Source organism: Carettochelys insculpta, chromosome 17 (genome assembly GCF_033958435.1).
Source record: "Carettochelys insculpta isolate YL-2023 chromosome 17, ASM3395843v1, whole genome shotgun sequence".
In the NCBI taxonomy this organism is placed as follows: Eukaryota; Metazoa; Chordata; order Testudines; family Carettochelyidae; genus Carettochelys; species Carettochelys insculpta.
In genome coordinates, this window is record NC_134153.1 from 13961218 (window position 1) to 14105396 (window position 144179).

Here is a 144179-nt window from a genome sequence, read left to right on the forward strand (position 1 = left end):
AAATAGATTGAGAAATACTGGCTTACACCAATGGAATTGTAACTACATTTGACATGCTTACCTATGGTCTTGCAACCATTCCTTTTGCAAATACCCCTGGGAATCGTGGTATTATTCACCACAGTAAGAAGCTCAAGAATCAACCCCATCAACTTCAAGAACTGGGGGGTGGGACAAGTGAAACCTGCCAGGCATATGCTGAAAGGGAGTCAATTTCCAAAGGGCTGCCCTGTCTTTTTGCAGATGCAACTAGCAAAACTCAAGTATGCAAATAAAATTCTGGGAGCAAGTCAATACTTATATCATTGACTTGCACCTTCAATCAGATTTCTGCCATCAGCAAAGCAACAAGATTTGAATCCACAATTCAACAGTAGTCCAAGAACGTAGGGACAAGTCTGGTGAGGGCACGTGCTATCGATTCAAGACAAGCTACCTCTTTGGAAATCTGACCCCAGATCACTTAACTTTCGCTCTGGCCATATTTTTTTTTGTTTTTTCTTTCAACATTTGTATTTAAATAAAGGACTTTTAGCTTCTCAGTCCAGTGCCTCCCAGGAAAGCCTTCACTGGAGCCAGAGTAAGTGCTGTATGCTATGGAGGGCTTTTTTTGTGGTGGTACATGCTGGTACTGTGTACAGGCACCTCTACCTCAGCCTGGGGCTGACAGTGGGGCTGTGGGATCCCTTCCTGCCCAGGGATCCTGTGGCTGGGGCTGCTGGTGAGGCTCTTTGCCCCAGACAGCTCCTAGCTCCCTGCCCTCCAGCTGGGAGTGGGTACAAGCACATTTTTTTAAAGAAAAAAATCAGTGGTGCTATGAACAATTTCATGGTACTTTGTGTGACATTGTAATGTTTTGTCCCCACCCTTTACATTTGTGTGTTTGTTTGTCTGTTTTTTTATTTGTTTGTTGCAATTTTGAAAATATGGGCATGGACTTGTTGAGACTAGGTCAGCTTGTATCAGCATCAAATCTATTCTACCAGGGCAAATCTCTAATTTACCCAGTAATCACTAGAATAAATCACATGACTGGAGACCCCCATCATGCACCAGCGCATAAGCGCTACATCATATCAGCTGTAATATTTTGGGGGTTCTGGCCAAGCTGAGAGAAACAACCCTCGGAAAATTGCTGAAAACCAGGCCACTTACAACTCAGGCTGGAGATTCCTAACCAATAAGGCTAACCAAGCCAGCCACAAAAGTACCTCTGCCAGCTCCACTGGCCAGCCAGAATCTATTCAAGCAAACCTACAGCTGCTCCTAATTCCTAAACCAGCAACTCTCCTTACTCAAGTGTCGGGTTATGAGAACCAATTTCACCAAATCCACAAAGATTCTTCCAGGACCCAAAGGGTCTAACCACATTCCCAGATCAATATATACTTAGATTTTACCTACAATAGCACACTGTGCCAATCCTTTAAAATCTAAAATCTAAGGCTTTATTAACAAAAAAAGAAAGAACAAGGTGAGAAAGAAAAATTGTTATGGTGGTACATTACATACATCAGTTAAAACTATGGATGCAAGCCAGCAATGGTACAAGTTGCTATTCCTGAGAGTCTCTGAAAATACATCCTTCTGAGGGGTGGGCCCCGCGCCCATCCAGGCTTAGGTCCTGAGGTCTGAAGAACATAATGGTCACTGCCAGGGTCATATTTATAGACTTGCCTTGTGGGGGGAAAAACCCTTTCTTCTTCACCTAGGGAATGGGGGATCACCTGATGAGGTAGCCTATCATGGCCACCAGTCACTGGGTTAGACAGCACGTTTCAATCAATGTGGATTCAACATCTCAGCCTCTGTTCCTTTGTTCAGCCCATGACACCTGACTGGGGAGGTGATCACCTTCCATGTGAATCCGTAGTTCTAAACATTTCTAATACAGGTATAAAGCCAATATCGATTACTTTACATACAGACATGGCACAGGCATACAAGCAATACAAACAGATTCAGTGAATCACCATCTTTCATTAAACACCTCACTTGGCCCACCTGGCATTAGATTTAGTGCAAGCTCAATGCAGTGGTCAGACAAATGGTTTCATAATTATTGTAAAAATCCACTCACATCACAGGTGCATCTCCACTAGTGCAAACACAGAGACAGAGTCCATTTGTGCTCTGCAGTTTTTCTCCAAACATGAATTTCCATATCTTTCCCATGTGGAAAGCAGAGTTACTTTCATTTGCAAATGAGACCGTAACTGCTCAAAAAAACGCCAATTTCAAATTAAAAAAGAGTGCCCAGTTTTGCCTGTAAAAATATAAACCCTTGTGAAAATTGCCCCATTGGATTTGGAATAGAATGGAGGGAAAGTGGGAAGGGGCATAATGCTGTGAGGCTATGTCTAAACTGCAGGCTTCTGTCAGGAGACCAGAGGTTTCTCAGCAGAAGTCTGCCACATCAGGAGCATTCTGCTGACATCCCTGTCTTCCTCATTCCACAAGGAAGAAGGGATGTCTTGGCAGAAGGGGGGTTTCCTGACATTTGGCCCTGTGCAGACAGTCTAAATGTCAGGAAAGTCTTTTCCGAGAGGACTGTCAGCAAGAGATATGCAAATGCAGTGTGCAATTTGCCTATCTCTTTTGCCGACAGTTCTCAGCATTCTAGATGAAGCCTGAATTTCAAATCATTTTTTCATTTCTTTAGGAGTGTGTCACACACCTTTAGTCAGAATGCTGCATTTTGTGTTGTCACATTAATTTTCACAGCAACCGGCTGATATAAACACTGTGACTACAGTGCCAAATCAAGCAAGAGAAACTGGATTGATTTGGAGGCATATAAATATCTTCAGTGATACTAAGTGGAATACAGAAAACAACCAGCCAAGAAATTGCTTTTGGTATAAATGTTATCTTTTTACAAGTGTGCTCCAATGTGAAAGTCCAGGAGCAACAGGAAACCAGTGACCTTTTAATCCATTTATCAAGCTGATTGTTGCTCCTGTTCCAGTGAGGTAATGCCACAATGAATAGAAGGGGAAGAAATTCAGTCTGCATTCGGAAAGTTTTATGAAATAAAGGGATCTGATAATACAAGATTTTACAAAGCCACCTGAAATTCCTTTTGCAAAAGGAAATACTTCAGCAGCAAAGAGCCAGCAAAGTAGCTTCTACACTGGCCCCCTCCCAGGTAGTCAGTAAGCCCTGTCTGCTTTAGTTCCAACCTTGCAACTTGGCTTAGGAATTGAATTCCTTCTTTGGCACACCAGGGCCCAGGTTTCTGGATTTTTTATGCATGCTGCAAAGCTCATCTCTGCTATCAGTTGTTTTCAGAGGAGTGGCCGAGAGTTGCACTGGGTCATGGAGATGGCACAGACAATGTGACGTTTTGTAATATGTTTGGTTCAAGATTGTTGATCAGTTCAGAAAAAATAAATGCATAAATAATGGAAGTGGGAAGTGTTCCATGAACCAGGGATTGGTAGTAACATGAGAGGACACCTTTTTTCTAAAATTAAACTGGCTATTAATAGAACTATTTACAGAGATGTTGCAACTGCAGCTGAGCATTTGAGCCAGGTGCAACTCAACTGACTTCCTGGGGCATCTGCCAAGCTCTTCCCTTCTGCAGTTTGTGCTTCTCCCAACAGGTTCCATGCAGATTGCTCCATGGGGGAATATCATGCTGTCTGAACAGATTTTGCTAATAAACGTGAGTTGCGTTTCCACATCCACATCCACATTCTTCACATTTTCTTCACTCATTGCATAGTATTTTGTAAAACTTGTTCTTTGGAGGCTTAGACTACAGTTCCAAGTTGATGAGGCCAAGCTCCTGACAACAAATAAGCCTTGAGTGAAAAGTCACTTCTGCATGGCTTACAGTAGCCAGCGCTTTTAAAACAAGAACCGATAATGGCATCTTTATAACGGTGTGTACATTGCCTAAAACTGGATCTGAGAATTCCCCATCTGCCAGACCTGCAAAGACAAATCCATACCTTTTGAAGGGAAGGATTCAACTGAAGTTCCTAAGCCCCTTTTTACTGTATCAAGATCCACTAACATTTTCAGTCTGAGCACATTATTTTTTAACAAAAGAGCACAATACAGCCCAATATATCAGTCTGAAGCAAAGTGATTTGTGTCATGAATATTAATACGCATTTGACAGCACCACATAAATTCAACACATTTTGAGGAACATTGGCAAGAGTTGTGGTTACCATACTTCAGATTTGTTTTTCAGTTAAAGAGAAAAAGAATCTAGCAAGAGTCATTGATTGTACTCAGCATAAGTATGGCTCAGGTAATGGTAATAATTAGATGCATCATGTAGACCTTTGACTAGTGCACATCATTGATTTTGTCTACATTAGTCACCCTAACACTATAGGAAACACAAGCTGACACTATGTAGATCTGATTTCCTCATTAATTTATTGTTCATTAGAAAGATTTTATCTTTCTTATTTACTGCACCCCTGCTGCTGCATGCTCATAAAATCATAGAATTATAGAATCCTAGGGCTGGAAGGGACCTCAGGAGGTCATCGAGTCCAGCCCCCTGCCTAAAGCGGGATCACCCTAACTAAATCATCCCAGCCAGGCCTTTGTGAAGCCTGGACTTATAAACCTCTAGGGATGGAGATTCTACCACCTCTCTAGATAACACATTCCAGTGTCCACATCTACACTAGCAAGTACATTTGAAAGTAACATCAAAAGAAAATTTCAAAATAAGCTATTCTGGAAGAGCTTATTTCAAAATAAGGCTGCTACACACAAAATGCTTGTTGAAGTAGCACTTACCTATTTTGAAATACAGCACCTACACACATAGAACTTATTTTGCAATAAAGCCATTGGATGCACTATGGCTTATTTTGAAATAAGCTGTATTCCCTGGCTGTGTCTACATTTGCATTCCTCCTTCAAAAGAGGAATGCAAATGAGGGTAATCGAAAATGCAGACAAGGCACTGTTTTACATATCTCAAGCTTCATTTGCATAGTCTCTTTTTGGAAGAGATTCTTTCAAAATTAAGAAAACAGTATAGATGGGGCTCTTTTGAAAATAAATCCCATCCTCAAAAGAACCCTTCTGCCTATTTTGTTTCGAGAAGAAGGGTTCTTTCGAAGATGGGGTTCACTTTCGAAAGAGCCCCTTCTACGCTGTTTTTTCTTTTGAAAGAATCTCTTCCAAAAAGAGATTATGCAAATGAAGCACAAGATCAGTAAATCAGTTCCTCATTTGCGTTTTTGATTTCCCTCATTTGCATTTCTCTTTTGAAAGAGGAATACAAGTGTAGAAACAGGCTATGTCTACACGTGAAGCCAACATCGAAATAGGCTATTTCGATGAGTAATGTCTACACGTCCTCCAGGGCTGGCAACATCGATGTTCACCTTCGACGTTGCGCGGCACCACATCGAAATAGGCACTGCGAGGGAACGTCTACACGCCAAAGTAGCACACATCGAAATAAGGGTGCCAGGCACAGCTGCAGACAGGGTCACAGGGCGGACTCAACAGCAAGCCGCTCCCTTAAAGGGCCCCTCCCAGACACAGTTGCACTAAACAACACAAGATACACAGAGCCTACAACTGGTTGCAGACCCTGTGCCTGCAGCATGGATCCCCAGCTGCCGCAGCAGCAGCCAGAAGCCCTGGGCTAAGGGCTGCTGCCCACGGTGACCATAGAGCCCCGCAGGGGCTGGAGAGAGAGCATCTCTCAACCCCTCAGCTGATGGCTGCCATGGCGGACCCCACTATTTCGAAGTTGCGGGACGCGCAACGACTACACGGTCCCTACTTCGATGTTGAACGTCGAAGTAGGGCGCTATTCCTATCTCCTCATGGGGTTAGCGACTTCGACGTCTCGCCGCCTAACGTTGAAGTTAACGTCGAAATAGCGCCCGGCGCGTGTAGCCGTGACGGGCGCTATTTCAAAGTTAGTGCCGCTACTTCGAAGTAGCGTGCACGTGTAGACACGGCTACAGTGTGTCTTACCCAGCCCTATTTCAAAATAGCTATTTCAAAGTAGGCACTATTTCTCATGTAGTCTATGTCTACACTAGCACCCCCCTTTTGAAAGGGGGGATGCTAATGAGACATATGCTAATGAGGCACTGCAATGAATATTAGCATAATAGCAGCCACGGCACTTGGAAAAGGACCCCCCCCGTAGACGAGTTGCACATGATCAAAAGCAAAGTGCCGCCATTATATTCATTACAGCACCTCATTAGCATATGTCTCATTAGCATCCCCCTTTCAAAGGGGGGTGCTAGTGTAGACACGGTCATAATGAGGTTTACCTATTTCAAAATAAGACAACCGTTATTTTGAAGTTATTTTGAAATAGCAGTTACATTGTATAGACATCAGGTTGCTATGTAGATCTACCCTTTATGTCAGGGTTATGTGAAGAGCTGTATATTGATGGGCTTGTATCACACTACTGCATAAAGAAGGGTTGGGAGTCATCCCTTTGAAAATTAAACCCCAAGGATGTGTCTGTTCTGGAAATCCTGCTGGGTTTTGCAACAGGGAAGGGCCTACAGAAAGCTGCTATTGACACCTGTTGCAAAATCCAGGAGGATTTCCAGAGCAGACACAGCCTTGGGGGTTAATTTTCAAAGGGGATGACACCTAACCCTTCTTTCTGCAGGCACAGTTTGTAATGTTAGAATCTTTGGATGCACATTGAGGTACTTGTGCCTCTAGCTATGTACATTCAGGTATCAGAAGTCATCTTTGATACAAGTCAATGGTGGGCTCAAATTGTTTAGGCACAAATTGCTCCTCAATTCAGAAGAAAAACATGTCTGTACGCAGCTATAAGTGACTGTATGTATCTCATTGACTTCATTTCATGGGGACTGATCTTTTTTATATTGTCTTCAATTTTTTGCACAGTGACAGGCATGTTGTCTTCCATGGGTGTAAGTGCATGCTACAATGCTTTGATGAATTGGGAGCCCCAAAAAGGACGCCACTCTTTTGATCATCAGTATCCACTGTTAGGGTATGTAATGGACCAGACTATGAGATTACCCAGGTATTAGATTAGTTACTTATGTGGGACCACAGTGTTCCTCATTCAAGACTTTCACTGTTCCATGGCTGATAACAGCGAACATTAATCCTTGTTAATACCTCTTAGAACTGTCTGGCAAATAGTGTTTCAGATAAGGTTTAGAATGCTGTCTAAGCCATACACAGACATATATTTTTCACATCCAATGCAGTGTTTTAAATTACTTACCATCAGCTGGCCAAGAGTCTTAAGGGATGAACAGCAGTGATAATTCAGTTATCAAGACTTCATTTTAATTTGTTTTTACTGAAATGTTGAAAAATGTATTTTACTCAGAATTAGAATGTGTTGGAATGAAGTTTGCCCTGGGTAAGATGCAGCACAGCCTACATATGCATCAAATATTATCACAATCATATTTTAATTAAAACGTGTTAAGATGATACCCCAAAAAATCTGAACCAAGATTAAGTTTCTAATTGTTTTAACCGTGAGATTCAGTTCAGTGAACACAGGGCATATTTGTTTCCTTGGAAACACTAGCAATGTATGAGCTGTATAAAATCTACAATAAAAGATTTGCAAAAGTAAAGCCTCTAGGTCTTAACTCATATTATAACTCTTTTCATTTTAAGAATAAGATTGATGTGTGGCCCCTGTGAAGGCATCATTTTGGTGCATTTTGTTAAGCCTTAAAATTAATCTCTTTACAAATGACCAAATCATTAGGAAAAGAATCTAAAATGGGAAACAAAAACTGACTACTAATACAATATTCCTGATTGATAGGGTTTATTTAAATGTGACCATAAGTACCACTGGTGCAAACATTATAGAGTTCAGGCAAAACGACTTCAGAAAGAGCTACAGAAATCTGGTTCTTTGTGCTTGAACATATATTTTATTACTACTATTTATTATTTAACAAATGTGGTGTATGCCAAAACCTCACCTGGTGTAACTCAGTGTAGCTTAATTTACAGTGACTGATTATCTGGCTCCATAAATTAGTCATCTGTATATAGCACCATATTCTGGAAGATGTAGTCCAGCCACAGAGGATGGCACGAGGAAAATGGTAGCATAAGGTTCCTGAACTACAGATCCCATGAAGCAAAGTGAAAGATCACATGGACACAGATCAGGGTCAACCTGAACCAAAAAGCAATGGCTTTGGTTCATTTCTCCCAATGGAAACTCAGAACATTTTTGCAAAATCAAAATTTTCTGTGGGAAAATTTCTATTTTATTGTATATATTGTTTTTGCTGTGCTCATCCATCTGTCCACCTAAGCAAGGTTCTACCATATTCCCCCACTCCCCTGCACCATGCCAGCCCCAGCCCCTCCCCAGGCCAGCATGTGCCCTGACCCAGCCCCCCAACAGAGCTCCTGCCCTGCACCACGCCAGCCCCTGCCCCTTCCTGGGCCAGTGCAGGTCCTGGCTCACCCCCACATCGGAGCCCCCCTGTACTATGCCAGTCTCCCCCTCCTCTCTCAGCTAGCATGGGGCCCAGCCCACACCCTTTGGATGTGTATGACAAGGTTCTGTCTCGAATTTTCTTCCAGATAACTTCCGCTTGCAAGCAGAGCTGTAACAGGGCCTCTAGTGGAATAGAAAAAATTTAAAAAAAATTAATAGAGTTTCTGATCAGCACAGCAGAGCACAGCCCTGCTTATGCCTGAAAATATCAACAATATTTTAATACCTGTGATTCACTCTGAGCAGAAAATGTGAGTCTGTATAGCAACTAAGGACCAAAATACTGCAGAATCTTATTTTCATATTAAGCAAAAAAATGCTGTAGATAAATTACCAAATGTGTTATTTTCAATATCAGGGTAGAGAGTACATATCTGGGTTTTAACATGTCAGACTAATAATTCAGTTAAAAAATCATTTTAGCAGCTGAGCATATGCATTTATGGAAAACATGTGACTGGATGAGTTTGTATTCCCACTCCCAATTCTGCCTTCTTTTCCCCACTATTTTCCCTTTGTCTCGAAGCTTCCAAGTTAACAGGTTTATTAGGTTGTGATGATGATATCAAATGTGCAGCTAAGCAATCAACAAAGCCTCTAGACTGTAACATATACATGTAAGTTGAGCAAATTGAGTGCAAGTTCAGCAACTCATCCGCAAGCAATAGGTGTTTCTAAAGAAATAGGTCTATTTAGCTATATGCTTGGCTGATTGCCACCAAGAGCTGTGACCAGTCAGAGTCTGAGACACCCAGACACACACACAATCCCCAGGAAGACTTTACCTTGTGCTCTTTGGTAATATCTATCAATCAGCTGCAACCAGATCACTTCCAGTGCACTTTTCCCAATTCCTAGTGAGCAGTAACCAAACCAAATCCTTTATAGAATGAGATGCTTTGGAAAGTGCCAAGAAAGTATGAAATAAGAGAAAACTAAAGGAAAACAGGATTCAAGGGTATAATCTGTTCAATAAAAGCCTCTGAGGAGCCTGGCCATTCACTTTCTGGGAGCAAAATCAGGCACTCTGTGACAAGTGTAAAAGGGGAATTTTTGAATGTATTGGAGGAATAAGTACACAGTTCTGCACTCAGCTCCTACTGAAGTACCAAGAGGGAGTTGTGTTTAAACTAGTGGTACACACAAGAATGTTCCAGTTTAATAACATGATAGAATAACAATTGTGTGGTCATTAAAAGCTGCTGTTATTTGGTAATCTTGGGAAAGTGCCCTGAATGTGTGAAGTGTCAATAATGCAAAGAATGTCAGAAACTTGTTTTTTAAAAACCAAGGGCCTCATCCTTAGCAGGTGTAAGGATGCTCTGCACCACTAAAGACACTAGATTTGTGAAGACTCGGTGCTGAGATTTCACATATAAACAGTGCTGTGTTTGATTCAAGGTTTATGACCAACAAGGACCCTTGTCCTGCAATATGAGCGTAGTTGCAACTAGGAATAAGTACTGCCCCTGACAAGAACGAGAAGCACTTGCAGTACTGGGCCTTTTGCAGCATAGAAAAAAGAAACCCAGGATATGCTCCTCTATCAGGCTGTTTGCTTGTATGTAGATTCCTTGAGGAAGATTATGTGTGTGCGCACACAGACAAGTGAAAAGAACCATTAAACCTGGTCTATTCCCATCCGTAAGGTTACTTTTCTGATTTTAAAAAAACCACAACAACAAAAAACAAAACAGGCTGTCCTGTAGCACCGTAAAGATTAACAATTTCATTTAAGTAATGTTCTTTCATGAGTAAGACCCACTCCTACAGATTTTCCACTGAGACTATTCTCCTGGATAAATTTTGCATGATCAGGGTCTATATGATGAAAAAAGCTCCTTATGTCTGGTCTTATCCTCCATTATTATTTATTGATAATATTAAACTCATACCATATAATTAAACATTATGGACTTTACTCTAGCAGATTCTGATCACTCATGACTAAGGATCAGACCCGATTAGAGTCACACAGAAAAAATCTGACATTACAAACCTTTGTCTATGTTTGTATTGTGATGAATTTATCTTGAAAATAAGGATATTATTCCCTTTTCTTTGTAAGTGCAGCACACTTACATCTCCCTTCTGTGACGGAAGACGAGTAAGTATATTTTAAATACGCTGAAGATACCAAATAATATGAAGAATAAATGTCTTAAAAAAAAAGTAGAAGGAACCGTGCCTGAACTGCACTTGGTCCTTGGCAAGAAGCAATGAGGGCTTTAAGAAAGTGTCTCTAACCTTCATAGACAGAGACATTGATGTAGTTTTTGCAGAGAGGCAGAACAAGTGGCGGGCCTGTCTTTTTAATGCGTCTAGCTCAAGGAGAAGGAGAAGCTGTTTATTCCTTTGTGATAGCAGTGGGTCAAACAGAGGTTAGCAGCCCCTTTTTACAACCGCCTCTGATTGCAAGGGTAATGAATTGTGTCTGTGTGCGCAGACACCACCTCCCCCTGCTCCACCACGTGGATTTAAAACCCACTTGGACAGCTGGGTACTTTCTTCTCTTTGCTGATTAGCCCCCTGTCAACCAGTGGAAACTTCCACTTGAAAGAACTCAACTTTTGATTGGCTGAGTGGTGGTGTCATTTACATGTGGAGACGCAGAAACTCCTGTCTGCGAATGACATCAAACGGTGTCTGAAGCTCACCTCTTGGGGGTCTGGAAACACTGAAAGCAACAGAGCAGCTTGATCCATGCTTCTCCTCTAAGCTGCAGTGGATAGTTATGATTGTACCACACCAGGGTTACAGTTTTAAATATTTTATATATGTCCTCGGGTAGATAGAGAAAAACTGCATGTTCCAGACCACAAAATCGTGCAGGGTTTTTTCCAGGATTGAGTGAAAAGGTTATGTGTATTGAAATAGGGAGAGAGCACAGAATACATACTCAAAACCATCAGCTCTGGCTGTTCTTGTCAATGGTAGCATGAAGTCCTGAAGGAGTGAGTTTTGCCCACAAAACTTGTGACCTAATAAATTTGTTAGTCTCTGAAGTGCCCCAGAATTGCTTCCCTTAGGAGGGACATTCTTGGGGGTTGTTGAAATAGTTGATCTTTTCAAGCAACTGAGATAGAAACAAATTGCATTTGCTCTAACGTATTTATCTTTGCCTGTGGGTGCGAAGCAAGGACTTGTAATTTAAAATAGAGGACGGGCATCATGCTGGGGTGTGGTCTCTACGCAAAAGCTGTACCTCTGTTATTTTCTTTATTTGAAAGAAAGGCTGCACACACAAATCTATCCAACTATAGAGAGTGACTGCAATATATTTCCAAGGGTTGTTTTTGTTTAATTTAGGCAGCACTACATTGGAAATAGTTAAAATGCTCAGGTGGCAATGTGTATCCCTGGAGGGAGTTATACCAAGGCAGGCATCTCATTGCTACCCTACACTTCTCCAGCTGCTGAAGAATTGAACTGTTTGCACTCCAGTGCCTCCCAGTCAGCTCTGCACTCCGAGGTGTCAGAGCTCTGTGTGAACCACTAGCCTGGGTGGGGGGGGGGGGGGCGTTCATAGAATCCGAGGGCTGGAAGGGACCTTAGGAGCTCACCTAGTCCAGCCCCCTGCCCAAACCAGGATCAACCCTAGTTCTCCAGTGTGTTTTGGATTTCACCTCAGATGCTGTAATGCCTCATCATGCACCATCCTGAACCTGAAGGGAAGTCAATTTCGTTGTGTGAAGGGGCCATAGAAACGTGCAGGAATACAGATGTGCATTCAGGGGGGCTGGAATAATTTTTACAGTGGAGGTGCTGAAAGCCACACTGAACCAAATTGTAATCTCTATAGATAATGGAAACTACTTCAAGCTGGGGGACGGAGGGGCAGCAGTTCCCCCTGTACCCTACATGCAGGGTGCACCCTACATACTGGGAGCACCTCCCTGGTCCAGTACCCTAGGGATATGAGTGGTCCCAAGACGGGGATTTCGGTGGACCAGGGGAGGTCAATGTTTCCCTGCCTGCCACTCCTGGCTCTTCTCCAGGCCATTGGCTGCTTCCAGTCACCAGCCCTGGCCTCCAGCACCCGCACCCCAATTCTCCCCAGCTACCAGCCTGGCTGCTTGGCCACCACCAGCTTCTGGGTCCCAGCCATAACCCCAGCTCCCACCAGCTTCCCAGACCTCATCACAGCAGTCCACCCATGGCCACAGCTCCCCAGCTGCTGACCACTTTCTGGCCCACGCTAGCCCAGCTCCTGCCAGGCTTCCCTGGTGCTGAACTCCCGGATGGCCCTGCTCCCAGCTGCAAGAGCTCTCTGGTACAGAAACCTCTGTGGCATTTGCAGCAATGCTGTCTGGTCCCTCACGTCAGGAAAGTTGGCAAACGTGGTATGGGTGTATAAGTGCTTGCTGGAGGGCATGGAGGCTCAGGGCTATTTCAGACCTACAAAGCAATGAGAGAGAAAATAGTTGCAATGATATCCATTGGTCATGCAGCTAAGACTGGCTCCCCCTCCTTTGTCATAGCTAAATGAAAAGCTGGCAAGTGTTCTACCAGAGCCAGGCTGAAAACACAGCACCTCTGCTCTGCCACTGAAAGTGAGTTGCAGCCTTTTGAAAGCTGAGGTTCTGGATCATGGTAACTGTCTGGAGCCTGGTGTGTGAACTAAATGAATGCTAAGTGTTAAGTTTTGTGCAGAGTAAGAGCAAAACACAGAGCTTGCCTGCACTGTGCACTTGTGGGTGATGGCAAGGGAGGTAGCTAAACTAGAATTAGGCCCTTAGGGTTAGTCTTCACTGCAGAGTTAACTCCTGAGTGGCAACCAGGTCTGAACATGCCAGTTAGCTTGCCTCAAGTCTGAGCAATCACACCATTGCAAAGCTCTGCTTGAATTACTGTGTCCTCAGCAGTGGTGGGCTCCCTTGTGTGTGTGGCTAGGACTTCTGAGGAGCATCTCCCATGGTTCTTTGTGCTGTAGTAAGCTCTATGAATGGTAACAGAACTTGTCTGACTTCCTGGCACATGGGGTAGGCACTGCAGAACTGGCAATATTTAATGAATTAGCCTTCAGCCTTTCTGCAGCGTGGGTAGTTTAGCAGCAGAAGTGAAAGAGACACCTGGACTTTCTCCCATGCCCCCAGCCCCAGGATAGAGGTGCCACAGTCATGTAGAGTTGCACTTTACCCAATGCAAAAATCCCCAGTGCAGAAGCCCTTTCTTAAGGTTTGCACTGGGCATGGGGGTTTTTGTTGAGATCAATGAAAACAATAAGGTGAGAACAAATAAGTTCTCCAGGAGAGAGACAAGCATGTACCTTTCCTTTTACAAGAGCTTCTATCTAAAATCCACTCCTAGCCTCGCATCTTACCAGGCAGCTATAGACTTCCAGAGGCAGATCATCAGCTGGTGCAAATTGTCAGAGCTCCAAAGCAGAGCTCTGTGGAACACTAATGAGAGTCCTGCAAATCTGTGGATACCTGCTTTATATCTATAGGTATTCACATCCATGGATGTGGATTCAGCTATTCACAGCTAATTTCTGCAGATACAAATTTTGTATCTAGAACCCTGCAAATTTGTGGGTATCTGCTTTATATCCGTGCGTATCCATGGATCATTTTTACAGCTGTGGAAGTGGATACCAATTTTCTATTCACACAGGGGTCTACTGACAACACACCTTAAGAGAGAATTTGCCTTTTTACATCTAAAAGTGCAGAACAGAGCGATATATACCTGTACCACAATAAGGTACTTCTGCTATTCCTTTTAAAACACTAAAATATACAGTCATACCCCGAGATATGCCCATTCGGGTTACAAGAATTCAGCTTTACAAGGAGTTTCATTTAATACCCCAACTTCAGCTTATGAGGCATTTCTTCGCATTTACAAGAACTGATTTGGATTTCATGCACCTCAGAAGGACGCAGCCGCCCTGCAGCAGGAGAAAGGCCACAGCTCTGGGCAACAGCTGCCCACAGCTGCTGCCCACCCGGCGCATCTCTCCACAGCGCCCAGCAGCGGTTTCCCGGAGCCCCCAGCCAGCCACAGCGAGTGCCCACCTCTGGAGCCGGGAGAGGAGGGGACAGTGCCCATCCATGGAGCCACTGCCCCGGGCACCTCGGCCGACCCCTGCCTTTACCTTGACACTGCTGCAAGCTGGTCTGGGTCTCCGCCTCAGTGCTGCAGCAGTGGTGCACCCCGGCACAGCCAGCAGCTGCAGGCTCCCTGTGCTCCTAGCGGTGCGGGCCGGGGCTGGGCAGAGGCTGGCGACTCTGATAGGCAAGCACCAAGGGGATGGAGTTAGCCATGTCGGTCTTCACAAAGAGGCCATGCAGGGGTGCGGCGGAGTGATGCAGGGAGGTAGACTCGTCCAAGTCCCGGCAGTAGATCACCCCGCTCTGCGAGATGTGGATGCTGGGTGCGTAGCCCATCCTGGCCCTGCCACTGCCACTCGCCCTCCCAGGGGGCCGCCCCCCCCCCCGCACAGCTGTGCCTCAGGCACCACTCGCTGCCTATGGCGTTCCATCCCATTTAGCGCCTGGCTCGCCTGCTGCTGCCTCCTCGGCTGCCGCCGGCAGGGCCTCTCTGCCGCGGAGCCCCATACGAGCGAGGCATTGCCCCTTCCCAGCCAGGGGCCCCCTGTGCCTGCCTAGCTCCCTATGCAGCCAGCCCCTGGCACTGCCCCCTTCCCCCTTAACCTAAGCTGCATTCAGGCCAGGCTGCCTCCCCATGCCGTGCTCTGCCCTGCCTGTCCCCTTACACTGGCCCCACTTCTGCAGCCGTGGGCAGCTACCCGGCTTTGTGCCCCCCTCTCAAGCACTCTTCAATTTCTGTTCCCCTCGCAGCCCTGTCTCTGCACCTGGGACAGCCCCCTGAAAGCAGGTAAACAGCCATATTATAGAGTAATTAATGAAGGGAAAATGCCTTGTTATGTTGTGTTATGACAACTAATGTTAACTATTGAAGTAATTGTTTTCATTTTAATGGGATTTGGTGTTGTTTTAGCATAAATGGGTATAAATTTTGGGGCTCAGGAATGCATATAATATTTTCACATTGAAATTAATGGTAATTGGGTTTTTGACTCAGGAGAATTCGCCCTAAGAGGGGTTTTTCAGGAACGAATTACCCTCATAAGGCAGGGGAAGACTGTACTTGTGAACAGGTCTAGTCAGCAAGAACATCAGACTCTTGATTTTCGTGAGTTTGCTTTTCTACAAGCATCGAGGGGTTATGAAACATGGAGAGATACCCATTGTGGTCAGTGTAACTATACAAATGCATCATTTGATAAGAATACAAGTGCTATACTTCCTGCCTGTGCTTCTAGTGGAAGGTAAGTTCAGCTGGAGTTTTTCCATTGATTTCATTGGCGGCTGGATTGGGACAAAAATCAGACGGAACAGACTGAAGTAATATTCTGAGGGCTTCAGGACAGTTTGTCATTACAAACAAAAATGAATGGACTTTCTAGCCCTCCCTGGATGTGAAGAAAACTTTGCATATGTGAGCCACACCAATAATGTCTTACTAAGTTTGCAGAGACATAATGAAGCATTAGCTACAAGGTAGCTGTGAAGTCTCTTCTTTCATCTAAATTGGGTGTTTTCTCTGAACCCTAATGATCGTTATTTTCTAGAGGTTTTTCTCTTTTTTCTTTTAATCCACCCATACTAGAATTAAATTACCAGGAATGATGGAATAGGAACAACTGAGAGAGAGATGGAGAAGTATGCACCAGGTAGGGGAACCAAAGAGAAACATGGCCAAGGGAAGTCACTCAGTAAAGGGAAAAAAAAAGAGATGCATCCACCCAAAGGAGAGAGAAAGAGGAAGATTCATCAGTCAACAAGGATGAGCTTTGCCTAGGGTGGGTGAACAGGTAGACTAGGTAGAAAACCACTGGGAGAGTTGAGTGGGGCATGACAATTGTTCCCCAACTCTGACCTCAGTTTATAGGAATAAACTGAATAACTCTTAACAACTGTTCTGAGATCCTAAAAGTATGTCTTCACTACCAGGAAGATCGACCTGGTCAGGGTCGATGTTCTGGGGTTTGATTTGCACGCCTATTGGGGATGCGTGAAATCAAACTATCAGCAGTCGACAGTTGACCTCTCTACTCCTCAAACATGCATGGAGTAAGGGAGGTTAGTGGGAGAGCTTCTCCTGTTGACCTTCCTCAGTGAGGACAGCCACGTAAGTCAATTGTAGATAAATCGATTCCAGCTATGCAATTGCTGTAGCTGAATTGCGTATCTGCAGTTGACTTTAAGGTCTAGTGTAGACCTGGCCTCAGAAGGAAGGTGCTCTACAACTGTAAAACTCATCAGAAATTGACAAGCCTCTGTCTCTCTGCACATCACTGTTCTGCTTTACCATGCCACGGAACTTGCCATAACTGGGATGGCGCAGACTGGAGTCTCTAACACCAAACAGTTAAAAAAAGAAAAGAAATGTGGATTTAAAACTTAGTCACCAGAAAGTGGAAACCATGTCTGGAATTGTTAGGAGAAAAAGGCTTGCTTGAAAATAAATATAGAATTATTCACCATGGTATCTCTTGCCCTATTGCATTAGTGAATGTCGATTTAATATTTATCCTGGGACTAATGCTGTGAAATATTTGGTCTTTTTAATGGGCATCTATTTAGTTAACAATCTTTGGGGAGCTATTGGATTTTTGTGGGGGTTTTCTCTTTTTTTTTTTTTCAAATTGTCTCAACCTATTTCCTGAAGAAAATGAATTAACTCCTAGGTTTACTTATTTCTATTATGGATCTCTTTTTCATGGTACTTTATATGAACTTATACTCAGTATAACAATTAAATTGGATAGCTAAAATGCCTAACGAAATCTAAAGTGTTTGCAGTAAGTGCTAAAAGCAAAGATTTAAATATGTGACAGTATGGGTCCTGAAGGCAGATACTGAACTTCTGTTCTTTAAATGGTGTAAAATTATCTTATAATAAAGACATATTCAGAACAGAATTATAAATTCATGCAATTCAGTTCATCCAAGGATCTTAAGACAGGATCTCACAAAGTGAAGAGGAAGATTCAACAGACAACAAAAACGAGCTTTGCCTAAAATGGGTGAACAAGTAGACTAGGAAGTAAAATTAAGCCCATTACATAGAGGGGAAAACCGAGACACAGAGAGGCTATATGACAAGCCTAGATTCTCAATATGCTTGTGGTAAGAACCAAGAGAACTTGGAGTTCCTGAGTGCTAGACCTATGCTTTAACCATCTCCTTATTGGTGGATTGGTAAAATTAGTACAAAGTTTGGAATAAATCAGTAAAGGTCAGCTGATGTACTTTAATGTTTACAAGCACCATCTGGAATTACTTTAATTAGTCATTCTTACATCATAAAGGAAAAATGTTGATTATTCTTAAAGCCCCATCTTGCTTTTTCGATTAAATTGGATAGTAAATGTTGCGTTTTTAAACCAGTGTCAACTTGCAAACAGTGATCTATTTCTTTCCCTATCTTGGATGAAAGGTTGAGAGAATGCATGAACTTGCAGAAGCCTGCATCTGAACAGCAGCTCATATTCACCTTGCTGGACAACACATGTAAAATCTCTCTTTAAAATAAGAACATGATTCACAGGAATGGTGTAAGCTCTTGCCTCCTCCTTTTCTCACCCTCAAAAGGTACAGATCCTTTCATCTGCTGTGCCAGCTCTTCCTTCACTCACCTACCACCAATGAAATCACTTTGACAACTTTAGCAAAGTCTGGGCCTGAGCCTGCTTACCCAAACTCCACTAACTCCACTTGATAACCAATGGACCCCTAGTCTCAATAGGAATTTTGGCTGTGCAAAGACTGCTGAGGCCTAATTGAGAAAGTCTATATCTGAAATGCAGTAATTATTTATCAAACGTGATGCAGAATGTCACCTATTGTTGTACAGGAGCATGAGCGCATACTAGAAGACAGGACACAGAGGGCTGAATGGTTAATTGCAAGATTAATCTGACTAGGTCAATGATTTCCCATGAAATGTGAGTAAACTTGTATTGTTAACACTGACTTATTTATGACTCTGCCATGTACTGTAAATGTGAAGGCATATGTTAGTTACAAGTAGTATTGACCAGGCTTAGCTCAGGTGCTTGCAGTGTTTTCTGTTTTGTTTTGTTTTGAGGGAGAGCAAGCAGAGTCCATTGAAATAGGGTCTTAGCTATTTATTTTGCTTCAAAAGCTTTTGAAGAAGAAAAGATCCAGTTATTCAAGCCCCAGTGACATATGTTAAGCCATCTAAGACTGTGGAGGCAAAATAGAGGTTTCAGTTTAGCAAAGCACTTGAGTACATGCTTAAACGTAATACTCTGCTGAATGGAGTAGGACTGCTGAATTGAAGTCCCAGTTAGTTGAGTATCAAGTTAAACTGGCTTTATTTTAGCTATCAAAACCAACATTTCAGTTCTCTATTTGCACTTCCATACCAGCGACACAACTAATATTTCCTGTTTGCATAGCACTTAATGGGGACCTTGGCATGCTTTACAGCCATTAATGAATTGATCCCATAGGGAAGATAAGGATCAGACAAGGAAACTGAGGCATACCTCAACAAGCTGGAAGAAGACAGTGATTTGGCTAAAGCACAGAGTTGGGAACCAGGCAACTTCTGTTATTTCCAGTGCTACCACAGACTTCTCGTGTAACCCTAAGTAAGTGATTTGGGCTACAACATTCACTTTGGGGTGCTCACATTTAACACTTCAAACCATATTTAGGCACCCAAAAGATATCAGGATTTTCAGAATTGCTGAACTCTACCAGCTCCCTCTGATGCTGGAGTGCTCAACTCCTCTGAAAAGCAGATCACAATTTTAGGTACCTACAAACAGGTCTAATTTAGGGAGCCATCCTAGGGTAGCTCCCTAGGAATTTTGCACCACAGCCAGGTAGATAAGTCTGCCTTACTGACTCCCAATTCTGTGCCTTAACTACAGACTCTACCTTCTCCTCCTGGTTCCTTAACCCACCCAAGGTTCTATTCCATGCCTTATGCTATGGAAAGAAAAGTCTGTTGAATTGGCCAAGTGACCTGTAGCTCTACAAAAATTCCTATCATTTTATCACTACACTGACAGGAATCACAATCTGGATCTTAAATTTTTGTTGCTATCTGTGATGCAAGATTTCTCCCCCCACCTCCCCGAGTTCACATTGGATTATTTTATTGTTAGAGATGCCTGCCATCCAATGGCAAAGTGTAAAGCCTAAACAGTCTTTCAGTAACATATCCCTTTCCATCAGGTATTTTCCTCAGGAGCAGATGGGACCACTGTCATCTTTGAGGAGTATAAAGGATTATTAAAATCACATTGTAAATAATAGGGTGGGGAAAAATCCTGTTTTCTGTGGAAGACAACTGTGGAACTCCTTGCCAGAAGATGTTGTGAAGACTAGCATTTTAACAGGGTTAAAAAAAGAGCTAGATAAAATTCATGGGGGATAGGTCCTTCAATGGCAATTAGCCAGAATGGGTAAGGAATGGTATCCTTAGCCTCTGTTTATCAGTAGCTGGGAATTGGTGACCGGACAGGAATCACTTGATTAGCTGTTCTCTTCACTCCCTCTGGGTCATCTGACATTGGCCACTGTTGGAAGACAGGACACTGGGCTAAATCGACCTTTGGTATGACACAGTATGACCATTGTCAAGTTAAAATAAAAGTTCAGACTTGCCAATGCCTGCCTCCAAGACTTAGTCAACCTGCTATGATTTTTATGCCTTTGCAAGAGATCTTGGTTTTTAATGTGGTATTCATCATTTGTGTGTTTTTTATTTTCAGCACATCATTATGATAGCATCTTTAGGGAGCATAGGCCCTACTGAAGACCCTTTACTTCCAAGTACGAAACTAAACCATGGCTATCAAGAATTATGGGAGAATATGCCTTCTTGGAAGATAATTGAAGCTATCACTCAGTAACATGATTTACCAAGTATTATGGCACCTTGTTCACACCAGTATAGTAAAGCATGGGTCAGCATTTCCATTATAAACCCCTATTTCCACAGGTCTATTTGTCACCTGAAAAAAACTCACTCCTGATTAAAACTTTGCAATAAACATTCATTGTTGGAATGAGTCCCCCCTGGCCACACCCATGTATCTGTCTAAAAATTAAACCAGATTGAACATTTTTAAATTAAATGACAATAGAACTGTATCTCTTGGGACTATTTGTTGAGGTCTGTGTATACACAACAAACAGTGGTTCTTGCAGCAGACAAGTAATTCAAGTGATCAAGTCTAATTCCTTTTGGTGCCTTTACAAGAAAAATGGGAGAGCTTTTCTGAAGTCATTGAAACTCCTGGTCATGAGTATTACCAGAAGCAGTATGATGTTTTATCAAACTGGAGACTGATTGTTACATTAAGCTCAATATTGTAACACACACAGACACACACACACACTCTCTCTCTCTCTCTCTCTCTCTCCCTCTCTGACATTGTCCCACAGCAAAAACACAGGTTCAAGACTTACATATTTTCAGAAACTGAGGAAATGGCAACACCCCTGCTGACTTCAATGGCAGCAGAATCAGGTACTGTTTTCCCTGAAGCTTTTATTTTCCACACCTTGACATGCCCTGCTCTAGAAATCTCCCCCAACTGTTTCACTTAGGATGCTCTACACAACCAAATCTACAAAACCCACAGGGATGTTGTTAGACTGTAGCATCCTATTTTATTTCTGCCCCAGCTGAAGAAACCTAGCCTTATTACAAAGCCATGTTAAAGCCCTATCAAAACAAAAAGCAGTCAAGTAGCACCTTAAAGAGTAGCAAAATGGTTTATTCGGTGAGCTTTTGGGGGACAGACCCACTTCTTCAGACCATAGCTAGTCTTTAAAGTGCTACTTGACTGCTTTTTGTTTTGATAGTGTATAGACTAGCATGGCTTCCTCTATGTTAAAGCCCTGTATATCTTGTTTAGTCCAAGGCAAACATTTTCAAAAGAGGACACTGATTTTATGTGCTTCAAGTGATAGAAATTATTTGGTTAATCAGGAGAATTAACCTAAGGGTGTTTGTTCTTTAACGTGCATTTTATTGTACAATACAAATTCCCTAAACACATATGTACATAGCAGCAGGTCACAACAGCCTGAGCCAAGAACACGGTGTTTCTGGGGCCTCATTTGCAGAAGTGCTGAGAAACACAACTTCGGTGAAGTCAGCCTGAGCTCTGGTGCTCTGAAAAACAAGCCATTAACTTAGCCAGCAAACGTGCACCGCCAGGAGGACTTCGTAGAAAGGAAAATTTTCCAGCACCAGCTTCAATGCAACTTTCCCGCAGTGGGTCTGGAAATCTAGGAAACGCTGTTTAATTGCATGCTCATTTGTATTTGCTATTTGTATTGTTCCCACCGGACGGCGGTGTGAACAGCTCCCGGGATTTTTCCAAGCGGCTTCACAGTAAGCAAAAGCTGAAGTGTAACAATGGGGAAGAGCCTTCTGGCCACTGCCTGAGTCTTGCCACAGTCGCCTCCATTATCGAGGGGCTGCTTTCTGGACCCGCGGGCGGCGGGTCTCCGACAGCGGGGCTGGGAGCCAGCGCACCCCCTCTCCTTACAAGGAGTTACTCTGGGGGCGGCGCTGGGTTCCTGAACCTGGGGCATCGGTGTCGCTTTTGGGGGGGTGCTAGAGGCGAGTGCTGGGGTGACGGGTGCCCACCCCTCGCTGTCCCCCTGTGCAGGGAGCTCTCACGCGTCCCCGCTTCAGCTCCACGCAACGGTCACACACGACCGCCGGGGCCCGATCCCAAGCTCGCCGGGGCCAGGGGCATTGCCCGCTCAACGCCCGGACTTTCCTCCCTCCCCTGCCCCAGCTACCAACCAGGAGAGCCTCGCTTGCTGCGGCCTCCGCCTAGGACGCTCCTCCTCCCATTGGACGGCGGAGCGGCGATTGGCCAGCCGAGCCGTCACTCACCTCCCCCTTCCCCCTCCCCCCGTGTCTATTTCCTCCCCCTCCCCGCCTGGCGGGGCTATGGAAAGGGCAGTCCCAGTCTAGCGCTGACGTCACCCTGTCTGCCTGCCCCAGACGCCTCCTGCCGTAGGAAAGTGACTCTCCTTGGACTTGAATGAGGAGGAGCGAAGGGGGGCGGGGGGAAAAACCGCTAGGAGCCGCCTGGGCAGGAGAGAGCGAGCAACAAAGTAGCAAGTCTGTTCCGGCCGGCCCCGAGCGCACGTCCCGGGCCGGCGGGGGAGGGGCGGGCAGCAGAGCCGGCTCGGGTCGTCTCCGCTTTTTCTTGGGGGTGGGGGGCTGCCGCCCTTGTGGTTTCCAGTCCCTTCCCCTTCTCCCCCCGCCCCCCAGGAGGAGCCCGGCTGTATGTGGGGCTGCCCGGCGGGCTCGGCTGACTCCCGGTTCTGCGCCCCTCCCGCCCCCCGGTTTTTTCTTTTAAATGTATAACTTGATGGGTGTGAACAGCACAGCCGCAGCCATCCAGCCCAATGTCTCCTGCACATGCAACTGCAAGCGCTCTTTGTTCCAGAGCATGGAGATCAGTGAGTACTTTCCTCTTCCTTCCTTCTCGCGTGGCTGCCCGCTCCCGGCTTGTCCCCCGGCCCGGCCGCTCAACTTTCCTGGAGGTCAGGGGGTGCGTGTGTCTGGCGGTCCGTCAGTCCGTCTGTCTGTCTGTTTCTCTCCCCGGCTTCGGGGCTTTGAAGGGGTAGAAACGGGAAATGTTCGCCGGTCCTTGCGGGCAGGCGCTGAATTCCGGCTGCCGGGGAGCGCGGAGGGGAAAGGTGGTGGTGGTAGTGGTGGGGGGGGGGGGGGCGGTTTAATTGTTTTAAACATAAGCCCATTGTTTAATTCCCCACTGCTGTGCGCCTTGGCTGGTGACGCGGAGCAAAGGGGAGATTCCCGGGGGTGAACTCCGTTGTGTTAATTCGACTTCAGCCCCCCCACCCGAAGGTCTCTTCCTTCCTTGTCCCCCCCGGCCCCCAAAGGGGCTGTGTCTAGGGAACCCTAATCCTTCTGGAGGGGGGATTTCCCGTGTGCCGGGGGGTGCCTGTCCTAGCGCGGCTGGCTGAGCGAACGGGCTCCGGTGCGCTCTGCTGTACAGGAACAATTTCCCTTGGGGGCAGGGGCAGAGCACGGGCTGGGGTGTAGGGAAGGGTGAGCCCTAGTCAGTTTCAGCTGGCTCCTCCGCTGAGCCTTGTCTCTCCGCGCCCCCGAGGCAAACAGGGAAGCAGGCTGCGAGGGCTATTTAAAGCACACGCCGCGTCCCAGCTGGAGGATCCAGTCCCTCCAGGCGTCCTTTCCTCCCCCGGGCGCACACCGTCCCATCCCTCTGGCTTTATGGCAGTCTCTGTGATTCTTACCCCTCCCCAGTATCTCTCACTGTCCGCCCCACATGCCCTCCGCTTTTCCCCACCCCGTTGTGCTGTTACACTCCCCAGAGTCGTTGCCCACCCAACCCCCTTGAGAAGGTGTAAAAAGCCAGGCTGGGTGTGTGTGTGCGCTCTTAGCCCCCATTCTCTGTTGCTCCCTTGTCTCTTCCCAAAGGGTGTCGCTGAGATGATGTGGCTGTGATAGGGGAATTGTGCAGGTCCCTGTGCCAGCTCCAGTTTTCAAGGGTAGAGCCCTTTTCAAGACACTAGCTTGATTTTTTTGGGATGATGGATCAGTGAGATTGCAAAAAAAATGTGTCCCCCTCCTTGTTTTTTTTTTCCTTTCCCCCTCCCTGACAGATATCGGTGGTGTTGTAGGAACATGAACTTGTCAGTGGTATGTGTGTTTGCACCCTGGTGTGGGGGGCGTGTGTGTATGAGGGGGAGGATACACATGTACATCCAGCGATCTAGACTTTGTGACTATAAATAGTAATCACTAGGTCTGAGAAGTAGATTAAGACTGTGTCTAGCCGGCAGGGTGGTTCAATAAGTCAAAGTTTTTTCCTGCCTGCCTGAAAGGCCAGCAGAGCAGGCCTGCCTAATAACTTGCGTGGTGCTAGACAGAGTGTGAAACCAAACAACAACAAAAAAACCTGTGTCTGTCACAGAGGTCTGTGAACCGGGGAGGGGTAACTGCAGGGACTGAACAAGTTGTGGAGATGGCTCAAGGGACACTGTGAAGTTAAAAATGAGGCAATAGAGTTCTGCCCTTTTCTTAGCCTTTCTGCTTCAGTCTCTCGGAGCCGCAGACATGTCTCAATATGTGTCACATCCTACACCATGTAACGTGACTCCCTTATGTGTAGACACCCATGCCTGATCATGATCACACTTGAGTCATTAGCTAGTTTAACAGGTGCTGCTGTCACACATTTGGTTAAGTGTTTTCTCCAGGAAGGCCCTCTCTGGTGCTTGAACATCGCAAATACTATAGATCAAAGGTAAAAATAAGAAAAGACAGTGTCATTCTCCATTCTGGGCACTGCCTGGGCTTTGGGGAGACCAATATCAACCTCCCGTACTTGCTCCAAAGGATGTAAAGTTCTTGCTGGAAGAGCAGTGTCAGATTTTGCCTGGGAAACAAAACCTCTCCGAATTTAAGATAAGGAAGTCCATTGAAATGATAGAATAGCTCTGTCACTGGAAAAAAAAATTGTTGCTCTTTTAAATGGCTTTTCCATGTTGGTGCCAATAGTTCATCTGGTGCTTTTGAGGATATTTGTGAGACACAGCGTTAAGTAAACTGAGCCAGGGTTTTATTATAAAGCTGTGCAAATTCTGTTGATTAGGTGGACAAATCTGCATTTAATGCTGCCTCCATATCTAATGGTCAGCAGTTTGTACTATGGACAACTCTCACCACCCATCATTCCCCTCTCTTGCTTGTTTCAGCACATACGTATATACAATTATTTTAAAAGTCCTTTTCAAATTCATCATTTTTAGGTAGGTTCTTCCCCTCAGCTATCATGATAACATAATGAGATATTTGCCAACACCGAAGCAGTTTTGCCAGTTTAGTTGTCTGCTCTTCCCAATAGACTACATTCTGCCTTTCTGATGAAATGATGCTCAGGTGATTTTTTTGACCCATAAGGTTAGCAATGTCAACACTTTAACAGATGAATCTTGTTTCAGGCCTCATAATTAGCCACTATATTTAAATTATACCTATGCAAGTAGTTATTTGGCGGTTAGAGGGCTACAGACAGAAACGGAGCAAATATTTGGAAAACCAGTTTATTTGGAAAACCAGTTTATTTTGAAATCCATAAAATGGAATTGCAATGAGTATGCTGTTCAACCAAATATCCCCAGTTTTGTGTTTGCCCTTCTGCCTTTTGAAAATGGGCCGTGTAGAGGTGAAATAGGAAGAGAACTTTGGTTTGGCATGAAGGGTTTTAATTTTGGGGACAGAGGTGTGGTTGGTTTCGTAAAGGTTTTTTGCTATTTTTGTTTGAGAAGTGGATTGGCTTTTCTAGGATTTATTTTTAAATGTATTGCCTAGAAACTGAATCTTGTCAAAATGGTTCAGTCTGGGTGGTTTTTTCTCATTCGAGAAAGCAGATTTGGATTGGGTTTATGCCCTGTACAGTGCTACTGGAGTCAGCGCAGAATCTGAACTTTTGTGTGCTGCTGCATTGAGTGAAAAAAGGAAATTAGTGGCACTCGACTCTGCTCACTTACACTCATGCAACCCTGTTGGGCCAATGCATTTCCTGGTGTAAGTAGGTGAAAGTCAATTGAGCTGAGCCCTTTGATGCCAGCAGGGAATTGTGCCCAGTGTCTTCACTGGAGTCGTACAAAGAAGATTCAGAACAGCCTTGGACCCTTAGGTTTCGGGTGGCTGAATTGCTGTCTTTTCTGCACATCTTTGGCTGACTCAGGTTGTTTGAATTTTGAAAAGTCTGTTGACATTCACACACTGGGCACCAAAACGTGTTTGTCCTGAAAGTTAAAATAAACCATGCTCTTTGTATGTTATGCACCTTTAATCTTGATTTAATCTCATTCATGTTCAGACAAAACTAAGCTGGATTTGCCTGATTTTTTTTTAAACACAGCCAGTACTGAATAGACCATTATTCTTTTTTTGATTTTAACAGATGATGTTAGACATGCATACCAATGGTACTATATAAATAATAAAGATATGGCTCTCTTTTATGCCAGCCAGTGAATGAATGTAAATTATTTCTCTGCCCCACAGCATAATGAATCTGAGGAACTTTTTTCTTTTTCCAAATCTAGGTCAGATCAAGGTAGCAATGATAGAAAAAGTAGCTTCTCTTTTAAAAAATGGCATCTGCACAGTCTGTCTTTTGAAGAAAAAGTCCTTCCTATAGTCTCAGTTGTGGCAAGTTTCTTTTCAGGCCCATTTGGGCTGTTGTTGAATGTTAATCCTTGGCTTTTTAGAGACGCTGTTCATTTTCAGATTTTTTTTCCAGTGTTTGAAAGATTCAACAGCAGGAGGATGCCTTACCAATGTTGCCACTGCCCAAGTGTAATCCTAGGAAGAATGAAGAAAACGGAGCTCTTTTGCACAATCTTATTTTCATTAAGATGCAACCAGTTTTGCTAGAATCTTGTATATGAGGCTGTTCTGCTATGTAGCCCCTCTACTGGACAGTGTCTTTCCATTAATGAGCCCTTTTTCTGTGCTGTCAGTCAGTCAGCACTGTGGTCCTGATCCAAACCCTACTGAAGGAGGTGGAAGCCTTTTCAATGACTTCACTGGGCTTTGCATCAGTCTCTGTAACATTCATTCCTCTGACTTTGGGGTTTTTGCAGTAGTTTACTTTAAATTGCTTGCAAAATAGCTCATTTCTGTGAGGCCAAAGTTGTTACATTTGCCATGTAGATGGGAATGAGTGCTGCTCCTGGTCTGGATTTATAAGAAAAGATAGAGTTGTGCTCCCACAAACCTGATTATTAGTAGATGATTTTGCTGACTGACTTTTTTAAAAAGCTATTTTGATTGCTCTAAAAGCAATCTATTTTGTTGCTGTAATAGTGCAGGAATGCAGCAGGAAGGTAGCATAACTGCAAACTTTTTAATGTAAGCCTCTCTCTCTAAGTAGGTAAGCTGTGAAATTGACTCAGCAGTATTTTGATGCAGTCTTTAGTCCATATGACAAGCATGAGTATTTAGATGGATAAAGCAGCTGGCTTTTGAATGTGGCACTCTTAGATTAGGATTACAAAAGGGGTTCTTTTTGATTTTTTTCACCCCACTCCAAAGTCTTGATTACTGTGGGGACGAAGGAGAGTACTCTAACCAGCCAGAGTGCCAGTACTCGGCCCTATGTTAAGCCAGAGCCCCTATGGCTCTAATCAGTCAAGCTGGGTGAAGGAGGTTGGTGATTTTAGTGCTGGCTGAATTTGTAAATAACTAATTATTCAGATGAATAAACAAATCAGAGCTGCACTCTTCATTCAATAACTCACTTCCCTGCTTGCTACAAAGGCAAAACTGCTTTTATATAGTTCAGTGTTATCCATGGACAGCTTCTCACAGAGTCTTGTGACTGCCCACACTAGACTCATTAGTCCTGGTAATAGGTTTCCTGTAAATGTCAGGGCTTTTTTAGACCGCAAAGAACTTTTCTGAGTTCCAGCCATAGGTAGGGCTGGACACCCACGAACACAGAATGCTGCTGTGCTCCCCTAGAACTTTAACATGTTAATGTGATATAGGTGAAAAATACTGATGACTGGGTAGGAATGCTGAAGGGGTCAGGGGCTATTAGTCACGGAGCATAAGGAGCTGGTTGATTTTTCTTTTACTGATGTTAGCCAAAATATTCTGGAGTTGTATTATTATTATTATTATTATTATTATTATTATCATTAAAGTAGTTAAATTATTGTTTAACTGAGGAAATGAGAATATTTTTCTGACATCCTTCCAGCTGGAAAGCAGACACTATAGACAAATTTAAAACGTGGCTTAGCTTGCTGGTTTTCAACCTTTGGGAGCTGTCATGTGAGTGCATTTCTCTCTGAAGGTAGAACTTTTACATCTTTGCATTCTTTAGTTTACTAATCAAATTCAGATGGTTCAGCCTTAAATCATGTCTCCTCTCTGTCCCACACTATTTCTTTTCAAATGTGTTTCATCATTAAAATCACACCACTTGACCTGCTGCCTTCTGTGGACTGAAAGAATTGGAGTTCTTAAAATACTGACTTTTACTGTGATGGGATATCGTCTTTGCCACAAGTTGTCATAAGAAAGACTTGTACGTGTAACAGAATGCACCATAAATGGCACAGTCTGCTACCATCATTTAGAAAGCTGCTCTCTTTTTACACACCACCATCTTGGTTGTGGAAATCTCACTTTGTTACAGTAAACTCTTTCATATCCTGCAGCCCCGGGGACCGGGAAGATGCTGGATATTCAAAATTTTGGTTAATAGAGAGGTATACCTAACAATGCACTAAAGAAAAACAACACTAGCTATTAAGAAACAAACAAAAATGTATGCAGATTATTTTATTTACCATCAACAGTAGTATTGTACATGGTGAAGTTATACTGTATTTGCTGTTTTTATTTGTATTTACTTTCCCTATACTCTACTGATGGAAACCGTAACTAAAATTCACTTATGGTTAAAATGCCAGTTATTTGAGAGTTCCGGATGATAGATTGCTGGATAGGAAAGAGTTTACTGTGTGTACGAACTAAATGCAAGAGTTCTGCCACTCTTTCGTTGTAGCTTCTTGGGGGGGGGGGGAGGGGAAGGGTAGAAATAGCCATGTCCTGTAAAATCCACCCCAGGCAAGGCGCAGGTTTGAGGGAAGAGATGCCTGTAATTGATCTCTATTGGGACTTTACATAGCTCTCTCAAGCTAGCTCTAAATCCATGTTAAAGCACATTTTTTTTTCTTTTTCTTTTCTTCAGTGAAGACCGAGATATAATTTACCTTCTTTCCCTACCATACCTAGACACCACAGAGGTCTTAAAATGATTTATTATGTGCCCCACAGAGGACGAGAGTCAGACTTTTTCCTCCTTCTCCTGTGGGTCAGCATCTGTGTTGTATTCCATATCCTGATACCACAAGGTGGGTCAAAGTCAGATGGCATGCATTAGAAGGGGGAAACTTGAAAGCATATTTAAGGCAGAACACTGACATGCTGCATCTAACACTTGGGTCAGTATCACAGTAGACTTAAGAAGGAGAATATTTGATAGAATACACTTTGTTACTCTTTCACATAGAGTTGTGTGTTACCCACCAAATAAGTTCCTTTTTATTATTTTTATGTGTACTGAAATTCTATCAGGTTCTCAAATATTAATAATGGGGGGGGGGGGCTTGATGGATGTTGTAAAAATGCAAGTGATAAATAGCTAGCTTACGTAGGGACTGAGGTTTCCACTGCATTTTTCCATATATTTTAAAAATAATTTTAGCCTGATGCTCTCCTGATTTTTTTGGAAATGCCAGGTCCCCCAAAAAAGTATGTTGTTTGTTTGTTTGTTTGTTATTTGTTTTTCTTTTGCTGGTGCTCTCTGAACATACATTCAAAATCCGTTAGTCAGAGATCTGCCAGGGTCCATGGAATCCCAGAAGGAATTTGAAAACCCAAATTATTTAAATGGATAGCAGTGAGAAGGCCTTTCCAAAGGATCCATGTAAATATACAGTAACTCTAATGGACAATAACTGGAATGATCTAAATTTTTCCTGTGCGGTAAATAGTTGTACTCTTGCATGTGCTGGTCTTGTTAATATCACCAGGTGTAATTTAGTAATGGATCACCTGAAGGGCTATTTGTTTGTAATGGTCTTTAAATTAAAAAAAAAATGGTTCAAGGAAGAAAAATTGCTTTGTTTAAAGAAATGGCATATGTGGCACACATCCTAATCCAATACTGTAAGTTCTTTGGTTCAGATGGTTACAAGATGTCTGTTTATGAGCCATATTTATTTTGCCTTTTTTACTAGCAACTCCTGGCATTGAAGGTGTTCAGGTAGACATGTACAAAGGGGCCCTCTGCTGCTTTATGTATATGGGCGTACTCCGAAACAAACATGCTGCAAAGGGACCATAAATGTTAATAGGAGTTGTGCGGAAGCACGAAGACCAAGCTCCAGAGAGGTAATACGCCAGTTGGCTCATTAGAGTAAGGAGCTATAGCAATGCCAGTGCTCCAGGATTGTCCTAGAGTCTCCAGGAGTTAGAGACATCTTTAATTAAATATAATTTCATGTGATGAAACCTCCAGGCATTCATCCACCCAAAGTTAGCATCCCTAATATGAATGGCATTATGGTTATGTGACTAAATTGCTGGGTGACCTTGGTCAATTCATTTGGGCAGGATCTGATCTGGTGTAAATGATGATAGCCCCACTGAGATGAATGAAGCTGTGATTGTTTACACAAGACCAGGATCTGTTCCTTGGAATCAAACCCTGTCTCATTGTGAGCAATGAAAAGTGAAATCCTGGCCCATCTGAAGTCAATGGGAATCTTTCCACTGATTGGAATAGAGTCGGGATCTTCTCCTAACTTCAGTAAGACCAGGATTTGACCCTCCATCTCACTGTGCCTAAATTTACCATCTGTGGCTTCTTCTCTCCTCCACTGTTGCAACATTTAGTGGTCTTTGATTGAATTCTTAGAAGAGTGGGCAAGGTACAAGTGCATCATATTACAGTGCATGGCACATGTGGTTGGACAAATATTGTTAGGATTTGAAAGGCTAGTCCAGGCATTTACAGGGAGCAATAGATATAATTTGTATACTCGTTGGTTCCTTAGTGTTTTCAACAATTCCAAAGGACTGCAGATTAATTTTTTTAAAGATTACATCTGCTAACCACTGACAAAAGGGCTTAAAATAAACTCGGAGGAATTTCTGAAGTATTGGGTAACTTGAGGGAGGCAGCATCTCTTTTTAGATAAATTTCAGCTGTATCAGTGTGTCATCCGTATTGAGAGGATTTGGGTAAGTAATGGTTCCAGGTAAATAGGGCTTTGATGCTTTGGCAAGGAATATAACTTAGAGGCAGCACTTTGACCTGCATTTTTAATGAAAATGGTTAATAATTTTCTAAGTCCATGAGGCAGAGAGGGTTGTTTTTATTTAATTAAAAAAAATCAAAAACATATGACCAGACATTTATTATTAATTCCTGTTTGTAAAATACAGAGTTTTGAAAGCTTGTGATGAAAAGTGTGATATAAATGCTAGGAATTAATATTATCTACCTTGGAGCTACTTAAATCTTCTAGCTCATCACATGTGGTGGCACACCTGCCAACAGCATGATTACACTGCACTGGAAATTAATTGAAATGTTAATTTATTATCAAAGCTTCAAGTTTCTTTTGAATATACTGATTTTCTTCAGGGAGAAGCCTAAACTGGCATTAGCATTTTGAACACTGGCTATGTCTACACTAGCCAAAAGCTTTGAAATGGCCATGCAAATGGCCATTTTGAAGTTTACTAATGAAGCGCTGAAATACATATTCAGCACCTCATTAGCATGCAGGCGGCTGCAACACTTTGAAATTGATGCGGCTCGTCCAGACGGGGCTCCTTTTCGAAAGGACCCCGGCTACTTCGAAGTCCCCATATTCCTATCTGCTCATAGCATATGAGCAGATAGGAATATGGGGACTTCAAAGTAGGGGGGGGTCCCTTTCGAAAAGGAGCCCCATCTGGACGAGCCGCATCAATTTCAAAGTGTTGCAGCTGCCCGCATGCTAATGAGGTGCTGAATATGTATTTCAGCGCTTCATTAGTAAACTTCGAAATGGTCATTTGCATGGCCATTTCAAAGTTTTTGGCCAGTGTAGACACGGCCTGCATGTACCACAGGACTTATCTTGATTGTCTTCCTTCTGCCTAGTGCTGAGGGTATAGTATAGATTTTTTTTTTTTTTTTTTCCTCCTCAATAGGATACTTTTTTTTTATTTAGCGTATAAATCTGGTTTGTTTTGTGTCTCATATGTTAGCAAATAGCGGCTTAGATAAACATTTGAGATATTGTACAAATAACTTGCTAGGTTTTCTCTTACTGTTTGGAATCTTTTCTCCAACCTCTACCTCACCTTCCTGATCATATTGACCACTGGTCCACAGAAAAAGTCTAAAACACTTGTTACTGACATAATATTTCACACATGCAAAATGATGTGTTGCTGGATGTAATGTGGATCCAGGTTTATCTAGAACAGAGGTGGATCGTATTTTTCTGCTGGTGGGACCAGTGAGTCAGGAAAAAATCAGTTGTGGGCCACACAGAGCTGTGTGTGTGTGTGGGCCCAGGTCTTCTAGGTTTGGGGTGGGGACAGAAATAAGGGGTTCATGTTGCAGGAGGGGGCTCTGGTCTGTGACCAAGTGGCTTGGAGTATGGGATCGGACTCAGGTGTGCAGCAGAGCATTGGAGTATGGAAGAGGCCTCCAGGAGATGGTTGGGCTGTGGAAGGGGGTTCCATCCTGGGACAGAGGGTTGAGGCACAGATGGAGGTGTGGAGTCTGGGGGAGAGTTTGGCTTCAGGAGCAGGCTCAGGGTTGAGGCAGGAGATGGGGTGCAAGAGGGGGCTTGTGGCTGGGGCAGGAGGTTTCAGGTGGAGGTGCCAACTCTGGGAGGGGGTTGAGGCGCAGGAGTGGGAGAACAGGTCAGGCTCTGGCTCAGCACTGCTTAACGTGCGCAGCTCCTGGTTGGCAGCATCAGGGCAAAGGCAGGTTCTCTGATTGTCCATCCCTTCACCTAGGGGCCATGAGGACAGCTCACCAGTTTGGCACCCTAGCTTCCTCCCCCACCTCCCAGAAGGGAAGCTGATGCTCAGGATTCCAGCCCTGTAGGGGGTGCTGAAGCTCAGGTCTTGCCACTGGCTGGATGAAATTAAGCAGAGAACCAGAAGTCCCTCCCCTCCCGCCACTTTAGTACTAACTAGTTGGTTTTCTACAGCTCTGGTCACAGACAGAGTTATCCAACTGCCCTAGTCCGGTAGCTTTTGTTTATAGACACTGGTCATCTGGTCACAGACCAGCTCCATTCCATTTGTGATCTAAATTAATGTGTGAAGCAAAGTCTCCACATCTGTGTAATGCTGAGTTCCAGAAGAAAGCTTAGGACAAATAAGGTCTTGCGTGTATTTATCTTGTATCTTTCTGCACCATTCTCTTGAACTGAAATATCTTGCTGCCATTTGACTTTATTATGCTGTGCATGTACTTGACACTGGAGACAGATATTGGACTTGGAGGCACTCATAGCCAGGTATCTTGTAGAACCTGCAAGCCTGGTAGCCGAATTTGGAAGTGATGCATGCTCACATACTAGTAGTAAATCCTCCAAAACCTTATTTTTGTTTTTGACGTAATAGTAATTTTGCAGTACGAGTGGTAAACCTTTTGAGAGAGTGATGTATAATTTATTTAATCCCCTGATATTTTTGAACTTCAATATCTGTATTTGATAAGGAGTTGCATTTATGCTGTATTTAGAATAGCTTTTCTTTTGTGAAATGCATTGTGATGTCAATTGAACTATAGATTTTCACGGTGAGATCTAGTATGGAACGTCTGACTTTACAAGATGCTTGTTGAAGTTACTCTGTGTGTACTGGTATTTTTCTAATGCCTTCTGTGTGTGTGTGTGTGTGTGTGTGTGTGTGTGCGCGCGTGCATGCACACACAATATATTGTGCAATGTTCCACAAATCGATTAACAAAAGTAACTGTGATTTTCAACTATATGGGGCTAATTTAGCACTTAAAATATGTGCACAGAAGCCTGCATGTATGTGTGCAAACATATTTACTGATGCCAGTCTATTATAGATTGGACTTCCTTGGTTGGCACCCTCAGGACTTGATCAGTCCTCGATCGGGGCATATTTCGGACAAGGGGAAGTTAATGCCGGCTACCAGGCTCTGCTCTCAGCCACCAGACTCCACTTCTGGCCTCCAGCCCCATCTGTCAGGCCCTGCTCCTGGCTGATGGGCTCTGCTCCTGGCCACCAGCTGAGCTGTACCCCCAAACCCTGGTCTAAGGGTTCCAACCTCAGCCACCGTCCCAGCTATCTAGTCTGGCAACATCCGTGGTCCTGTATTTTTCCCTGAGAGTGCTCCAACCCAGAGCACCCATGTGGTCCCCGACAATGCCAGGCCACAGATGTTCCCAGGACAGAGAGGTTGAGCCTGTAGACCTGTTTGCATCTGTATTTGAAAATTTGGGCGTGGGATTGGGCTTCAGCAGGTGCAACTTATTCCTTACATTTACAAACCTGATCCTTGCAATCCACAAGCCAACAAGTAGAATGTAGCTGGATGATTAAATACACATATGCAAACTGTTGATCCACCAAGAGTTTTTAAAAGTTGGGGCATCTGACGTTGGCCATAGTAGGAAGACAGGATACTGGGCTACGTTGATCTTCAGTCTGATCCAGTGTGGCTGTTCTTAAAGTTACTAAAAGTGAAGAGATTTAATTACAAAAATCAATATACCTTTACAAGCATATGTGCAGTGAATTGTGAGTTTTGGTTTTTGGATTTTTGGTCTTCTATCACTTCTTCTCATTCTGTCCTATATGTCAAGTCAACAATTTGTTACTGTAAGCTCCTGAAACGTTGTCAGTAATAATGCTGTAAACCTATGAATCAACTTTGCATGACACTGTGCAAACAGACTGAGTAATTTTTGTTCTTTTCCTTTTACTTTGTAATTGGTGTCTGTAAAAGCCGAAAGGTTTGGTCTTGTGGAAAGCATGATTCATTTATTGGTGTCTGTGCCGACTAGTTATCTTTCAGTAATTCCAGAGTAGTGCTACAAGCCAAGAATGATTCATACATGGCTAAGTGCACAAACAAATGGGGTCATGGCCATCTGCAGAAACTTTTCTAATCTATTTATGGTATCAGAGAAAGAAGTGGGTGTATTAAGGGTGATGGAATAGGTGTCAATTACACTGGCGAATGTAACTAGTTAAACACCACCAACCATTAGTTAAAAACTATTTTCTGCTTGTGGTGAGGGCTCATTACAATAGATCACATTTAAATGCTATCATTTCCACTTAGTGTATCTGACCTATGTGTGTTGAGATGGTGATTTATTTTATAACTGACAAACATAACTGCAATGGTATTCCCCATCATCCCACTGCAAAATCTGGAGACTGACATTTAATTGCCTTTGTAGATAATGGCCTAATCCTTGCTCTCTGTTCTGCAGGGTTGCATTGGTATATGCCATTATTCCACTGCATGCAGAATTTGGTCCAGTGTTCATGAGCAGGGATAGTGTTCCAGCATAGCTTCAATGCAGCAGCTTAGAAAAGGGAACACGGTGGGCAAATGAATTGATTCTCCTTTCAGATGCAGCTCCACTGGGTTCCTGGGTGTTCTCCTTTCTGGCTATGTCTGCTCTAGATGGTTTTGTTGATAAAACCCAGAGGGCATCCAAATACCCAAAGCGTTCTGTCGACAGTAAATGTACTGAACACAGCACTTTTGTCAACAGTCTTCTTCCACTCCCTACAAGGCATAAAGCCTCTGTCGACAGATTGCTGTCAACAGAAAGGGGGCCTGGACATTTCAGGGTCCCTTTCTTGACAGACAGCTTCTGGGACACCTGTCTGCTGTGCTTTCAGTTGGTCATTTTGTTGAGAGAGCAGCGGGCAGTCTGGCTGCAATCTGTTGACAGAAGCTTTGTCTGAAGGTATCTTCCAACAAAACCTGTTGACAGATCGCTCTAATCTAGATATAGCCTCTGAATGGAGAGCTAGTTCTAGTCAGGGGAGCTGGACATCTCTTCTAGAGTGATTTTTTTGCTCCCCCGTGTTTCGCGACAGATTGAATCTCTCTAGTCCGGTGCTCTCTGGTCCGTCAACATCCATGGTCCAGCATGGTTTTAGTTAGCCAGATGTCTCCTTATCATGGATGTGGCCAAGTTTCCTGCAGTACCATAAAGTTTGTTTCCAGCCACCAATCCTAGCTCTCAGTGTTCTGTGCTGTTATTTAGCTCCAGTCGACTTCTGAGAGCCCAGTAAGCAGTGGAAGTGTTGGTAATGCTGCTAGACAATATCGACCACCTGTGGCTTAGGAAATTCTCTTGTTCGGCACTAGTCAGATCCAGAGGGTGCCAGACTAGAGAGGCTCAACCTGTAGTGGTCGGAATTTATTTTACTCTGTGCTCATACGAATGAACGTTCCTGTTTTTTAATTCTGTTTGGGGGATTGAGTTGCCTCAGTATTGCTGGGATTTGGTAGTAAAGCCAAGCACAGGCACTGCAGTGGCACTTGCTGTCCATGCTGCCAGAAGTGGGTTTGCAATGGGTGAGAGACAAGAGTATCGAAGGACAGATTTCGTAGTAGTAATACCTAACTCTTACAGTGCTTCTGCTTGGTAGACCTCAAAGTGCTTCTCATGCTTAAAGGGACTGATCCTGATAATAGCCCTGTGGTGTTCGAGGATCATTACCGCTTTCACTGATTGGGAAACTGAGGCAGAGTGCTGCCAAGTAACTTGTCCAAGGTCACATAGGGTGGAGCACAGACTTCTGCCTGGGTCTCCTAAATCCTAAACTACAATCCAAGCCACTGGACCATTCTTCCTCTTGCTGTCCAATGACTATAACTGGCTTATCAATGTGGGAAGGACTAAGAGGCTCATTCTGGGCCACAAATTCATCTTTACTCTTCATACACCCGTGAAACCAATGAGTTCTGAGGCAGTCATATGTAGTCCTTTGTCTTAAAGAATGCTTTACTGGTGAAATCAATATATGGTCATAGAAGACTTCATATTTGCGGCACACAGATCTCAAAGTACTTTATGAATAGCTCTGATGGGGATGTGGGTAAGCATTACATGGGAGATGGGCTTGAGTGACCACACAGACTATAGCTCAGGAAATTTGCAGCATGCTCAAGTTCAAGGACACCCCTTTCCGGGATTGATTTGATTGCATCTGTTGTGCACTTACCTTGCAGAAGAGTAAACTGAAGCCCAGAGATCTGTGGCTTGATTAGTCAGTAAGTTGAACGCTGCAGTAGGGCTGGCTGAGAAATGGGAATAATTTGGCACAAACTTCATCAGTTTTTGAAAATGAAATTGTAAACACTCTCGCTGTGTCTACACTACCAGCTTCCTTCAAAGGAAGGATGGTAGTTAGGGTGTTGGGAGTTTACTAATGAAGTGCTGCTATGCATAAGCAGCACTTCATTAAGCAAATTCCACCCCCCGCCGCGGCAATTTTGAAGTTTTCAACTTCGAAGTACTGGCACGCATCTAGCCGCAGCACTCCCGCTGGTACTTACTTCTCAGGAGTAAGGGGACTTCGAAGTTGCCCCAGCACTTCGAAGTATCGGTGGGTGCACTGCGGCTAGATGCATGCCAGTATTTCGAGGTTTAAAACTTCGAAGTTGCCACGGAGGGGGTGGGGGTGGAATTTGCTAAATGAAGTGCTGCATATGCACTGCAGCACTTCATTAGTAAACTCCCAATACCCTAATTACCATCCTTCCTTCAAAGAAAGGTGGTAGAGTAGACAAGCCCTCTGAGTATCAGGAGATGAGAACAGTAACCCTGGGTCAAATCAATGATCTGTCTAACCCAGGAGCCAGTGCCACATGCTTCAGAGGGAATGAACAGAACAGGACAATTATGTTCTTATGATAATTATTAAGTGATCCATACCCTCTCATCCAGTCCCTGCATTTGGGAGTCAGAGATTTAGGGACATGGAGAGCATGGGGTTGTGTTCATGACCATCTTGTCTCTTTTGTATACTTGCTGTGGGTGTACCCACAGATGGCATTGACTCTGCCCAAACAGGAAATGTGTTCCAGGGTGAGAACTGGCCTGGACTTCTGCTCAGACACTGATGGAGTTCTCCTGTCTGCATTGCATTCCTCTCTTGCCTTAACTTACTTAAATGAATAGACTGGGTAGGTCATGTGGGAGACTTACCTGCTGGATGTGGAAAGGGAGCCGTGCCGTGTGGACCAAGTCCCATGAGACTTCTAACCAGTGAATATTGGGGCCCAAATTTTCAAACCTGAGTATCTAAATCAATGCTTCTACATCCATAATTCAGGTCCTAAGTAAGTGTAGCACCATTCTCGGATATGCTGAACACCTGTGGCTTTCATGAATTTGAATGGGAGCTGTGGGTTCTTGGAACCTCTGAAGACACTTGTCTTTTGCTCAACCCATCTAGGGCTAGGTGTTACACTCTTTAAAGCATGGGAGTCCAACCTTTTGGCTTGCCTGGGCCGCATTGAGTGAAGAGGAATTGTCTTGGGCCACATATAAAATATATAATATAGTTAATGTATATAAATCACATAATAATGTTAAAAGTTTACGATCTTGTGGGGCCGCATTACTAGCTGTCCAGGGCCGCATGCGGCCCGCGGACCACGGGTTGGACATGCCTGCTTTAAAGTGAGTCTGTTTTAAGTAAGTGCTCAGCATTGGACATACTGCGCATTGAGAGTTTGAAAATCCAACTTTATGGGGTTGGGTTCTTTTTTTTTTTTTTTTTTAAAATACCTAGTGAGATCATATCCCAAACCTCTCCTGCTTTCCATAAGCCTCACCTGTGCTCTGCATTCCATATGTAGCTGCTGCTGATCCCAGACACACACTAATGTCTTGTGGAGTTACTCACACACACTTGGCTAATCTGAACATTCCTGTGGTGTGTGTGGGTAGGTAGGGGTGCGGTCCCCTGGATGTAGTCAGTGGCTTAAAATACAAAGGCCCCTGTTCCTCACAGCCCACAATACAGCAACTGCGTTTTCTGTTATGGAGGCAGGGAGGATTGCTCAGTGGTTAGAGCATTAGTTTTGTAAACCCAGGGTTATGAGTTCAATTTATATGGTTGGGGTGGGAAGGGTAACTCAGGGGTTTGAGCATTGGCCTGGGTTATGAGTTCAACCCTGGAGGGGGCCATTTAGGGATCTGGGGCAAATAGATTTAAAAAAAAAAAATCTTCTCAGGGATGGTGGTAGGTCCTGCTGTGAGGGCAGAGGACTGGACGCAATGACCTTTGAAGGTCCCTTCCAGTTCTATGAGCTAGGTGTAACTCCACATAAAAATATATAGAATTACTTGCCTGAAGGGGTTTGATCGTGAGTGTTGAGGACTTGAGACGAATCCAGAGTTCTTGGCCCTCTAGTTTCCATGGAGTGAGAGAGCATTCTCTACTTCATGCTAGAGCACTTGGGGTAAATTCTGGCCCTCTTATACAACCGGGAGGTTTGCCATTGACTTCAGTGGGGCCAGGTTTTTACCTTGAAGTCTGTTGTCTCTGCTCTGATGCTGGTCTGTTGGTGCATGGGAGACTTGATGACACTTTACACTGGCTAGAGCTTTGAGCCTGCACTGATGTGGAAAGTGTGCATTATAGCCCTGATTTTTCAGAAGTACCGGTGACCTGCAAGTCTAGAGAAGTTAATGGGAGCTGCAGAACTTCGGTACCCTGAAAACCAAGTCCTCACCCTTTTATACAGGTGTAGAAAGAGCTGCAGTGCCTCCCTCTCCCGTTATGTCCGAGAAGGGCAAACAGCCTCCCTCCATCCCCACTCAGTTGGCCCATGTGCTCCACTGGCTCAAATAACAGACCTCAGCCCATCTAACTCAGGCTCATTCCCAAGTGAGCTCAGCACTGAGGAAAGGTTGGCCTGTAAATTTTTCCATTTTATAATATGTAACCATAAGTCACATTATTCTGTTTTATTCATTTGGGAGTGAAAATTAGCATAGGTCTGAATTGTTTCCTGTTTCGAGTACGTTATCTCTTTTTGTTCTTGTCTTAGATCTAGTGGAGACTTTTAAAGGCAACGTACCTTTCCACTGTGGTACTATATAACTTGTTGATATATAATAAGTTCAGAGATCAAAATATTCTTCCTTTGCCTCCTGCTCATGCCCTACCCTCATAAATAATTGTCTAGCTTTAATGATTTTAATTGGAAGTGACCAATTTTCCTTCTTCAACCCTGGAAGAGTTTTGCAGCTGCTCCTGTATTTGGCCATCCTACCTTCCTGAGGACTTTGGTCATGCAGAATTTTAGGGCAGTGTCACCAAAAACACTGTTCCCATATGCAGTATGGTGGAGAACAGGACTGAGTTATAAAAAAAAAAAAAAATCCTAATCGGCAAACCGAGCTCCTGGATAAATTCACCACGTCCTATTGTTAGTATTTTATAAAGAATCTGCATTCATTGATATTTAAGTTCTGAAATAAGGTATTTCCAACTCAAAGGAAACATGAATAATAGGTCTAATTTTGTTACTCAGGGAGCAAGATGGGAATCGTCCCTGAAGTAGAAATAATGAGTGAAGAACTAGCTGTTCTGGAATAAGAGAAGCAGTTGTACCCAAACATAAGAAACTTCTTTATTCTCTTGACCACTGAGCTTTTTGTTGCACTCCAAATGGCAAGCGTACTTCAGTCTCAACAAGCCTATGGCTTTCAAGAAACCTTGCATCACCCCATTCTTCCTCCCCCCCCCGCCCACTCTTCATAGGTAGGATCAGAATGTGCTCTCTGTGTGTGCACATCTTCCCTGACTACGTGTCTCGGAAGGTTTTCACTGCAGCCTTGTGTTAATTTTCATTAAACCAAGCCACAGTATCTTCCACAAAAAGATCTCCCGTGCAAGGCACAGACCCATTTAAATGGGGGGAAAAAAAAAACTAAGCTAAAATTGATAGTCGCTGTTACACAAAAAGCTATGGTAGGTCGCCTGCACAGTGGTTTTATGTCTTCTAATGTTAATGTCAATGTCCCTGTTTGCCAGAATAAACACACCTGTTATATTGTTTTTTAAACAGGTGAGGAGATTGCGGTGTTTGCAAGTCAAACTATGAGAAAAGAAGTCCTGGGGCACCTTATAGACTAACAGATAATTTTGGAGCATGAGCTTTCGTGGGCAAAGACCCGCTTCATCAGATGCATGAGTGTGTGTGGGGGCGAGGGGGTTCCAGAGGGATATTTAAAGAGTGGGGTCCCAGTAAGAGGGAGGGCCAGAGCTGACAAGGTCTATTCAGCAAGGTGGAAATGGCCCATTATCAGTAGTATGTATCAAAAGAAGAAAAAACAAAACAAAAAAGCAGTCCAGTAGCACTTTCAAGACTAACAAAATAATTTATTAGGTGATGAGCTTTCGTGGGCCAGACCCACTTCTTCAGATCAACAAGTCAGATCAGACAAGGGTATGACCCATTTTCAGTCTAATGGGGAGATACTAACATCCAGGGCAGAGAAGCTGCTTTTGTAAGGTGCCAGCCACTCCCAGTCTCTGTTTAATCCTTGGTTAATGGAGTCAAATTTGCAAGTAAATTGAAGCTCGGAGATTTCTCTCTCCATTTGATTTTTGAAATTTCTTTGTTTTAGGACTGCTGCCCTTAAATCTGCTACTGTGTGTCCAGGGAGATTGAAGTGTTCCCCCACAGGTTTCCATACATTACCATTCCTGGTGTCTGATTTATGTCCATTTATTCTTTTACGTACAGACTGTCCAGTTTGGCCAATGCAAATTGTAGTGGGGTATTGCTGGCACATGACATATATTAGTAGATGTGCTCATTCGTTCTCTCTGTATTTGGTGGTGGGTGAAGCGTAAAGTCTTTTTTTGTTAGTTGTTCTAACTACTGGAAGGTGAAAAATGCAAACTCTCTTGCCACCATACCTTCTAATTGTACCAGTGCCAAGAGCTGCAGCTTGGTTTTTCAGCTTGATCAATGCTGTTAGTTTAGGTAGTTGGATAATTTAGTAGCTTTAGGCACTTTAGTTTGACTGTCCTGAGCCTTGCTTACTTTGTTTGTCCCTCTTGGGAAGGAGACAAGAGGACCTCCCTTTGAATACAAGGTTTCCTGAGCCTCAAACAACAGTCAGCTGACACTGTCTGAGGCAGGTAGCCAATGCTTTTGGGATTGAGGGATGTGATGTTTTGACCTTGCAGCTGAAGCTAGATAGTCTTTTCTGTTGCCATATAAAACCTTTCACTTTCCTTTCTGGAAGGGCATAATACTGTCCCTTGACCAAAGCATCCTCTTTTCTTTTTTTTTCCTAACTGGGCTTGCATACCAGGTATTGCCTATAGAAGAGGCACCAGGTCTTCAGGGCAAAGCTTCCCCCCAGTCCAGGTGTTATAGAATTGGAGGGAAAGGGGGAAGGAGTGCTCATCCCACGAGTTAACGGTTTTTCTCTGTCCTGGAAGTTTGTTTGGCCTGTCCTCAACTGTGGCTAAGGAGTAGCTGGGTGGGATTATGACAGGTTATTTTCCCAGGATGAAAGGGATTCTGAAGGGAGAAAACCATGGTTTGCTTCTGAGCAGCATCTTAACCTGTATAAGAAATGCAGCAATGGTGACTTCCAGGTGGGGAGGGGGAGAGGGAAGGAAGTTGAGGCATAATGTAAGAACATAAGAACGTCCATACAGGGTCAGACCAAAGGTCCATCTAGCCCAGTATCCTGTCTTCCCAGAGTGGCCAATGCCAGATGCCCCAGAGGAGTGAACCAAAGAGATAATCATCTAGTGATCCCTCTGCTGTCATCTGTTTCCAGTCTTTGAAAGCATTCTTACTCATCCTGCCTAATAGCCATTGATGGACATAACCTCCGTGAATTTATCTAGTTCTTTTTTTTCAATCCTGTTAATGTCCTGGTGTAAGTGGAGACTTGATCACTATTCAGCACTTGCCCATTTAATCTTTCAAAAGGGGTTTCAAAGTGGTTTCCTCTCCTCTTGGGGGTGGGAGTATATGTACATAAATTCTTCAACCTCTCTCCTTTCTTATGAAGAAAGGAGACAATTATTTAAGAGAGGACAGATGGATTCCTCATATTGCTAGCATTCAGTGCCTTCAGTGGAATATGCTGCACAAGGTATGGCTGCTGTGATGGATCATTTAGCCATAAATTTAAAAGTTCCAGCTGCAAATGAATGCGCACACTCAGGGTGTTTGTGACATTTAGAAACTGTCCTTGTATTTCTAGTGATAATATGAATCATTTGCTGACCTAGCTTCTGTGGGCTATGACAGGGCTATATGGCAAGGCAGGGAGCAGTGGATCTGTGAGTACTGGCTTTGCCTAAATGGCTGTGCTGTTACAAACACTGATGAAAGTTGAAGAGTGGTGCTCCTATGAGTGATCCTTACAAAGCATAGTGTCCCTCCGACCTCACAACTGAAATCGCTCTGGATTTTGGCTTACTTCTGAAGAGTACTTGGCTGGAAATTTAATACATGTTTTAGGATGGCCATCCACCTGGAAAACAGCATGGAGCCCCTGTTTGCAGCTTGGCTGATGACATGCTGGGTGACAGCTGGCAATTCTTTTCCCCTCTAATCATTATCTGTCTTAAGGCATGTCTGCTCATGGTGTTACTCTGGAATAGCTCTCCTGCTTTAAATCCACACACAATCTTATTTCAGAGCTTGGAGTGTGTGTGTTGGGGGGGGGGGGTGCTACTATATTGTAAATAAATCATAATCATTTACTCTTATAAAATGTTGCTCTCTATATGTGACCTTCATATACCATGAGAAACAGCCTTTTAGAAACCTCTGGCTCTTAATCTTGAGCTCTGAGAATACTCATTGCCATTGAACTAATGGACTTCTCTGTACAGAACTTCTCGATATCTGTAGGTGACAGGACCTTTACAATGTAGGGGAACAGTTAGCCATCATTCCCTAGAAGGAGCTGCTTTTTGGGAGTAAGAAGCAGGTGGTGGCTGACCCGGCGTTCCTTGCTAGCCACAGAGATCTGAGACAGTGCTGCGTAGAGTTTTCTGACAGCCCTTGCAGTGAGACTGGGAATGACTGTTTTAAATTAAATGTGAGTCAAGGTTCATTCACTGTATCTGCATTTCCCTGCCCTCTGAAACAGACTACTGGAAAACTGCTTTCAATAGTGCAGTTCCTGGAGTGGGGCTCCAGTGGAAGAAGGGGAGGAAAGGCCCTTCCCCATCACAGTCCTGCTGCCCCGCTTGTTGCTCCATAGCCCTGTGCCTGTTCATGGTTGGTTTGTTTTGAATTCTCTTTATTGGCTGGAATAAGAGTTTAACCAGGCAGAGGTTATGCAGATGCATCTTGGACCAAATGTATTGTGGACCCTGCTCAGCTACCCCTACACAGACAGTTTTATTTAGATCCATTTAAGCTATGGTCACCTCTTTTTTGTAAGCAGTTCACTCAGCTCCATGAACTGTATAAGATGAAGCCATTGGTAGGAGCTGGTCCGGACCATAGGCACTGATTTCCCTTCTAGCTGGGTGCTCGATGCCCTCCCATCCACTCTCACTGCAACCCTTTCTCCCGCTCTCACCCCAGCCCCCACCTCTTCCCCACCTTCTCCCCCAAGCATGTTGTTTCCCTGGAGCCTTGTGAAGGCCACGAAACAGCTGCTCCCTGGAAGGAGGAAGGAAGGAATGGGGAGGAGTTGGTCAGTTGGGATGCTAGCAGGTGAGAAGCACCAGGGAGGAATGATGCTGGCAGGTCCCCCCACCAGTTGCTCAGGCCCTGGAGCACTCACAGAGTCAGTGCCTATGCTCCAGCCTCTATAACTGCCTGTTCCTTATTCCTGCTTGTAGATGGAGTTTGTGGGCCACCATTTAGAGAATCAGCTCTGATCCACCATGACCACTCACTGAATGTTCAGAAGTGCTCAGATCTTTCCTCCACCAGTGAGGTGTAGCGTGGAACATCTGAGAGGAGGGGAAAGGGACAGCAGCTCAAGTCCTTTGCAAGAAACCATGCTCCTTGATAACCTGACTTATATTTATAGTGACAAATAACTTCCATCCCCGCCCACCGCTCCTTGCTCTATCAACCCCAGAGTCTATTTTTCCACCCCCATTTCCATCTGAAGAAATGGGTTTCACCCATGAAAATTTGTGACTGAATAAATGTGTTAGTCTCTAAGGTGCCACAGGAGTGCTTGGTATTTGTGAAGCTGCGGACTATCACGGCTACACCTCTGGGACTTATGTTTGTCCATGAATTTGAATAACCCATTTGATAGAAGGTTAAACGTAGGTATAGGGTAACCAGATGAGGTGGGAGGGAAAGACAAGATGTAACTTCCTAAAACGCTGCACAGTGACACAACTTCCTAACTAGCGTCTCCCACACACAACCCAGGCCAGTCCCCAAATGTCTTGGGTAAGTCATCGGAGCAAATAACACGTGTGTACGCTATGGCTGTGTCTACACTATCCCAAAACTTCGAAATGGCCACACAAATCGCCATTTCGAAGTTTACTAAAGAAGTGCTAAAATACATATTCAGCGCTTCATTAGAATGCCAGTGGCCACGGCACTTCAAAATTGCTGTGGCTCGCCACTACGCGGCTTGTCCAGCCTGGGGTCCTTTTCGAAAGGACCCCACCAACTTCAAAATCCTCTTATTCCTATCAGCAGATAGGAATAAGGGGATTTTGAAGTTGCCAGGGTCCTTTCAGAAAGGTGCCCCGTCTGGACAAGCTGTGGCAATTTCCAAGTGCTGCGGCCGCCGGCATTCTAATGAGGCACTGAATATGTATTTCAGTGCTTCATTAGTAAACTTCGAAATGGCCATTTGCATGGCCATTTTGAAGTTTTGGGATAGTGTAGACGTAGCCTATGTGGCATACGAGTGATGGCCACCCTCTTGGCTGATGCACCCAGCGACTGAACCAGCGACCAGTAGAACATGAAGCCTTTGCTGCTACAGCTTGAGCAAAAGAACCAGCCTCTGTAGCTATGGGCTGTAACGACTCATCCTCTGTGGATTGGCTTAGAGTGGAGGTGCGGGAAAGGGTCCAGTAATGCACTCATCAGTGGGCTATAGATGCACCTGTGGCTGAGTTTGAAGTGATGGGGGAGCAAAGCGACCAGTGGCTGCATTCTGGCCCCTAGATAAACTACGCTAAGTGTGACTGATCCTGGCTGTTTGTGTAGAGTTTAGAAATTGAAAGCTGTAGGACGTCTTCATTTCCCTAACAGGCTGTGGAAGATTGAGGATGTGGGAAGGACTTGTCACCACCAGTGGGTGTTGAGCTTGGTAGACTTCTTTTCTTTTTCCCTCCATTCATGGTAAATATATGAGAGGCAGTTTCCAATCAAAACTTTATGGCAGGCACATGTGCTGCCCAGTGAAGTCTTGCCTGCACAAAGGACATGGAAGATACAGTTTACTTTTTACAAGCTAACTTCCTAATTCCTTCTGTGAACGAGGAATTGATTTGCTGTGTATCTGAACTTGTTCCTGTAAACCAGAGTGACTTAAAATCAGCGAGTAGACTCGGAGCCTGGAAGTCCTGTGCTGTTTAGCTGCTGTGGTAATTTACTCTGACCTTTAATCTCTTTTCTCGGGTAAAAAAGTTGCCTATCGGTGTCTTCTCAGACACACAGAAAGTAAATTTAGAAGTCTCTTTCAGGAGAGAGGCTGTGTTAACATAACCTTTTAAATTGCTTTCTAGACTGCTGTCCTGCACTTTTCACATGCCATCTTGCAAAGGAAGGCATGGAGAAGAGAGAGGTGCAATGTAGCCTGTGACTTGCAAGGCATGGTGTTGCAACTCTCCTTGCTTTGACGTGTTTAAGGTTTATGGCACGTTGCCTTCCTTTCCTGTGTCAGATTTTGGCTGGTATAGAAAACCACCTCATGTGCAAAGGCTGGTAGTTTTTAGGAAATAACACTCACTATCAGGAGAGTGCTATTCTTTTCTTTCCCAACGCTGTGACTTGTGGCCATGTGAGTGAAAGAGTGCCATTTATATCACCTGCTTCCCAAATGGTTTGTCTGTCCTAAATAATTAGAAGCCGATGCTCAGTCTGGTTATGGTAACATTAACTAGGAAATTAGACTAAATAACACTGCGCTAAGATACATATAGGAAATAGGCAACTCGATGCCTTACATCTATAACGTTGCAGGTTTGTATTGATCACTAATACATGCTATTCATTGGAAACCTCAGTGTGAATCATTGGCAAGTTCTGTACAGAACTGTAACTTCTATTTTAATTTAATGGTGTTCTAAGGTTTCCTTGGCTAGGTCTACACAGAGCTCTGCTCAGCGCTGCTGCCGGCAGAGCTATGCAAAGTGAGCTGCTCAGGATTGCAAATGGTTGCTTGTCTGCATACTCCCAAAGCTCATAGTCGCCCATAGTCACATGAGAGTTTGGTGTGGGCAGAAGGGGGTGCCAGCACAGCAGAGACAGTGTGAATGTGCCTCTGCTGGCTAAAGCCCCCCACTGCTGCCAGTCCATTATGCTTGAAATGTTTCAGGTATAAGGAACTGGGGACAGAGCGGGGCTTAAACAATTTCTAATGCAAGTTCAAGTTGTGCTCTAGGGCTTGTCAAACACAAATTTACAAATCTTATATAGGGAAGTCCCACAACTCTGTGAGCAATGAGCAGCTTGCGGGTCAGGCACATTTCATCAGGATTAGCCCCTAGCAGGCCACCAAATGCAATGTTTACCTATATGTCTGCAAGTATGGTCACTCGCAGCTCTCGTTGGCCATGATTCGCCACTCTCAGCAAATGGGAGCTTTTGGGAAGTGGTGTCCTGGCCTGCACCACTTCCTTTATCTCCATTTGGCCAGCCACTGGGACCTGCAAGCCATCATACCCGTGGACATGCAGGTAAACCAAAAGTTTGGCAGCCCGCGAGCTGCTTATTACCCACCCTGATCTAAGATGACGTGACAGTCGCTATCTACCCATCATAGCCAAGTGCTGCATTATGACCTGAGCCTTTACCAGGGATGATCACGTAAATGATGTACCTTACCTGAGCTCTAGATCCAGTATCTGAAACCGGTCAGCTGTTTAGTCAATGGATCAGTCCAAATATTTGTAGTATCACTTTTAGTTGAAAACAGGACAAGATTGAGTGAGTGACTGAAGTTTGTCTTTGACCTTTGTGCCTAGATTATCCTCAGCCTTGCTGAAGGTCATGTATTTTCAGTTACAACATTCAATTATTACAAATTATTAGTGCAAGCGTTTCCATTCTGCCCCAAGCTATTGTTGTCTTAGCTCATTATAAGTATTCACTGCTACTTGAGCCTCTTAGGAGGCCCCCACCTTTTCTGACATGCTAGCTGTCTCAAAGTCTGTGCCATGGCATTTGCTGAGGTTTCTCCCAGAGTTTAGGTGCATTGTAGGCCTTTGAACAGAAAACATGATGCTCCAACTAGACAGCACATGTATCTGCCACTGGAAGCCACCAACATTATGACAAAATGCAAATGTTGTTTCCTGTGTTTGGAGATTGGGTTGGGGGGGGAGAAACAGCTCTGATAAGGTTGGTAGAGAGGAAGAAGGGTGGCTGATCTTGGATGATTGATCTCCCAGGTGTTTAGATAAGGCATGAACTGTTTGTGTGTTTTACCTAAGCCTTCCAAGGTTAAGCCATAAGTCCAGACTATTAGTCTTGGGTAGAAGTGCTACTGATTAAGCAGTTGTATTGGTACAATAGTGAATTGAAAGAGGAATTCATTCATGATAACTTCAGATCATTCAGAAAGAGAGTTTTTTTTTCCAGTAATTTTTAAACCAGAATGGTCCAAACTAGCTAATGAAAAAATTTGTACCACTGAAGATTGTGGGGTAATGGCATTAAGGGTCAGAGGTATTTAAAGCACTCAGATGCCCACAGTTGGGCCCTGAGGGCTTTGGAAAATCAGGCCCCAAAATGCTGTAGCAAATAGCTACTTATATGGGATTTGCACAAAATACTGACGAGGTTGCTAAGGTATTAGAATACAGATATATTGGGTGCCTAGCTGATTTTAAAGATTGTAATTCTATGGTAGTTACCAGTGGTTCACTGTCAATCTGTCACAAATCAAGCGGGGTCCCACAGGGGTCAGTCCTGGGTATGGTACTAATTAATATTGCATTAGTGACATAGATAATAGAATGGAGTGTAAGCTTATAAATTTTGTAGATGTTAGCAGTGGGGGAAGGGCTACAAGTGCTTTGGAGGACAGGATTAGAATTCAAAACAACCTCAACAAATGAAAGAATTGATCAGAAATCTACAAGATTAAAGTGCAAAAAGCACAACTACAAAAAGGGGAATGAGTGGCTACGTGGTACAACTGCCAAAAATATCGGGGGGTTCTACTGGATCACACACTGAATAACATGTCCATGCAGCTTCACAAAAAGGCTTATGTTCTGTAGTGTATTTATAGGAGTATTATATGTAAGTCATGGGAGATAACTGTCCTGCCCTACGCTTAGTGGGAGTGTCTGGCCCTGGGTGCCCACATTTCAGGAATAATGTGAATCTAAAGGAAAACAACATAATGATGTGTTAGAAAGTGCTAAAAAGGTAGGTGTGTCTAATCTTGCAAGAAGATGACTGAGGGTTGCCCTGATACAAATACCTTAAGCTATTGTATGCATAGTCCAACAAAGGTGGGATAAGAAGAAATATGCTTGATCGGCAGCAAGGGGGATTTAGGGTGGAGGTTAGCAAAAGGTGTTTGTTTTCAAAGGTTGCTAAACTCTGGACTAGGCTTCCAAAGGAGGTTGAGGAACCTCTACCTTTGGTGATGTTTAAGAACAGGTTGGACACAGACTTATCAGGAATGATCTTGTCTACTTTGTCCTCCCTCAGTGCAGGTGGGTGGAGCTGATGACATCCGAGGTTCATTCCAGCCTTACATTTCTATGGTTCTTTGCATTTGTTTTTGTTTTGTTTTTGTTTTTTCTTTCACATATATCTATGCACTGAATCTTGGCCTCACACCAGTCCAGCTAAATGAGGCGATCTGAATATTCACAAGCTACAAGATCTAATTATGAAGTTTACCTGTGTGCTGCTGTAGTAAAAACAGCTTGCACAGTTCACTCAATAGAAGTGGGTTATAAATCCCACTGCTGTGTTATTGATCAAAAAGTAGGTGCATGCCAGTGGATATTTGACATATTGGGTATGGCAAGAGGGTTGCAATGTCATGAGCAACCATTTGTATTGCTGATCTATTTAATTCTACAGACCTGCAGTTTTGTATTTTTCCCCATTCTTTGACAGACCTAAGACCTCTCATGTGCAGCCTGCAACTTCTGCTGTTTTCTAGCATGGAGACAGCTGTTAAAGTGCAATTTTTCCTGTTCGCCTTAAAATCTTGACCACTCTTTTATTTGTCTTTTCTGTTCTAAACTTTCTGTGCATTCTGTGAAGACTGACATATATACAGATTAGTGACCTGATTTTTTGTAAGGGCTGGGAAGGCACAACTCCAGCTGATTGATGTTAGTAAAAGCTGTAAGTATTCACCACCCATGAAAATTTGGTCCCAAGCGCCTAGGAGACCAGACTCACTGATTCAATCTGAAACTACTTGCAAAATGCTCTTTGCTCGCTTAAGAATATGTTATTACATTTATGGGGCTCGTGGACCTAAATTTGGGTGTTGGTTTTTCCTTAATTCATTCTAAATATAAAACATCTTTTCTTCCTTGGTTAAAACATAACTAGCAGAAATTGGTACCTTTCAAAGTTAACCCTTTATGTGGAGATTCCCTGTATAAAGCATTTACAATGTGTTAGGAAGTTTATGTATTAAAACATGCATTGATCATTTCGTGTGAAGTCTGGCAAGTCAGTAGATTGTCTATAACCTTGGCTCATAAATCGTCTATAACCCTTTACACTGATGTACTCTATAATACATGCTATTCTTGTTTATAATGTTCTTATAAAACCTATAAATCACTTGTTAGCTCTTTATAAACCATTTATAAATGGATCCTAAGTCGGAAGCTGTGACTACAAAGCTTTATGCATGAGTATATAAAAAGTCCAAATTCTACAGGATACAGGGCAAAGCAGCGTCACTTTCACCAGTGCCAAGTAGGCTGTGAAATACCACCAGTCCTAATAAGGCTTTGCACTCACTTTGCACTGGTAGAAATAATGACTTGAGGTGCAGGGCAACAGAGAATTGAGCACAAGGATGGGAGGAGCCTGTGTGGGGGAGTGTGAAGGACAGATGTAGCCACTGCATCTGGCAAAGAGAAGACTTATTGTGGAACAAATGATGTTTCTAACACTCCACCCCCACACACTCCAAATGTTCTGCTGTTTAGAAGCTTTCTGTGAATACATTGGACTAGTTCAAAAAGCCAAGTAGTCAATGGGCTGCTCCGATCAGTGTGATTACACTGGTGGAAAGCACCTGGGTTTTAATTTCATCACACTTGTACCACTTCTCTTACTCCTTCAGTAAGTGAGCAAAGGCTTGTTCAAGTTTGTGGTGTTGGGGTTTTTTTTTGTTGTTGTTTGTTTTTGTTTTGGTTGGTTGTTGTGGATTGATTTCTTTTGTGGTTTACTTTGGCTACGGTGAATCCTGCCCCTTTGATTTGAAAAGAGATTCTATGGAAAATTTTGTCTTTCTACGCTAGAGGCAGAAGATTAAACGTGAGTCTTTTTCCAGTGACAATTCTTCTTGAGATTCCATACATTTTGGCTCCTTAGCCTAACACAGACAGATTCCCTTGATTTTTCTAGAAACCAGGTTGATCTATGATGTAAGGCGAGGGGAGGGGGGAGCAAGCTTTTTGCATCAGGCCTCACTTTTCATTCCTGCAATGAGCAGCCACCCCACTCCAACCTCTCTGCTGTAATCCAAACCAATGGAAATTTTGGTTATGTTCATGTTAAAGAAAAAAAAACTTTTGGCACACATAAGAGAACATGTAGAATGTAAAAAGTTTAATCTGTATATAAATATGAATGTACAGACATAAAACCAGGTTCATCTGGCTCGTTAAAAATGTTCAAATATGTTACTGAGACCTAGCAGCCAGTTGTGCTGCTCCCCATTTATGAAATTTCATGCCCTCCTGAGGGAGCCCCCCCCTTGCACACCCTTGACATGAGGCATTCTAATAATTTTACCCTGAATCTAATTTCACTCAAATTCAAATCAGTGACTGACTTGGGATTTTTTGGGTGGGTTTTTTCTTTTTTTTTCTTTTGTTTTGTTTTGTTTTAAAAGTTACAAAAAAAAAAAGCACATTCTAAAACAAGAGAAACCTATTGAGGCACTTAAAAGCTGTAGCCTGCAACACAAAATTCCCATTGTCAGATGGTTATTCTCAGAGGATTTATCTGGGACCCTGACTGCAGCTTCAGATTGTGCCTATATTGCAAAAACCTTCAAATCCAAAAAATGATTTATTCTGCAGCTTCGTTACTAGGTTTCAGAAAACCTCCACTGAGAATCCACATCTGTAGCTGTGATTTTTAGGGACTGACAAGCTTTCAGTTCTAAGGGAGGATGCACTAAAATCTACACTTGGCTGAGAGGGTGCAAGAGAAAGAAGAGTCTCACTCTTCTGTGCAAGCCCTATGTTGCACTCAAATAAAGGGGGATTTTTAATGGAATCTTCTTTGCATTTAATGAGTTGCCCTTTAGCTGTGACAACCTGGCATTAAAACACTTGTTAGTTTGCACAACCACAATAGCACCAGTGGCAGCATTAGCCAAGATCTGTGCTGGCTTCGCTGGATAATCCCTAACTACATCTCTCTTTGGCTGTTGAGATAAATCTCTTAAAACTCTGCATAGAAGGGGGTCAAAACACAAGCACCAGGCAGGGAATACTATTTCAAGGAAGACTGATCCAGTTTTGTAGGTCATTGCTTCTCACCCTCCTTTGCCACTTTTTCTTAATGCAGTCTTATAGTTCGGCTGCAGAGCTCTTTCGCAGAATTCCAGTTGATGTTTGAATCTCAAACTTTAACCTTTTAAAGGACAAGGGGCAATGGGTAAAGTGCTGAAAGACACTCTTCCAAAAGAGAACCAGGAAGCCAAATGCTAAACTGGGGCACTGGCAAATTCCTTGTGTTAAGATGTATGGCAACATAAAATTAAGCAGCTCCACTCATTGTTCAAGTGGCTTCCTCAAAAATGTTATGTATTTTTATAACCTGAGAACAGACCTTACAGGGGTAAGATTGCTTGAATACTCAGTTTAGGCACTTGAATATTTCACCTGTGATTTCCTGGTAATATTTCAAGAATGATCTGGCTGGCATGAACAGATGTGTCAGCCATGGGTCATGATTCTGGTGGCTCCATACGGTTCATAGAGTTGGTGATGACTGGACTTAGTAAACATTACAACAAAGTGCCAGCCTGGCTGGAAGGTTTCTTTAAGGGAGTGCTGGCACTGAGTTGCTTGTTATGATGGAGTGATTTATTCTGCTCCACAGTCAAGCCATATCCTGTCCATCGCAGGAGAGAAAATTACAGTTCTCCTCCTCTCCAGCCTCTAGCATCCCTTGGAAAAGCTACAAACCACCATGTTGTTTGCACAGTGCCAAATACAATATCTACACAAAAAATGAATTTTCCATTGACTACTTGGGCTTTGGATCAAAATACTTGACATACAAGCCTCATCTGTCACTGTTCTCTGGAGATTGGAGTTGAATCCCTAATGCCTCATCAGTTGGTAAATGGTCTAAGTCCATATTTCTTTATTTCACTCTGTTCTTTCAATATTTGTTTAGATTAGTCTACCTTCTTTCTTCTCCATAGCTACATACTGTAGATAAAACTGCATTGTAGGATATAGGGATTTTTCTGTGCTGTTGATATTGCTGACCATTTGGTAGCTAAATGAATAACAAAGCTCTTACACTCTGCCATAAGCATATTATAGCAGGGCCTCTCACGCTCCTCAGCCCCAAGCCCCTGTTCTTCTTCTCAGTGGAGACCTCTCCAGTTCCAGGCTCCTGTGCGTTTATGCTGTGTAAAGTCCCACCCCCTTCTGTATATAGTTAATCACAGTAATGTCTCTGGTTACCCAACTGTAGGGGAGCAGAGCCTTCCACTTCCTGGCTCCTCCCTTTTTCTCCCATCTCACATCTGTCCTGTTTACTGTACTCCCAGCTTCCTGACAGAACCCCCTCGGCTCCGGGGCTCACAGCTGCCAGCCATCAGGCCTGGGTTTGCTCGGCCGGCTCCTATAACTCTCTGTGAGCGGGGCTACCATGATAGAGCTCTGGCTCAGACTTTCCAGCCAGTCGTCTGTCAGAAAATGCCTTGGCTGTGAGTCTAGGAATCATCAGGACTGGTTTGACGAGAACATTGTGGAAATTTAAATGCTTGATTGAGGCAAAAAGGAAAGCCTTTAGGGCCTGGCAAAGTGACGACAACTGCACAACGAAGAGAGAAGTGCATGCCAAGGCAGAAGTACCATGTAAAATAAGGACTCTGAAAAGCCAGTAATGGACTGAGAAGGTGCAAGAACTCTAGCATCTCACAGACATCCATGATACAAGAGGTTTCTTCAATGCTACCAAAGCTCTTTATGGGGAATCAATCCCCTAATATCGAAGGATAGTACCCAAAGCACTATAATGAGCACTTGAACTGCCACTCCACTGTGGTGCTAGAATCCCATGACCAAATCCCTCAGCAACCACCTGGAGATGGTCTTGCAACACTTCCTACCGAGTGAGGTCCAAGCTGCCATCAAAGCAATGACGTGTGCAACAAGGTAACCAGACTTGATGGAATCCCTGCTGAAGTCTTCAAAGAAGGTGGGCCAGAGCTCCATAAACAACTCCACCTCATGATTCTCAAGATCTGAGATAGGGAGCAGGTGCTGCAAGATTTCAGACACACTGATTGTCAGTCTCTTCAAGAAGGGTGACGAGTCAAACTGTGGAAACTACTGTGACATCTCCCTCTTGGCAACAGCAGGGAAGATCTTACCTCAAATCCTTGCAACTCTAAGAAGAAATTCTCCCAGAATCCCAGTGTGGCATCTGACCACTCTGAGGAACAGCAGACGTATTCACCACCTGGCAACTGCAAGAAAAATGTCTTATATATGAGTTTTTCATCAGTTGTAGCCCCCTGCAGACCGTCCTCTCAAAGATCAGCTGCCCCCAAAAATTCATTAGCATCTTGAGGCTGGTTTGCAACAACATGACTCTCACAGTATTGAGCAACAACAGATCCCAAGGCTACCCCTTTGAGGTCAAAACAGGAGTTAAACAAGGCTGTGTCATTGCCTAGCACTGTTCTGCATCTTCATTGCCATGTGAAACCTGGACAACATACAAGTGACATTTGAAGGCACTTGACCATCAATATTGCCTCAGAGTCCTAAATATCTCTTGACGGGACAGGTGCATGAACATTAATGTCCTGGAAGAGTTGAACTTGACCAGAATTGAAGCCCTTATCATTCATCAGCAGCTTTGTTGGACTGATCAACGGACTTTGTTGGACTGATGGTTTGGATGTCTGATCAACGGCTCCCAAAACAGATGCTGTTTTCTGAGTTGGAGGAAGGACAGAGGAGCATTGGGGGCCAGCGAAAGCGATATCAGGACATTCTGAAAGCACATATGGAAAAAGTGCAGCATTGGTGTCAACGTTTGGGAGAACCTTGCCCAAGACCATCCCCAGTGGAGAGTGGTCATTCATAAGGGGGTGTTGCCGTTTGAGAGGTCTCACTGCAGTGCAGACAAGGACGGATGGAGAAGAAGAAAAGAGCATCAAAAACTGCCCTGTGCCCTTCTACCAGCTACTAACCCCTGCCTCTTCTGTGATAACATCTGCAGGTCCAGAATTGGGCTGATGAGCCGTCAATGGACTGACAAATAGGAGGTTGACATGAAGACATCCTACATGTTATCAAGTGACCGCCAAGGAGTCAGTAGTTAATATTTTGCTTGTCAGAATATATTCTGTTAAAACAGCAGTGGACAGCCTGCAGCTTCACAGCTGCACGTGGCTCTTTAAGGAGTTATTTGTGGCTCTGGATGCTGCTGCTGCTGACTCCTCTGTAGATCTCTACTGCACCCCCCCAATAAGAGCCCCCCAGATAAGGCCTGGCCACAGAGCTGCCTCAGGTGGGCCTTCCACTTCAGTAGGAGGTTGGCGACCCCTGGAAGCGAGAGACGTCTGGGCAGTACGTGCCCCCATGCCTCATTCAGCTCTTTGAGCAATAAAATGCTTGGAGCTGCTGGAGCACGGTGTGCTGCTGTGTGCACGCCTCCCAGGCCAGCACTTTGAAGGAGAAGCTCATGGCAGCGGCAATGATGGTGGTGGAAGTGGCTCTGGAAGGGAGGAGGGGGGACTGGGTTAAACAAGGAGCTGGGAGTACTTAGAATTTTTTTATAACACTATAGAAAAGGTTCAGGAAATGCTGGTGTGGAGGGCTGATGTGAACATTGCTCCTTCCTGCTTAAGAGCCCAGCCCCAGGTGCAGCGTCTTCCTTTGCCTCATTTGTTCTCCAGCCCAGGGATGACAAGTAGTTGAAAATTGCTAACTGGTACAAATCATTGTGTGCGCGCCACTTGTAAAATAGAGGTTACAAAAAGTGTGGTTTGATGTTAGTTATTAGGGGCTGTCTTGTATTCACATGAATTGTGGCTCTTGAAGTATTGATTTTTTTTGCAACTGAATTTGGGGGGGGAAAAAAAAGGCTCTTCTCACTATTTTGGTTGCAGACCCCTGCAGTAGAAAGCCACAGTTTGTTGTCACTCTGGAAACTCATTCATCGGTCTGCCTTTTTTTTTAGGCATATCTGAGCTAGTGCCTGGGCTGTGAGTGGGCCCACTGTAAGGGTTGTGGATTTCACTGTGCTGTAGAATCACACAGAATCACAGAATCATGGGGCTGGAAGGGACCTCAGGAGGTCATCTAGTCCAGCCCCCTGCTTCAAGCAGGATCAACCCCTACTAAGTCATCCCAACCAGTACCTTGTCCAGCTGGGACTTAAAAACGTCAAGGGATGGAGAATCCACCACCTCTCTAGGTAACGCATTCCAATGCTTCACCACCCGCCTGGTGAAGAAGTTTTTCCTAATATCTAACCTACGCCTTTCCCTCTTCAACTTCAGACCATTACTCCTTGTTCTGCCATCTGACACCACTGAGAACAGTTTCTCACCCTCCTTTTTAGAGCTCCCCTTCAGGAAGTTGAAGGCTGCTATTAAATCACCTCTAAGTCTTCTCTTCTGTAAACTAAATGAACCGAAATCCCTCAGCCTATCCTCATAGGTCTTGTGCTCCAGATCCTTAATCATTTTTGTTGCCCTTCACTGAACCTGCTCCAGCAAATCCACATCCTTTTTATACTTGGGTGCCCGAAACTGGACACAATATTCCAGATGTGGCCTCACCAGTGCCGAATAAAGAGGAATAACTACTTCCCTAGATCTGCTCGAAATGCTCCTCCTAATGCACCCCAGTATGCTGTTAGCTTTCTTGGCTACAAGGGCACACTCTTTACTCATATCCAGCCTTTCATCCACCATAACGCCTAGGTCCCTTTCCATCGTACTACTGCTGAGCCAGTCGGTCCCCAGCCTGTAACAATTTTTGGGATTCTTCCGCCCCAGATGCAGGACTCTACACTTCTCCTTATTGAGCCGCATCACATTTCTTTTGGCTCAGTCCTCCAATTTATCCAGGTCCCTCTGGATTCTCTCTCTACCCTCCAACGAATCTACCTCTCCCCCTAGTTTTGTGTCGTCCGCAAACTTGCTGAGGGTGCAACCCAGTCCCTCATCCGGGTCATTAATAAAGATGTTGAATAAGACCGGCCCCAGAACCAAGCTTTGCGGCACTCTGCTTGAAACAGACCGCCATCCAGATATTGAGCCATTGACCACTACCCGTTGGGCCTGACCATCAAGCCAGCTTTCTATCCATCTCGTAGTCCAAGGATCCAATCCATATTTCCTTAACTTATGGACAAGAATGTTGTGGGACACAGTATCAAAAGCCTTGCTGAAGTCAAGGTATCCACTGACTTCCTCATGTCCACAGAGCTTGTTACCTCATCATAGAAGCTAATCAGATTGGTCAGGCAGGACTTGCCCCTGGTGAATCCATGTTGGCTACTTTTGATCACTTTCCCCTCTTCCAAGTGCTTCAAAATGGATTCCTTGAGGATTCCCTCCATTATTTTCCCAGGGATTGAGGTAAGGCTGATGGGTCTATAGTTCCCTGGATTGTCCTCCTTTCCTTTTTTAAAGATAGGCACTACGTTTGCCTTTTTCTAGTCATCCGGTATCTCCCTGATCTCCAAGAGTCTTCAAGGATAATGGCCAAAGGTTCAGCAATGACCTCTGCCAATTCCCTCAGTACCCTGGGGTGCATTAAATCCGGACCCATGGACTTGTGCACATCTAGTTTTTCTAGATAGCTCAGAACTTGTTCCTTCCCCACAGATGGCTGCCCTCCACCTTCCCATACTGCATCATCTAGGACTGTCCTGGGGAAGTTGACTTTGTCCATGAAGACTGAGGCAAAAAAAGCATTGAGTACTTCAGCTTTTCCTGCATCATCTGTCACTAGGTTACCTCCCTCATCCAGTAATGGCCCCACACCTTCTCTGATAACCTGTTTATTGTTCACATACCTGTAGAAACCCTTCTTGTTACTCTTCACATCCCTCGCTAGCTGCAGTTCCTACTGTGCTTTCGCTTTCCTGATTACTGCCCGGCATTCTTCAGCCGTATGTTTATACTCCTCTTTAGTCAACTTTCCACGTTTCCATTTCTGGTATGCATCCTTTCTGAGTTTAAGCTGACTAAGGATTTCCCTGTTAAGCCAAGCTGGTTGCCTACCATGTTTGCATTTCTTACTATGCAGTGGGATTGTTTGTTCCTGTGCCTTCAGTAAGACTTCTTTAAAATACTTCCAGTTCTTTTCAACTCTTTTCCCCTTCTTCTTCGTTTCCCAAGGGATCCTGCTCATCCGGTCTCTTAGGGAGTCAAAGTCTGCTCTTCTGAAATCAAAGGTCTGTATGTTACCGCTCACCCTTCTTCCTTTCGTCCGGATCCTGAAATCTACGATCTCATGGTCGCTGCAGCCCAGGTTCCCTCCCGCTTCTATTTCTTCTACTAGTTCTTCCCTGTTTGTGAGCAACAGGTCAAGTTGCACACGGCCCCTTGTCGGTTCCTTCAGCATTTGTACCAAGAAGTTATCCCCAACATTCTCCAAAAACTTCCTGGATTGTCTGTGTGCTGATGTATTGGTCTCCCAACAAATGTCCGGATGATTAAAGTCTCCCATGAGAACCAGGGCCTGTGATTTGGAAGCTTCACTAAGCTGCCTGAAGAAAGCCTCATCTATCTCCTCTCCTTGATCTGGTGGCCTATAACAGACACCAACTACAACATCACCTCTGTTACTTCCACCTTTTGGATAAGTAGGTGCAGCAGGGCTGACAGCTACTGCGGACCCCTGGGCAAAATGGGAGGTAGCCCTGCCTATGTGCCCCCCAGGAGAAGCAGGGCCAAGGGCACAAGGGGTGGGGCCAAGGGCAGTCAACCTTCGCACTGATGGAATCACAGTGCTGCTGGCATTTTAAAGGGGCCCAGAGCTCTGGCTGCTACAGTTGTTGAAGTAGTAGCAGCAGCCAGAGCTCTGGGCCCCTTTAAAATGCCAGGCCCTGGAATAACTCTCCCTTTGCACCCCGCAGCCCCCATCAGTGGGCCTGAATAGGTGTAACTCTTCCTCCTTTTTTGCTGCTATTGCTCTGTAATTTCCATGTTGCTTGACTTTTTGCTATCCAGAAAATGCCACTTCTATTTGGCTACAGCAGCAATTCCCCAGATGACAGCACAGAAAGCAGTAGTGGCTCCCCCTGTATATATGGGCTTTTATTTATCCATCTCTTTTCTTTAGCTAGTTACTATAGAGGGGTTGAGAATCTTCCATTGGAATGACTTTCAGGTGGGAAATGAAGTTTTCACCAAGTTGCAATTTTTCATCGGGAAAATCTAAATGAACTAATTTTGTTTCATGCTGGACTGAGCTGAATCAAAATATTTCATTTTGTGGATCTGACCCAAAAGGTTTTATTGAACTCATTTGAAATGAAGATTAAGGTTTCATCTCCCTGTGAGCACATTGTCTTAGAGAAGTTAAAGTTTTGGCATCTATTCTCTCCTCTGGGATGAATTTCTATAATGCAATGCAGATTTCCTTTTGAAAAAGCTCTTTGTGATGCATCATGGGAGGCACATGACCCAAAATACATCATAGTCTGCCCCCATGGGGCAGGGATGAGGAGAATGGAAGTATCAGGCCTCCATATTACAACTCCCAGGAAGCAACATACCCCAGAGGGAAAGTGGAGTTTAATATTAAACTCATTTGAAACAAAACATTTCAGGTTACTTCAAAATGAAGCTTTTCAGTTTGGGGACTGCCAAACATTTGTGTCTTGATCAAAAGTGCTGAACCAAAATGTTTTGAAATTACCATTCCATGAAATACAGTAAGGTCTCAACATTTGCAAGGGTTCCGTGTTCAGAACCCTCGTGAATGTTGATTTTCACAAGCAGGGGTGCGTGGCTCAGAGCCCCAAGGGAAGCGGTGGCCGCCGTTGCTCCCTGCCCAGGGAAGCAGCAGCCTCAAGCACTGCTCATGAATGTTTGAATTCACAGACATTAAGTTCACGAATGTGGGGACCTTACTGTATTTTAAAATTCCAACTTTTCATCCCTATTCAGGTGAAAAAATCCAGTGATGAAATGTCAGAATTTCCCACAGGATAGAAATTCCAAATTTTGCTCATCCTCAATGTTTTCAAAAAGTGTTACCGCATAGCTAGAGTATATTTTAGTAACAACCCAATTTCCTTAAGATTGGAGGAGGCACTTCTGTGATATTTGGTGAGTCTCTTTTTCTACCTGTACAGCACTTCAACATTTCCCATTATTGAATCTGAAAGTTTCATAAATCTCTGTGAGGTGGAAAAGCTTTATCTTTGTTTTAAGATGTAGAATGGAGGCACAGACTGAGTGTGTCTACACAGCACAGTTATTTTGAAATAACAACCCTTATTTCAAAATAAATTGCCTAGCGCCCACCCAACACAACAGCTATTGTGAAATGATTTTGAAATAGTGTTTGGCTTATTTCAAAATAGGTAAACCTCATTCCATGAGGTATGGCACCTATTTCAAAATGGGTCTATGCAGACAGGGAATAGAGCCTATTTCAAAATAAACCATAGTGTAGCCAATGGCTCTATCGCAAAATAGGCTATATTGTGTGTAGTTGGTCTATTTTGAAATAGCTGAGGGCTATTTCACAGGGCATTTTCAAAAGAGGCATGCAAATGAGGGAAATTGAAACTGCACTTGAGGTGCAGATTTACATATCTGGCACCTCAGTTGCATATTCTTTCCGCAGAGTTTGTTTTGAAAGAAGAAAAGCAGCATAGATGCGGCTTTTTCGAAAGTAAACCCCATCTTAGAAAGAACCCTTTACTTTCAAAAGCTGCATCTATGCTGCTTTTCTTTTGAAATAAGCTCTTTCAGAAGAATGTGCAAATGAGGCACCAGGTATGTAAATCTGCACCGCATTTTCAATTTCCCTCATTTGCATGCCTCTTTCAAAAAAGGAATGCAAGTGTAGTCATAGCCTTTGGCCATTTCTGCACAGGCCACTTTCTCCGGAAGTGGCATGGTAATACACGTCCTGAAATATGCTAATAAGGCATGGATGCAAATTCCCCATGACTCATTAGCATACGGTCACGTGATTTGGATTCCGGAAGACTGTTCTTCCGGACTCCAAAATGCTGTTTAGAGGTGCAGCCCTGGCGGAGCTTCTGGAAGGAAGTGCTTCTTCCGGATGCCCTTTCTTCCTGAAAATTTTTGGGAAGGGGCCTCTGGAAGAAGGACTTCCTTCCGGAAGCTCCCCTGGGGCCGCGCTTCTAAACGGCGTTTTGGAGTCCGGAAGAACGGTCTTCCGGAATCCAAATCACATGACCATATGCTAATGAGGCACGGGGAATTTGCATCCATGCCTTATTAGCATATTTCTGGCCCTGTATTACCATGCCACTTTCAGAGAAAGTGGCCTGTGTAGAAACGGCCTTTGTGTGTAGCAGTGTTATTTTAAAATAAACTATTCCGGAAGATCTCTTCCACATTAGCTTACTTTGAATAAAGCTGCTATGTAGACATACCCTAGGGCTATGGTTGATGTCACAGAGTTCAAAATAAGTTACACAATTGCAGAAGTTATCTTGAGGTGAGTTATTTTGGGATATGGCTACAGTGTAGCCCTAGCCTAAACGACTTCCACAAAATTGTACATATAGGGTAGAACTTTGACTTCAAGACAGGTATCCCAGCTCCTTGGTCAGCACCCTAACCACAGGGTCAGAAGGGACTTGTCTAACATGTTTTATTTTAGACTAACAGCAAGATAAAACTAGAGACTCTGTAACAGAGCACGGTGTATGTTGTGTCTCCTGTAACGGTCTTCACTGAATTGAACACAAATTGGTAGCATTAGTGGAGATGTCAGAGATTTTTCAGCATACCGAAAGGGTAAGTGGAATCCAAGTCCATTTAAATTGGGGATAGCAAGTCAGACAAGCAAATTCCAGCTTCCAGGGGTTGGGCAGACGTGATGCTACTATGTCATGCTGTTTGTCTATAAAGAGTGTCAACACTGACCAGAAGGACCCTGTGGGGAAGTCTGTCCTAAAGCACTGATTTGGCTAAGTAAGGATGTGTGTAGTTTGTCTCTTTCACTGCAATGGGATGTAGTTCTGGGTTTTACTTACTAAATATTAGACCTGGAATTTGCATTACTTTTACCTTTTCCCCTTCCTTTCAGTGTCATACAGCCTCTTTTCTCTAATGCAAATCCCATATCTCTGCAATACAATATGTGCCTTCTCTCACATTCAGACTGAAGGTCTAGACGCTTTCTCTACCTTTTGTAAGTGGGGGTCAGAGGTTAGGGAGTGTTCCCAGCCAGTCTTCTCTCACTGATCAGGGAATGTGCCCCAGAAGATGGAGCTATGCTTGGGAAAGGAAACCAGGACTCCACCAATGGGAGTAACCCTGCTATTTAAACATGCTTAGATTTACAATGATCAAGGCAGCTCCCAAAGAGAAATGTGCTTTTGAAATACAGTCAAGATTACTCCCACTCCAGTTCTTACATGCACAGATGCTCAGCTGACGCAGTCTAAATAAAAACCTTTTAGCCCATGCCAATAAGTCTAGAGCAAACTGCCAAAAAACGTCAAGGACCAAGATACAAAACCAGTCAGGTCTGAGCAGAGTACTTTATATAAAAGATGCAGCTGACATGCCTCTGTTTGTTCAAGACCGCGCACAAGACAGTTGGATCTTTATTTCGGTTTTATTGAAATGTAATGGTGGAATTGCAAAGGATTTCAGCACATATAAAGCAAATAAATTCCCAGCAGCAAAAGAGTGGATTCTTTTATGCAGATTTGGGATGGAACATTTGTTAATTTCATATCTTTAAATCAAAGGGTTTTTTTTGTTTCTGTTTTTGTTTGTTGAAGGAGAATGGTTTGTCTCGTGTTCAAAAAAACAAAAACAAAGAAACCCACAAAAACCAAACAAACAAAAACCCAGGCAGTCCTGTAGCACCTTTAAAGACTAACAATTTATTTTGGTTTTAGCTTTCTTCAGTGCATGTCCTTCCTTGCTCTTCTCCTCATACTCTCCTACTCTCCCCCATCCCTTCTCCTCTTCTTCCCCCTTCATCGCCCACTGCCACCCAGCTTTTCCTAAACTTGGATCATCTCCAGTTTTACCTTTCACCGGACAGCTTGGGTCCAGTTGTATCTCTGTTACTAAGGTTAGTGTTTGGCCCATTTATCATATATCTGGAATTGTTACATAAATAAGTTTAAAGCAAGTTTATCACCTTCACATGGAAAGAACACAAGTTTTCATAGAATCATAGAAGAGTAGGACTGGAAGGGACCTCGAGAGGCCATTGAGTCCAGCCCCCTGCCCCCACGGCAGGACCAAGCACTTTCTAGACCATCCCTGAAAGCCATCTATCTAACCTCTTCTTAAATATCTCCAGTGATGGAGATTCTACCACCTCCCTTGGCAATTCGTTCCAGTGTTTGATCACCCTGACAGTTAGGAACTTTTTCCTAATGTCCAACCCGAACCTCCCCTGCTGCAATTTCAGCCCATTGCCTCTTGTTCTATCCTCAGAGGCAAGGAACAACAAGTTCCCTCCCTCTGCCTTATGACACCCTTTTAGATACCTGAAAACTGCTATCATGTCCCCCCTCAATCTTCTCTTTTCCAAACTAAACAAGCCTAATTCTCTCAGCCTTCCTTCATAGGTCATGTTCTCTAGACCTTTGATCATTCTCGTTGCTCTCCTCTGGACACTCTCCAATTTCTCCACATCCTTCCTGAACTGCGGTGCCCAGAACTGGACACAGTACTCCAGCTGAGGCCTAACTAGCATAGAGTAGAGTAGGAGAATGACTTCTCGTGTTTTGTTCACAACACACCTGTTTATGCATCCTAGAATCATGTTTGCTTTTTTTGCAACAGCATCACACTGTTGACTCATATTTAGCTTGTGGTCCACTATAACCTCGAGATCCCTTTCTGCTGTACTCATTCCTAGGCCGTCCTTTCCCATTCTGTATGTGTGACACTGATTGTTCCTTCCTAAGTGGAGCACTTTGCATTTGTCCTTATTAAACTTCATCCTGTTTCCCTCAGCCCATTTCTCCAGTTTATCCAGAGAATTTTGGTAGGCTAGTGCTCCTTTTCAATTAAAAACCACTTAATAGCAACAGATGGACAAATCCTGAAATGCTTATTTAGGCAAATCTCTCTGTGGAATAAAATAATTCAATATTTACCCCACTTTTATATTTATCTGTGTTGTGCATATCAGATGTATAAGATAATAATATATACAACAATACTTCATCAGGATTCTGAAGACAATGAAATTATGAGCAGGGGTTGGGTGGGAGGGTGGCACGGCTCCTTTCTCAGAGCTAGTCATGTCAAACACAGTGGTTTCTAAAAGAACTCCACCCATAGGTATTTCTCCAGATAGCTAATGCAGTTATTTCTAGCTTTTGCCAAAATGAGTCAAGGAAGAATTCTAAATAAAATCCCTGGCTGATTTGACAGCTGCCGAATTGTGGCAGGTATGAAGCCTGATTGTTAAGCAAGAGTGATAAAATTTTTACAGGGCAAATCTATCTGCAAATTTACATCTTACGAGAGGGTGGAGTGGGAAGAAAATCTAATAAAGCTACTTCCCACCCCACCCCACCCCACCCCTAAAGCCCAGGTTGTCTTAAGTAGGCTCGAAGTAAAAGCCTTGGCTCTGCAAAGCTGGTTGGGGATTTTGGAGCGGTATGGGGGCCCCTCTCTAGCATTTGGTTTTTCAGTATCTTGCCAAAAAGTGACTCAATTTCTCTATTCTGGTGTGTGGCAGTTGTTTGTGCCCATATGCCAGCATTACCTACAAGGACACAAACACACAGCGTGGATCAAAATGGAGCTTTTGCCAGAGGACCTCTTTTATGATTATACCAAATATCTCGAGGCAGTGGTTGCATCATCTTAATGAAGCAACCTGCATTCCTTCCCCAAAGCTGTACCCTGTGGCCCCAGTCTGGCTCACCTTGCATTGAAAATTACCCAGCTGACTTTGGAATGCAAGCAGGATATGGCATCTTGATATCCCCTACACTTACTGCTGGCTAGCACATGTGTTGTATGTGCATGCTTTGGGCCCAGTCCCATTAAAGTCCATGGAAAGAGGTAACTGATATGAGCACTGTCTAGACCATCCCTGGTAGATGCCTAGGTAACCTGCTCTTAAATATCTCCAGTGATGGAGATTCCACAACCTCCCTAGGCAAGTTATTCCAGTGTTTCACCACCCTGACAGTTAGGAAGTTTTTCCTTATGTCCAACCTAAACTTGTCTTGCTGCAGTTTAATAAGCCCATTGCTTCTTGTCCTACCCTCAGTTTTTCTCCCTCCTCCTTGTAACATTCTTTTAGGTTCTTGAAAACTGCTGTCATGTCCCCTCTCAGTCCTTGTGGAAATCCTTTCCTATTCAGTAAAATAAAACACCCTTTTGGCCATAGGTTCAATTCAAACTAGGCACTGCTTAGCACAGATATGGATGTATTATTTTTTAGATGTACATTAACCAATCCTAAAACGTCCTTCTAAATGGTTCCTAAGGTGCAAACACTACAATAAATGCAATAGTTTTGTCTGGAAAGGATTCTGTATCCCAGGACAGAATACGCATAGCCTGAAATGCAGCCTTTGGTCAGCAAAGTTAGGTAATGCATCTAACATTGCTATTCTTATAGGCTACATCTCCCTACAGTGAGCGATCTGTTGACAGAAGTTGCTGTCGGAAGACATCTTCCCACCAAACTTATGGCGAGAGATCATGGGCACACATGGAGCAGATCGACAGAGCGATCTGCTTGCATCGACACACTCTGTCAATAGCGTGGATCTGGACTGCCCGGCTGCTCTCTTGACAGAATGGCCAACTGGAAGCACAGCAGACCCAGCTGCCTGGTGACCTCAAAGCCCAGACTGTCATTAGAGGGCCCCCCAGAGCATCCATATGGCTTTTTTTTGTCTACAGAGTCTGTCGATTTTTGTTGACAAAACTGTCTAGTGTAGATGTAGGATAGGGAAAAGTCTGAATCTTTTCAGAAAGGAAGAAAAGCAGCTAGCTCCATTCTTTACTGCTCAGTTTAGAAATTTCTTCCAGATAGCCAACGTATCTGTGTCAATGCAATTAAAACAGAAATTCTGCCTAATGAACAGTTGTAGCCCTTGGGCTATTGCAGAAAAAGCAGTGAAATTGGGAACAGTCTTATTAAAATAGTTAAGCAACGTGCATGTGCATGTGTGGGAGGGGAACAAATATGGGGGAGGGGAGAATGTTATGGTGCAATCAAGAGAGAATCCAATTTTGAACTTAAAAGACAAACTTCCCCCTCCACTCATAACTGCCACATGATGAAACTGGAATAGAAATTGTGGCTGAGTAACTGCCTCCTCTTCAAAACATGCTTTTGATGCACTTAGTAGCGCCTGGCCAGTTTTACCCATCTTACAATAAAATAAAATCTTTAAAAGCCAAAGCCTTCCACTTAGGATTTGCTGAAATTGTTGCTCTGTAGCATTATCTGTCAAGAACATTCACTAATCTCTGCTGCATCACAGGCATTGTAAATCTAATTCCATTAAGCCAGACCAGGTATTTTGATCAGTATTTTGCATATTCTTTATAAATATTTCAGCGTTCTTAATTGCTGATAAAACTTGGGGTTTTGGGGTGGGAAGACATTTCTTGTATTTGGCTAAGCTTTTAACTTTCTATGCTTCTCCCAGAAAATTTGTCCCTTTTCAGTAAAAATGGTTTCAACGCTCGTTCAGTTTGCTTTCAGGTGCTTTTTGCCCCTAAGAAGAGAGGCTTGATGGCCTTTCAGGTTGCATCTCAGTGCAGGTAGACCAGTTGTTCTTACATAAAGTGTAATTTATGTATTTTTAAGCCTGCAGCTTTGAGGGTAAAAGTCAGGTTTTCTTTTTCTTTTATTTATATGTGTTGAAGCATTTCATAGTTAAGCCTTTATATGTAAAGGCACTCCATTCTAAATCACTCTTACATGTTATTGTGGCTCTTGTAGCTGGGCTTTAAGTACCTAAATAGCCATAGTAAAGATTCTTTTGCCAAAAAGGATACTTACAATACGTGCCAGCCAAATTCCACTGGAGAGAGCAATTGAAATGGTTTTGATGAAGCATGGCTGTAAGAGGTATGCGTGGTGAGGGTTTGGTTCCGTAGTGTTGTGGTTTGTTTGTTTGTTTGTTTGTTTGTTTTAAATGTTGGTTATGAACTCAAGTGTTTACTAACCATTTTCATTTTAATTTCACCTGATAGCTGGTTTCAGATGGAGAGAGCAACACTGCCTCTTTAAATGGCTTCTCTTTCTGTGCGTCTCACAGGGCTTTAAACGCCCTTTGTGATCACAGTCTAGACAGGACGCAGGCAGAATATTTGATATAACTTCTAAGGCAAAGATGTGACAAGGTTGAACTCATTTACCAGCTTATTTAAAAAGGAATTTCAAAATATTTTCCACTGCAAAGTCTTTGTTTTTTTTCCTTCCCTTTTTTAAAATTGGAGTTAGTACAGTACGTTAAACTGCTTAGACTCCAAGAGGAGACATTAGCTTACTGCAGCATGCAGTACTTTAATTGCCCTTTTTATGACTGTCTAGACATCATGCAGATGCATGTTTGTGGTGAGAAGACATTTCCCCCTCTGGCTATATGATCATCTGAAACCTTTACATTCACTATCTCTTTACTCCCTAGTCCTTGAATGTTCTGTTTCCTCCCATCCGCTCCCCAAATCATTTTACTTTAAAAAAAGAGAATAAGGGGCACTTCAGTCTCCTTTTTGTTTTCTGCCTTTTTAATATGTTTTCTTGCAAGTGCTAACATTTTTCTGGGAGAATACAGGTCAGTCAGATGAGTTGCACAGACAAATTGTTACAAAAAACATTTATATACTTTTATGTATTTTATTTGTGTGCATTCATTTTCTGGTAAGAAGAATACAGCTCGATAGGCCCAGTTTAAGAATGAAAATATCAGCACAGTTTGAATGGATTTGTGGTTTTAGTTATGCAAATGAGATGTATTAATTAACCAGTTGCTATAGCTACTACTTTATTGTTAAACCATGAAAAAGGGGCAAGCGAAGTCCAGATAATCCTTCCCTCTCCTCACCTCCTCCCCCTAGTCAAGCTCTTCACCCCCACGAGAGCCCAACTGCAATGAAAATTGCTGGTCTTTGCTCTCCTACTGAGTCTGCAACCAGACTTAAAAAAGCCAAAAGCACATCAGAATATTTCAGTCCCTATAACGTCAGCTACAAGCTAAAATCCCATCTGGGAAGAGCAGAGTGGGAAGAGGATGGGCAGGCGGAGAGTGAAAGAGTGTCTCTTCCCCAGCTCCTCGCCCTTGTGAAAACCTTTTGTTGGTGTTGACCTTACTGAATAACCATAAATTTTCCACCGCAACCCCAGTCATCCATCTACCTTCTGGTTTCTACGTGCAGGGTGGGAGAGGTCTCTGCTAGGAGAGGGGGAGCAGATGTCTCATGGGGATTCTAAACTAGTCCTCACTTCTACGGTAGCGAACAAAGCATGTACGAGATGGAAACAGATCTCTGTGTTTGTATAAAATAATCTTTGTGGCGAGAAGAGGAGCAGACACCTGAAGACCATTCCCCTTTTTATTTTGTTAGCAAAATACCAGGGTTTGCTCCAGAAGTTAGCCCGCCCTCCGGCAGTGGCTACAATTGTAATGGAAATAAGTTTATTAACCTCCCTTCTGTAATTTTACCAAGCCCTTCATATTCTTCTCATCTAGTCCCTTGCCCCAGGCACTCAAGCCCATTTGAGACTGGAACTTAAATACCAAAATGCAGATCAACTTGAGATTTGTGTTTGGATTCCCCCCCGCCCCCTCCCCTGGTAAACTGTATGTCTCCAGTTGATGTAACTTTCTTTACCCCAGATAAGCAACTGCCCGGTGGAATTTCTCTGTTTTATAATACCAAAAGTGATGAAGCCATGCAGGAGGCCCAAAAGTAGGGGAAACATGAAAATGCAAAGAGTTCCTTTGGTTATTGACTGGACTAGAAGGAGATCTGGCTTCAAATCCAGTCACATCCCTGCATGACTTTGGGCAAGTTGCTTCGTCTCGCTGTGCCTCGCTTCCCCGTGTGTAATATGGAGTAATAGGCAAGTCAAAGGTTGGAGGGAGGAAATGCTATGTAGTCTCCTTTGCTGCAAACTCACTGCTTCCCAAGCAGTCCCATTAGATTGCATAAAACGTAATGAACCATTAGACAATAAGATGATCCACTTCAGTAAGATCACTCAGGTGCCCCCCCCCGTGTTTGCAGGAATGGGACATTCTCTTGTACTGTCTCCAAGCCAGTTGCTTATGTAATAATACAAATAATTATATGACCTGGGCTGTAATGGGAGTATTGCCTCAATAAAAAAAAGTTGGAAGGTGTACATGCTTCATGTAGAGCAAGGCATAATCAGCAGATTGTCGCATTTAAAAACCTCTTGGTCACAGCAGAAAGACTGTTGCTAAACTGGCTGTAATGCACTTGGTGGTCCCATGTGCTGAGCTTCCAGTTGATGAAGCAAAGCACCAGTGAGATGTTCTCATATATTACTTTCTTTAGACTAGCTGTGTAAGTGTGTATATAAGCAGGAATTGTGTAATTGTATGACAGAGCCCAGCTGAGACAAGGCTGCTACTCTGGTTGGAGCTGTGCCTACACATGGTGAGGGAGAATTCCAGCCCCAAAGAGTTTGTAATCTAAGGGTGGTGTCTATACTACAGAGATAAATCGACCAACAGCTACTGTGTCAATTACTGTGATGCTGAAGTCCACATTATCCCCTTTCTGTCGGTGCTGTACCTCTCACCAGGAGCACTTCCAGTGACTAGAAGGGGCAGTGTGGATGGCTGAGAGTCTTCGTCATAGCTTGGCATGGAGCGGACACCAGGCAGCAGCTTGGTTCTTTAGCAGGGAGGCCGCTTTCTTGTTAGTTTCACAGCTCCAGCCAAGCCAGGAACTTGAGAAGAATGACCGCCAGCAATCAATATAAGAAGTGATGTCCACACATACACTATGTTGCCCTAAATATACCGACATAAGGCCTATCCGTCTTGTTGAGGTGGTTTTATTATGACAGCACAGCACTGGAGTTACGCTGGTGGAGGAGAATTTCGTGTGTACCTCTCCACTGTTCTGGGTACAAAAGCTGACTTTTGGCCATAGACAGGTTGTGACTGTCCTATGCATATTGCTGAAGTCTCACTGTAGGCCTGTGTGCGGTAACTAACGACTAGTGCAGGTAAGATCCTGAATAGTCCATAAATCCTAAGTAGCCAAGTCAAACAAGAGCAGAAGGGGGCAATATTATGGAGAACCTGAGGCAAAAAGAGAAATTGATTTCTTGGAGGTCACATAGGAACCCAGCCAGCTCTTTGGGTAAGTCAGGCCTGATCCATAAGACCCTCATTAGTAGTGAGGAAGAGGACGGTAGGTATAATATTTCTCCTTCATTCCATTACATCTTCTTCAAACTCAAAACTGCTGCACATACCTAACATAAGCAGCTGTGGTGTGACAGTTCTGGCAATGGATCCAAGGTATATTCTGTAAGAGCTTTTCGATAGCTGTGGGAAGTGGAACCAGTGACTGTTCTATAGGAAACACAGGAGAGCTAGACGTAAGTGTGGGCCTGTACGCATAACATCCTGTGAACACCAGCCAGCTCTCCATTATGGTGACAGAGCTTAAAAGAAAACTGAGGGTTGGGGGGGGCGGGGGTGAGGGGTAAGCCTAGAAACTCAATCCATGTAATTGCTGATAGTTTTCTGGCAAGATGGCAAAGTTCTACCTGGAAGAGTTTGTGCTTCTTACAGCACCCCCACCCTAGCTGACAATGTGGTGAAACAGATGTGGACAGCAACAAACATCTATTTCTATAACTAGAAACAAATTTGGTAATTGCCTCTTTCAACAGGACTTGCTCAAGCAGGAAATGAAATTCCTAAATGGCAGTTAGCAAAAGTATTTATAGCAAAGTTTGTAAATGAGACCTGATCTTTTGTCATGAGTTTCTGGTGGTTGGGTTTTAAAAAAAAAAAAAAAAAAAAAAAAATCCAGCAACAAACCACATATTGTTGATCCAGAGTGTTTCCCACATACATGAGGCTATTCTGTCTTGATTTCATAGAAGTTTAAAGCTCTCCAGGCTAACCAAAGCTGCTTTTGTCTTGTATACAGGGCTTGATTATGATATTTACTCCAGTGTAAAGCTGTTGATTTCAATGGAGTTGCTCCTGATTGATTACAGAGAACATTGCACTGGCATCTGTTCTATCCATGTGCGGATTTTTTCCATCCATGCACAGAATAAATTTTGTTGTGTTCACCAGGGCATGTGTGAATATGCACCACCCATAGATACTAAAAACCTAGCTGTGGATGCTTTTCTAATCAGCTGGGTGGCATCTAAATCTTTCCTGATTGGCTGTACAAGTGCAAAGGTTATAGGGAACAGTGCCACCATCTCTTTTTCTTAATTCTCAGTGCAAGGTCTCATGCAAAACTGGGAGCCCGGGGATTGTTGTTGTTTTGGTGTAGTTGGCATTTGACTTTTTTCTCTTGGGGCAGAAGATGTGAGCAGATGCAGAGAGAGATCATAACATAAAGTTTGAGCTGTTAATCATTACTGTTCCCCAGGAGAACGAAAGGGGTAATTCAAAACAAAAAGCAGTCAAGTAGCACTTTAAAGACTAGCAAAATAGTTTATTAGGTGAGCTTTCGTGGGACAGACCCACTTCTTCAGACCATAGCCAGACCAGAACAGACTCAATATTTAAGACACAGAGAACCAAAAACAGTAAGCAAGGAGGACAAATCAGAAAAAGATAATCAAGGTGAGCAAATCAGAGAGTGGAGGGGTGGGGGGAGGGGGAAGATCAAGAATCAGACTGAGTCAAGTATGCAGACGAGGGCTCGTCTGCATACTTGACTCAGTCTGATTCTTGATCTTCCCCCTCCCCCCACCCCTCCACTCTCTGATTTGCTCACCTTGATTATCTTTTTCTGATTTGTCCTCCTTGCTTACTGTTTTTGGTTCTCTGTGTCTTAAATATTGAGTCTGTTCTGGTCTGGATATGGTCTGAAGAAGTGGGTCTGTCCCACGAAAGCTCATCTAATAAACTATGTTGCTAGTCTTTAAAGTGCTACTTGACTGCTTTTTGTCGTGATAGTGTATGGACTAGCAGTGGTAATTCAGAGAGTGACACAAGAGGCTTTGCTTCTGAAACTTCAGCAGCTATCAAGTGGTGGTGCCTTTGAGTTGAGGAGGGTTGGAGCTCACCCTTGGGTTGGTGACAGCTAGAGGACAGGTTTAAAATTTTCTTATAAAGTTGAGTTGGTCTTTAAGAATAAATTCAGATTCTGAATTTAAAAAGTAAAATAAGTGTCCCTGCTCTTGGGTATAGCTTCCAAAGTGAAGTACACAAACTGTGCTCTTACCATGAGCACCGATGGGCTTTGCAGCCATCTCTGCGTATAAAATGTGTTGGTTTAGAAGACTTTGTGGGGGGAGGGTGGGGAAGTGGGCAAAAAAGGGAGTTAATGTTGAAAAGTCTCACTGTCCTAAGAGATCGCCTTTCAGGTCGTATACTTTCTCCATATCTCCTATGACACTGGTTCATCTCTTCCTTGTCCCCTATTCCGTCCCCCTAACCTGCCAATATAATAAACCTCTCCCAATGCAGTGCTGGAATCACTTCAAAAAAACTGCTTTTTAACATTACTGTTTGTAAAGCTTCATGTGCCTAGAATTGTCAGATCCTTGTCAGTTCCTGGTAGCTTTGGCTTTGAACTTGACTGATTCCTTAAGGCTGTGCCTGTGCTGCCTTGGGAAAACTCCCATCTGGTAACAGTTGGGTACTAGCAGACATGCCCTGGCCGCAGTTGCGTTTTAAGTCAATAGTCAGAGCAGGTCCAGAGCAGTGCTCCACAGCCAGTGTGCTGCAAAGCAGAGCTTACTGTGCCCAGAGCTGTGTGCCGGGAGTGCCAGCCGCTCTGCCCACATGGTAGGAGAAATGTGTGGTGGCGACAGTGGCGGTGAGTCACTGGCATTGAGTTAGAGTGGGGGGATGGGTGCCTGGCTCTAGGGGAGAAGAGGGGGAGTGGGTTACAGTGGGCAGCTGGGGGTGCCTGGTTCTGGAGGAGGGGTGGGGGATTGGGTTGGAGTGGGGGGCGGGGCTAGGGCTGCCTGGCTCTGTGGGAGGGGGAGGGAATTGGGTTAGAGCCGAGGGGGACAGAGGGGCCTGGCTCTGGGGAGGGGATTGGGTTATATGTGTTGGGTGTGCTGTGAAATTAGAACGAGTGCTGAAGTGTGCCACGAGGCGATAAAGGGGGCTGAGCGCTGGTCTAGAGGATGCTGTGGCAAAACTGTCCCAGGCCCCTCGACACTGGTGTTGCCCTGTTTAGTGTCAATATCAATCTTGAAATGCGGGTGATTTTTCTCCAATCAGGCTACATCCTACAACTGCTCAAACAGTTTCTCTCTGCTGAGTAACCAAAGACACTTGCTTATCGAGTCAGACAAATGAAAACTCAGCTGTGTTAAAGTGCAGTTATGGTCATAGAATTGACATTGAGCCTGATCTCTTGAGCTGCATCCACACAGCACCTCCCTTTCAGAAAAGGCATGCAAATGTGGCCAATCAGAAATGCAAATGAGGCACAGATTTAAATATCTCATGCTGCATTTGCATATTCCCACATGATCTGGCTTCTAGAAGAGCCATTTTGGATGGGGTTCCTTGAAAAGGAAACCTCACTTTCGAAAGCACCCTTCTTCCTGAAAAAAATTAGGAAGAAGAGTGCTTTCGAAAGGAGGGGTGGTTCCTTTGGAAGGAACCCCATCCACATGGCTGCTTTGGCTTCCAGAAATGGCTGTTCTGGAAGCCAGATCATGTGGGAATATGCAAATGAAGCATGAGAGAGTTAAATCCATGCCTGCATTTCCATGCCCCTTCCAAAAGGGAGGGCTGTGTAGAGGCATCTTTCGTGTTTTTATCTTTCTTGAGCAATGATTTCTGTGGCAAGAGAGCTCCTTTTCTGAGTCACGGGAGCAACTGTTACTCCCCCACAAACCCCCATTCCCACTGTTCCTGAGATGGGATCAGTATGTTGTGCGATCTTAATTCAGCTTTGTGAAACACAAGTGACCATGTTGACTCTGGAAATATAATTTAGCCATTAAGTGCACTGAGGATGCATGAAGCAGAACTGAACTGAGCTGACTCTTCCCAGTTACACACCTAGCTCTTCCAAGCTGACTATTATGGGTTTGATTCCAATCCCAATTATGGCCTTGTTTTTTTTGCCAGGAGAATTCCATTGATTTCTTGGAAGTAATTCCTGACATACACCAATGTACGTGTGACCAGAATGGAATCCTCTGTTCTTTTTGGTCTTTATTTTCCATCACGTCAACAGACGTTGATCTGATAGGTCTTTTCATTTCTGATTCAAACTGAGTAGATGATGTTTGGAAGGTAAATGAAGATGTTCAGTAATGACAGGATACCATGTGTGTCAGTCCATATTTTCCTCACAAGGACTGTTCTTCTGATGGGCAATGGATAAAGCATCATCTACTGTTTCAGTGTTTTGCTCTTTCACTGCTTCCCATCTGCACCAGCTTTGGTAGCAAAAACATTAGTGTGTCACATATGTTGCTTGGGATCTGATGGGCACAGTAGCTTATAAACCAGGAACTAGACTGTATACTGCACTACCTTCAGGGCAACTGCTGAATTCTGGCTCTTGTAAGAGCTGAAACAGCTCCTAGCATAATTTATAGCAGTCCCAAGGACAGCAGCCCAGAACTTCCTGTGAGGTGCAGCATCCCAGGAAGGCCCCTTACATTAAGGAGAGTGCAGAGCTGTTCACATCAGTCCAGTGCTGCCCCTCTGCCATGGGATTTCCCCTTTCTTCTTGTGTTCAGATATGGGTAGACGTTAGGAATTGGTCCCCACTTTCTCCTTTTGATTATTCCAGGCATTGCAGGTAGCCCAACAAGCAGTCGTTGAACACCAGTTAAAAGCTACATTCCTAACAGGTTGAACCTCTTGAATCTGGAACTCTCTCATCCAGCAACATCTGAAATCTGACCTTTTAATTAGCTGGACAATAAATTATCATGGCTGTGACCAAATTTCCAGTGGCCCCATAAAGTTTGTTTACAGCCACTAGTTCTGGCTCTCACTGTTCTGTGCTGTCGTTTAGCTCTAATTTACCCCAAATGCCTTCTAATGGACAAGTAAGCAGTGAAAGTGTTGGTGACGCTGCTCGAAAGTATTGACCTCCCATGGTCTCTAAAATTTTCTTGTCCAGCACTGGCCAGATCCCAAGGATGCCACATTAGAGAGGTTCAACCTGTATTAATTTTAGACTACTGTAAATCATTTTTTTTTTAAATCGCAAGGCAAAACTCCTAGGGATTCATATTCATACTCTGTGCTCTGATTCAGGTTTCCCTGCTGTCTGGAAAAACTGGGGTCCCAGGCCTAGTCATGTTACACAGGTCAAGCAACACTACAGCATTATACTAGATAGTCACTTTTAAGACTGTAGCTGGTCTCACTCAGATTATCTGTTTGAATCTTGCTTTCAAGATGATGCTTGTTGTTCTAAAATCTTCCCCCAGAGCTCCATTCTCTTCATGATTTAGACACAGCCACCTTAAAACAGCAATATGGCATCATCTGACATTATCAGCAAGACTTTGGCCAATGTAGACCTTATTCTTCGCTCAGAGCATAGTGAGAGGGCCTGGTAGATGGAGGGTATGCTTTGTTTTTTTTACTGAAATGTTTACATCCCTGTTTGTCATGCCCCTGGAAAAGTCCAGTACAAGTACTGGGAGGTGGAACTATTGTTATCTTTGTACAACACCTAGCAGTTCTGGTGGAATAGTGGAGTTGATGGGGGAGAAATCAGCAATTGATTTCGTGGGTCTTCACTAAACCCACTCAGTTGACCACCAGTGGACCAGTTGCCACAGCATCAGTCTAACCTGTAGTGGAGAGGTATACCCAGTGTTCTGTATGACCAGCATCCTGCTGTGTCCCTCTCTCCCATTCCCCATCAACCCTAGCAGGTACAGAATTATGGAGGTAGAAATTGGGGTAGAATGCATGGAGACCTTTCGGCCCCAAATCACGGTGCAGAACACTGTACTGACTCCATTTGATTTAGCCATCTTCTCTCGCCTCTTCCTGCTACTTGTCTTATATCATTAACACCTGAACCTGTCTTTTAAAGGCAAAACCTTGCACTGTCCCCATGTTTCCTTTTACATCTGTTTCTACAAACTGGCACTGTCATTAGGAACTCACAAGGAATCTGTTCTAGCAAAGATTCCCAGGGTAGGGAGTGGTAAGAAACAGTTAGACAAACAGCATGAAAATCCAAATTCAGGTTGTGCCCCTAACCTTTACATTTTGCTTTGTGAGTCACGTTGGCAGTCATTGGGTTATTGGCAGTGCTAATGGAAAACCAGCACATGAACAAAGTACTTATCACAAATGTCTGCACATCTTTTTATTAATTCTTCCAGAATTTTTCTCTCTCCGTCTCTCTTTCAAGGCAAGACAGAAGTATGTGTGTAGGGAGAACCCCCGCCCCCAACCACTCTGTTTGGACACCAGGCGCATATCTTTAAAAGGCCATTTGGGAAACTGGGACCTTTAAACCCATATAAATTGATGTTTCTTTTCCAGAGATTATAGCGGAAGTGTGTAGCCAAATATATCACTGTGTAAATTCCCTATAAGCCGCATGGCTGCACAGCTGTTCAGTTAGTGCCGCACAGGGCTATGCAGGGCAGGCACCTGCAACAGCCAGGGAGAGGACTGCTTGAATTTTGGCCACAGCCTAGCCCACCCTCCAACCTGCTGGAGACACCCAGGCCCCACCAGGATGGCCTATCCTCAACTCAGCCATGTCCACCACAGCCATCAAACCAGACTCTCCCCAGCTCCGGCCATGGCCCAGGCAGCCCAGACTCACCGCCCGGACACCCCTTCCCCGCCCTCCCCACCAAAGCCTGGGTGGCCTGGATCCAGCCTCCCTGCTATGGCCAAGACAGAGAGCCCCCTCACCACAGCTCACGTGGCCTGGACCTCTGTCACACCCCTGCACCCTGCCCCGAATCCCAGAGCCTACACCTCCAGCCAGAGCCCTGGCATCCAGCCCTGTGTCCCAGCCCCAAACCTCTCACCCCAGCCAGAGCCCACACACATCTACCTTCTGATCCAAACATGAGCTCCCTCCCTAAGTCCTACCCTGCCACACACATTTTGTTATGTGCACCAATATGAAGACGAGGTGTCACACATCACCTCCACACTGGTGCACATGAGAAAATTCCTTCCACTTAGGCATAGTAGGAAAAATTGAATGGAACACTGATCGCATAATGTCATGTTTAGAAGATAATGGTAGACTGCAGCCTTCTTGTCAACAATTCACTTCAGATTGCACAGGCTGGAGAACATGCTCCTCAACCTCGTTGTGTTTTGCTCAAAACTATGTTAGATGTAGGACAGGACAGGGTACTTTGGTTGAATTAAAAAGGTGTTGTCCAATCAGAATTCATTGTTTTAAATGAATTCTTCTCTTGATATCAGATGGGAATTTGGTGTGAAATGCCTACACTGTATCAGAAGTCCTTTCCTATTCTATTACTTTACTGAGGTGAGTCATATGCATAAACTGAGACTTCCCGAATAGCTGCAAATGCTTTAAGGAGTAACACACTAGATTCTATTCCCAGTCTGCTGTCCATTGTCTCATTACATGAACTCGTGCAAGTCCCTTAACATCACTCTGCCTCATTTTTCCAGGCCAGCAATCTGTATATTTTTTTTAAAGTGCAACAAGCCCCATCTATGAAATGCATGACAGAATGGCAAAGTGTTGCATAAACTCCTTCAGTGCACAGAAGTCGGATTTCTCCGTCTAATAGTTCTGCTGTATGCTGGCGTCTGTGGTCAAGATTCCATTTTCTTGAGCCACTGGGTGAGATTTTAAGAGGGGGTCCAAAGCTGGTCACCTCAGTCACAGAGAGTCCTCCCAGCACAGCTGAGAGCAGTGTCACCCAGGACTGGTTATGCTCCTACTGCTCATCTAGTTTAGAGTCTGATAAGTCCCTAAAAGATGCTGTTAGTGCCTCTCTCCCCTTCCACCATCCAACCATGTCTGTTTCATGAATTCACATAACCTTATACCTCTTAGGCCGTGTCTGCAGTAGCCAAAAACTTCTAATGAAGTTTACTAATGAAGCGCTGAAATACATATTCAGCGCTTCATTAGCATGCGGGCAACCGCAGCACTTCGAAATTGACGCGGCTCGTCCCGATGGGGCTCCTTTTCAAAAGGACCCCAGCAACTTCGAATCCCCTTATTCCCATCTGCTCATAGGAATAAGGGGACTTCAAAGTAGGTGGGGTCCTTTTGAAAAGGAGCCCCATGGGGACGAGACGCGCAGCGGCGAGGCGTGTCAATTTTGAAGTGCCGCGGCCGCCCGCATGCTAATGAAGCGCTGAATATGTATTTCAGCGCTTCATTAGTAAACTTCGAAATGGCCATTTGCATGGCCATTTTGAAGTTTTTGGCTAGTGTAGACATAGCCTTAGACTATGTCCTCACTACTAGAAAGGAAATCAGTTCTCTCAGGCTACGTCTACACGTGCCCCAAACTTCGAAATGGCCATGCAAATGGCCATTTCGAAGTTTACTAATGAAGCGCTGAAATGCATATTCAGCGCTTCATTAGCATGCGGGCGGCAGCGGCGCTTCGAAATTGACGAGCCTCGCCGCCGCGCGTCACGTCCAGACGGGGCTCCTTTTCGAAAGGGCCCCGCCTACTTCGAAGTCCCCTTATTCCCATGAGCTCATGGGAATAAGGGGACTTCGAAGTAGGTGGCGTCCTTTTGAAAAGGAGCCCCGTCTGGACGCGCTGCGCGGCGGCGAGGCTCGTCAATTTCGAAGCGCCGCTGCCGCCCGCATGCTAATGAAGCGCTGAATATGCATTTCAGCGCTTCATTAGTAAACTTCGAAATGGCCATTTGCATGGCCATTTCGAAGTTTGGGGCACGTGTAGACACAGCCTCACTGTTGTAACCCCCAGTTTGATAGCTTGGTGTAAAAATCATAGTGGAGATGAAGCATCTGTGCCTGTTGACCATGAAGTAGCAAGGCAAAATTAACAGTCTATCCTCTCACACATGATTGGCCTCCCTTTGTCTTTATTGTAATATTACGGGGCTTTGCTTCCATTGGGATTTTATAGTGGCATAGCTAATGTATATTAGCCTGAATTGTGGTGGGGGACTTTTTTAGCAGCGAAGATAGAGGCTTTATTTACCTTCCCTCCCTTCTTCTTTGAACTAGCAGTATCATCTTTAACATTAAGTGTGGGGGCTTATACTTCATTAACCAGCTCATGTGCTAATAGAGGATTTCATGCATTATCTCCAGCAGTGCTGTGGCTAAAGGAAAAAGAGGCTGAAACTGCCCACAATGACATTCTATGAACACCTTAAAGACAAATATTCTCTAACCACCCCGTATTAAAAGAAGTCCTCTGTCCACATTCTCTGAAGGCTATTCTGATATGCAGGAGGAAGTTGCACCTTCATTCATTTTTCAAGAGGAAAATTCTAAATCTGTTGTTCTTTGTATAGCAGTACATATGCTCTCTACTGAGCACTGGTAGTCAGGCAACAGGAGTCTTTTTGCACACAAGATATCCTGTTCAATCCCAGTGTGGATAGCCATGGAAGTCATTTGAAATTTCTTAGACAAACTCAGAACCAAATGCCCATATACAGCACTGGAAACAGTTCTTTGGCCATTCCGTTAACCTCTAGGGGACTATTTCTCTGACAATTTTGCCACATATCTTGAATTTCCATATACTGATTTGCAAACAACTGTTATCAATCTTTCTGGAAAGATAGTGATCCAGGAACAGTTCCCAATTTACCCTGTCCAGTTCCATGTCTGTGCACTCTTTCTTCCCCTTTGTTCTCAACAGGACAGTCTCTTATCACCTATGCAGAGTGTGACCAAAGTCCAGAGAGAACCAAATTCATTTTAAGCAGAATCAGGATAGATGAAGAAAAACATATTTGGTACCTCTCCTGAGCTGCGTTGATAATGACATTGGCAGTGCAAGGGAGTGGCTGCGATTCAGAGAAAACGTTTCCACCAGACTCTCAAATGTTTCATGTAATAAAATCGGTGTTCTTTTTAGTCTGTTTTCTTCTTCACAGTGTCAGGAATTCTTACTCACTTCCTCCTTATTTTCTACGAATCTAATTAGTCTTGATGTCTAGATTAGCTGTAGCTGCAACTGAATTTCCATTATAAACCCATGTTGGCACCCCCCTCTCTATAATCTGGTGTTCATAACACTGGGGACTTTTTAGAAGTTTCCCTGGTATAAACAGAGCTTTTCTTGTTATGCCTCACTGCCTGTATTCACCTCATCATTCAGAACTTTCAGTGCCCTTTCCATGGTACTCAACAATCACTTTTTATGTTGGTCGCCTGAAACTGTCTGAGGGACAAAGAGGGACAGGAACTTGTCTGAGGGGGCAGCAGGAGAAAGATGTTGAAAGGGGCTGACTTTGTGTAGAAACAAGCCAGCTTTACTCTGATCCGGGTGCAGTCTCCACTCTCTCTGTGACCTGGAGGGACTCACTGTATGTAGATCACCCCATTTCTGTCTGGATAAGGAGCTCAGTTGCTTCTAGTGCTGTCGGCCCTCCCAATGGAGCCGGCAATGCTTTTCTAAGTGCTAGGGGAGAGTAAGAAGCGGACAGCCTGAGGAGCATATGAGAGTGACTGATATTATCCTAGCCTGACAGACCTTACCTGGGGAAAACAGACCAACCCTCTTCTGCATAGCCACCCTCCTCCCCCAGTCCAGGAGGTTCAACAGTTAGAATGGCCTCAGTGGAGTTGTATTATCAGGGGACTACAGCATAGATTAAACCCCAGTTACGTATCCTAATCTTCTCGGAGTCTTGGCTCACCACTTACCCTGTGTAAACAGTGTCATTCTAAAATGGTTCAGAGTGCCACTGCTTTGATGCTTCCATTCTCTGGGCTCTGTAAAGTCCACCCAAACTTGCAGTACATGTGCACAGGGGATGTGAGGCATCTGCTGTTATTTCAGCGTTTGTTAGGGTTCACAGCAAAAGCACTGCAGAGCACGTAAGCAAATACTGCCTGGAAGATGATTATTAGATGGAAAACAGGCCTGTCACGCATGATCATATTCAAGAAAAAGAGAATTAACCATGTGCTTTTAGCAGAAGATAGGATGGAAATTTTCCTTCTTTCAGTGACAAAGCCCATCAAACAGTTATTCCCTTTTTTTCTCCCACTTAGTGACACAAAGAATTAACTCCTCTGAGGAGTAATCTCTTTGTGTCATTTTCACTGCTGTTCTGATGCATAAAGATTTTTTGAAAAGGACAGTGATATGTCAAAGAACAGAAGAATCTTTAGTTTTGGCTCGATGCATCATCTTGAACCTCTCTACACCTCAGTTTTCCTTGTCTGTAAAGTGGAGCTAATAATACTAACTCAACTCATCCTCAGAAGGGTCGTGTCTTCACTAGCAAGGTCTTTTGGAAAATCAGGCCCTTTTCTGAAAGAACACATGGAGCTTCCGCACACAAAATGCAATCTTTTGAGCTGAAATCAAAAGAGTGAGGCTCTTCTTCCAGAACCCTCTTCCACTCCTGGATCAGGAAGAGCGCCTCCTTTCGAAAGATTCTTTTGAAAACAAGCATGTGTAGATGCTCGATGGGCCTTTTTTGAAAGAGTGGTCCTCATGGTGCTGAATTTTTTTTATCCCTGGCCCGTTCTTTCAAAAGAGCGGGGGCTGTGTGTATGCTTTCTATCGATGCATCTGATCAAGTGGGTCTTTGTGCACGAAAGCTTATGCTCCAAAAAATCTGTTAATCTATAAGGTGCCACAGGACTTCTCACTGGTTTTGTGGGTACAGATTAACACAACTACCCTGTTGATAATTGATTTAAACAAGGAATTGAAATGGTGGTATCAAGAGAATTTGGACGAAATGATGGTCAAAGTAAAAGAACAAAGCATTAGAGGCATCCATTTCATTGAGACATCCTTTGGCTCTTAATTAGTATGTTTGTCTTGCTAAAGATGTTCTGTAGTTTCTGCCCAATTTACCATAGTATGTATCATTTGTTCATTCTGTATCAACAGCCAAAAGAAGAAAATGTAGTTGCATTACCATCTTGAAAATAATTTGGTCTCCCTGCTGCCTGTTGTCTTCCTTGGTGTGTAATGCATGTAATGACTGAAGCCTCTGGAGAGACAGTAGAGTTGCCAACTCAATCACACAAACCCAAACATCCTTGTCCCACTCTCTGCCGCTTCCCTGGAGCCACACCGCTCCTTCCCCCTCTCTCTGTCACTCACTCTCCCTCACCCTCATTCACTTTGACCAGGCTGGAGTGGGGCTTGGAGTGCAGGAAGGGATGTGGGCTCTGGGAGGGATTTTGGGTGCAGGAGGAGGTGAGGAGTGCAGGCTGGAGCAGGGAATTGAGGGATGGGAAGGAGTGAGGGGTGCAGGCTGTGACTGGGCAGCACTTACCTCCAGTAGCTCCCAAAAGTGGCCAGCACATCCCTTTGATGGTGGCTCATAGACGGGGGTGGAAGGATAGGGGCAGGAGGCTCCACGCTGACCTTACCTGCAAGCACAGCCCCTGCAGCTGCCATTATCTGCAGTTCCTGGCCCATGGGAGCTGGAGAGTCAGCCCTTGGGGAGACAGCAATGCGCACAGACCCCTTGTTGTCCCCCAGCAAAGGGCTACGCCACTGCAGGGATGAACTGGCCGCCTACTGAAGCGGCGCAGGGTAGGCAAGGGGCGTCCCTTAGCGCCGCTGCTCCACCGAACTGTTAGCAAGTAAAAATGTCCCAGGTTGGCTTCAGGAGCCACTGAGAGATCGAGCCCAACTGCTGGAAACTCCTGATAAAATGGGGAGGGCTGGCAACCCCAGAATAGAACTGTTCTGACCTGCAGATTGTATCCAACTGAAATCAAAGATCTTACTGCAAGAGTCTGTGCTGAAAACCACCTTTGTACCTTACAGATGGAATGTTTCTGAATTAGTTCAGCAAAATGAAGGTATATTTTTCCCTACGTGCCTTGTTCCCCTACAGCTGTAGAGTATAATAAATGGTACTCTGCATAGCCGAAAAGAATGGTTGTTATGAATTCTATATATGGGAACAAAACTTGTAAAATAAGGAAGTAGCTGGGTACGTGCACCTGATACCTTTTGGAAAGAGTAATGATCATTGGTAACAGTATGAATATTAAATCACTGACTTCATTTTAAACAAAAGATAAACCTTTTTGTGGGTGAAATGCTCCATGGACATGCTCCTAGCAGCTTCAGAAGGTTATTCCTTTCAACGTCTGGTTCAGTTTGATTTTAAATTCTAAATAACCAGGTCCTCATGCAAATGAGGAAGAAATCTTGGCTCTGGTGCTCCTGAAGCCCAGATAAATGAAACAGCTGAAAGTCACTCACATGGGAGGCGGCTGGCCAGAATGACAACTCCCCCAGACAGTGGGAGATTTTCAGACGTTTCAGGCACTTCCGGTTCCTCATGCCCTTGTGGACAGACAGAAGTCCAGGCATGACCAAATTTGCATGATTGTTTCTAACCAGCAAAGGAGGTGGTATTTCTCTCACTTCATAGTCAATTTCTTTAAATCAGTGGCAACCCGACTTGGCAAGGCTCAGGGTCCCATTGGCACTGTTTAAAATGTTGCCCAAATTTGTTCAGACATGTAGACAGAAGATCAAAAGAGCCTTGTGTGCTGCTTCATCTCTGTGTGCTTCTGTAATCTGAATCTCAACCTTTCTTAATAAAAGACCCCTTTTTCAAAAAAAAAAAAAAAAACCCAAACAAAAAAACGTAAGTACCCCCAGATATCTCTCGCATACCCCTAAGGGTACATGTACCACTGGTTGAGAAACATGGTCATAAGGTCATCTGAGGTCTTAAAACAAGTGCCATTCAACCTGTTCAGATTACTGTACCCTTTTCAGGAGTCAGATTTGTTTTGCACACAATCAAGTTACCCTTCGCTTAAAAACTACTTACTTACAAAAAACATGCGAAAATATCACAGAAGACTACTGCCGTAAACTTGCTGACTTTCTACCATTTTATTCACAAATAAATGAATTGGAATAAAAATATTGTACTTACATTCTGGCATAAGGTACACGAAGCAGTACAAACAAGTCATTGTCTAAATGAACTTTTAGACTGTAGTGACTTTAGTGTTTTTTGCGTAGCCTGTTGTAAACAAATATCTAGATGAGTTGATATACCCCAAAGGTACTTGTAGCCCTGGTTGAGAGACTGATCTCGAGCACCCTGTACAAGCTGCAGTGTTCATAGTCCACAAGCTTTTGGAAGGAGTCTGGGCTCCTAGTTTTGATTTAATGGAACACAGTGATCCATTATGAAATGTTTAGTGAAGGACAGAACTGGTTTAAGGGGGCAGACTAGCAATAGAAACATGAATGCAGTATGTGATAAGTGATTTCACGTGACCCTGAATATCCATTTCCAGAAATTCAAGAATCTGTTTTAAAAAAAATTTAGTTGCAGAGAGATCACGTGCTGATCCCCAAACCAACAATGTCTGTCTAGACCAAAAAGATGGAGACGCAGGTTATGTCACTTTAATGTGGTGTCTCAACCGGTTAGTTTGAAATGTATTCAGGAGTGAAAATTATGCTAAATTAAATTAGAGTGACCTTACTTTGCATTTGGAAGCCAAATTTGTCCATCTCATAAAGCTTGGTGCATTCATAACACCTCCCTGGGGAGACATTACAGAGAGAAATGGAATGAGGTCTCTTCTAATTGAAAAATGACAATGATTAGGAAGCCAAATACAAAATGAGCAGGTTTTTTTCTTGAACTTCTTTTAAGACACCGACAGAATTGTAAATTATAATCTTTGCAGTCCTGTCACCCCCGCCCTAGACACCTTTTTTATTTGCACAATGGCTGAATTGCATGGTTAGAATACACTTTGGGGTTTATTAAAATTATTCATTAGTTTGACTCTAATCATTTGGATGAAATTTTCTTATGTAGAGCCAGCTTTCTTGGGAGTTTTCACTGGTTTGAAAATGAGGAACATGAATGAAAGGTAAAACAGAAGGAAGAGTTAGCATGAACTTTGGTGCCTCAAGAAGATCTGACCCTTCTGAAGCCAGAAAAGAGCAAATTGTGTGTGGTGTTTTTTGTTTTGCCTTTTTTCCCCAAAAGGCCGGATTGGAGGGCATGAATATTCTTGTTATGATAATACAGCACCTTTCAAAATGTCTGTTTGGGGACACATCTCCACTTATTGGAAGATTGACGCAGTGCAGTTGATCTTACAGGGATTGATTTAGCATGTCTAGCGGGACTGTGCTAAATCAAACGATTAGGGCTCCACCATTGACCCTGGTACACCTCACAGTCACAAAGAGTAAGGGAAGTCAATGTGTGAGATTCTCCAGTTGACCTCCTGCTGTGTGAACAGCAGTTAAAATCAGTTTAGGATAACAACTCCAGCTATGCAATTAATGCCCCTTAAATCAGTCCCCCCCCTTGTGTAGACCTGGCCTTAGTCACAGGCTCATATGTTGTGCTGCTTACTACAGGCTGGTGTTTGGGGACAGAATGAGATTTACCACTATCTCACTGATGCAATCCCCATAGGTAGCAGCTGTGGTAGGAGCAATAATGTCCAGAAACTGGTGTGTCTATCACCTTGTCACTTAGATCTGCAGTTTTTGATGCATTGTCCTCATTAAAGGTGCGTCGATGGCAATGCCATGGCAAGAAATCTATGCATATAAATCTAAGCGATGTCCCTCATAGATAGTACCTTGCTGAGATGCACAGTAGTCTCTAGGTTCAGATCTCCAGCCCAGTGAAATTCGAGAGTTGCTCTGTAACAATGATTTTTAGGTGCTTGGGAGCCCTTTGTTTCCCATTACAGAGCAAGATAGATGATCAAGGACAGGGGCATAGACATAGGCATTGACTTACTGACTTGCTGCAGGTTGTTTGACCTCTACCCTGACTCCTTGCCCCTCCTCTCTACTGGCCTCAGTGCCTTCTGCACAGTAGGAGGAAGGAGAGGGAGGTGCTGACCTAAGTGACTAGGTGCTCCAGCCCCAATAGGGTGACCAAGGAGGCCATCAGAATTGCTGGGTCCGTGGGCAAGGGGCAGGAGACTCAGCTCTGCACTCCCAGAACAGGTGGAATCTTGAGCAGAAGGGGCAGGACTGGGGGCAGTCAGCCTTCTGCACCACCCAGACTGTGTCCCCCCTTAGTGCCACCCGCAGTGTGCTGCCCGGGACCCCAGCAGCAATTTGGAGCGCCTTAGGCTTCAACAGCAGAAATGGCTGGATCTATTTGAACCACCGGGCCCCCAGTTGCCCCCTTTGCCCCACCTTCATCAACAGGCCTGAGGGTCACCAGCCAGTAATTGTGAAAAAGCACGATGGAGGTGTGGGGAGAAGGAAATAGGTGCCTATATAAAAGAAAGCAAAATATGAGAATTGTCCCTATAAATCTGGCCATGCTAAGCCCCCAACACCCAGAGTGTCAACGCTTCTAAGCCTAGCTATGAAAAAAGAATCTGAAATGAGAGGAGTGGACCTGTGGTATTGCAAAAAATCTGCCCCCCCCCAAAAAAAAAAACAAAATTAGGAAATTAACATTTTGATTCCGTTTATAATGTTAACTTACCCACACAGCGCATGTTGCTAAACTAAGTTATACATTTAAACTTCCTAACTCTCATAATCAAAAGTAGTGAGTGCTAAGTAATACGCCACAGAACCGTATCTGCCTTGCATGAGTATTCACTTGTCATATTCCAAAGAGCTGCTTTTAAAATAAAAGTGCAGGACAGTGGGGCAGAGGGGAGAAACTCCTATCAGAAAGAAATATTTCCTCTTATCTAATACTTACATTGGCTGCCTCTACGCTAGCCCCTGTCCTTTCGGAAGGGGCATGGTAATGAGGGATTTCGGCAGATGCTAGTGAGGCACTGACATGACTTTACAGTTTTAGAAAGAAGGGGTTTTCGAAGTCCCGGGGGTCCTTTCGAAAGGCCCCTGTCTACACTGGCAGTGCATGATTTAAAAGCGGCACTTTTGAATCATGCCCAGCTGCCATTATGCTAATGAGATGCGGCATATTCATTCTCATCTTCCCAACTCCCTCGTTACTATGCCCCTTCCAAAAGGAAGGAGCTGGTATAGACGTAGCCGAAGTGAGGTTTACCTATTTTGATATAAGCCAACTGCTATTTCGAAAGTATTTCAAAATAGCGGTGGTTTTGTGTAGATGCTAGGATAGTTATTTAGAAATAAAAGATGTTATTTCAAAATAATTTTTGCTGTGTAGACATACCTTCAGACTCTCCCATCATAATACTTTTTGTGTATGGAAAAGCTATTTTGCTAGACTTTTAGAGGACTATAAAATTTGAGGTTGAACTCATGGTAACTAAAACACCTGGTTTTGCAGATGGGAGGGGTATAAAAAACCTTCCCAGACAGCTTTACCTTTACTTGTACCAACAAAACTCCTTAAGCAGTTTAGCAAGACTTGGCTAATTGATGTGTCTCACACCCCATCATGTGAGAACTTTTTTCTTTCTAACCCGCTAGTCTTGTTTTTCTTTAGAAAGTTGTCAGGATATTTTGGAATAGAACTAGTTCCTGTTTTAAGGTTTTATGAGCCGTTTGGTCACCGATATCACTTTTTGGTCACTTGAAAAAAATATGTCACATTTTATCACAGGAAAAGTTGACTCGCCTTCTTAAAATCCTGCTTTGTGTAAATTGTGCAGTAAGCAACACATTCCCTAATGTGGGATGGTGGTTTATCCAGCTGATTAATTCTGTTGTAATTATGTCAGAGAAAAAAGAAGACAGCATTATCAAGGTGGGAAACTATCTGTGCTGTATGTTTTAAAGAGCGGCCCTACATCTGCTGGAAGGGGGTCACTGAGTAACCTGGGCATTTTGACAAGGGTGGGGTTATTAGAAGTGGAATGTTCTCTTCAACAGCACTCTGTCTAAACAGACTTTGTGCCAAGTCTTAGAAGTCTTAGTTACAGAAAACACACAGAGCTTTTCCTGGGACAGCTCAGACCAAGAGCAGCCATAAAACGTTCAGGTTGGAATGGCAGACCAGGACTTCAACCTGAGTAACAAGCAATCTTTGTATCTGCTGCAGTTTTAGTTGCTAATCATACTCTGGCAGATTTTTTTTTTTTTTTTTTTTTTTAGCATATGGAGAGCTCTTGTAAATCCAAGTGCATGTACAATCTATAGCATTGTCCAAGTTTGTTCTGAATACCATATCTTTCTGAGTGCATACAATATGACTTCCGTTTTTCTTCCTGAATAATTAAATGGGGTTCTCCAGATTTAGTATGACTGGGGTCACCTTATCAGGAAAGATTGTGGGGCTGGGGTGAGGATATTTCTTGGAAAGAATATTTTAGTCACTCAGAGTAGAAAGTATCTGACTTAACATACGGTTAACTCACCCAGTTTGAGTTTAGAAAGTCGCTCAGTTTGAAAGGGTTTTTTGCAAAGTGCTGCGTAGTCTTATAGTGAACTGGGACTCTTCCCCCCTCCACCCCCACTCCCCCCAGTTCTTTCTCTCTGAATGGCAACCGTTTACAACAGGCCTTTGGATCTGAATAAACGTCTCCAGGGAACCTTTTTTTCCCGAGGGGGTTTGGTGTTCCCCTGTGGACAGAGCACCACAATAGCCCCATTGGGAGCCAGAATCGCTCCTCCCAGTTCAGTCTAGCGTTCTGCAATTCTGGGATTCTTGTCTCGCTAAAGAAACGCGGATGAGCCCAAAAGGCAGGTCTCCTGCTGCTCGGAACATGGGGATGGCAGCTGTGGGAATCCCCTCCGTGCTGCAGACAGGCAGCCATAAATCTGGTTACTAAAACAAACAACAATCCCTTGCTCCTATATGAACTTCCCTCTTGACAGGAGAGGCTGAGGCCCGTGCAGTGCAGTGCATGAGAGGACTGCCAAAAGCAGTCAGCCCTAACTCCACCCTCAAGGCAGCCTGCCTGTCTGCCAGGGGCTTAGAGCTGTCTAGGAAGCAACCAAGCATGCCCAGGGCGATAGCAGTTAACACAAGGACAAGGGGATTGTCTCCCTGTCAGGGTGCCTGTTACCTTTAACCCCTCATGGTTGGAAGGAAACAAAAGGGCTCCGGGTAATGGTTTCAAGCCTCTCATCCTTTTGGTCATGCAAGGAGGCTTTCTACAAAGGGCACTTGAATTTTAATGCTCAATATTTAAATGAGGTGAAGAGCCTGTGTGACTGTTTCCCTTCATGGCATTGTGTGGCTTTTTGACGTATCTCATTGAGATAGCAAGGGCAGGGTTGCCTTTTCTCTGGAGGGGATTTAAAGACCTCTGTTTATTACGGGCCCCAAAATAAGCCCCAGCGACAGGCTGCAGCTGTGAATGTGGGTGTTAGGGGACAATGTGCGTACTGTATGTTACCATGCAGTGGAGAGCACTACATCTAGATTGTTGAGATTTTGAAAGGCTCTGAGAGGGAGACAGTGCTGTGCCGTCACTGGGTGAATTTCTACACCCGTCTTCTCTCCAGCTCGCTTCTTCCCACTAAAAAATGGTATCTAAGAGACTCATGCTTGGAAGTTGTGGCTTTGTAATAGTTTGAGACAACAGCATTGTGGGGGAGCGGAGATGGAATCTACCAAGGTCATATGCACATTTTTCTCCACAGAAACGTTACCTGAAGATTTCTGCTATGTAGTTGCATTATAAAAAGTAATGAAATGTAAGAGTTCTTGGATTACTTTTCCCCCATGAAACTATTAGCAATAATAGTGTGTGGCATGGTATGAAGTTCTTGGGGATGATTTACTGGTTATAAGCATCCTTCTGCTTCTGAGAACCACAGATCTCAATCCCAGCAGGGACAAATAGCCCTTGTTTCTCCCATGGGCTATGCTGCCTGTGGAATTTTCAGATTAAACCTTAAAAGAGAGAAATTCTATGTTGTTGGCATGCTGGGCCCGTCACCGTGTTGTCTGGGCAGCTCGTCTGCTTTACTGATGATGATCCCATGGCTCTGTTGGTTTGTCCCTGGGACATCAGCTAACATTCCCTTTCCGTTGCTGTTTGGGCAGGGTAGTGCAGAATGGCTGTTTCACTCAGTTGCCTCTTCCATCCCAGAGACAGCTGCACCTTCAGTGGTACTGTAGATAGGTGGGCTCCAATCCTTACGTTTCAATGCCAGTTGCAGTGTCTGTGATAGCAGAGGGCACGGCTTTTGAAAACGTGGTTGTGGCTGCTCTCATGGAAGAGCAGGTTACAGCTACATCATCAGCGCTGTTGGCTTTGCTTCTCCTCCCTTTTCCACCTTGAAACGGCCCCAGCTTTTACATATATCACTCGGGGATAGCACAGTTGGACAAGCACTGTGCCCTCATGTCAGCTGAGAGCACAGGTGTCAGCATTGGTTCAGCAGACAGAGCAACTTTGTGGCCACCTGTCAGGGAGCTGAGTTGCTCCTTGGATGCTGAATACATCTTGTCAGAACTAGGATTGCAAGGAAATATCCATCCAGCTGTCACGTGATGTTTCCAATATCTAGTTCCAACCAATGTCTGCAACAGTCCAAGGGAGGAGCTCTTGCTTTTGACTTTAGGAGCCATTCCATATCAGTTGTGAAATGGTGTCCCGTGGAGATGCAGGAAAATTAAGTGGTAACCTTCCAAGGCTCTTTGTTCACCCCATTCAAGCCCCCCACGCCCCTGGGCTGTGCACTGAAGTGAATGCTATATGGAGATCAGGCCTGTAGGAGGTAGGGGGTGCAACCTGGGCAGATTCAGTATCTGTCTTTCACTGCAAGCCACAAGATCTGATCTACTGTGAGTTTTTGGCAGATTAACTGGACCTAGCAAGGGAGATTGTAGCATGGGTGGGATTGGGAATCTATTCTTAGGTGTGATCCAGGCTTGTTGTGGACCCTTGAAGTCCCCATGGACAAACCTGTGAAAAAGGAATTTTACTCTCCCAACTCAGATGACTCTTAAGGCTTAATTGACCACAAGCTCCTCAGCTGAATATGGCTATTTAAATGTTGAGTATACTGCAAAACTGAACTCAGTTTTCAAAATTGTGTAAATAAGACCAGCAGTATTTGAAGCATGCCTTCACTAAATGGGTTGCTGGGGCATGCAGCACAGAAATACAACTTGGACAGTCTGGTTAGTGAAGGCAGGTAGCAAACATTTCTGGGAGGGATATTGAGGTATCTCCCTGGGGTGCGGGGGGGCTACTGGGGGTGGTTGAGAAGTTTGGTCTCTAGACTCCAACTTGGCAACTTAAGCCTATAAAACCAACCCTAGGCATGATTTAAAGTCATTTTGCCTTTGGAGATTTTGTTTAAAGACAGTCCTTCATCTATTATTGATGAGGTTGTTACTTCTTGGTGGTGGTGATTTCCTTTTTCTGTGTTTCTGGAAGGTTGCAGAAAATGCCTGCGTCCAGGTTTGCTGACGGGTGGAGGTGGGGCAAAGGGGGTAGTTGCCCCCAGGCCTGCATTTCAAAGGGAACCAGAGTTCCACCTGCCATTGCTGCTAAAGTGGCAGTGGCTGGAGCTCTGGGCCCCTTTGAAATGCTGTGGAGAACTGTGCCACCGCTCCATGTGTGGTTCTGAGGGAGTATGGGGAGGCAGGGCTGACAGCCCTAAGCCCCGCCCCTTCTGCCATTGGCCCTTCCCCATTTGAGGCCAGGGAACCCGGGCCCCCTCCCTCCTAGCCCCTGGGCCTGTGGCAACTATCGGCACCACTGCCTGCATCCAAGAGCTTGAAATATCCATGGAAACAGGTCAGCTGCGCGGCTCCACTACTTTTATGGCCAAACTCGCTCTAGGATTTTTGGTACTGTGTTTGTTTGGTGCTGCTTACTAAGATGGCTCAAAATGCATGTCTGCATCTCTTGCAGCGGAGTTGGAGTTTGTCCAGATAATCATAATTGTGGTGGTGATGATGGTGATGGTGGTAGTTATCACATGTCTGCTGAACCACTACAAACTCTCTGCACGATCCTTCATCAACCGGCACAGTCAAGGGAGAAGGAGAGATGAGAATCTATCTTCAGTAAGTAACTCTCCCCATTTCTGTGTGTGCATTGCTGTCCAGATGATAAGAAGCTGGTGAAAAGTTAAAGGTGGAAGGAGTCCAGTTTGATTGCATTTGCCAATCTTGTAAGGGGCTTGTGCCATTTAGAACCCTATGGCAAGCACCCAACAAATAGCTAAATCTTTCAGGCCGTTGTGCTCTTGCAAAATTTTGGTTAGAAACTTCCGGTTCCCATTCTTTGTCTTGAGAACAAAACCTCCACATGTCTGAAGTTGGGCGCCTTGCATGAGGGCATGTATCATAGCCTTGTTCTGTTCTGCTACTCCAGACGTGTGGTTGTGATGTTAACTCAGGGGGAACCACAGCACAGCAGTAAGAGTATTCTAGCCCCTGACTCTGAAAACAGCAGTTAGATGGGATTCATATTATTGATTTGCATAACCCTAAAATGCAGTGATCCTTTGGGTGTTGCATTAGCTAGAGAATCCTAAACTACACTTTTATTTCAAGGTGAGAGTGCAAATATCATACTGTATTTATTCTGTGCCTTAGATAGTGAGTCTGTTCTGGTATGGCTATGATCTGAAGAAGAGGGTCTATCCCACAGAAGCTCATCACCCAATAAATTATTTTGTTAGTCTTTAAAGTGCTACTAGACTGCTTTTTTATTTTGATAGAATATAAACTAAAATGGCTATAGTAACAGAGAGGGAGCTATGCTAGTCTATATACTATCAAACAAAAAAGCAGTCAAGTAGCACCTTAAAGACTAACAAAATAATTTATTAGGTGAGCTTTCGTGGGACAGACCCACTTCTTCAGACCATAGCCACTGTTCTGGTCTGGCTTTGGTCTGAAGAAGTGGGTCTGTCCCACGAAAGCTCACCTAATAAATTATTTTGTTAGTCTTTAAGGTTCTACTTGACTGCTTTTTTGCTTTAACACGTCTATCTCTCTGTTACTATTTACTAGGGTATTCTATAGTAGTGGCCTAAAAGCTGCATTATTACCCCTATTGCAACTAGAAATGCAGTGATTTTTTGTCTCATTGCTGTAGTGTACAGCACAGAAAACACGTTCAGTCTAACAAAGAAAATTTGCCCTACAATAATACCTGTAAAGTTCATGGCACAATCTAAGCTTCCTGCTTCTTTTGAACAAAGAGGAAATAAAAATCTTTTAATTGTAGTGTTGACACAAATTAATCAAAATCCATTCCAATATCATGACAGATACTAGTCATGCTGCTTATTGCACAAGAGGAAGATGTTCAGGTATTATGGTGATAAACACATTATAAGAACTTACATAGAAAAAAACCCACAATCCTTTTTTTTTGGTGGCTGAGTATGTGATTTCCATTCCATTTTGCTTGATCTACCATTTAGTACAGCAGTAACTTGTGTTCGTGTAAAGCCTTGCATCCCAAGGGATCCCAAAGCTTTTTAACAATCTCTCAAACTGCCACAGGTGTAGAAGGCAGTACATGGCAGCCCTCTTCAGCAGTCTGGCACTTGAAGAGAGGAGGAACATTTCATCCATTTGAAACTATTCAGGAGTTTCTGTAGGCAGAAAATAAAAATTAGAATGTCCTCAAATCTGTACAAAATGCAACTCACATTTTTCCCAATTCATAGATTTCTACTGTCCCAGCACATGTTTAGTGTGTTATGAATGGTGCACCATTCCCAGGCATCTTGGGCTTCCTACAATACGAGACCCCAATAAAGCTGATCCCTTTAAAAACAGAAAACTTGTCAATCGAAAGGGTGAGTGAGTTCTAGCGAGTCCACCCTAGGAAACTTATTGAAGTGCCCAAAGCCTATATTAACTGGGCTTTTGGTGGTGCTATCCAGTATTAATGTAATGGACAGAAGAAGGCAAACCACCCCCATTCCACAGATTCTGTCTAACCGTGGCATGAAGTGCTCAGAGGGTGCTGAGGTCCCTTGTCAAGGGCTTCTTGCCAAAGTGAGGGACACCCACAACTGTGAAATCATGCAGTTTAGTTACAGGACCCTGTATTTCGTTTTAGTGGAAGGTACCTCTAAGCATTGAAGTGATAAATTGTTGTTGAAGCCGTCTCAAAGAGGTAGCTGTGTTAGTCTGTAGCTTCACAAAAAAACAAGCAGTCCTGTAGCACCCTAAAGACTAACAAAGTTATGTATTAGGTAATGAGCAAGATGAACTCTTTAACAAGTTTCAGAGGGGTAGCCATGTTATTTCGTTGCTTCACAAAAAAACAAGAAGTCTTGTAGCACCTTAAAGACTAACAATTAGGTTCCGAGCTTTCATGGGTAAGACCCACTTCATCAGATTTTGGAGCCTTTTCTCTTTTAACAGTATTTATGTGATAGTGACTTGCAGAGGAGGTGTTTTACAAAAACATCTGTCTGTTTGAATAGTAACAGAGAGATAGCCGTCCTAGTCTATATACTACCAAAACAAAAAAGCAGTCCAGTAGCACTTTAAAGACTAACAGAATAATTTATTAGGTGATGAGCTTTCGTGGGACAGACCCACTTCTTCAGACCATAGCCATAACAGAACAGGCTCAATATTTAAGGCACAGCGAACCAAAAATAGTAATCAAGGTTGACAAATCAGAAAAATATTATCAAGGTGACCAAATCAGAGAGCAGAGGGCCAGAAGGGGGAGCGGGGGAGTCAAGAATCAGATGAAGCAAAGTATGTAAAAGAACCGCTATAATGAGCTAGAAAATTGCTATCCAAGTTCTAGCCACATGTTAATGTGTCGGATTTGAATATAAAAGAGAGTTCAGCAGCCTCTCTTTCCAAACTGCTGTGAAAATTCCTCTTCAGTAAAACAGAGACTTTCAGGTCTTTAACAGAATTATTTTGGTTCTCTGTGCCTTAAATATTGAGTCTGTTCTGGTATGGCTATGATCTGAAGAAGTGGGTCTGTCCCACGAAAGCTCATCACCTAATACATTATTTTATCTGTCTGTTTGGAGTGAGCAAGCCAGGGATGAGAGCTGACATTCAAACCTGAAACCAAATCCCGGGGGTTCATCTCAGAAACCTTTGTTGCCATTCTTTCAAAATTCTTGTGCATCTCGTTTCTGCCAGTAACAAAATACCAAAAGAGAGGATCTTTTTTGTGATGCTTTCAGTCTAGCCAACAGTAGACAAGAGCTGCAAGTTCAGGAGAAAAGCTGTTCTTGCAAGATTCCCACCCAACAGCAAGCGACATACCGATTTCTCAAGATAGATCAGACCAGGTTTTCATCTGATCTGGTGTAATGGCTCTATGACTGGCTCTTCCTAAATACTTTAGGAGCTTAACACAGCCCATCATGGACAATAACAAGAGCATCAGGAAAGCATCCTTCTGCTCCCAGTTGGGGTCTGGGTGCCTTCATATGAGATCTGTAGGTTTTTTAATCATAACTAATTCTGTCTTTTATATAAATGTGTACTTATATTACAGATGTTCACCTGACAGGCATGAAGAGAGCTCTGCAGCAAAAGCTCACCTGTAATGGCCTCTGATAGAAGCTAGGCCTCCAAGGCTACATCTACACTACAGTGATATGTTGACAGAAGTTACTGTCAGAAGATGTCGTCTGACAAAACTTCTGTCCACATATCGTGGCCACACATGAAAGTGGATCGCTCTGGCGACAGAGAGCAGCCAGACTGCTCAGCCACTCTCCACAAAATGGCCAGTGGGAAGCAGAGCAGATAGGGCTGCCCAGTGACCTAGAAGCCCTGGCTGTTAACAGCATCTATGTGGCTTTTTTGTTGATAGATTCAGCTGAGAAAGGCATTTTTCCTCATGGAGGAGAAGCAGAAGGCTGTTGACCAAAGTTCCGAGTTCTGTCAACAGAGTGCATTTTTCCTGTGCATGCTCCGCAAGTTTTGTCAACAAAACTCTCTAGTGTAGATGTAGCTTACGGGTGTTGCAAGCCCTCAGACTCTGTCTCTGCACTCAGGTGCCTGCTGTTGATGGCCCAACCTGCATTGAGAGGCTTATGGGCTGAGGGGTGCAAGGTTCTGATTGATCGTTGTGTTATGCCTAGAGGCAGCTGCAGACACATCCCAGAAGATAGAAAGTTGGTCCAAATCTCTACGGTCTTTGAGGGCTGTCTGGAAGTGGAACCTCTTGTGGGGAGAGAAGGGTTTGAGGGAGAAGGGCAGCAGTGCAAACCCAAGATAACATCCTGGTTGGTTTACACTATACCACTTTAGTACTGCTTGCATTGTGTATAGTACTTTCAGAGGCTGTTGGTGTTTACCACCAAAGGAATACTTCTGTAACACAAATTAGCTCCATAGATCAAAAAGCTACATTATCTTTTATTTTTAATTATGAATCATGTCTTGGTTTCCTTCCTCCCCGCCCCTCTAGAGGAAAGCTTCACCCCCCCACACCCCATACAGTGTAATTAACTCACAGCCACACATTACTTTAGTTACTGGCCTGCTGTGAGCATTCCTGTAAGGACAGAAAAGCCCCCTAGTGTGCTAAACAGGAAGCTCATTACACCGGGATCAATCATAATAAAGATTTTAAAAGTGGCTCATTTAAGATTCAGCACAGTGTGATTTTTTTTTCCTGTAGAAAATAATGTTCCAACATCAATTGCTGCCTTTCAGCTCTGCCCATTCCCTGTATTGAACTAGACAATAGTTTGCCAAGCCACTTGGACTGAAGGATTTTTAGAGACAAACTTTTTCATGCCCAGAGAAGCCCTTGGAGCTATGCACTTTCCATCTATTGAAGAACTCAAGTGGCCTATTGCTTGCAATAAGTTTGAGAGAGGGGTGGTTTTTAAGATTTGAATTTAGAGTCCATCCTGTCTTTTCTTAATTGCAATTAAAAGAAGACAGCCTTACAGATTTCCCACAGAAGTTTTTAATGTGATCACTGCTGGCACCCTGTTGCTCTGTTGACTTCTCTGCCAGCCACAGACACCTTCATGTCTCCAAAGCCTAGAATCTGAGTATCTCTAGAAAACGCTGTAAAACCTTTCCTGCGAAAGAATCATTTCCGCCATAAAAATAACACTCACAACACTGACACCCTCTTCTACGCCTACTGATTCCCTAGAAAAGGAAATTGAGTCAGAAATCCTTCTCCAAGCACGTTTGTAGCTCCCAAAAAGCTTCACGATTGCTATGTCATTTGCTTTTAGAGGGAAGGGTCTCCTATAGTATAGTGACCATATTGTAAAGTAACTGAGACACAGCAACGAACAAAAAGACTCTGTAAGTAGATGGATAGAATTCTTAAATACACAACTTTTAGTTACAGTTATATGGCCAGCCGTGCCTTTTTTTTTTCCGGTAAGCCCTGGACTGTGAAGTCATGTGCAGACACCAGAATCTCAGCTTTTTAAAAAACAAAAAGAAGGTTTATAAGCCATCATGCTTGCAGAGATAAGCTTGGAAACTCATGAGCTGTGCAAGCTCAAAAGCTAGAAGGCAAATAATAAGAACTCCCAATGTAGTATTTTGAAAATCTGATTATCCTAAGCCAATCTCATGGTTGGTGTGATTTTTTTTTTTTATTTTGATTTTGGTGGTAGTGGTGGAAAGGGGGATTAACCTTCCTCGTGATTCTGGGATTGGCATTATCGCACGCGCATGGTCCAAGCGACAGAAATTTTTGAAAAAAGAACGTGAACTATGATTAATATTTTATCCTAAAAAAACTTTGCACACCTCTGGCAGCTGCTCCTGATCCACTTATTATTTGCTTCACTTATATTAAAAGAAGAGACATAAGCAGGGTTCCCTCTAATTTTTTCCATCCATGTGCAGAATAAATTATGTGCACCAGGCATGTGCACATCTGCACCACCAGTAGAAACACATGTTGCCAGCTGTGGGAGACTGAGCGCTCTGCTAATAAACTGGGCGGCACTTGGAGCTCTCCTGGGTGGCCACCCAAGCACCCAGCTTTCAGGGAACAGTGTATGCAAGCTGCTACTCGGACACCATAGTGATGGATTCTGTCCAAGGCCCCAGTCCTGCAACAGTTAAGCATATCCTTAACTTCATTTGGTTAGCTCAGTTGTTTGCAGGATCAAGCCCTAAAACAGCCTAAACAGAATTAATTAGAATCAAAAGCCAAGATCAGACCACTTCAGATTTTTGCTCTGGAACTGAACTTTGCAGCTCCTGCTCATTCACTGCTTAGATTTCTGGTTGTTCCATTCAAATGTTCCTTCTACTGTGCTAGTTCCTCTTGGGCGCCATCCACGTGTGTTTATTTTCTGTGTGCTGATAGCACCTGGCAGCTCTGGTCATGGACCCCATTGTAAAGTAACTGAGACAACAACAACAAACAAAAAGACTGTCCCTGACCCAAAGAGCCTAATGTCTGAACACTGTAGGGCATGGCTGCAGAGAGACTTGATGGGCCACTGGGCAAGGTGGGAGGGACCTGGCTCCATGCTCCTGCACTGGGCGGGCCACTGAGTGGCGGGGCATGGCCCTTCAGGACAACTACAGCATGCCATGCATGGCTCTGGCAGTGATTTAAAGGATGCAGGGCTCCAGCCCTGTAGCAGCAGTGGTGGCTGGAAGCCATGGAGCTTTTTAAATTGCTGGAGCCTAGGACAGCTACCCCCTTTGTCCTCACTTCCAAGCCCCCACCTCTGGCAGTCCCGCTGTTGGGAATTGGGAGGTGAGGAGTCCAGGTGGAGGGAAACTTTGAAAGTAACTTAATTCACTTAACTACATTTCACCTCCCTTTTTAAGAGCTGCCTTATTCAGAGCAAAGTCAAAAATCCTACCTAGTGGCATAGCGTTGTCCCCTCTGCCTTGGTGAGAGTGCTGTCCTTCATGCTGCATAGCAGCCGCCTGTATGGAAACAGGCTGACATCACTGCAGGGGAAATGGAAAAGCAGATGGGATATTGCAATGGCACTGCCCACTGCTAAGTTAAATATAAAACATCTAGCATAAGGCAGTGAGGCAATAGCCGCTCAGGAAGTTTGCCATGAGGACATTGAAAAGTAAACACTTAACTGTTTCAAAGTGATTCCCTCCACTGCCCAATTGGTTCAGATTCCTTTTAATTGAGGGAACAAACAAGCATACCACAAAGCCAGCAAAGTTTTAATCAGCACCGACAGCTACAGTGACCCTAATGTGTCTAAGCCATACTGTGGCTCTCTGTTCACTTCTGAGTGCATCATAAGTGTCCCTCACATCTCTCCGTATCTCTTCTGTTGCATTGTTTTGCCTGTGCCGTACACCATAATCCCAAGCCACCTTTTGAGAGGAATGCATTTGGTTATAGAGCCAAATCCTTAACTGATTTAAATTAGGATATCGATTTCAGTGGATGTTTCCAAAGATTCCAAATTTATTTGATATTAATTGTTTTGAGTTCTCTCCTCTTTTTTTTGTGGGGGGTGAGGGAAGGAGTGTTTTGGTTCCAGGCAGACTTTTGATCTGTGATGGGCACAAGTGCTCCCTGTGGCTTAGGTGTTTAAAGAGATTTTCACCATAAAATATCCTTACAGAACATCAGTTCCCATAGGCAAAGGAAGCCACATACTATTGAATAGACTAAACAATCAGGCTACGGTTACACTAGCAAGTTTTGCCACCATAACTTGTGGAGCGTGCACACCCAAAATGCATTTTGTCAACAGTATCTGGACAAAACACAGCTCTTTTGCCAGCGCATTCTGCCTCAGAGCTTTGAGGCACAATGCCGCTGTCAACAGATTCTGTCTACAAAAAAAGCTGTGTGGCTGCTATGCGGGGCCTTCTCTCGAGAGACGGGGTATCCATAACAATGGGGAGCCCTGTCGGCTGTGCTTCCGGGTTCCTGTTTTGTCAAGAGAGCAACTGAGCAGTTCAGCCGCTCTGTCAACACAGCGGAGCACTCTTCCAATTGGCTTTTGTGTGTGGCTGTGAAGGAGTCACGCTGGTTGTTTTTCACTGTCCAATCCAACCTGTAAATGAAATTTAAAAAAAAAAACAAAACTGGAAGGCATAAATGATGAGAATAAGATTTTGAGAGTTCTTTCTGTGCTAATAATCTAATGCTCTTAATAATGCAGGTGAGAATATTGACTATTTTTGAGACCTAAGACTATATACCTACTTTATCCTTGTAAATTATATGGCTTTGTTGATTACAGCTACATCAATTTACACCAGGTGATGTTCTGGCCCAGAATATAACTTGATAGAATTCCTTTGAAAATATTTGGCAGTTTAAATGCTAGCTGGACAGGAATAATTCTCAATTCTCCTCATATTCTTTCCACTGTAGGAAGGAAGTCTGTGGCCTTCAGAAAGCACAGTGTCAGGAAGTGGAGTAACAGAGGTGAGGACGAGGCTGGCACTGCCTAATAACCTGGTCTGTTTGCATACAGGCTGAAATGTCCCCAAACTCATGCTCTCTCTCTCTCTCCCTTGTCTTCAGCAGCAAATTTACACGCCAAGACCCACAGACAGACTAGCAGTTCCATCCTTTTTGCAGAGGGACCGTTTTAATAGATTCCAGCCAACGTACCCCTACATGCAACATGAGATTGATCTTCCCCCCACCATCTCACTGTCCGATGGGGAGGAGCCACCCCCTTACCAGGGGCCCTGCACGCTACAGCTCCGAGATCCAGAGCAACAAATGGAACTAAACAGAGAATCAGTCCGGGCTCCTCCCAATAGAACCATCTTTGACAGTGACTTAATAGATAACTCAGTGTTCGGAGGGCCTTGCCCACCCAGCAGTAACTCTGGCATCAGCGCAACCTGCTACGGAAGCAATGGGAGAATGGAAGGACCACCGCCAACCTACAGTGAGGTGATAGGTCACTATCCAGGATCTACGTTTTTCCAGCACCAGCAGAGCAACAATGGCTTGCCCTCTATAATGGAGGGCAATAGACTCCACCATTCGCAAATCAATAGCCTTGAGAGCACAAATGCATGGAACAAGGATAAAGAGAAACAAAAAGGTCACCCCTTTTAAAAAAGAGATCAAACACAAAAGTAAGAACACTCTGCACTTCGCATTAAAAGAAAAAAAAAAAAAGAGTTGGGGAGGATGAGCAAAAAATAAATAAATAAATAAATAAAAAGCCCTTCCCCAGAGCTCTGTGTATAATATTTACTTGTTATGTCTGGTCTGAATGCACAAGCCAAGAAAGCTTGCAAAAACATTTCTTTGAGCTGCATCTAGAAGTTTAAAAAGGTTTAAAAAAAAAATCAACCGTAGTCCTTCATTTTTTTGTTGCTGTTGCTGTTGTTGGTTGTTGTTGTTGTTGTTGTTGCTGTTGTTTTCTAGTTGAGCTATGCGCGTGGATGCTTTTTTTTAATTTCACTTAACTTTAAAGAAAAAATTTGCACAAAACCATTTTGTTTAAAGATCTGCAATATATATATATAAATATATATTAAAATAAGAGAAACTGTATGTGTGCGGAGCAGGAGTATTTTTGTATTAGAAAAGGCCTAGTTTAAAAAAAATTTCATTGTTTTCTGAACTAGGAGAAAAAATGGCAATTTTTGAGTGCCAACTCAAAAAGGATGTATTACATTTAAAAAAAACAAAAACAAAACAAAAAAAACAGAAAAAATCAAAAGCAGGGGTTTAGAGTTATTTATATAAATGTTGAAATTTTGCACTATTTTTTAATATAAATATGTCAGTGCTTGTGTTGGTCAAAGCCTCTATCGTGTATACCAGAAAACTGTTAAGGGATACATTTCAAAATGAAGAACAAACTAGCTGGAATGGGGTGGAAAATCCTAAAGTTAAAGAGACTGGCTTGGAAGGAACATTGCAAGAGAGACTGCATCTTATGCAAATCTTTAAATTTCCATGGTCACCCAAGTGTTACCCATATAATACAGTTTTGCTACTGCATAGTTGAATGGTAGTCACTGCTGTATACATTCCCTGTAGAACAAGAGGAGTTTGTGTGTTTGCATGTATGTTACCAGTTAGGATTGTTGGACTTGAACAAAAGAAGCTCTCAGCACTTCTGTGAATTAAAAACAACTTAGCAGAAGCAATTTTTTTTTTTAATTCTCTTAGAGGAGCAGGGGGTGGGGGGGAGAAGACTTCAGTCTGAAGGAGACAAAGGGGTTTTTTTCCTTTTAAATATTAAACAGAAGGGCCCCGTTTTGAGAGGAAGTTGTTGGTTATAGAGGTTAATGTAAGTACATGATAACAACTGAAGTCTGGCTTTTTAGATAGGTTTAAATGGGACATTGAAAAAGCTGAACAATCTGTAGCTTGTTCATGTCATTTTCATACAGTGTTAAACGGGAAAACTTTTATTCTGAATAAAAAAAGAGTGCAACTGTATTGCATAAATATCCGCAGTCCTTGTACACTGCCTCTGATGGTGGTTGTTTTTTATTATGCTAGAGAAAGAGGGATTAAAAACAATAGATGGAAATGAATCTGCTCCTGTGATGTATTAAATAAAGGCTAACAAAACAATGCTTACTGCTTTAGAAGCAAAACCTTTTACTACTTCGGAATATTTCTTCATTCAAAACAAGCACCAGCCCTTGTCCCCTAGCATCAAGGTTCCACCCCTGCCAAGCACCTCCTCAAAATCATTGGATGTTTTTAATTTATCTTTGTTTCATAAGCATTTTGTCTTACTATGCTATTGTTTACATTTTTCTATTGTGTAGATATGATAGACATTTTACCCTTGTGGTAAATTTATAATGTAACAGAGTGAAATATGAGAGAGAGAAAACATGTAAGGGAATAACTGTTCTCTCTATCTTGTGTGCAAATATTATTAGCTGGGCTACCCTTCTCCATTGCTGTGAGAGGGTATCTACAAATGCGAGGAAGGGTCAGATGGGGGAACCTCAAAGAGTGAAGATTTTACAAAGAGATGTAACTTCATTTTCTGCAAGATGCTAACTAGTAGAGTAACATAAATGAAAGATATCAAGGCAATAACTATAAACTATTGTTAAGCAACTTTTCTATTACTTGAAAAAAACAAACCATGAGAACAGTTTTGAAGTTCTGACCATTTGAACAATATTTATATATATTTTAAAGAAGATAATGAATAGATGAACTTGAAGTTGGATCATTACTTTGTTTTGCTTGTGAGGCTTTTGTTTTGTTTTTTGGGGTTTCTTTTGGTTTTGTATTTGCCTTGTAATAGTCCTGTACCTTTGCAGTATCAATGCCTGCTTTTCCACAGCTTTTTGTAATCTTCATATCGTTACAAGTCACATCACCTAAATTTTGTTGACCTCCAAAACAAGAAAACAAAAAACAAATAAAGTCATGCAAAGGAATAAATCTAGTTTGTCATGAAAGGTACACAACTGATGAATTTATACAAGTTTTTACGATTTATCTTTCCTTTATGTAACATGTCTATTTAGTGCCTTATTAAAGAGACAGTAACTTGCTCTTTCAAGAGGGAGAAACAAATCTTTGCTTGTACCATGAGTTACCAGGATCAAGTCTCCTAAGCTTCAGATCCTTGCATTAAATTTTCTCGTTATGTATTTAAAAGGGGTACTGCTTCTTCAAATGCTCCCTTTCACCCACTAGATCAAGTTTGATGTGCCTAGCCATGTAAGGTGCTCCCTTTCTGCCATTGTTTTCATGAACTGTTTGCAAGGTAACTTGAATACATTTATGCACATGTCCTACTCCAGTGGGTAGGAAACTGTGGTGGATATTGTAAATGAGATACCAACCAAAAGACAAACTGAAATATAATATCTACTGCCCTCTTGAGCCAAAATGCGTGAATAGTATTGTTGGTTTTTCTTTTTTTTTTTTGTTTGTTTGTTTGTTTGTTCTGTAGTCTAACTAGTTTGTTTGCTACAAAAATGGTTACCTCAGCAGGTTTTGGGTGGAACATGCATCACATCTAAAACTGTACAGTAAATATGGAAGCATTTTGCAATGGAAGAGTTTTGCAGACTCGAGGTTGTTAAGTAATTGAACTATTTTTCATTGTGGGAGGGAAGTTATAGTGCCCAAGAAAACTATAAAATCTAACAGAAAGATCTCTGGCTGTCATGAAGGCACTGTCTAATGGGGGCTTGGTGGGAGAGGATTTGAAAATGAATACTGTAATTAGTATTGGTCAAAATTCAGAAAATCCAATTTTTAACTTTGTTTTTAAAGAAAGATGCCTACTTTTCCATCCCTGTCTCTCACCGCAACCAGTTCCCAGGAAGAGCATTTTCATTTGTTTTTCTTGCACACAAGAAGGTTGAAAACATGGGATTTTCAATGAAAAGGAATTCGTTGTTCAGTCTATATATTGCATAAAAACTAAAAGGGTCTAGCTTTTCTTTCAGCAAGATGTCTTTAACTTCCATTAACAGGGATTTTTATATGGGCATACATGGAAGGGGAACCATAGATCCCTGCCAATCTATATTCGCAAGAGCACTAAACCCTTAAAGGTGAAATCTGAGCTCCTCTGTAGTCAACAACAAAACTGCAGTTGAGTTCACCGGAGCCAGTATTTCACCCCAGTCATTTTTCCCCTAAGTCCTCTTTCTCCTTTGTATAATCTATTTGTTACCCAAATATTCAAGATGATGCACAAACCAACCCCAAAATCCTACCAGGGTGTTAGGGTCTAATTTTATCAGCCCATGGTCTATTTCTGCTGAATACTGATATCCCATATTATCAGCAAGTTACTGAAAACCAGCTGCATGCACAACAGCTGATGTATCCTTGCCCTTGGTTTCTCCCTGCCTTTCTGCAGATGAGAATTGTACTTGAACTTGATTATGGTCCTACACTACAGAAGTCAATGGAAGACTCACTGTTGATGTCAATAAGAGTGAGAGAGAGTTTTGAAGCCCTTTATGGAGCACCCTTTGTACTGATTATTTTTATTTAGCAAAAGCAGAAAGAAACAAGACTGCTTATGCTTAGCAACCTCTTGTCCCAGTCTGCCTATTTTGCTAGAAGTTTGGCATGTTAGCTTTAAAGTCATATTACCTTTTTTTTGTTTGTATCTTATAGTAGGGCAAACAGCATTCTTCGTTAAAGTGCCACCAAAACTTAGTGAACTGCAATGTGAACGAGGATTTTTAAATCAGGATGGCAAGGAAGAATGGGTTTTATTTGGTTCTAACACTGCTAAAACTAAGTTCCCTTCACAACCCTTGATTTCAACAGTTGGAATATCAGCTTTACTAATCTAGTGCATTGTTTCCTTAAGTATTTTAAAATGTATTCAATCTTAAGTGGGGGGGAGTAAGGAAAACTGATTGCTCTCTTGGGAAATGACCCCTTTAGTATGCATATGAATTTATGAAATTGCACTAACTGCTGTACTGAAAAATAAAAAAGAGCCCAACGTTTTTATTAAGGGTTGAAAAAAACTAAATCCAGATGTGTGGCATAAATAATGTTAGTCAAGAACAGAATGAATTTTTATTCTCTTCTGTCAGCTCAGATTTTCTATGTACAACACAAAGCTACAAAAAAAAAAAAGAAAAAAAAGAGAAAAAGTTTTCCAGAAACTGCTTCAAATTTTTGCTGTATTATAGAAGCTCATGAAGGACGGCATTAAAGTCCTAATTTGCCTGCCTTATAGTCACATTTCATTGTATTGATATTTTCTTAAACTTCCAGTTGCATTGCTTTGGCTTTGAAGTTTGTTATAGGCAGTCCTGTATCCTGAATTCTGTTCAAGTTTAAAGTTATGTAAACTATTGACAGCACATGCAATGCAGTACTTATCTATATTTTGCTGTTTTAGTATGAATATGTACTCTGATGCCAATTTACAAGAATCTGTTGTAAACGCTTATTGTGTAACAGTAACCAATAGTGGCAATTATATGTCATTCTAAAAGCTGCAATACTTATACAATAAATTTTACAATACTTTGGAATGTTTGTTTCACCTTTTGCTTTCTTAGCCAAATTCAGAGTTTGCCAATGCAATGTATTTTATCTGCACGTCCCAAACTTTGGAAAACATTGGAAAAAATATATCCTCTGATCTGTATTCATGTGTAGGGGAGTTAATCACTATGTAACATTCCTAATGGGCTAAAATTACAAGGCAGCATATATGTTTTTGACACTGTGGTTTTACAATGAAGCTGTAGTCTGCTCCTGGCATTTGCATGCTAATTGTTGTGTTTTGTTTTGTGTGTTTGTGTGCACGTGTGTGTCTGTGTGCACAGCTAGGTGCTGTTCTCTTTGAAATTAAGTAGTTTTAATTGCAGAAAAAGCTTTCCTGTTTTCCATTACAGCGCCAATATATGCCATCTTTGTGATCCTGCCTTTCCAACAAGAGCATTGTTGATGGTGAGAAGTTCTTGAATAACCATCAATCAATCGAGAACTGTCTAGAAGACTGATTTAAGTTTTTTAAGCACAGATAACTTGTGTGGTGACTCGTTTCCATCACAGCTGTGGTCAACTCGCAGTGATCACATTAAAATGATTATTAAAAACTGAACTGCTTGCAGGGTTTTCTTAAGGGTGTTACAGCTGGGTTCAGCTTTGTGGGATGTGCCAGAGTCTATTTCCCTCTTTAAAGTGCGAAATGTAGAGTAACATGGCATTTCCAGAGCACCACTAAGCTGAGTGCCTCTAGCACTTAACAAATATGAATTAACCCTCCCACCAGTCCTGCTCTATTGATGGTGAGATGGACATTTTATAGGTGGCTAAAGCACACCACAGAGGCTAAGAGCAGCATTCCAAAAGCGGCCATTGGTAATAGACACCTGGCCTCTGCCTTTTGGGTACTCAGCTGGGGACCACTGACTCTTCTCTTCAGAGTAGCTACCATGGATGTCAACTGGAGTTGTGGTTACTCTGCCTTCAAGGTAAACTATCAGGTGGGCACACAAAATCTCAGTGTTGGCTTTTAAAGATACTAGCCATGGTGGCTTTAAACAGATTAATAGTAAGATTCTCATCTCCAGTCCATTAGACTACTTTGCTTATCAGCTGCTTAAAGTGTTTATCATTCAGTATTCTTTCCAACTGCAGAATACAAACATGGAGAGAAGCTATTCTGCTCGTAAATGTCCCACACCTTCCCTTCTCCCACCCCAGTACCTAATAGGAAGATCTGATGGGTTGAGGTATTATGCTGCCATCCTTCTTAGCTATTTGACTCTTAATAGACCTCCCCTTAAAATACTTGAATCCCAGATCCATAAATTGGCCTGACTTTAGAATAAAACTGCATTTTAGAAGGTGCCTCCCCCCATCTCAGAGTGTGTGGAAAATGTATGTTTGAAAGTTTTAGAGACCTGACCTGGCATTTATACTTGATGCATTCTTAAGTCATGCAAAACCGATTGGATGAAGGGCTGATTCTTTAGAGGCATTAAATATCTGAGAGCCAGAGTCTATGTGTTAAATTGAGCACCTTGCACTTCTTGGATGTACAAAATGGCACTCCAGGGAGTGTGAACTCAGAGCCAGGTGTGTGTATGCAAATGCCCCAGTTGTGAAAGTGTGGTAGTCAAGAATGTGAATATCCTTTATTTATTCAAACAATATGAATAGCTTCTGAGGATCATAGGACATTGAGTCAGATACTGGGCCCATCGGTGTATCAAATAGCAAACTGACAGTCTCTCCTGTCTTCTACACCTTTTTACCAGATCCCATATTTAGAGCAGCCTTTGGTCAGGCATGGTTTGCCGGAGCAGCATCATTCACTTTGTTTGAAGTCAGATTGGTGGTTTGTTACTGGACCAAAGTAATAACCTTCAGGACCCAGGCAGTTTGTTGTTGTTCTTCCTCTTATACCAAGTAGTCTAGCTAACGTGTTTGACTAGAGGGCAAATTGTGTAAGCAGACAATTCTAAGTGTATGTTCAGGCCCACAGACAGGAGGGGCAAAGGAGGCAATTGCTGAGGGGCATGGGGTCCCTGGCCACAGCCACAGTTACTGCAGCAGCGATGGTGCCCGGAGCCCTGGGAATCAAAGCTTACAGCTGGAGCGCTGTGCCAGGTGACTTGGAGGGCTGGCTGCTCCCAGCCTGTTCTGCCCCTTCTGCCTCAGACCCTGCCCCTTCCAGCAGCACAAAGCCAGCTCCCCCTCCTAGCCCAGAGGCCTGACAAGTCTGTCAGCTCCCTACCTATTTTAGGGGTAATGTTAGCAAGTAAATTTCAGAGCAGAGAAATTAATCTGACAGTTGTGAATCTGCAAATGAAAATGAAAGCTCACCACATCTCTGTGAAATTAATCAGTACCATTCCTGTCTTAGCTATTGTTCACTCAGACACCATTAAACAGTGTGCAAAGGTAGGTCTGTGAATGAGTCTGCAGGATCAGGGTCCTGGTTTTTTTTTTTTTAAAGAGGCTGAAAAAGCGCTGAACAAAATATTTGCTTGGCTATACTGGTGCAATAATGGAGCATGGCTGCTTTTACACAGGGCTCAAGTATTGCTACATAATTCAGGTACTAGCCAATGCTGAAGTTAGGCTATCAGAATCCGCAAAAGACAGCCTCCAATAATATACCTAGTTATCATTAATTGGTGCTACAAAGAGAAGTCACTGTTCCTGAGCTGCTCCTAATGTTTACAGTGCTGTGTGAGGGGAATCTGACTGTCTTTTTCTTGTTTGTTTGATTATGCAGTACCTGATCCTGATTCTGATTCAGGCACTGCAATAATAGAAATGTATCAGCTGTGCACTTACTGTGGCATATGTCTCATGCTGCACATCCCCTTTGCAAAGTTTCTTCTTAGCCCCAAGTGGGGAGTTGCTATTGACTGTAGAAGAAGTATTTTAAAAGTATTTTTCAGATCAAAACTAATAATTTTTATTTACACAGTATCGACTGTCAGCAAGTTCAGGTACAAAAATGGAGCACCTAATAAAATTCTGCCTACCTTGGGCTTATCTACACTGCCAGGAAGAATTGACCCGCTCAGGTTTCAGAAGTGAATGAGTTCCACAGCCAAAATGCAATTGTCCAATGCCTGAAGATGTGATTGCCCCAGCGCAGGGATAACTCCCTTGGATAATTCCCAGGATAACCCCCTTGGACAAGACTGAGCCTGTGCCTGCACTAGGCTAAGAAAGCTGACTGCAGATATGCAATCTTCTGGGGGTAGTGTAGACCTGCCCAGGGTAGAAAGGCATGGGCTCAAAGCTGGTGTCATTGTCTGCTTCCTTACTCTGACAAATGGTCCACTCCAGCAGCACCTTCCCCCTCCCAAGTTTACATGACAACAGAACTTTATTTCTCTTTAGTGTGTAACTTCATGACCAGGCATTTAAGCTCCAAAACCATAGGGAAACATGTAACTCTTGACCTACTTGTTTAAGAGCCACCCAGCTTGCAAGTTAAAAACAGACATCTGCACACACACACCCTATCAGAGAAATGAAGAGTTTTTTGATTCTTGAAAATAATTAATCTGCCCAATTAAGTCTGAGAATGTTGCTAGACTGTGATTGCCTTCAAAGGCTATGTCTCCACTAGAGGATTTTGTCAACAAAACCCAGGGAGTGTCCAGATTCCCAAGGTGATTTGTCAAGTAAATTGACTGAATACATTATTTTTGTTGATTAGTCTTATTCCAGAGATCTGTTGACAGAAAGCCGGTCTGGAAGTTCTGGGGTGCCCTCTGTCAACAGGCGAGGCTTCCAGGACACACAGCAGCCCTGGCCATTGGGTTTCTGGTTGGCCGTTTTGTTGAGAGAGCTGCTGGGCAGTCCGGCTGCTTTCTGTCAACAGACAGGATTGACGGAGAGATCTGCTTTCGTGTGTAGCCATGATCTGTCAACAGAAGTTTGGTCAGAAGATATCTTCTGACAAAAACATCTGAACAAATTGCTGTAATCTGGACGTAGCCAGTGTCTAAATCCACCCAGCACGAAACCAACCCACACAAAATAGCTACAGTGAAATATGAAAACACTGGAAATGTAGTCCTTTTCATATCACTATCACTATCACTACCACTACAATGAAACCAAAGGACCTGTCGAAAATTTTCATCATGAGAGCCTTCCTAGCCCTACCCTAAGCCAAGCTGGGTCACATTTTTCCTTCTGCTACTCTACCACCAGTTTAAAAGAAAAAAAATGTCACAGCAGCTTTTCTGGTATTGCCTTTTTGACTGTTAATTTAGTAGATTGGGGTCAGAGTGAACCAGCACCCACAGAAGAAGTAGTACAGGACTAAAAGGAGACTATATTTCCATTACCAAGAATAAACCACCAGGTAGCTAATGTGATGGGGGATATTTAGATTGGCTCCTAGCTAGAGTAGACATTGGATCATCAGTTTACGCTTGGTTCATTTGGTTGGAGGAGATGTCTGTTGGGAAGAGCATGAAAGGGGAGGACTGTAGGGCCTGACAGAACTTCTCTAGAATGGAATCAGCATTTAAAACTCTGGAAGTCTGCCCAAACTTTTATGGTTTCTCAGGTGCTAGTTTCTTATGCATTTTGCTAGTGCTGTGGCTAGCTTTCCTATACTGTTACATGCAGTTTTAGAGGGTAGCCATGTTAGTCTGTAGCTTCATGAAAAAACAAGCTGTCCTGCAGCATCTGCAATTTTGTAATGTGTGGCTTATTTGTTGTAGGGTATTTAAACCGTACTGGGATGGATTTGAGGGATACTACCCAATTCCTGTTCATCACATATTCCTTCTTTAAGGTAAAAGGATATTGGAAATTCACTGTAATATGGGAGCAAACTGGTATTTTAACCGAGGGACGCACGTTCCGCAGCTTAAGTCACACTAAAGTGTTTAAAGGTCCACGTTTTAGTGGTGTTCAGAGAAAGGATTCAGCTGGTTCATAGAGTTGGTTTCTTAAGTAGCTAGTTCAGAGCTGGTACATTTGTGGCTGATATATTTGTAATGTTCAATTCACCGTGGTGTCCAAGAACAACAAGAAGTCCTGTGGTACCTTATAGACTAACAGATATTTTGGAACATAAGCTTTCATCTGATGAAGCAGGTCTTTGCCAACGAAAGCGTATGCTTCAAAATATTTGTTAGTCTATAAGGTGCCACAGGACTTCTTGTTGTTCTCGAAGATGCAGACGGCTACCTCTCTGATACTTGTCACCATGGTGTCCAAGTTTGTTATTCACCCACACCTACCTATATGCGAGGCTTTATGTAATTTTTTTTGTTAATATACCAAATGTTTCCAGGAATAAGGCTCACACAGGTAGTAGGTAGTGCAACAGTATAACCAATATGGCTTTTCTATAGCCGTACTGGGAGGCCTAGAGCTCTTCTGCAGACAGAATAAAGAGCAGCAGCCATTAACTGTGAAGCTACAGGTCGCATACTCACATTCCATCTACATTTCAAGTCCCTAGGGTACATTGTACCCAAGGGATTGACAGTGAAAAACCCATTACAATCAATGTACTACACCAACTACAGTGAGAATATATGCCACACACTCTCTAAGATGCTGAGGAACCACTTGGTCAAAATCCTTTACAACAAACAAAAGAAGATTAAGAATGAACTCTCTGAACTTGAAACTCTCATCAATAATCAGGCATCCACACAAGATCCCACAAAATGAGACTTTACCTATACTAGACAAGAAATCTATAAAACACACTTCCACTCCCTACAAAAGAGAGAGGACAATAAACTATCTAAATTACTTCATCTACATTTCAGTAAAATAGTGTCATATCAAGCTGTTAAGAGGGAGACCACATCGTAATGCCACCCATCATCTCCAGATAAAGAAAGCAGATCTTAAGATGGGTAAAGTAAACACATTTAATAGCATTTCCTCTGGCAAGCAATGATTTATCAATAGCTGAGGTTGTGGAATCACCATTCTATGAGGATTGTAGTTACTCTTCTACTGTTTTTCTGTCTGATCTCTATCTGGTTTCCTTCTTTATCTGGTATCTCCTATCTGCGGTATAATTAATTTTGCTTTGTGTAAATCAGTTAAGGTGGTGGGTTATGATTGATTGATTATTTAATTTTGTTACAGTGTGCTATGATTGGTTAGTAACATTATACTAAAATAATTGGTCAAAGTATAGCTAAGCAGGACTCAAGTATCACTACTTAAACTGGGGTCTAAGAAGGAAAAAGCGAGAAGGGAAGAAGGCAGGCAGGAAGGGAAGAAGGAAGACCTTAAGGAAAAAACCTGAGAGGACTCACCCACCAAGACCAGCACTGCCAGACCCTGAGGTGCAGCAACCAGCATGCAGATAGTGACTTTTTCTGTCCAACGGGGGAGGTCTGCCTGCCTTATCAGGATTGGTGAGCATGATACTGTGTGCTTAGCATGTATTCTGCTTTATTGGTAATTGTAAATAAATAGAGAATAAGAATATTATGGTGTAAGGCTTTTTCAGTGGCAAAGATCCTGCATACTTACAGGTGGAATTTCACCAGAGCCCAAGGAATTCAGTAAGGGTAGGAGTTTAAATTAACAGGGTCACGCCTTGAGCCCTACGGATTGGGTAAAGGAGTGTGTCTCCCTGAAATTTGTGCAAGTAATAGTAGCACTGTTAGAAAAAGGAATTTTCTGATGCAGGAAGCTGATATTTCAAAATTGCTTCCGAATCCCAATCAGAATGAAAAATTGTGCAATGCTGAATATTCTGAAACATTTTTAATCAGAAATGGCTAAGTGAGAAAAGTCTGCATTTTCAATGGAAACTAAACAACACTATTAAAAAGACATTTTTTGAATCAACAGTTTATAATGAAGTTTTCCAGTTCAGTTCTCCTAAAGATTGAACTATTCCTGCAAAACAAAAACAAACAAAAAAAATACAGCTCTACTATTTGCTTGCCCTCAGTAATTAACAGTTAATCTTTCATTAATTACTATGTCATGTGATAACACCATCAGGAACATGTTGCTAGTGCATGGAGGACAGAATTATTATAACTAAACTACTCTTAAACAACAAGGGAGGTCACAGCATGTCTGATGGAACAGAGATTATTTTAAACTTTTTTTCTCTGAATGGTGGAAACAATTTTAATTCTGATTCTTAAAAATTGCAAGTAGCCAGTGCCTGGCTTTTAAACTTACAAAGACATTTTAAAAAACCAATTCAACCTTATACAGCAATTCCCACAATGAGGCTATTTTTGTTAAATTTCTGCTGCTCGCCCGGCTTTGCTTTCTGGAAAGTATCTGTCCCAAACTGAAAAGCAGCAAAACTTCACAGCGCATCTCTCTGGATTTTTTGTTTGTTTGTTTGTTTCCAATTTCTCTGTTCTACCCCCCCAACATTTTATCTTTCCCGTCATAACCCAGACTTTTCTCCACTGTTTTTTGTTATACTTCCAATCTGAGATCTTGTTCCTTAGGCATCGAGTTAATCCTTGTTCCAATTGCTGCTTGACAGATGATTCACTTCTCACATAGCTTCAGCAGTTCTAACCATGTCGTTTCGTGTGACTACATTTAATAATTTTTTGTTCCTGAAGGCAGCTCAATTTCAGGGAAACGGGAAGTTTTCATACCCAGCTTTAGCTACTGAGTCCTATGGCAGCTTTGCCTTCTTTATAGCTTCATGGCAAGCAACGTGCAGAGAAATTTTTTGAGGGGTAGTGGGTAGGGGTAGAGCGACCATCTGTCCCATTTTAGGTGGGACTGTCCCTTTTTTTAGCTCTCTGGAGAGCATCCCGACTTTTTTTAAAAAATCCGGGCTAATTGTCCTGTATGTTGCAAAGCAGGGACAGCTCCATAAGCAGCAGGGGTTGCCTGTTTCAAGAGCCAGCTGCAGGAGGTATGTGGGCTCTTTAAGCAGGTTGTTTTAACACACTGTTACCAGCAGCACCCAAGGCCATAGTGTGGGGCGGAAGGTGGAGGAGGGGCAGATGTAGGTTTGCACTCTGCTCACACTGCCTCAGAAAGACAGAGGAGGCTGTGTCTCAGATAGTTCCACCCCCTTTACACAGTGCTGGCAAGTAATAGGATTAGGATAGGGAGGACACGGCCGTATGGCAGGGAACAGGGGGCAGCCACTTGGGGGAAAGTGGGGGACAGCTGCTGGGGGGTTGCACTTAACTTGGAGACAGAGCAACTCCACTTTCCTCACAGCCCTGCCCCACCTTCCATCCCACAAAACCTGTAAAGCTCAATCCCATGTAATCAAAGGAAGACGGGCTTCCGTAGGATCCGAGACAGGCATGGTTGATATTGCTTGGGTTTCTCATGTACCCACATACTTCACAGGCCTGCATAACCTGTAGATTAAATGTGTCACTTTCCAGGAGCTAGTGGGCAAAGGACAATAACCAACTGCTGCTACCAGCTGTTAGAGGTATTTGTTCAGCCCAAGTGGCTGTGTGAAAAGGCGTGGAATCTGTGCATATGGATGATCATTGGTGGAACTTATTCTTCATTTTTCTGAGCAAGAGAACCTGGAGATGAGGTGATAGAGCTGTAGGACTGAAAAAGAAAGAATGGGAGAAATCTTGAGTTGATCTCTCCCTGGATTTCAGCCCGTCTATGTGGTCCCAGATCTCAATTGTGTGCTGGTGTCTGTCCAGCATTCTGCAGACTGCTGCAGTTTCCTTGCCCTCCCTGTATCTGGCTGAAGATTTACACTGCCTGCTGCAGGCACAGATCGGAATCACCTTGCTAAACTCTAAACATCTAACCATCATCCTTCCTCCAATAGCAAAAATGTCTTTCATCACCTGCAGAGACTGAAATTCTTCTGAAGTGGGCTCTCCACTAACCATGTACTATTCATTAAAGGAGTGTTTCTTTAAATAGAATCTACAGGGGCTCATTGCTGAGAGCAGTGGGAAAGAGGGCCAGTTTTATCCAAAGTTTCCTGACTTTTCTTTTTCCCAGTGTGTGTGTGGCACAGATGCTGGGGGGGAGTGTTCTGGAGCCAAAGAAAAGTTCTTTTTAATCATGGCTGAACTAACAAAACCCTGGCAAGGGATGAAAGGCACCAAAGATAAGGCTCCTAGACACTTGGATGATAGCATTCATGAGGCCTTGGTTTTATCTGCTGTTTGTTATAGTCTCAGATGCCATGAACAGTAGCTAGAATATTTGATACAGCAGCTGGGCCAGAAACTCAAAGCATGAATGCCACCTGGAATTATCATTCTGAAGCCTTCAGCTGAGATTTTTTTCAAAGGAAACTAAGGGAGTTAGGTGTCTAAATTCAGTGTAAACTTAAGGTGCTTTTGAAAACCCCAGCCTGGAACAATAATACAGTTCTGGTTTTGAGCATTGCCCAAGAGCAATAAAATCATAATGGAAGAAGGGCCCGGCTTACCTCAGTGCAACTCCAGGTGTTGCAGTGCAGTGGCTGCTGATTTGCAAGTGAAAGGACACTGTAGTGCTGGAGAATAATTACATGTGACATGCAAATTTGTGCTCAGAAGTGAATGTGTCTTCAAGCAATGGCAACAGAGAAATAGCAATGTTAGTCTGTTTTCTATCAAAACAAAGAAGCCATCACGTAGCACTTTAAAGACTAACAAAATAATTGACTGGGTGATGAGCTTTCATGGGACAGGCCCACTTCTTCAGATCTACAGAACAGACTCAATATATAGAGCATAGAGGTCCAAAAATTGTCATCAAGGTTGACAAATCAGAAAAATTGTTAGCATTGTTGGCAAATCAAATAGAAGAGCAGAGAGAGGTAGGTGAGGGGTGGGGAAGTAAGGTATATGACGTTAGTTGAGGAACAGGAGAATGTGCCCGTGATTCTGTAATTAACATGGTTATGGCCAGTGATGGTATCTCCAGAATAGATGTGTGGCCAAAGCTGGCAATGGGGCTTGTTGCAAAGAAAAGTTCCAGGATTAGTATTATTGTGGTATAACCTGTGGTTGTCAGTGAGATGTCTCATAAGATTAGGAGGTTGTCTATAGGAGAAAACAGGCCTGTCACCTAGGGCCTTCTGGAGTGTGGCATCATGATTTAGGTTGTAGGTCTTCAAAGATGCCTTGTGGTGGTTTGAGTTGGGGGCTATAGGTAATAACGAGTGGTGTTCTGTTATTGGGTTTTGGGCCTATCTTGGAGTAGTTGGTTTCTGGGTATTTGTTTGGCCCTGTTGATTTGTTTTATTTTACATCTCCCAGTGGGTAATTAAAATTTATGAATGTTTGGTAGCGATCTTGTAGTTTTCAGTCTGTCATCACCTAATAAATTATTTTTTTAGTCTTTAAAGTGCTACGTGACTTTTTTTTTAAAGAAATGGCATTTAACTGAAAAAAATGCCACCATTTATTCCAGCTGAGGATATGGCTTTTAGGAGTTCCTGGATCTCAGCCTCTCACTGAGATCACTAGGTAGAGTTCTGCTGTCAGCCCTTGATTTCTCGCCCTTGGGGGAGTCACTTATCCTCTCTGCTTCTGTTTTCCAATCTGTAAATTGAAATAATGTTGTCTGTTCTTGTCTCCCCAAGACGGCCTGTCTTGTTGATCTAGTTCCTGTAAAACTGCCTTCCAGCTAAAGAGCACTGTGAAAGTGATAACTGTCGATTGAAAACAGGTATGTTTTTATTTTGGTTTTCCAATTTAGCACAGTTACATGTCTGTGGTTTTTGTGCTTAAATTCAGAAGTCATTTGGTTGCAAGATTTTAGAGCACAGGACAAAAGAATAACCCCAGCCTTGCAGCTCATTAATGTACATTTGGTTGGGCCAGAGAGCTCAAGTGGTCATCCCCTAAGAAATTGCTCCATCTGATCTGAAACAAAACTGAATCTTGTCAAAGGGGATAGTCACACAAAGGCAGCGGTGTTAGTCTGTATCTTTGCAAAACAAAAAAACAGTCATGTCACACTTTAAAAATTAACACAATAATTAATTAAGTGATGAGCTTTCGTGGGGTAGACCCACTTCTTCAGATCTGGAAATAGACATAGGTATGGAATAGCCATGGAAATAGACTATTTCCAGATCTGAAAAAGTGGGTCTCCCCCACAAAAGCACATCACCGAATAGATTATTATGTTAGCCTTTAAAGTGCTACCTGACTGCTTTTTGTTTTGTCCAATCAAAGGGATTACTGTAAATCAATTTATAGAAGCCATTGGTTTCATACGGTGCCTCTTCCCATTAGGAAGTTAAATATCTGTGCCATTTAGGTTGTGAAAATACATAGCATATGAGTCACCGTCTCGTTTTGGCGGACAGTCAGACAGATGCAATAGTTTTTTGGAGGTAAAATTCCACAGGGAGCTGTCCTGAGTCAGGTGTTACTTAACATCTTTGTTAAATACATGACTGTAGGAAGAGAGAGCATGTTGATCAAATCTGTAGATGACAAAAAGTTAGGAGGCATTACAAACAGGGTTCCCTCTAACTTGTTCCATAGGCAGAATACATTTCATTATGTGCATCAAGGCCTGTGTGGATGTTCGACACCAACAGAAACAAAGGCTGCCCCTGTGGGTGGCTGTGGGCGCTCTGCTAATCCGCTGGGTGGCATGTGACTCTCCTGGATGGCCGCCCAATGGCTTAGCTTACAAGGAACACTGGACATAAGCTGCTGCTCAGTCACCTTTGTAAGACAGAACTAAAATTCAGAGGGATCTTGGCTATAAATTGGCGAGAGACAGCAAAATTGAATTAAACAAAGACCAATGTGGTGGTGCTACATTTACAGAAGAAAGACCAAATGCTCCAGTACGCAGTGGGAGATCGGGCTTGGCAGCAGCACAGCTCAGATGGTGCTGTGATGAAGCACAACCTCAGTGTGACTCAACAATGCGCTGCTGTTTGGAAAAAAAAGGAAACACAAGTCTGGAGTTCTATTAACAAAGGCATACAGTGGCAACTGCTGGGAGGGATGTAATGCCGTCAGTGGCTACTTGGCCCCCTCCTCCACGTGGCTCAATCCAGCACCAGCCCTAGCCCAGGGGCACGCCCTTGCCCTGCCCCCACTCCACACCTTCCTCCAAACTCCTGCTCTGCCCCTCCCCTGCTCCACCTCTTTCACCAAGCAAAATGGCCTGGGGGACTAGCAGATGGTTTCTGTCATTTCCCTGCCTCTCACAGTGACCAGTGGCCCTCCTCTCAAGCAATACCGCTAGGAGCCAGGGAAGTGAAGCGTGCTGAGGCATGTTCACTTTGCTTCTCGTGGCCAGTGAGTCTGAAGGGCAACACCTATTGCTGGTACCAGCTCCCTCCCACTAGTCCCCTGGGCCCTCTGGGAACTCCCCATACTGTGGGACCCCTCAAAGTGCAGGGCCTGGGATGGCTGGACAAACCACCCACAGGCTGGGACAGCTCTGTCTGACAGCTGCTGAACCCTTATCACTCCCTCTCGCAGCACTGGGGGGGCATGTGACCCTTGTTCCTTCCCCCCCATGCATTGCCCTGAAGGCATAGCCTGCAAGTCACACGAGGAACTAGTACTGCTTCATTTGACACTGTGCCCAGTTCTGATCACCGCAGCAGAGCCAGGATGTAGAGAAACTGGAAAGGATCCAGAGGCAAGCAACACAGATACTCAAAGGGATGGAATGTAAGCCCTCTGAGCAAAGGCTGAAGGAACCGGGTATGGTTAATTTGGAAGGGAGAGGATTAAGGAGGACGTTATAGTGCTCTGTAAATATTTGAAAGGCTGCCATAAAAAAAGATGGAGAAAAAATATTTTTTCCCTCGCCACAGAGGGCAAGAAAGATGTCCAAACGACAGCAAAGCAGATTTAGTTTATATCTCAGGAAAACCATCCTAAATGCAAACATGGTAGGACTAGGGAACAGACTGCCTAGGGGAGCTATGGAATCTCCTTCGTGGAGGTTTCAAGAAGAGGAATAGCCAGCTGTCTTAGGTGGTTTAGACACAACAAATCCTGTCTCTTGGCAGAGGAGCAGACTAGATGAACTTTCTGTCCCCTTCTAACCCTGTTCTAGGAATAACATACTCTCAGGCCAACACCCTTTCTGAGATCGGTTGTGAATGTGATAGAGATTTAGTCAGGGCCCACTGATGGGGGGATAAAAGGGAGCAACTGCCCTGGGGTCCACTAATTAAAAAGGGCCTGGAGCTTCCAGCCACCACTGCTGCCACTGTGGCACCCCGGGGCCCTTTAAATTGCTGCTGGAGCCCCATGTGGCACTTTCTGGGCAATGCTGAGCATTGCCTGGGGGAGACTAGTCCCAGCCCCATCACTTCTCCCTTAAGTCCTGCTCCTTCCAGAGGCATGGAGCTAGCCCTCCCCCACCTTGCCTAGGGGCTCTATGAGCCTGTCAGCCCCACTGGATTCAGTTAATACACTTGCCACTAATATTTATCCCATGAGAGATACTGGTGGTCTCCATTGCTTTGATGTAAAGAGCACGACTGAGTGGAAAGTTTCTCACTGGAGTGCTGACAGGAATAGTTTCACTTAAGATTAGTGGAGGGCAAGAGTGATTCCTCCAGGAAGGATAGCGTCCCCCCCCAATCCATTTCCTACCAATTGTGTGCTCTCTTTCTCTCTCTGGAGGCAGGAGAGGGAAGAAGAGCAACCTATAAATGAGGCTTGCAGGGAGATCTAACCTCTTGGAGACTCTCAGTGCAAGATGTAGTGCAATGTATGCTGGCAATATTGACTGCTTTCATGGCTGGCTACCTGGGCCAGTGTTTTTGGAGAGCAACAAAGGGTTGCAACTCAAAAAAGGAAAAGCTACAGGTTCGACAGGCAATGTTTCCTAAGCGCCTCAGAAATTAGGGCCATGATGTCCAACACGCTAGCCACTAGTGGCTATTTGGCTGCTTGAGTGTGGCTATACAATAAATATATTTTCAGACTGATGTGCCTTGTTTGCTATAGCAGTACAGTCGTGTTTCATGGAGAGTTGGACTAGAAGACCCAGTTTTCAAAGCCTTCTTTTTCCTAGCCTGATGCCCTAGAATTCATCTGTAACCTTTAGGACCACAGTTTGGACAAACTCTATTGAATTCATTCACAATATTTTTAGGAGGCCATTGTATTGAAAATGTTAGGAACTATTAAGGGAGAGTGCATATTTGCAAGGGGAGTGGGCCCACAGAACTCTAAGAACTAGAATGCTCAGGGGTCAGTTAAACAAACTGATTACGCTTGTACCACCTCCAAGAGCAACCATCACCAGGAGGAATTCAGATCCCCTGGTCCAAAATGGATTTGTCAGGGACCAACACACAGAAATACCTTTTGAATAAATAACCCATGTTAAAACTGGCTCAGGGCCTTCTCTCCTATCCGTCAACTAGGTAGCGGCGGAGAGCCCAATCCATAGGAAAGGGTTGGCAGGACTTTGGCCTACTGAGGTCTTATAAGATTCCTAGATTGTAAGGCCAGAAGGGAATATGGTGATCTGCTCTGACCTCCTGTATAACACAGGCCACGGAATTTCCCCTAAAGGCTTCCTAAAGCATATAAACATCCCAAAGTGGCTGGTGATTGAGAAGACACATTGTCCCTTGGTAAAATGTTTCAATGGTTAACCTTGGCTGTCAAAAACGTAAACCTTATTTACAGTCTGACTTTGTCTGGCTTCAACTTCCAACCTGTGGATCATGTTGTACCTCGTCTGCCAGACTAAGAGACCATTATTAAATATTTGTTCCCCATGTAGATACTTGTGGACAGAAATCAAGTCACCCCTTAACCTTCTGTTTGTTACACTAAACAGAATGAGCTATTTAAAGCATATTTTTCAATCCATTAATCCTTCTTGGGGTTCTTGTCTGAACCCTCTCCAATTTATCGACATCTTTCTTGAATTGTGGCACCAGAGCTGGAATTGGTAGGCCAGCAGCTGTTGTACCAATGCCAAATACAGAAGTAAAATGATCTTTCTGCGCCTACTCAAGATGCCCTTCCTTACACATCCAAGTATTACCTTAGTCCTGTTGTCACAGTGTCTGTAATGGGAGCTCATGTTCAGCTGACTATCACAAGCCCCACAACTTTTTCAGAGTTGTTGCTTCCCAGTCTAGACTCCAGCACCCTGCAACTACAGCCTACAATCTTTGTTTTTATAGATGTATACATTTGAATACACGTTAAAAATGCATAGTGTATGCTTGTGCCAGATTTACAGACCATGCTGTGAGTGACCTGTCCTCTTCATTACTTACGCTCCCCCAATTTTTGTAACACCTGCAAACTTTCTCAGAGATGATTTTATGTTTTCTTCCAGGTGATTGACAAAAATGTGCAACAGGGAAGGGGCAATCACCTATCAGACTCCACTGGAAACATACCAACCTGTGCTGTTCTTATACTCAGCAAAATAAGTTGTGGATGGGTAGCCACTGAAAACCCCTGTTTGAAGAATGGATCACCAGAAAGCCCTTGTGAAGTGAAAGCTCATCTCCGGTAAGCTTATTAGCATACATTTGTGTTATTTTATTGCTAGTATCTTTATTCGCTAATGCTTTTACCTTTCTTGCTGAGACAGAACTGTTTGGTAACCTAACTGTGGCAATTTCACTGAATATTGTCTCTGAGGAAAGAAGCAAAGCAGGCCTACTTAGGAAGAGTACTTTTTGCTGGGGGGTTCATAGCAGAGTCCAGAAAATATGAAGCCTGGTCAGGTGGGGGAGAAATACTTGTTTCTGCCCAAGAGCGGTGACAGCCTAGAGTGGGTGTCCTTGCTGGACCATCAAGAGGGAATACAGGCACAGCTGCCCTCAGCTGTGACATCAGTCATTTCTTTAGAAGAACTGGGAGGTTCAGTGCCTTATGAAGGATATGTTTTGTGTATGTTTCACTTTCTCTGTTCATTGCATTATGTCCTCAGAGTTAGAGGTGGGCAAAAAATCCCAGGGTTAAAAGCGAACTAAAATCTTTAGGTCAAGGTGACTTCGGTAGCTTCACTTTGAACTTGGTACCAGTGAAATGCTGGGGTTATTTTTATAGAGACGAAGAAAATATCCATGTCATTTGTTTGAAGGTGAACAGTAAGAATTTACCAAAGAATTCACTTATGCTTCCCTTCCTTCTGTGCCAACTAACCTATCCAAACCAAGCTATGTGAGGTCCACAGCCATAGCAAAAACCAGTAGCACTGAAGCAGGACAGACATGATGCCCCTGCTCTTTCCCTCCTGGTGCCCCCGAAGTTGAATGAGATGTTGTAATGCAGGGACTGCTTGGTGCCAAATGACAAAAGATACTTGAGTTGTAAAGGGTTTTAACAGGATCAGCTAGGTTGGATTACTGCATAATAGTTCACAGAAGGGCCTCATGTGAGATCTGTACCCAGCAATTGTAGCCTACTGTTTACGATAATTGCTGCAAACAGTGTGTGTGGATAATATTTAAGGAGTTATGCTTTACACTGACAACTATATTCTTAAAATATTGGAGCGAAGGCAGGTCGCCATGAGGTAAGGTACCTCAGAAATCTTCCTTTCATGCAGGAGATAACAGACATCTCCCTCTCCTTCCTGCCATTTGTACATTATATGCCTCACAGCGTTGTGCCTGTTTGCCTACTGAGCCAGGTGTGCCCTGAGAGATTGCAAAGTGAGGAAATCAACAGGAAGAAATAAGGTGGATGGGGGGTGTCCCATTTATGAATAAAGACAAAGGACCATTTCAGTAAGTCTCACAGTGCAGAGCTGCACACTTGAATCCTTCACCTACCACACAAACTGACAGTGTGCTTGTCACAGAAAAGGAGGGTGGCAGCCAGCCTGGCTGTGAAGTGCAGCAAAGATTTTGGGTGAGTAATAGTCTACCAGACCTGAGTCTCTTGTTAATTAAGCCTCGGCTGCTCCATCTGTGCTGTGGTTTTATTTTATAGATAATCACTTATTGCCAGTACTACTACTTCTACAAAGTGAATCTTTATGCTTTGTTCAGTAAACATACAACGTGCTGCACTATAAACATACCTCAGCACTGCGTCTTCAGTGGAGCTGTGCTCTGAGGTGAAACTGGTAAGCTGAGGTGCCCTGCTTCCTTGGAAGCAGTGAATATGTGAATAGAATCAGTGGGCTGGGGCAGGACACTCGGAGATTCTCACACAGTTTGAAGGTTGGAGTGTGCTGATTACTAGGCTGAAAAGTGACTGTGGGGCCTGCAAGGCCTAGATGGATGACTTGCAGTGCCCCAAGCAGGTGAAGTTGGGGATTTGATCCCTGACAGGCACATCTGAGTGTTCCTCATGCTCGGGGCAGCTAGCAGGGAGGTGCCTGACAGCCCTGGGGCCCCACAAACTTTCACAGATACACAGTAACTTTTATCAGTTGATCTGCCAGTGTTTGAAGACTAGACCAGATGTGCCCCTCACTTGTCAGGGGATGCTGTGGGCTCTGGGAGAACAGGGAGATGAGCTGTAAAATGGCATCCCACTATTCCTGTCTCATTTGAGGATTTTGTCAGTGTTAGTCTGAGTGTGTTTGTAGCATACACAAGAACAAAGCCACACAACAGCATGTGCTTTGGGATCCTTAATGACTTCACCTGGTCAGAACTCAGTCAGTGCCCTGCAGGGTCATGCTGGTGCCTTTCGTCTAGAACTGGCCCAGAAAGAACAGTTTGCCTCATTGAACAGCCAGCACCTCCTCCTGAGTAGGATCCCTGCAGGCAGAGTCGGCCCCATGCCTCATGCAGGGCTTCATCTCCTGATGAGCAACAGGGAAATGGCCTGAACCACTGCTTGGGTTTTCCCACCTTGCAGCCTGTTGAGAGTACATTGTCAGAGAAGATTAAGAGGCACACGAATGAAATTTACAACCCTAAGTAAACAAACCAATGGCACCAGCCTACGGGAAGGGGAAGTAGCTTTAAACATTTAACCTGCCAAGCACAGAGTGGATTCTGTGAAGGAGAAATCTGGGGGAACGTCTACTCTCAGTCAGGATTGATTATTCACCAGCTTTCAGGAGCTATTCATGTGTTTTATCTTTAGTTCAAGTTCCCTGTTAGAACACACACAGTGTCTCAAGACTGATCGCTGGCAGGAGCCATAAATCACCCTTGCAGCATCTAACAGTGAATTTTGGAGGTCAGACGAAAAGGGCCTCCGTGGAGTATTTGTCCCTCACAAATACAGAGAACCTAACCTGGCTGTTGACCAGTTAGGTCAGTCAAGCTCTGTTGAATTGGATATGATGAAGAGCGAGGTATGGAAGGTAAGGGTTGGGCAGCCATGGTGGTGGTGGGCATTGCTAATGAGGAGGAGCACTGTGTGTAAAGGAACCAAAACAAACCATGGTGCAGAAATCAAATATGCTAGTTGAAGTGACTTTGCACCACTATTTTCCCTTTTCCTTTTTTACCAGTGCAGGCTCACAGGAGTTACAGCAAACGTGAATCACCTTTTGCACTCTCCCTTAGCTTCCTCCTATCTGGAGCTGTTCTTCCGCCTACAGGATGGTATTGTAAGGCCTGAGAATGAGCCCTGCCACTTTCTCTGTGTGAAGTGGCAACAGGAGTCATTGGTTACGTCTACACTAGGGAGTTAAGTCAATTGCAGATACACAATTCTAGCTACAGCAACTGCATAGCTCAAATCGACTTATCTGCAGTCAGCTTACCTGAATGTCTTCACAGACAGACATTGACAGGAGAGTTTCTCCCATTGACCTCCCTTACTCCTCATGATATCGAGGAGTACAGGGGTCGACTGCTGACCCCAGATAGTACGATTTTGTGCGTCTCTACCAGGCATGTGAAGTCAAGCTCCAGAAGATTGATCCTGACTGGGTCGATCTTGCTGGTAGTGTAGGCATACCCTCTGTGGGGAAATGCTGACAAAGTTTCCCATCCCACTCATTTTGTCCTCTGGGTAGAGAATGCTTTATGGCTCACATGTCCTGGCCTGAGGCTGGTTTGGGGTTGATGTAACCAAGCATATTTCCAACCTCACTGAGGAAGGGAACAGTGAGGTCTGCTAGGAGTTAGCACAGCAGACAGACTGAGGAGGCCCTTCCTGCTTTACACAGTGCTTGGAGCAGTTCCCTCTAAGAGACAGGCCTCTGTGGCCATGCACAAGGGAACACAGGCCTGCCGCTTAATTATTGGAGCTGCGCAGGCATGAGGATGAGGGGAAACAAAGTTTGGCACATCCCAGATGCAGAGCTACAACTTTCCCCACGCACATACTACCAACCACCACCTAAGCAGTGAAGCTCTGCATCTTAATTTATTTATTAATGAAGCTATTGTGACTGAATACCCTGCAAGTGCTCAGAGCAGCCAGAAAAACAGTACAGCAGACGGCCAGGCACTGTGCCAACAACTATTGGCTCGAGCTATGCAGCAGCATCCAGACCAGTGCTGACTTTGGTAACCTCAGGGGAATGTACAAGAGCATCAAGAAGGCATTAGGACCTACCCAGAACAAGATGGCACCTCTGAAATCCAAATCTGGTGATGTCATCACTGACAAAGCCAAACAGATGGAGCGCTGGGTCGAGCACTACTCCGAGCTGTACTCACGCAAGAACATTGTGGTCAACTCAGCCCTCGATGCCGTCGAACTCCTACCAGTAATGGACAAACTGGATCAGAAACCAACTGTGGATGAACTGAAGAAAACCATTGACAACATTGCAGTAGGAAAGGCCCCAGGCCAGGAAGGTATACCACCAGAGGTAATCAAGTGTGCCACAGGCACTCTCCTGGAACCCCTACATGAGCTACTGTGCCTGTGCTGGAGAGCGGGAGAGGCTCCACAGGACATGCGCGACGCTAACATCATAACCTTGTATAAGAACAAAGGAGACAGAAGCAACTGCAACAGTTACCGTGGAATCTCCCTCCTAAGAATCACTGGTAAACCGTTCGCTCACGTCATCCTCGGCAGACTCCAGAAGATTGCTGAGAGGGCATATCCTGAATCACAGTGCGGATTCCGCGCAGAGAGATCTGCCGTCGACATGGTCTTCCCTCTGAGGCAGCTGCAGGAGAAATGCAGGGAGCAGAGGAAGCCACTCTGTATTGCCTTCATCGACCTAACCAAGGCCTTCGACTTGGTCAGCAGGGATGGACTGTTCAAACTGCTCCACAAGATAGGTTGTCCACCACAGTTACTCAAGATGATCCAGTCTTTCCATGAAGACATGAGAGGAACTGTCCAATACGATGGCACATTATCGGATGCTTTCAACATCAGGAGTGGCATCAAACAAGGATGCACCCTTGCTCCGACATTGTTCGGGATCTTCTTCGCACTCCTCCTTAAACACGCCTTTGGATCTTCAACAGAGGACATCTTTTTGCACACAAGATCTGATGGGAAACTGTTTAATCTTGCAAGGCTGAAAGCTAAATCTAAGGTGCAGGAAGTCCTCATCAGAGACATGCTGTTCGCAGATGATGCTGCTGTCATGTCACACAGAGAAGACCAGCTTCAGAAGCTGCTGGATCAGTTCTCCAAAGCATGCAAGGACTTTGGGCTCTCCAAGCCTAAAGAAGACAAATGTACTTGCTCAGGATGTTGCTGATTCTCCATCGATCAGCACTGACAACTATACGTTAGAGGTAGTCCACAAGTTCGTTTACCTCGGGTCCACCATCACTGACACCCTGTCCTTGGAGACTGAGCTAAATAGGAGGATTGGTAAAGCAGCCACAGCTCTGTCCAGACTCAGCGAGAGAGTGTGGAATAACAACAAGCTGTACACTCACACCAAAAGGCAAGTCTACAGAGCCTGCATCCTCAGCACCCTCCATTACGGCAGCGAGACTTGGACCCTGTATGCCCGCCAGGAAAAGAGGCTGAACATCTTCCACTTGCGCTGCCTCAGGTGCATCCTTGGAATATCATGGAAGGACAGAGTGTCCAACACTACTGTCCTTGAGCAAGCTGAAATCCCAACTATGCACACCTCCCTCAGGCGGCGGCGGCTCCACTGGCTTGGCCACGTCTACAGGATGAATGATGGAAGGATCCCAAAAGACATCCTGTATGGCGAGCTAGCCTCGGGCAAAAGACCTCCCGGATGCCTCCAGCTGCACTACAAAGATGTTTGCATTAGAGACTTCAGGGAAGTAGACATCAAGCCAGACAGCTGGGAGGACCTGGCAGACAATCGCAGCAGATGGAGGCAGGAACTATACAAGGGCCTTCAGAAGGGTGAGTTGAGGATCAGACAGCTAGCAAAGGAGAAGCGAGCACACAGAAAGCACAGCAAGGACCTGCCAGACATCCATTATATATGCAACAGATGCAGCAAGGACTGTCACTCTCGTGTGGGTCTTCACAGTCACAGCTGACGCTGCAAATGAGGATGCCAAACGGAACTACGAAGGGCGCGATCCATAGTCTACGCAGACTGAAGGATGCTACTACTACTATTGTGAGTGAGACTGTTAATGACTTTTAAATGTATCCCTGGCACTTGGACCATACAAAGAAGTCAAAAGGTCAAATTTCAGCACTCTGCCTTGGAAAGGTTGCTGACCCTTGCACTAGGGTTTTGATATTAGACACTTTGTAGGATGAAGACTTTATTTGCAAGCTCTTTGAAGCAGAAATCTGCCTGCAAACTCCAAAGCTATGTATTAATGTGGTTCTCATTTTACTTAAGGGACTTACAAAAATTGAAATGATCCTACTCTAAGTTTTTGAGTTGGTGATGCATACAGCGTGAAGCTGGGAGAACTTAGCCTGTTTTTATGTCACTTGTTTGTATGTGGTTGTGTTGCTTTAGTACTTACTTTACTCTTCTCTGTGTGTGAAGTACTAAATTAAGAGTTGATATCCCAAAGAATTTGTATAACAATGAGTGAATGCCTTTTACTGTCCAGTATCAGAAAATATTTTGTTAATGTTTGTGTTGAGGGCATGACTATTTCTAGTTGACTCATAGATTTGTTTAACATCTTAAAGCAAACCTGTGTGTGCAGATAATAAGCATGCAAGAGGTATAATTCTGTGAACTCCAAAAGTCCATAACATGGCACTGTTTTGGCAGTTGTTTCATCTTTGAGTGCAGATTTCCACAAAGTTTTTGTGGTCTAAGGTAAGAGTAGGTTACTAAATTGGGCTTGTAATTTATATTTCTTATGTTTTCACTTAATGACCATGTGATGTTATCAGATGAAACTATTAGCATACAGATCATTGTTGCAACCATTGTTGTCTGTTTGCACCAAAGCTTGCACAAAGTGTGCCAAGTGAGGTATCTATAAAAAGCTTATGATTCACTGATTCTGTTTATCCTATTTGTATGCATGTCCTTCTGTCCTTTTGCAACATAACCACCTAGCAGAGACCCCAACGGAAATGAAACATTCCACTCCACACTCACTGGGTGGCAGGATAGAACAACACAATATGTGAAAGATGTTGGGCACAAAGCTAAATGTGCTAATGGAAAATGATCATCTACTTCAGTAACAGGCACATTCTAAAGACCAATATAGAACATGGTGCTAAGTATTTTAACATCCAGAGCAGCAGATGGGATTTTTCAAAGAGGTTTTAATGCTCATTTCCCATTAAAGCAAATGGGAATTAGGCATCCAAGTCTGTTTGGCAGCTTTGGAAATCTCATCCAATAGCTAGAGTCTGGTTCATGATCCTCCATCTCCTTTGCACATGGTCTGCAATGAGGAAAGCTAGAACAGTGGTTCCTAACCTTTTCATTAACATGGCACACTTCAAAGAGACAGACAATTCCATGGCATGCCTACTTTCTCCAGCTGAATTGGTTGCTTGTAAACGCAGAGCCAAGGTGGCAGGGAGGAGAAATCGATGACCCTGCACCAGCTGGGGGCCCAAGCAGCAAGGCTGCCTGAGTCCCAGCTGGTGCAGCAGCATCAATTTCCCTCCCACAGCTGCTTTGCAAAGCCTCTGCAAGGGGAAATGGAGCCCCCAGCTGGCACAGGGTTATTTCATCAATCCCCTTCCCCAACTCTGCAAAGAGTTGAGGGGAGGGGAAATTGATGAAATTTCCTTGGCACACTTAGAGAGTTCTTGCAGTACAATGGTTGAAAACCACTGCGCTAGAACATCAAAACTGCATAGAGGAGAAGGGGAGAGGTAAATCTGGGGCTAAACTGTAGGGTTGTCCTCTTTAAGAAGAGACAACAGAGAACAATGTCTAGGTATCCTTAGTTGCATCCACTTGTATGTTACACTCATGAGAGGAGGCCCAGAGACATTGTGTTTCACTGTGAAGCCCACCGTAATACTTCAAGGTGATGGCAATCAAGCAATCAATGTAGAGGTTCCAGTATGTCACTGAAATCAAGTGTTCTGCCAGTATAATGCTGGAGAGGTGCAACAGTGAATCATTATAGGTCCTTATGGCTTACAGTCACCTTCCCCAGATTTTCACTGTATGTCTGTAACCCACATGCCTAATAGGAAGATATCTCTTTAAGAAATCTATTGGTTGGGGTGGGGATAGAAAGGGGTTGCCTCTGGGTACATGCACAATTACCTCTCCACACTCAAGTTTCTGAGCTTTGTTGTGGCACTTTTGGGTATACTCAATAGGTTCCCTGTTGCTGGACTCAGACTCCATGGCTAGGGCTACACTACAGTGATCCATTGAAAGAAGTTGTATTAGAAGAGATCTGCTGAAAAAACGTCTATCAACAGATCATGTCCGCACATGGAAGCAGATCGAAAGAGCAATTAGCTCTGGCCAACTCTGTCGACAGAACGGCCAAGCGGAAGCTGAGCAAACAGGACTGCCCAGTGAACCGGAAGCCCTGTCTGTTGAGAAGAAAAGCCCCCTGAGTGTCTACATGGCTTTCCATCGCCCCCCCCCCCCCTCCCCCCCGAAAGAGTCTTTTGAAAAAGGTGCTCTTCCTCATCTGGGCGAGACAGAGGACTGTCAGAAAAAGTGTCTCATTCTTTTGATGTAATATCAAAAGAACATATTTTGTGTATAGCTGCTCCTCAGGATTTTTTGAAAAAGGCCTGACTCTTTCAAAACACACCTGCTAGTGTAGATGTAGCCCATGAGGGCAAGTAGCCAAGATGGCTGCTTTAGAAAAGTTTTCTGTATGGTTTGAGAGATGCTGAGTGCAGGGGCAGAGATCAAGGGTTTTTTTCTGGCTCTGAACCATCTTGCAGCAGGCTAGTGATATTGTTAGCTCTCCCCTCCAACAGCGAAGCTCTGCCAGTGATAATTACAGAAAGGGGAAACTGGGAGGGAAAAATAATTTGAATAATGTTTGTTTCAATTAAATTGTATCAGCTAGTATGAGTCACGAGTTTACTCTTACCTAAATATGATGATGGGGAAAGAGACATTTATTTTGCTACTCTCAGTTTTGTATTTGTTTTAAATCTGAGCGCTTCACTAAGTGAGTGGCTAATTTGTTAGCTGAGTAGTTTCAGCAGAAAAGGGGGAAAAGTCTGCAGGGATGCCAACTAAAAGTTTCTACAAGCAAATGGAGGGAAGATGTTGCTTTTGAGTCAATGCCCCATAATAGATTTGGTAATCAAAGATGCCTTGACTCCAGTGACTGCAGTTTAAGCTTTTGTGAATTTCTTCTCACTGTGTTCCTGTGGGCCTGACCTGTTTAGGTTCAATGTGTTTTCTCTAAGTAAGTGTATAACTGTAGAGATCATGTATATGTCTTACACAGTAGCCAGGTTATGTTATTTCAATAGGGTTACCTGATCTGAGCTTTCAAAAAAGAAGAAACCCCAGCAGGGAGTGTATCTGTATCAATATCCATCATCTCAGGTTATATAATGTGTTATAGTGTATACATTACTCCATTATGAATTGGTAGAAATAGGTACTAGTTCAGTCCCCTGCCCTCTTGGCAGGGCCAACCCCCTGTCCCTGACGTCTATTTGCCCCAATCGCTAAATGGCCTCCTCAAGGATTAAACTCACAGTCCTGGGTTTAGCAGCCCAATGCTCAAATCACTGAGCTACCTCTCCCTCTCTCAACAGCCTCCTCAAGGATTGAACTCATAACCCTGATTCTTTTGGATTTGATTACAAAAATCACTGAAAATCCACTCTGACTAAACTCTGGGTCTTTCCAAAGTGTGCTGGATTTTTAAGGCACGGAAGAAAGGCAATGAAGGAAGATGTAGCTTACCCAAAGGTTATATATTAATATGCTGCTATGATAAACATGGAGCAAAACATAATTCAATTATTTAAACATAGAGATGTGTTTTAAAATCAGGACATGCAGCTTCTTTGGTCCCTTGTCTGGTTTTTTTTTTTTGTCTTGTTTGTTGGTTTGTTTGTTTTGTTTTATACATTTATTTGAGAGCAGCTGTTTCCATGCCAGCCAGTGTTTCGGGTTGGTTTCGTTTTCGGAGAAAAATGCAAGTTTCGTTTCCCATTAACAGATTTGCAGTGTTGTTCATACCCTGCTACTCAGTCTTTGTGCCACCCACAACTGATCGTCCCCGGGTGTGTGATGAGTGGATGACTCAGCTCTAGGAGTCATGGCACAGTCAGACTAAACATTCAAAAACTCAGGAATCAGACCCCCAAAGTCCTCAAAAAATCTTTTAAAAAAAGCTTAAGAAATCTGGACTCTTTGAAAATAATAAACATGGAGTTCTTTTTATTTTCCTTCTGGTCTTGGAAACTTTTCAAGCTTTTCTTTTTGTAACCATGTGGGTTAGAAACCTGCTTCTCTTTTATTAAATAAAAGGTGAGATTTCTTAACTTTGGAAGTTGGCACTTTTAGAAAAAACCTGCAAGATTTGCCGATGCAGACTGAGTTGGGAATCCTGGGCTTGTCAGAGTGAATTCCTTATTCAGAAATCCTCCCAGAGCTTGATTTTTGCATGTGTTATTTGCAACTGTAGTTACCACAGCTGTGCATGTAGAAGCTTCTTATCAGCTATTTGCATAATTAGCTATTGCAACTGTGCACACAACTGGTGTACCTGAATGCATACTGTGGCATACATACAGTGTACAAACAGGCCTCTATTCAGACTATTAACATGATGAAGAGCTTTCAGGTAGAAGAGAAACAAAGAAATGTAATCTATGCTAAAAGAAACATAAAGAATAGCTTTCACACAATGGAGCCTAATGCAGCACAGCACGCACAACAGGCTGTTCTTTATGAAGGTTCAAGCAGGTGTACCCAGTGTTGCTCGGGTCCTTAACTTGATTAAGGGTTTTTCAGGGAGGAGAAGAGGAAATAAAAAGAGAGAGTACATGGTTAATTTAAATTAGTGTGATTTTCAAAAATACAGTGTTAATTTTATGAAGTTAATTTGTATTTTGGATTTCTTTTTAAAGGGATTGTTAAAATTTGCCATTTTTAGAAAACTTTTAAAAATGCGAATTCCATCAAGTGTATTTTTCTTCATTTCTCTAAACTCTTATTATTTGTTACATTTTAACAAAAAAGGGCTATCATCAATTGGTTTACAATAACATTTTCTTCTAGTTTTCAAACTTTAAGTGTGTGTCTACACTAGCCAGCTACTTCAAAGTAGTCAGCACAACGTCAAAATAGCGCACATTGCGTCCACACACGCCATGCGCTACTTCGACGTTGAAATCAATGTTAGGCGGCGAGACATCGAAATCGCTATTCCTATCCGAAGATGGGAATAGTGCCCTATGTCAACTTTAAATGTTGAAGTAGGGCGTGTGTAGATGATCCGCGTCCTGCTACTTCAAAATAGCGGGATCCTCCATGGCGGCAATCAGCTGAGATATTAAGACGCTTTGTCCAGCCCCTGTAGGGCTTTATGGTCCCTGCGTGCAGCAGCCATTAAAGCACCACACACCCAGATTTCCTGTGGCAGGAAGCTGAGAGCATGTGGGCAGCAGCACATGCACGTGCTAGCCCTGCACGCCCTCCAGAGGCCCCAAACATCCCAACCAGAGCCATGGCATCCAGCCAGCCCCCTGAACACCCCCAGGGCTCCCCGCCTGAGGGGACCCAGGGCCCTCCAGCAGCCAAACAGGGGGCCAAAAAGCAGCAGGGCCCCTCCTGGTTGGAGGCGGAACGCTAAGACCTGCTGGGGCTCTGGGGTAAAGAGGAGGTGCTCCACATGATGGGGACTCCAGATCATGTCCACAGCAAGGTGAAGGAGTTGTGGCAGGTGTACACCCAGGCCCAGGACTCGGCCAGCCAGTCTGGGGCCGCCCCTGCCGCTTGCACCTATTACAGGAAGCTCAGGGTGATTCTGGGCCCCTGAGACACCTCCTCCCCGGAGGCTGCACTGGACACCGCAGCTGAGGAGTCCCAGCAGGCCTTGGAGCCAGAGTCTGGCCCGGAGGCCAGCTCCGCACCCCAGGGCCCACCCGAGGAGCCAGCCACTGGGACAGCAGAGGAGGGGTCCAGCAGTGAGGAGGGGGGGCTCCTCATAGACCTCTCCTCCCAGAGCACCTGCTGGGTGTCCACACACCGAGGTTCCCCCGACCGCGGCAGTGGACGGTCAGGTACGTACCCCACAGGGTACACACCTCCCAGGCCATGGGGCAGGGGCACCAGACATGACTGGGGGCCCCACATGAGCTCATGGGAATAAGGGGACTTTGAAGTAGGCGGGGTCCTTTCGAAAAGGAGCCCCGTCGGGATGAGCCGTGCGGCAGCAGGCACATCAATTTCGAAGTGCTGCAGCCACCCGCATGCTAATGAAGTGCTGAATATGCATTTCAGCGCTTCATTAGTAAACTTCAAATGGCCATTTGCGTGGCCATTTCGAAGTTTGGGACTAGTGTAGACACAGCCTTAGTGTCCTCCTGGCTTCTATAAGGAAGTTCCCTACTTTTGTCTGCTGATGTATATTAAAATTGCCAAGAACTGTCTGAGTCATGTGTAATTCTTTATCCTCAGACAAATATTTTTACATGGACTTTGTTTTGTCAAACTGCTCAGCTTCAGCTTGTGAGATGATATGTAAGTTTCTCTTTCCTCTTCCAACTTCATCACGTGGTATCAGTTTCTTTTTCTTTACGAAACCCAACCCCAAGTTGTTATTTTCTTTTTAGTTCTGATTGGATATTCTGTTCTGTCTGATATATGCTCATATGCTGGACTCAGTTGTTTTCTGGAGAGTTCTGTAATTGACTTTCAATCTGCTTTAGGACACGGATAAATGGCAAAAGCAGCACCTAGTACAGGTAAGATTTTTTTAAAGACATTACAAGTTTTGAATGAACAATTGCCTGGCTTTTCTGACTGCTTGTTTATACTCCTTGTGCTTTCTATTACTTCTGATGTTTCTCACATAGATGAAACTGGTTTGATAAAAGTGGCATTGTGTGTCCCAGGAACAGGAAGGTTCAAAAGCTAAATTATAGGTTCTGTCTTTGTCATCATTCATCTACTTTGGGAGAGTGACTGGAAAGCTCTCCTGTTTGCTAGAGAGCACCAGCAACAGAACTGACCAAAAACCGGAATGGGTAACTGTGGGAAATTTCCAACAAATACAAAATTAATTTTTCAGCAGAAAAATTTGAAAGACGAAACCTTTTCGGTTTTCAGTTACTAAACCCTATATTTTCAGCCCCAAACTGCCAAGTCTCACCTCCCCACCCTTGCCCCAAATGAAACCAGAAAATGTCCTGTTTAACAGGCAAAAGTTTTTTTAAAACAACTGAGAATTGCCAAATGATAGCAGAGGCAATCAGAAAAAAAAGAAAAAAAGTTCATGTTGCCAAGACCCCAGTTTTCCACAGGAAAACAAGTTTTCACAGAGCATTTTGGACTAGTCCTCACCATGAGAACTAGGAGAGAAAGGGGCTTCCCTAATGAGTCCCACCAAAGCTGATAGCGGGGAGGAGCAAGTCATGAAGATGTTGTGAAGCCATCTGACAGGAAGGAATTACAGGATTAAAGAGGGGCTCATTGAGGTCCATTAGCTGCTTTCATGTTCATACAAACCCAGGCTGGAAGACAGTGAGCCCATGAGAATCGCACCCACATGGTTAGTTATGTGTAATCTCCCTGCCCACCTCCCACCATGGTGCTGCACACACTTAGCTAGAGGGTCTCCCTGCCTCAGTCACCCACTGCCTGAGGCCTTGGGTGGCTGAGCTGTTATGTCTTAATTAGGTGTAAATTTGTTCAGTATGCTACCTTTGGTGGCTGCACTACTAAATCTAGATGGACCAAATAATAAGTAAGGAAAACAATTATATGGCCACAAAAACAAACTGGTGTCGTGAGACCCCATAGCTGGCCCCTGGCAAGAGCAAAATCACCGGCTTTCCCAGGCTGTTTCCCTACTTTGCATTTTACTTTTGTACGTGGGAGAAGTATCAAAGGGGTGGCCGAGTTAGTCTGTACCTTCTAAAACAATAAGGAGGCCTGTGGTACTTTATATACTAGCAGAAATTTTGGAGCATAAGCTTTTGTGGTCAAAGACCAGCTTGGTCAGATGCATGAGTGGGGGTTCCAGAGGAGAGTCTGAATTTATAGGCTAATAAAAAGGAGGGCCAGAGTTGACAAGGTCAGTTCAGTCACGGAGGATGTGGCCCATTATCAGCAGCTAATGTGGAGGTGTGAACATCAAGAGAGGAGAAGCAACCGCTCCCAGTCTCTGTTCAGTCCTTGGTTGATGGTGTCAAATTCACAAATGAATTGCAGCTCTGCAGTTTCTCACTGAAGTCTGTTTTTGGCTACTTTTAAATCTGTTAGAGTGTCGAGGGAGATTGAAGTGTTCTCCTACAGCTTTTTTGTATGTTACCATTCCTGAGATCTGATCTGTGGCCATTTATTCTTTTACATAGATACTGTCTAGTCTGGCCAATGTATATTGCAGTGGGGCATTGCTGGCACAAAGGCATACATTATATTATTAGTACTAATAGTAGTGCTAATATACTGGACAGTCTCTATGTAAATTTGGGAAAGGATTAGACTTCTGTAAAGATTAAGAGCATATTTAGGCTATGTCTACACTAGAACCATCTATCTACAGAAGTTACTGTAGATAGAGGATTCTTGACAGAATATCTCTTGACAGATTGCATCTACACACAACTTGCTCTGTCGACAGAGAACTGCCAGATTGCTTTGCCCTCTGGGGACAGACAGCAGAATGGCAGCTCTGCAAACAGGGCTGCCTGGCAACCGGAAGCCCTCTTTGTCACCACGTGTCTACACTGCAACTCTCCACAGTAGTCTGTTGACAGAGTATTGTTCCTCAAATTTTTGAGGGATAACACTGCTGAGGCAAATGCAGAATTCTGTCCGGACTCTGTTGACAGAACACCTTATGTGTGTAGATACTGCCTGAGTTATGTTGACAGAAGGCCCCTTCTGTCAACAAAAGCACACTAGTATAGACACAGCCTAAATGTAGTCTGAGTCCTGTAAACCCTTTGCTTGTGTGGGAATTCCCATTGACTTCACCCCAGGAGCAGAACTGGCCCCTTTATTACAACCTCCTGTTTGTTGCCAGCTGCAGCCTGAAGACCTTTTTCGTGGTTTGCCTCATCCCTCTTTGGTGTGTCCATTAGACCAGTATTTCCCAGGGTAATGCTTGTTGATCAAGCCATTAACTGGATCACATTCTGATCTTTGTTACACAGTAATGTGAGAAATTTCTTTTTTTGGAGAAGGTAGGGGTGGGGAAGGAAGCTAAAAGAGGAAATGAATGTGCTTTCATTTTGTGTAACTCTTTGTAGAGCGTAGAAGGGCTTTCATTTGGCTGCCATATGTATACACATCCCGTAGTTCACATCCTGCTGAAAGGCTTATTAGAATTCTCTGAACCTTCACTGCCAACAGAGTTTTAAACAGTTTTAGGAGTATGTTCCCTCTCATGTTTTTCCTCGTCCTTTTTCTAAGTCCAGAGATTTCTGAATCTCTGGATCATTTCCATCAGAGACTGGATCTGAAGAGAGACAAAGGTTTGATCTAGCAGGATGAAATTGATCCATGTCCCTCAGTTGTTCCTATTTGTCATGGCAAAACCTCATAAAAGCAAGCCATCTGGGAGTCATTTCCCATAATGCTTCAGCCTGAACTGTCTTCTAAAGTTGTTCATTTATTCTCCAGAATTGGCTGAGTTACAATATGGAGACACAGGAGTTTAGTGGAATCAAAATTACATTTTAATTGTAAACATTTGTCCAGAAATTAATGTCTCTGAACTAATAGTTCTCTCCAACCAGTGTGTTCAGAAATAAATGACTGTCTGTAATAGATTTTATGATCTAAAGGGGCATGTAAATGTAGAAAATCACCCATGAAGAATTGCAAATTCCCTTCTTTCAGCAGATATCCACGCAATCACTCAACTGATGCATTTACTTGTTCTCACACAATTGTCATCGAATAGCTGCATGTGCATTTGGAGGAGCTGAATTTTTAGAGAGGATGTATTTTTTAAGTGTGCTAAGGATCTGAAGTTGGGTTTAAAACACCATTCCAAGCAGCCTGTGTTATATAATAATAGTTGGCTCACGACTCTGAATAATCCCTTACAGTGATCTGTACTGATGACTTTCTCACAGTGAAGGTATTTATGTTTTCAGATCAGTCACTAATCCTAATGTCAATCCCAATTTGTAAAGATGTCTTGAGCAACATCCAAAGACCCTTTTAACAGCTCACTGGTGTTCACTCCCTCTGCAAAACAAAGCACAACCTTCAAAAGAAACTCAGATGAAGTTCATGCTTTTTCTTTGGTACTGTTTTTTCTGATTTTTCTAAGTTAATTAATTAATTTTACTGGGTTTGCTGGGCCACAGTTGGGACCCAGTGGACCGTGGGTTACTACAGCCCCCTGAGGTGAAGCAGGGCCACTTCCTTGTCTAATTCCAAGTGGTACTGAAATCATGGGAGTTGAAGACACTCAGCACCTTTCAGGTCCATTACTTCAGGGCCTGAATCATTCTCTACTAAAACCAGCATAAGCATTTCCATCCACTCTGGTGGGAGTTGGATCACAGCCTTGAAGCATAGCATTCAGACAGACTTTTACTCATTTGCTAGCCTAAGGGTGAGCAAATTTTTTAGGTTGGGCCCCACTTTTCATCCCTGCAATTAGCATCTGCTCCCCCACCTGCCCCACCCTACCCCTCCAATGTAATCCCAATGAACGGATATTTTGGTTTATGTTCATATGAAAAAAGTCCCTTTCGGCCCATGTAAGAAAACAAGTATGTGGAATGTGAAAACTTTGTGAATCAGTATATAGATGTGAATATACAGACCTAAAAGCAGTAACATATTTCAACAGTATCAATAAGGTGGATGAGCCTCACACCCAGCAGCTGATCACGTTGTCCCCCACTTATGAAATTTCATGTCCCCAACAGGTGGCCTGCCCTGTCACTTCTTGCTCCCCTGTGCTAGCCTATTGCTGTTTATAATGTGTATTTACAAGAATATCGAGCACACATTGGCTAGTAGAGCAAACTCAGGTTTTACCATTCATAACTATTTAATTTCAGTGCTGGAACTCTGCTGGCATAGATGCATGTCAGCCGCCCATTGTCAGTTTAGTGTTAAAGTATTAGTCAGAGCTGACTTCCTGCAGCATTCTGAACGCATTCATGAATACAGAGCAATGGCACAGGAGTGCTTCACTCAGCTTTTGAATTTTTTACAATGTTGCTGTCACTTTTGAGCAGAGTCTGCCTTCTCTCCTACTTTCAGCTTCAGTAAACAAATGTAATCAAAATTCATTCAAAAGTAGCTTCTTGGAGTTTCTCTAGAGGAGCACATAATCTGTTTTTATTTTATTTTAAAAAAGGCTGATGATATTGACTGCAATGTGCTAGCAAAAATTAATGCCAGTGCTAACGGATGATTGAAATTTCTTAATAATATCTTTAGAGTGCATTTCATGCATTTAATTGTTTTTTGTAAAATGACAGCTAAGCCCTCTTGCCTCAGATTTCCTGCTTCCTGATTAAATTAGCCTATATGCATGTATGGAATTTGGCCTCACAATCAGCTCAAAGAAGACCCAGATGATGGGCCAAAACGTGGGTAACGAGCCATCTATCAACGTGTTAGACTACGAACTGGAAGTCGTCCATGAGTTCGTGTACTTAGGCTCGACGATCTCGGACAACTTGTCATTGATAGCGAGATCAAAAAGCACATTGGAAAAGCCGCCACAACGTTCTCCAGGCTGAAGAAGAGAGTATGGGCTAACAATAAGCTCACTGTACACACCAAGGTGTAGGTCTACACAGCCTGTGTTTTGAGCACACTGCTGTACGGCAGTGAAACATGGACTTTGCGCTCAAAACAAGAGCAGCGGCTCAACACATTTCACGTGCGCTGCCTTAGGCGCATACTCGGTATCTCATGGCAGGAGAAGGTCCCCAATAGCGCAGTGCTAGAGAGGGCAGGCACCGCCTCCATGTTCACCCTTCTCAAACAGAGGCGTATGCGCTGGCTGGGCCATGTCTCACGCATGACGGATGGCCGAATATCGAAGGACCTCCTCTTTGGCGAACTGGCGTCTGGAAAGAGGCCGAAAGGGCGACCTAAATTGCGCTACAAGGACACGTGCAAGCGTGACCTCAGCATTCTCTCTATCAGCGTGAACACCTGGCATTCGCTCGCCTTAGACAGGCATGCCTGGAAACAGGGAGTGAAGGAAGCTCTTGCTGTGTATGAAACTACCGTGGTGAAGGAAGCGAAAGACAGGAGAGCCCTCAGGAAGATCCGTGCCCATAATACCAGAGCGACATCTGCCTACTGCTGTTCACAGTGCGGAAAGGACTGTCACTCCTGGATTGGATTGCACAGCCACAGAAGACGCTGCTCGAATCAGTCCAACTGGGGCGCAAACCCATGATCCCTTGGGATTGAAGGATGCCTACTAATGCAAAGGCAAACCGTGTGTCAGAGCCGTAGTATTTTGGGGAAATAAAAGTGTTTTTTTGGTGAGATGTGCCAATGTATTTCCAGTTTGAAATGCTGTTTCCGCCTCTTTGTCAGTTTCAGTGCTCCACTTCACTCCACTCCCGTTTCTTTTCTGGTCCTGATGAAAAGAAATAAAAAATATCGCATGACAGGAACAGCTGGAGATAGGAGGTCATGAGCAAAACATGCAGCATTTGGGCCAACTAGAATCCTTGGAAACAAAATCTTTGTAATGGACCTCACACTACACCCAAGAGAGGCCCTGCCCCAAAGGCCATTAAAATCAGTGACTAAACACCCCTGACTTCAATGGTTCATGATCAGTCTCTCAGCAAGCAGGAGACACTGCATTACCCCAGTGATTGCTTTTTGTCTAGCAGCAGGTAGCACAGAACATATAGCATGTCTCCTGGCTGGGAAATGACAAGAATGAGTTGTGACGAATACAAACGGACAATTTCTGTCTGTCTTGCTGAGAGGCTAACTTAGCCCATGCAGCCAAACAGCTTCAGTTCTTAGTCTGCATGAACCAGTGATAGAAGGGGCTGCTGACTTTTCCAAAAATAGCCAGAGGTGCAGAGATGTCCCCTGCCTCTTTGTAGATGAGAGACTACCTTTCCATTCATGAAACCATACAACCTGAAGGATGGGATAGCAGCTGGAAATATCAGTTGTTGCTCAATGACATGGCACTCTTTTTGCGTTTGTGTCTCTGTGGCTGGGTGTACACAGCACTCTGCCCAGTGCTGCTGCTGGCAGAGTTATGCAAAGTGAGCATCTCTGGATTCCGTATGGCTTGCCATTGGCATACTCCTGAAGCTTATTACCATAGCCACGTGAGAGTGCAGTGTCAGCACTGCAGAGGCTGTGTGGATGTGCCTCTGCTGGCTAAACCCCCCTCTGTTGCTAGTCCCTTCCAGCAGTGCTCCACAAGCTGGCGGGAGGGCGGGGGTCAAGAGGGTGATGCAGGCTAGCTCTGGTGGTGCTCCCCAGGCCTGGGGGTGTATGGGGAGGCTGTGAAGGCCAGGCCCAGTGTGGGTGGAAAGGGGGCCATTCATGCTGGCCGAACATGGTCACACTGGGATGCCCAGCACTGCTGGGGGGGGGGGGGGGCAGGCTGTGACTCCTGTGCATCCCATTCCCAGCTAGCTACTTCATTCTGGTTATGGCTGCCCCCAGTGGTCACTCTGCGGTAGAACTGTACCTCCTATGCACCCATTCCTTTCCATATTATGCAAAACAATCAAATTCCAGGCACATTTAATTTGCCAGAGGCAACCAAACCCTGACCTTGCTTTAAGTTGGAATAAGAAGAAGCTTAGTGGTCTTAGCTCATCTTAGTTAGGCGGAGTTCTTGAGCAAAAGGACTTGAAGACAGATACGCATCTCTAAAATATATAGAGGTTATACACACAGTTATCAACATAAAATTCAGACAGCAGACATCGCGGCAAAGGATAAAATTTCATTGCCAAAAAAAAAAAGGTGTGGGATGGAGCAAAGACATATTGTCTGAATTGTTACCATTTTTTGTGTTTACATATAGTTTCAAATGTGGAACAATGTGTCTGGGACCACTTACAGACAACTGCCACTCCAGAGAAGGCCCGTGAGATTGCCCGTGCTTGTTCAATTACAAAACAAGAAGCAAACAAAGCACTGTATAATCTTCTTAAGGAAGGAAAGGTTGAGCTGCAGAATGACAGCCACAAATGGGTGGTCTGCACAGACAAGACAGATGTGGAATCTCATCAGAAATCCAACAAATTGAAAATCGGTAAATGTTTTGAAAAACCTTTTGAAACAGTATCTGCACCCTCTGATGCTGGGGTCATTTGGGAGCAGAGATTGTTTTCCAGTCTGTAATTACACTGCAGCCTAGCTGCATCAGAGACTCTCAAGCCTTTGACTCTAATTTCTTGGAATCCACATTTTACTCCATATGGGGGTAGCAAGTCAGTCAGCTCTGGTTTTTTTCCCCTCTTTTGTATAAAACTGAAACTTGACTAAAGCAGAAGGTGCATGCACTTCTAGGCAGTTTTTGCACTCAATCTTGTCCAGGGTGGTAGACAGAGGAGACAGATTATAGGAGGGCACCCTGTCATAGGACATTCTTTTGTACCTGCGATCTTGGTGTATTCCAGAGGCAGACAAAAGTTGTCTCTTCAGAAAGATCTTTTGAATGTCAGGCTCCATTTCTTGCTCTGACGCAGGAGGTGGGAGGTGAGAGAGAGAGGAAGGGTCCACGCTGAGAGAAAGAAATAGTTAATCCTCTACAGATCACTCCAGCCATGCTTTAAAAGCCTCTCCACACTGCCAGCTTTCCAGGGCTGTGATGAGGAACCAGCATTCCCAGTCAGAGGAACATAGCACTGCCACACTCTGAGCACTGGAGACCTTTCTCTCTCTAGGAGGCATCTGGAAGACATAGACTCTGCAAGTCCAGCTTCTGCAGGAGAAGCCAGGCAGAATGACATTGGGGATCTCGTGGGATCCTGAACTTCTTGTGCAGAAAGGTGAATTATGCCTTGAACCTCAGAATGAAAAGCTCTGCATGAAACCCCATGGGCATCGATCTAGTGTCCTTTCTCCTCTTTATAGCCAGGGATCTTTGGCAGGGAGTTTTAAGGTAACTAGAGAAAGGACAAACTCCATCTAAAGGCAGAGAAGTGCCACTTCCCCCTCCCCAAGTAGCCCAAGACCCACAATCTCTGGAGGTGGGTGACAATCAGTACTGAGGATCTGCAGCCAATCTGCTCCCCTGAGAGTGGCTTAGGAAATAGGTACAAGAAAGGAGAACGAGGAACCAGTCTCTCTGCTGATCTAAATAGTAGAATTTTTCACAATTTCTCCCGTCTGCATGACAGTGCCTGACAATGTTCTCTCTTACAGATGACGCCATGCTAGTCCCACTGCACCAGCCTATGACCACTGTGACTCCTGCAAAAGATGATAGCAAACTGACAGAAAATCGTAAGATATTTGCCTTGTGCCTCAGACTGACTAGGCTAACTTTAGAAATCCCCCTTTAATGATTTTTGACAGCCACGATGGAATGTTATTAATGTCAGCATTGCACTGTTGTATGGGTACAAGCTGAGCATGGTTATTGACGTCACAAGTCACATTCCCTCTAGGAATACCTTGTGCCAATCACATGCTGGCCATTGTAAAGCCCCCATCATCCCAGGTGTACCTGCAGAAACTCTCTGTCTCAGGGAGGCAGTGTCCCACCCCAAAGCACATTAGTGTCTCGGGGAGCACACCCCTTTAAATGGCACAGCAGACTGCCCTATCTATTCCATGCAGCCTGCTGGCTCAGGTACTTGGTGCAGAGAGGCAGAATTATGGCTGTACCTACTCCCCACTGCCCCAAGTTGGATATCATAGAGCTCATTTTTGGCAATCCCAATCAAGTCAGGTTCATTGGTAATTTTGTAAGG

At 43.8% G+C, this 144179-nt stretch overlaps 2 protein-coding genes across 5 annotated transcripts in view; both read left to right on the forward strand.

Moving 5' to 3' along the window:
• The first annotated feature begins 22604 nt into the window (after positions 1-22604).
• On the forward strand, positions 22605-106982 carry PMEPA1 (prostate transmembrane protein, androgen induced 1). Of its 4 annotated transcripts, none has more exons than XM_075011786.1 (4): positions 22605-22986; positions 92992-93146; positions 101389-101442; positions 101542-106982. In XM_075011786.1, the coding sequence occupies exons 1-4, from the start codon at positions 22884-22886 to the stop codon at positions 102088-102090; spliced, it is 861 nt and encodes a 286-aa protein (XP_074867887.1). In that variant the 5' UTR covers positions 22605-22883; the 3' UTR covers positions 102091-106982. The 4 variants fall into 4 exon arrangements, with proteins under 4 accessions (XP_074867887.1, XP_074867888.1, XP_074867889.1 ...); XM_075011787.1 differs by having other exon boundaries at positions 101545-106982; XM_075011788.1 differs by lacking the exon at positions 101389-101442.
• A 27988-nt stretch (positions 106983-134970) lies between these two features.
• Positions 134971-144179, forward strand: part of ZBP1 (Z-DNA binding protein 1) — a 14103-nt gene continuing 4894 nt past the window's right edge. Inside the window, exons 1-3 of the mRNA XM_075012090.1 lie at positions 134971-135023; positions 142283-142513; positions 143629-143709. Coding sequence (XP_074868191.1) covers positions 134999-135023; positions 142283-142513; positions 143629-143709 — 337 coding nt within the window. The 5' untranslated portion in view covers positions 134971-134998. The remainder of the gene's footprint in view (positions 135024-142282; positions 142514-143628; positions 143710-144179) is intronic.

Coding starts and splice junctions, on each gene's coding strand:
- PMEPA1 (XM_075011786.1), top strand. CDS start 22,884: ATGTATAACTTGATGGGTGTGAACAGCACAGCCGCAGCCATCCAGCCC. Junction 93,147..101,388: donor GAGATGAGAATCTATCTTCA/GTAAGTAACTCT, acceptor TTTCCACTGTAG/GAAGGAAGTCTGTGGCCTTC. Junction 101,443..101,541: donor CAGGAAGTGGAGTAACAGAG/GTGAGGACGAGG, acceptor CCTTGTCTTCAG/CAGCAAATTTACACGCCAAG.